At 41.9% G+C, this 144179-nt stretch overlaps 1 protein-coding gene across 3 annotated transcripts; it reads right to left on the bottom strand.

Moving 5' to 3' along the window:
• Positions 1 to 24251: 24251 nt before the first annotated feature.
• On the bottom strand, positions 24252 to 132736 carry LOC126237243 (uncharacterized). 3 transcript variants are annotated; one of them, XM_049947148.1, is made up of 7 exons: positions 132540 to 132736; positions 122456 to 122708; positions 114277 to 114449; positions 75243 to 75370; positions 62484 to 62659; positions 54989 to 55197; positions 24252 to 27693 (listed from the first exon to the last, which is right to left on the bottom strand). In XM_049947148.1, the coding sequence occupies exons 1-7, from the start codon at positions 132712 to 132714 to the stop codon at positions 26195 to 26197; spliced, it is 2613 nt and encodes an 870-aa protein (XP_049803105.1). In that variant the 5' UTR covers positions 132715 to 132736; the 3' UTR covers positions 24252 to 26194. The 3 variants fall into 3 exon arrangements, with proteins under 3 accessions (XP_049803105.1, XP_049803106.1, XP_049803108.1); XM_049947149.1 differs by having other exon boundaries at positions 122456 to 122705; XM_049947151.1 differs by lacking the exon at positions 122456 to 122708 and having other exon boundaries at positions 132540 to 132690.
• Between the last annotated feature and the right edge of the window lie 11443 nt (positions 132737 to 144179).

Here is a 144179-nt window from a genome sequence, read left to right as displayed (position 1 = left end):
ACTACGAGAGATGTGAAATATTGTTTCTTCACAAGTAGCTTACTTGAAATGCCGTGAGGTAAAGCTTTGTGTTGGACAGGAATTAGAACCCATAACCTAATCGGATTGATATCGAAGCACAATCAACTGTGACAGATCGGATTTCCTCGGCAGTAGCAACATGTTTTCACTGAAATGACGAGACGAAACATAAATTTTTTCCTTCCCAGGACTCCAACCCGGCACCTATCGCTTTTATATTCTAGAGAAAACGAACGTTAAATATGGGTTTGTTGCACCAGCAGCGCCATGTGCGCATGTTTGAACTACAAATAGTATGACGAAGAGTTCAATGCTGACTGGTAATCGAACACCACACATATCGTTGTTGACTACACGCAAACAGACGTCAGCTACCGAATCTTTCTCCACCAGCAGCTTGGAATAACATCCTTGAACTTACAGTGAACTAGCAATTAGTTCCGTGTCTTACTGGGAGTGAAAAACGTCAGATATCGTTTGTGTCGAAAACGAATGAAAATACATTAAAAATCAAAATTATTATCCACCAGCACATAGGTGTTCTCATGCTAGAGCTTGATAACACATAATAAAACTTAAGTGCCGGGCCAGAATTCGAACCCATTCACGTGCAATATGTGGAGATGTTGAGGAATCTGCAGTTTTGAACAAACAACAAATTATAGTCCAGCTGTATTGTCACGAAGGGATCAAGTTCCGCGTTAAGGGTGGTCTGAGTTGCATTTCCAGTTCAGAACCAATTTTATCGACATACAGAAGCTCAAATAAAAGATGGAATAAGTGTCCTGTGACCCTACATAGCGTTTGTTTCGTCACTAGAAATAAATAACTAGTATAAGAAGGGTTACTGGTGATGGAGTTTCTACATGTCGCCACTCCCGACTTTAATGTGGTTCAATCTAATGTATACATGGTAGAGAATGAATGTCATGTTTAATGTGAATTTCAGACCACAATGCCATTATACCTTCTTCACCTGGCGTAGCCAGTAGAGAATAGTCTGTTTCTCTCTATCAAAAGTCATTAGCAGGAGTTGGAATCGAACCCAGACCACGTGTGTATGAATCTATCAGAAATCCAACAGACCACCAAATCCTCTTCTCTGTGGCACAGTTTTCTATTGTAACGGCATTGCGCCACACTGGATAATAATTCTGACACACAGGCTCCTTGTAGTGGTTTGCAGCTTGTTCAGTACATTCATTTACTTGGTTGACCAAATCACCATGAACTACCTGCCTCGGCTACCCAGGGCATACATTCGACTCTATTCTGTAATCACTGAAATAACATCACGTAACTGCCACCTACACAGAACTGCCAACAGTTTAGGATGCAGAAATTTAAATAGGCTGTGTTCCTTTCCACTTGAGATACTCTATTGCGCAATCTGTTTGTTGAAAACGTCGTGCATTGCAAAAGAAAAGCTGTAACTGTCCGTCTCTCAGAGGTCTACATCCAGCCTTATGCATTATCTCACAACACTGTGGAATGCGGAAGTTCTGGAGGGATTGTGTTCAACTTCTGGAGATGCTGTAGTTACGGTTCAGCTAGTAGTGTAACGATAAATGCAGTGCACCGTAGACAAAACGTCGCGAGTTCAAATACAGTCAGTGCCACATTTTTTAAAACGCAATTCTGCTGCCTGCTGAAGTTATCAATCTAGTGGAACTTTGAACATAATTCCCTTCACTTCGCAACCCAGAATTGTCGCATGTGGAAAAAGGGCCAACTATTGCGACATTTTGTTCTTTTCAGGTTTAATAGAAGGCCAGACAGCAGATGTATCTCGAAACATTTGTATTATGTATGGGGAGAGCGCATCGTGCCAAAATACGCCAGGAAAGTATTTTCTACATTTGCTGTCGTGTGGTAGTGGCATTTTATTCTTTTTCAAACTCAGAACAAGTTTTCTACATGCATGTAATCAATAAACTGCATGTGCATTGTCAGACTGTTACAGATAACATCAGAGATTCGCAATTATCGTTGATGATTAATTTCTCTCTCATGTTTACTACTGTTTAAACAACACTAAAGGAAACCCCACGAAAATTGTGCACTGTATTATAAGAAATGAAATAAAACTACCCAACGATAACCTGACGACGAAAGTTGGTTTTAATACAGCTGAGTATCTGCACACATGCGTGTCTCTATGGAACAGAATTAGTACAATACTAATCACTTAGATTTCGATTTTTAATTGGTATGGTATGTTATACTCACGAGGTATGCAATTGTAGCAATTCATACATAAAATTATGTATTCCTAAAAACCCAAAATTTGCTTGTCAGCAACGGAAAGGGGCGTTACCTGTTGCGCAGCATTGTAATCTTTTCACCATTGCACTATGAGCCGAAAGTATTTCCTTGCGTTTTCCTTATTGATGTTTGATCTGACTGCTTGTAGGTCTTTCACAGAAGGGATAAAAACGTCACGTTCAAGGAGACTGGAACCGCGAACCCCAACACTTTTTTTTTTTACATGTCCACATGTTACTACAGAGCTAGCGAAGTGGTATGTTCCAGGAATTCCTTTTACTGGGCTAATAGTGGCTAGAACTCGAAAATCGCTATTTAAAGGACAAGATTGTTAGAGATTTCCACGTGCAACGACTTTCCTTGGCTGAAAACCGTAAATTCACAATCTTTTGTTACACCTCAAGCGATAACTCATATTATTCAATGGAAATCACAGCAAAAATCAAGTGAACTTAGAGGCTTAATTCCGTGCATACCAGGAAGTAAATCGTCGATCACAGAGTTGCCAAACATACCTTGCCTTGCTGCCAAATCTCAGTTACAGTACCAGCAGGAAGAAGACGACCCGATGTGTTCCTTCAGTGCGTTGGGAAGTGATCATAGCTGGCATCTCAAAGACTCGGCTGGCACGGCGTGGAATACGTAATGCGTCTGATTCGCATTTCTGTAACCAGGTTTAGGGACTGGAGCGTAGTTACTAATAATATTCAGAACTGAGTGTAAACTAAGCATCATAAGTCAGTAACTTTCATAGTTGTTTTATATTTCTTTCGTAAGTGTACTCAAAACTAAGAAACTCATTCATGGACGTTTTCGTGCCTGGCCGATAGTCGAGCACAACAAAGAAATAAAAGTGAAAAACAATGTTTGTGTGTGTGTGTGTGTGTGTGTGTGTGTGTGTGTGTGTGTGTGTGTGTGTGTGTGTGTGTGTGTGTGTGTGTGTGTGTGTGAGGGGAGAGAGAGGGAGAGAGAAGAGAGAGACAGAGATAGAGATAAATATAAAAAAGAATGAGAGAGTAAATAATTGTTGTAAAGAAATTGCATCATGGTATGTAAAGAAATATTTCATTAAAATGACATGTTCCACACCATTACGAAATGTCGTATTCATGATCTATGGAACAAATATTTATCTAATATAATCTAATCATATTGCTGACTTGCCATTAAGAGTCATGAATTAGCGAAATTTTCGCCAATATCAGTAACCAAATCTAAACATGACAATAAAAGATCACAGTTTTTGTAATAAACCAGGACTCCTATCAAGATCCTTTCGTCCCTGTTAACTAACCACGAAAGATGTCTGATATACCTCCATTCAGAAGGAACGAAGTGTTCATGCATTTAAAGATGAAGCGCATGGTGCGAAGTTCTGTGATGGAGATACGAACCCAACAATTAATTGGATATTTAACTAAATAAAATCAAAAGTTATGTATCGGTTTTTCTTACCAGCTGCTAGGTGTTTGAATCTAAAATAAGGATACAGATTTTTGTGCCTGAGCGACAATCGAACGGCACACCTACCGTCCTTCTTTATCATCCACGAATATAGCTTAAGTACCAATTGGTTACTCACCAACAGTCAGATGTGTGTGTGTTTGACCAGAAATAACTACACCTATTGGGAATGTTGGCAACACATGAACAGACATTAAAAATGCATGTTAATTTTCACTAGCAGGCCGGTGTGCACGTGATAGGGCTTGAAATGAAATTATGAATATTTTTGCACTGGATCAGTATTCGGACCCACAGACTTAAGTTTGGAGGAGACCTAGGGAAGATTGCAGTCCTGGGAAAAGAAACGAAATGATGAACTATATTGTTCCGAGAGACTCAGATCCTCGAGAGAGGAGATACGAATTCTAATCACAGTCCTGCACCACATTTTTCAACATCTGAAGTTCAATCAACTGCAAGTAAAGTAAGAGCCCTGTTCCTTGAAATGGCTATCGGTTCATCAAGTAAAACAAAATTTTCTAATGTAAGAAAACTTATTGGCGACAGTATTTCTGTTTACCATGTCTTCCGCCTGTGTCACTTCCCAACGTAAACCGGCTCTGCCCAGTTGGTAATGAAGGAACGTGAAGTTTAATGCGGATTCTGAAATATAACGTCTTTCTCTTGAGGTAACCAGAGGTAAAGTAAATGTTTGTGCCACTTAAAAGTAAATGCCTGAACCCATGCATTTCACCTGTGATAGTTCGTTCCACCAGGCCATTGTGGCCACATTTTCCAGCCCAAACAATGTGGTGTAATGGATCATATGATTACCTTACAAAACTAGCCACTATGGAAAAAATGCGGGTCCATTAAATGGTTAAGTAGAAGCAAGCTTCTGACACGGAGATTCTGCTATTCTCATGTCAGCAGGATGTAAAGACTCTTCTAGGCATCATATCCTCGATGTGAGCCATTTTGTAATTTTCACTAATTCAGCAAATTTCTTAGTTCGAGAAAATCCACTGTGAAGTGTGAAGTTACCGCATAATTCGATTATTACCTGCATTATTACGATCATTTTCTGCATAGCGCTGCTGAAACACATGTGCTTGAAGATAATTTAATGCCTTTCGGTCGTTATAGAAGTATTTGCCCAAGAACAGGTTCTTTCCCTGTCTACGGAATTCTTTTCATGTTAATATCAAACATCAACAATTATCCATAGATTACATTAAAACGGAAGTAATTGATGAATATGTCACTTTATAACAAAAACCGCGCTGTCTTTCTTATTTTACTTGTGCATAGAAATGGCTGCCGAATAGTGCCAAACCAAAAGCCAAGGTATCTTACTGCCTTCTGATATACGTCGCTGTCAGTTCTTCCATATGATTTGGTCGACGTAACCTGTTTCAAGTTGTGTGTAACAGAGAATGTTTTAGAAAATCAATTGTTTTCCTTTGCAATAAACAGAAAGATGTTCATTGTAAGCTATTCAAGTTAAAAATTTTCGCAATACTAGTTCAAATTTAATATTCGTTTCTGTAATGTGGGAAAGTATTTCACAGTTGCAAAACCCAGATTGACCCATTGACCTTACACTTAGTCGCTGACCGTAAATTCTAGCTCAGAGTGACACCAGTTTAAGTAACCTAATGTAGTGAAGTATTTCTCACCGGGATATACGCATTTAACCCATTGGGGTCAATAAGTACACTGTAACAGTAATTTCTGTGTGCATGCAATGCATATGGATTGTAGAATTTATTGGTTCTCTCTCTTCCACTTCTGTATACAATATGCCTGATTTAAACCGGTCCTTTATCATTACAGGCCCTGGGCAGTGCAACATCAGACTGACAACAGTAATGTGTTTTTACTGACAACCTCATTGTACGTTTTACTTGGTTTAGTAATCATTTAAATAATACAACATGACCTTCCAGTGGGAGACTTTTCGTCCCCCTTTTCCTTCTGTGAAATTTGTAAGTAAGCTTTTTGCCTTCCAACCAGCGAAATTATACACAAACCACGATTTAATGCCGTTAAGTCGATTTCTTTAAACATTGTCGTAGCTAAAGGAATTTAGTTTCTTCTTAATTCGTCCTATGCAGCAACGTTCATAGATATCTCAGATAGGAAAAGCTCTTTCTCCAGGTACGATAGTTGTAAAAGAAACTTCCCACAGTTTATGTCAGATTGATTTTTTCGTCTGATAGCACTGCGTAAGTACTTTGTCTAAGAGGTATCACAAGTAGTGTTCCTGTAGCAGTGGGAATCATTGGTTGAAAACGAGTTTAACACCAATGGGTATGGCACTGCTAAGTCAAAATGATTATCAATCTAAGACTGAGTTCATTCATAAACTGAGGCGTGTTCATAATATTGAAGCTACACTGTATATCCTTTTCTTCCTTGAGTGGGCACTGGAAGGCGTTTACACACATTTATACAAAAATATGAAAACTTCAAACGCTATAGTTAACGTTGCTCTCATAAACTAATTTTTTTTTTAATTCTTCTGGGTATCAGAGTGCAATATGTGTTCTAGATACAGTCTTAGACAAAAAAATTGACCGTCGAGTCGTTCAAGTAGGGTGGAAAATACAGTCGTGCCCCCCACAGAATTGTATGTTCAGCAATATGCTCGATCTGTCAACATTGTAGGCTACGTCACTTCCTGGAGGAAGTTTTGACTGCTTTCTGAGTACATCAGTCTTGACTTCGACCATAGTCTTGAGGTAAAACACGATACTAGCTAATACGACATCTGTCAACAGAAAGCACATGTTGACAAAACTTTTATCGTCCCTTTCCTCTCGGTGCTGAAACTATGAGTGTAATTCAAGCGAATCTACAATATATTTCGCTTTCTGTCACATTGGTAATAACAATTTGGCTCAACACTATTTTAGCGAGAGATTTCTTGGCCGGCCATCTACCTGTGAACACTGCATGCGTCTGAGTTCTCTGGGACCCGTTTGATGCCTACCGGCGGAGGCTGAAGCACTGCGCTGCCTCGCCTTCTGCCGACAATGTCTGCTCCACTCCTCACTCTCGATGGTGGAACATGCTTTAATGTTGATGTGTTGCGACCCATAAAATTTGTCTGCAATTCGTGTTTCACACTCGATAGCAACGGAGGCACAAAACCGTTTTTATTTGATGAGTATTTTATTACACTAGTATGCAATACATCAGTGTGGCACATAAATAATTTCATTGTTCCTGATCAAGTGTGTTGTAATTAAAGCATCACATCCTGTTCTTTTTCCTTTCATATGACATTCTTCAAATAATTCATTTTTGTCATGGATTCATATGTGTTAGTCAAGGCACAGAGAGTAAATGCAAAGTAATGTGTTTGGTTTCTTTCTTTTATTCCCTATGGTAAATGGATGTGAAACACTGTGTCAATATCTTTCAGAACCCGCTCTATAGCTACTCAGGCAAATTGCTGGTTTTGAGGTCCATACATTAATTAATTGAGAAGTGAACGCTGTTCAAAAGTAATATTTAAAATATTGAATTGGATTTAAGGCGACAAAATTGCCCATATTTGAAGTTACCCAGAGAAAAAGTAAGTTGCTAGAGCCGCCGTTAGCAAATGTCTGCAGAGAACTCCTAATTGCTACTGTGGAAATGTAGTATACAGGCCCTGTAGTAATCAAGAAGTTCATTTCCTTCATACTTATCACCCTGGCATGTGAGTCTTAAGTGAAGAAAAATATTGAAATTCGTATCATTGACGGTCGATTCGAATTTCTTCAGAGACGCTTGTATTGCGAAGCAGCTTGGCAGTGAGAAGGCCGAGATCTATGACCATTAACACAACTTGCTGTGTCGAGCTACCAAGAGGACTCGATGTGTAAAGGTTTTCTTCCGATTTCATAACAGAATTTTTACTGGAAATTTGCAGCTCCATAAAATAAATCAGGAAAAAATGTCGCACATACTGATCCCTGCCACAGTTAGAACTGACGACTCATTGAGCCGGTGTGACACGAGATACAGGTGGGGCACGGGGCTACGAACACACTGCTGCCAGCACTCCACTCTCATAATGGTATTGGTCACTCAGCCTCATAACACATCGTGAAAGATAATAAAACCTGTCACTTATGTGAAGAATAGCATTTCTTTAGCCAAAAATTTTAATTTTCAGTCTCAGTGTCTAAGTATACATGAGGATTATATACCTCGAGTCATTCAAATGGAAAGGGAATATCAAGTGAATTTAGTGAGTCAGTTCAGTACCATACTTGGAAGTGATTGCACTGTCACAGTATTGCCAAATTTTTGTGACTATGTTGCCAATTCTCAGTTGTGCTAGGAACAGCTCTGTAGAAGTATGCCAGGAGAATCCTGTGCTCATGTCATAGGACGATACGGAGAAGAGGCGCAGGGTTTGGTTAATATGCAGCGTTTACCCCTACCAGTCGCGTCAAACATTCAGATGTATAAACTTGCATCACGATTACAGTTTCCCACAAAAAATATACGAATAAATCACTTACCCTGTTACTTTGTGACAGAAGATTATTTCACTACAATAAAAAGTCTTTGGAAATCAACTTTGTCCAACTGTCACGTAAAGTAAGACAACAAACACTTTGCACCTCGAAATCGATGGCATCTATGTGCAGTCTTGTGATCATACAAGTAGAATTTCATGAATTGCACGAGAATGCAGAAAAACGTTGGTTGGAATGGGAGCTATGAGAAACACAGTTAACTAATTATACTGTGCCACGTAATAATCAATACATTTGAAAATTCAGAAGAGAAGAAACTAAAAATTAAGCCCATTAAGACAGAAACTAAAGTGCAGATGCGGGGATTGTGCTGATCTGCGCTTTTTCATCTTCAGATCTATACAAATAATGCATACTAACCAGCGTATTCATTGCTTTCGTACTGTTTCCCTCTTGTTTAGTCTTCTGATAATGAACTGGATCCACACCCATGAGTCTGGCTGTTTATTTGTATCCTTCCATCTACCATCTTTGTGTGTTATTGTTCGGTGTTCAAAAAGCAAAATGTAATGCCTTCTCCCACGAGGTATTAGAACGAGGTCGCATGAAAGCTAACGAAGTATAATCAAAATACATTGAGACGCTAGTTTGTCCGTCGTCGTGGTATTAAGTTGACAGACACAGGCGGGTATTATTGCCTGCATCACCGGCATTCCATTGTGGTCTTCTCGTACTGAGATTTTCATATTACCCTGAACACAAGACGCCGAGATAAATGTGTTTATTCTCCGTGAGGAAACATCCCACAATCCATTAATCCTGATCCATTCGTTACGTGCATCGGCAGCAATCAGTGATAGTAAAGTTGTTGTGAGATGACGAATAACAATAACGAAGGTAGTAGTAACAAATCAGTAATCAAGGATATTTACCGCATTACAGACAATTGTTAACGATTAACAAAATAACCAAGAAAGGCTGAGTGTTCAATTGGCGCACTGCATAGGTGTTCTTACCACTTTGTTACTGAATTCTGTTCTGGTTGTTTGCAGAGGGGAAAGAGAGAGAACCCTGTAGCCATACATATCGGTAGTACAACGAGATATTACCTCTCAACTATCCTTGCTTTACATCATGAGACGAACATGGCGTCACTGAGCTGATATCTGAAATACATTTCTGTTTTCTCTCTGTGTCTCTCTTTTTCTTTTAATTTTATGAGGAAAGCACCAAGAAGCGCGAGTAATAGGCAAGTAGGCATATAATCTATTTACTGTTATTTTCATCGGGTTATATAATGGAAAAATACATATTTTAAGTGTATTATTGTGTAATTCCAATTATTGATAGTATATTCGTGAGCTTGCGCGCATTCAGTGGGGTGAAGCCTATCACAGAAGCAAGCAAAACACAAATATTTCTTGCACCATGCGCCACAAACAAACGAAATCTCGCTGCACTGACGTATTGTCAGATATATTGCTCGGAAAAAATATCTGTTTCATGTTGCTAAATACAGCTCTATCAGATATCTATGTTGATGCGTACCAAGTGTATAAAAGTATATCTTGAAACACACAGAAAGGCACAAAGGGGTATTCTACTGATACATAGCCATGAACGAGATTTTAACTGGGGTCTGTGGGGCGGCTGGTTGGAAAATATGTTGCTGTTATATAAATATGTTTGAATGTTGTAGAAACACTACATTTCCCGGCCGATTAACCATATGTGCGGTGGCGGGTGAAATTATTGTTGTTAAAAATGTATTATTTAGAATGGTATTTATGCTGTCTTACGCCGTTCTCAACACTGGCTCTCTAACTACAATATTGGCAACCAGAAAGCGATTAGCAAAACGTGAAGCCTGTAATTAGAATTCCTAGTGCCCACTTCATCTGAGAAACACACTTATAGCTGCAGCTTATAGCTCTGAGGAATTAGGAGATTGTCTGGGATTCATAATCAAAAACGATTTTCTAAAATAGTTGAGTATATTCTGAAAGTCACAGATGAAAAAAAAAGAAAAAGAATCCACACAATCTAACTAACAGAGCAGTTTAGAGTCTAATGCGCTGATGCCACTATAACTGTCCAAATTAAATATTTAAATGAATGCTCGCCATAATTTGATGATAAGGTTCATCAAACGCCACTCTAAATAATGGTAGAATGTTTGTCCCGCAGTGGCACGTGAAAATACGACAATACGCAAACTGAAGATCGATAATTAAAGTCATCCCAGATCTAACACTTCTCTCGAAAATGATTTCATGGTTACGCGTATTCCGAGTAACTTGATACGGTATCCGAGGCTGTTTGTAGCAATTATACCAACGCAACGCGACTCCCGACACAGATGGCGTGCTATTCAGCGTCTGGAGAGAACTAGGGCCTTGCTTCCTCGCGCAGCGTTCTTATATATAAAGCCGCGGTGCGGACGGCTAAAGGAACGCCTGATCAAATCGGCTCTCCCGACTAGCCGCTGGACTAGTAATGCACCACATTACATTACCGAATAAATCATAGCTTCTTTTGATGATGGCCGATGAAGCTCTTAATTTAAATGTGCATTCAGCACGCAGGTAAGTAATCATAATAAAAGTTTGACGTGGCTAAGTTAAATATTTTGGGCGAGAGATTAAATTTAATTACACTGCACGCAGTAGACGAGCTCTGAACTGGCCCTTTGGAGATACGCTATCGCTATAGTTTTATAGTTATTCAAATGAAACTTCTCACATCTTTATGGTTACAGCGTATCTCCATTCTACTTAAATATAAACATCATAGCCTTATTTATTAGCCTACTTAATCTATCTTGCTTCCTTAAGTTTAAAGAAAAAAACCAGAAAATCCTGAATTTCAACTAAAATCTTAATTTGTGAGATCCAGAAGACTGTTTCTATTAAATATTTATGAAAAACGAATCTAATTATAAAATTTTAAGTCTCTAGCTCTTTTCTGTTGCGCCAATGATTTTTACAGAAAAACGTCCAAATTTCGAAAATGGCTAAAGTTATCGAACTAATATTCAACACATATTAATTTAGTATTACTCCTGACATGCTAGAACCGTTTCAGGTTATTCACTTGATTTTTAAAGTATTGCACAACATTTATGACGTCAGAGCTAGTTACAGCGGACTGGCTGGCACACAATGGAAAGACTGATGTGAATTTATTATGGCGTGAGTAGGCTGCTTCCCTACAGGTCGACAGCATCGTCGTCTACCACCTTGACAACTAGAACGGTGACAGTGCACGACCGGTTACTTACGTTTACTGGTATCAAAGTTGTAGCATGAAAACACAAAAATGTTAGTAACCTGAAGATCATTAACTTTGGAACCCATAGTACAGTAAATCAGTCATCAGTTAGAAGATGGGCTTGAACACTAGAGTGCTTTAATAGGCACAGTCCTCTTGGAAGTGGTATGCTGTTGCTTTCCCCCGACCTTTCAGTTGACTTGCCTAGACAGTTAATAGGGGAACCTACAGTTTAACGTGGCTTTCGGACCACAGTGCAACTCGGCATTTTTCACGTCAACAAACAATGCCCGAGGGGAAATAAGTGTAAAATGGTAGATAAAAATCGTGGGACTGCCCAGGTATCGAACCCGAGACATTCGTACACGTACACTAACTATTTATCACTTTGCCGCCATGTAGCTACCACTGTTGCTTCCGCTTGGCGTTAAAATTAAGGATCTCTTGTTTGTTCCTGCATTCTCAATTGCGCGTCCCTGCACCAAAGTAAAGAGAACCGAATTGAATGTAGTGCATTCCAGTTGGCGTGAACAGAAAAGGAGAAAAATTAAACAACATAATTGGTCTCTCTTTGATGCCTCAGTCTTCATTGTATTACGCGTCTTACGAGAAAAAAACGTACACTGGAAGGTCACGTTGTTTTATTTAAATGATTACAAAATCAGGTAAAACGAACAGTGGGATTGCCGGTAAGAACACATTACTGTTGTCAGTATGATGTTGCACTGCACAGGGCCTGTAATGATAAAGGGCCCGTTTAGATCAGGCATGTTGTATACAGAAGTGGAAGAGAGAGCACCACTAAATTCTACAATCCATATGCACGGCATACACACGGAAATTTCTGTAACAGTATACTGATGGAGCCCAATAGGTTAGTTGCGTATTTTCCGGTGAGAAAGAGCACTGGCAAACAGTCTTCACTACATTAGGTTCCTTAAACTGGTATCACTCTGAGCTAGAATTTATGGTCAGCGACTAAGTGTAAGGTCAATGGGTCGGATCTGGGTTTTGCAACTGTGAAACACTTTCCCACGTTACAGGAGCGAATATTAAATTTGAACTAGTATTGCGAAAATTTTTAACTTGGATAGCTTACAATGAACATCTTTCTGTTTATTGCAAAGTAAAACAATTGATTTTCTAAAACATTCTCTGTCACACACAACTTGAAACAGGTCACGTCGACCAAATCATATGGAGAACTGACAGCGACGTATATCAGAAGGCAGTAAGATACCTTGGCTTTTGGTTTGGCACTATTCGGCAGCCATTTCTACGCACAAGTAAACTAAGAAAGACAGCGCGTGTTTGTTATAAAGTGACATATTCATCAATTACTTCCGTTTTAATGTAATCTATGGATAATTGTTGATGTTTGATATTAAAATGGAAAGAATTCCGTAGACAGGGAAAGAACCTGTTCTTGGGCAAATACTTCTATAACGACCGAAAGGCATTAAATTATCTTCAAGCACATATGTTCCAGCAGCTTCACACAGTGGATTTTCTCGAACTAAGAAATTTGCTGAATTAGTGAAAATTACAAAATGGCTCACATCGAGGATATGATGCCTAGAAGAGTCTTTACATCCTGCTGACATGAGAATAGCATAATCTCCTTATCAGAAGCTTGCTTCTACTTAACCATTTAATAGACTCGCATTTTTTTCATAGTGGCTAGTGTTTGTAAGGTAATCATATGATCCATTACAGGACCCTCCTTGGGCTGGAAAATGTGGCCACAATGGCCTAGCGGAACGAACTATCACAGGTGAATTGCATGGGTTCAGGCATTTAATTTTAAGTGGCACAAACAGATTTACTTTACCTCTAGTGACCTCAAGAGAAAGACGTTATATTTCAGAATCCGCATTAAACATCACGTTCCTTCATTACCAACTGGGCAGAGCCGGTTTACGTTGGGAAGTGACAAAGGCGGAAGTCGTGGGAAACAGAAATACTGTCGTCATTAAACTTACTTACATTAGAAAATTTTATTTTACTTGATGAACCGATAGCCATTTCAAGGACCAGGGCTCTTACTTTACTTGCACTTGATTGAACTAAAGATGTAGAAAAATGTGGTGCTGGACTGTGATTAGAATTCGTATCTCCTCTCTCGAGGATCTAAGTCTCTCGAAACAATATAGTTCAATCATTTCGTTCCTTTTCCCAAGACTGCAATCTTCTCTAGGTCTCCTCCAAACTTAAGTCTGTGGGTCCGAATACTGATCCAGTGCAAAAATATTCATAATTTCATTTCAAGCCCTATCACGTGCACACCGGCCTGCTAGTGAAAATTAACATGCATTTTTAATGTCTGTTCATGTGTTGCCAACATTCCCAATAGGTGTAGTTATTTCTGGTCAAACACACACACATCTGACTGTTGGTGAGTAACCAATTGGTACTTAAGCCATATTCGTGGATGATAAAGAAGGACGGTAGGTGTGCCGTTCGATTGTCGCTCAGGCACAAAAATTTGTATCCTTATTTTAGATTCAAACACCTAGCAGCTGGTAAGAAAAACCGATACATAACATTTGATTTTATTTAGTTAAATATCCGATTAAGTGTTGGGTTCGTACCTCCATCACAGAATTTCACATCATGCGCTTCATCTTTAAATGCATGCACACTTTGTTCCTTCTGAATGGAAGTATATCAGACATCTTTCGTGATTAGTTAACAGGGACGAAAGGATCTTGATAGGAGTCCTGGTTTATTACAAAAACTGTGATCTTTTATTGTCATGTTTAGATTTGGTTACTGATATTGGCGAAAATTTCGCTAATTCATGACTCTTAATGGCAAGTCAGCAATATGATTAGATTATATTAGATAAATATTTGTTCCATAGATCATGAATACGACATTTCGTAATGGCGTGGACATTGTCATTTTAATGAAATATTTCTTTACATACCATGATGCAATTTCTTTACAACAATTATTTACTCTCTCATTCTTTTTTATATTTATCTCTATCTCTGTCTCTCTCTTCTCTCTCCCTCTCTCTCTTTCTCTCTCTCCCCTCCCACACACACAAACATTGTTTTTTATTTTTATTTCTTTGTTGTGCTCGACTATCGGCCAGGCACGAAAACGTCCATGAATGAGTTTCTTAGTTTTGAGTACACTTACGAAAGAAATATAAAACAACTATGGAAGTTACTGACTTCTGATGCTTAGTTTACAGTCAGTTCTGAATATTATTAGTAACTACGCTCCAGTCCCTAAACCTAGTTACAGAAATGCGAATCAGACGCATTACGTATTCCAGGCCGTAGCAGCCGCGTCTTTGAGGCACCAGCTATGGCCACTTCCCAGCCCGCTGTAGGATCATATCGGTTCGTCTTCTTCCTGCTGGTACTGTAACTGAGATTTGGCAGCAAGGCAAGGTATGTTTGGCAACTCTGTGCTCGACGATTTACTTCCTGATATGCACGGAATTAAGCCTCAAAGTTCACTTGATTTTTCCTGTCATTTCCATTGAATAATCTGAGTTATTATCGTTTGAGGTGTAACAAAAGATTGTGAATTTACGGTTTTCAGCCAAGGAAAGTCGTTGACGTGGAAATCGCAAATAATCTAGTCCTTTAAACAGCGATTTTCGTCTGTTGTGGTTCGCGGTTCCAGTCCCCCTGACTGTGACGTTTTTATCCCTTCTGTGAAAGAGCTACAAGCAGTCAGATCAAACATAGATAAGGAAAACGCAAGGGAATACTTACGGCTCATAGTGCAATGGTGAAAAGATTACAATGCTGCACAATCGGTAATGCCTCTTTCCGTTGCTGACAAGCAACTTTTGGGTTTTTAGGAACACATAAAATGCAGACTGGCAATGGCCAGGAAAGCGTTTCTGAAGAAGAAAAATTTGTTAACATCGAGTATAGATTTAAATGTCAGGAAGTCGTTTCTTAAAGTATTTGTTTGGAGTGTAACCATGTATGGAAGTGAAACATGGACAATAGTTTGGAGAAGAAAAGAATAGAACCCTTTGAAATGTGGTGCTACAGAAGAATGCTGAAGATTAAATGGGTAGATCACGTAACCAATGAGGAAATATTGAACAGGATTGGGGAGAAGAGGAGTTTGTGGCACTACTTGACAAGAAGAAGGGATCGGTTGGTAGGACATGTTGTGAAACATCAAGGGATCACCAATTTAGTGTTGGAAGGCAGCGTGGAGGGTAAAAATCATAGAGGGAGACCAAGAGATGAATACAGTAAACAGATTCAGAAGGATGTAGGTTGCAGTAGGTACTGGGAGATGAAGAAGCTTGCACAGGATAGAGTAGCATGGAGAGCTGCATCAAACCAGTCTCAGGACTGAAGACCACAACAACAACAACTTTATGTATGAAATGCTACATTTGCATACTTCTTGAGTATGACCGACCATACCAATTAAAAATCGAAATCTAAGTGAGTAGTATTTTACTAATTCGGTTCGATAGAGGCACGCATGTATACAGATACTCAGCTGTATTAAAACCGACTTTTGTCGTCAGGCTATCGTGGGTAGTTTTATTTCATTTCTTATAATACAGTGCACAATTTTCGTAGGGTTTCTTTTAGTGTTGTTTAAACAATAGTAAACATGAGAGAGAAATTAATCATCAACGATAATTGCGAATTCTCTGATGTTATTTTTAACAGTCTGACAATGCACATTCAACTTATTGATTACATGCATGTAGAAAACTTGTTCTGTGTTAAAGCTGTCAAACAACGTTTGAAAAAGAATAAAATGCCACTACCACACGACAGCAAATGTAGAAAATACTTTCCTGGCGTATTTTGGCACGATGCGCTGTCCCCATACATAACACAAATGTTTCGAGATGCATCTGCTGCCTGGCGTTCTATTAAACCTGAAAAGAACAAAATGTCACAATAGTTGGCCCTTTTTCCACATGCGACTATTCTGGGTTGCGAAGTGAAGGGAATTATGTTCAAAGTTCCACTAGATTGATAACTTCAGCAGGCAGCAGAATTGCGTTTTAAAAAATGTGGCACTGACTGTATTTGAACTCGCGACGTTTTGTCTACGGTGCACTGCATTTATCGTTACACTACTAGCTGAACCGTAACTACAGCATCTCCAGAAGTTGAACACAATCCCTCCACAACTTCCGCATTGCACAGTGTTGTGAGATAATGCATAAGGCTGGATGTAGACCTCTGAGAGACGGACAGTTACAGCTTTTCTTTTGCAATGCACGACGTTTTCAACAAACAGATTGCGCAATAGAGTATCTCAAGTGGAAAGGAACACAGCCTATTTAAATTTCTGCATCCTAAACTGTTGGTAGTTCTGTGTAGGTGGCAGTTACGTGATGTTATTTCAGTGATTACAGAATAGAGTCGAATGTATGCCCTGGGTAGCCGAGGCAGGTAGTTCATGGTGATTTGGTCAACCAAGTAAATGAATGTACTGAACAAGCTGCAAACCACTACAAGGAGCCTGTGTGTCAGAATTATTATCCAGTGTGGCGCAATGCCGTTACAATAGAAAACTGTGCCACAGAGAAGAGGATTTGGTGGTCTGTTGGATTGCTGATAGATTCATACACACGTGGTCTGGGTTCGATTCCAACTCCTGCTGATGATTTTTGATAGAGAGAAACAGACTATTCTCTACTGGCTACGCCAGGTGAAGAAGGTATAATGGCATTGTGGTCTGAAATTCACATTAAACATGACATTCATTCTCTACCAAGTATACATTAGATTGAACCACATTAAAGTCGGGAGTGGCGACATGTAGAAACTCCATCACCAGTAACCCTTCTTATACTAGTTATTTATTTCTAGTGACGAAACAAACGCTATGTAGGGTCACAGGACACTTATTCCATCTTTTATTTGAGCTTCTGTATGTCGATAAAATTGGTTCTGAACTGGAAATGCAACTCAGACCACCCTTAACGCGGAACTTGATCCCTTCGTGACAATACAGCTGGACTATAATTTGTTGTTTGTTCAAAATTGCAGATTCCTCAACATCTCCACATATTGCACGTGAATGGGTTCGAATTCTGGCCCGGCACTTAAGTTTTATTATGTGTTATCAAGCTCTAGCATGAGAACACCTATGTGCTGGTGGATAATAATTTTGATTTTTAATGTATTTTCATTCGTTGTCAACACAAACGATATCTGACGTTTTTCACTCCCAGTGAGACACGGAAATATTTGCGAGATCACTGTAAGTTCAAGGATGTTATTGCGAGTTGTTGTTGGAGAAAAATTCGGTAGCCTACGTCTGTTTGCGTGCAGTCAACAACGATATGTATGGGGTTCGATTACCAGTCAGCACTGAACTCTTCGTCATATTATTTGTAGTTCAAACATGCGCACATGTCGCTGCTTGTGTAACAAACCCATATTTAACGTTCGTTTTCTCTAGAATATAACAGCGATAGGTGCCGGGTTGGAGTCCTGGGAAGGAAAAAATTTATGTTTCGTCTCGTCATTTCAGTGAAAACATGTTGCTACTGCCGAGGAAATCCGATCTGTCACAGTTGATTGTGCTTCGATATCAATCCGATTAGGTTATGGGTTCTAATCCCTGTCCAACACAAAGCTTTACCTCACGGCATTTCAAGTAAGCTACTTGTGAAGAAACAATATTTCACATCTCTCGTAGTTTTTTAACAGGGACAATAGATGCTGGGTAGGAATTCGCGTCCGTTAAAAATGTTTACGTTATGTAATTTAAAGTTATTTCCTAACTGATACTGTCTAAAATCGAGGTATATCACTCTCTGTGTGCCTTGTCAGGAATGGCTGTTAGTTTCCGTCCGTCACGAAATCATTTCTTAGTCTGCAAGACCTGGGTTTGAATCCATATGCAGAACGAGACGGTTCGTCCTGTCATTTGAAATTCATACATATACTCAACTAGAAGCTCGTGAATAACTTAAATTTTTAATGTCATTTTGTGTTAAATAATAAGTACGGTATGTTACTTTGAAGAGGAAATCATGAATACGACGAACATTCTACGTGCATTACTTATGTGACGGAATAATGAGAGTGGTAACATTTCAGGTATGTCATTTACTGTAATAAATGTGAGCTTAAGGACAGTCTTATCTGTGATAAGGTGTTTCCTGCTATTTGTAGTCTCGTGGTATTACTCTTCATCTTGAGTTATTGCGATACAGGGCAGTGTTTTCTAGTGGTGATTTGTTGGAACCATTTTCAATAGTAAAACGACTGTACCAAGGATCGATTAGAGGATCTGCTAGACAGCTGCGTTATGAGGGTTGTATCGGAATCAGGCGAAATGAAATTCTGGTCGTTCGGACACTTTTGAGCACGACTAAATAACGGTAAACACATAAGTGAATCCGCGTTTGGAAGAAGGTAGAAAAAAACTATGATATGTAAGCAGGGTTAACAATAGTGTACAATAAGGCACAAAAACGCGACGAAAACTAACGTAGTCAACAAAACTACTCGAACGACACAGCTGACCTAAGACCATCTAGTGGTAGGTAGGGTACTGTGAGTAAGACATCGTAATACCCTGCCAACACAATTTGATGGAGCCCTAATGCAGCGACTGTGCTAATATCCGCAACCTAGCGTAGTGCAGCCGTTACTATAAACATGACAGCTAGCTCTAAATGTAGAAACATATAAGTTAGAACAAATGAGTCACAAATTGAGTTGCCGTGTGGGATTAGCCGAGCGGTCTCAGGCGCTGCAGTCATGGACTGTGAGGCTGGTCCCGGCGGAGGTTCGAGTCCTCCAACGAGCATGGGTGTTCAAAAAATGGTTCAAATGGTTCTGAGCACTATGGGACTCAACTGCTGAGGTCATAAGTCCACTAGAACTTAGAACTACTTAAACCTAACTAACCTAAGGACAACACAAACATCCATGCCCGAGGCAGGATTCGAACCTGCGACCGTAGCGGTCGCGCGGTTCCGGATTGTAGCGCCAGAACCGCTCGGCCACCAGCGGCCGGCTGAGCATGGGTGTGTGTGCGTATTTGTCCTTAGGATGATTTAGCTTAAGTTGTGTGTAAGCTTATGGACTGATGACCTTAGCAGTTAAGACCCATAAGATTTCACACACAAAAACAGGAGTAAACAAGCAATGCATCAAACCAATCAAAACAACACAAGTACGGCTTTGTTCATAAGCCTCTGAACAGTAACAGAAACAATCGTCTAGTGATTCCACACACAACAAGACAAAATAATCACACACGAGTTGCAACGTAAGCGATACACGGAAAAACTAATGTCAGTGGTACAAACTAAAAGAACCTAGTGTGTCAGCTATGATCCACGCGTTTGCAGGCGCGGGTCGCCAGTAGACGGTGGGCCAGAAACCGTGACATGTACGCGCTTCCTGTAGATGGCATTTAGTGGCAGGCCCACTCTGATATGGTTGGCGTTTGATTTAAGTACACACTCGCGGCGATACTACAGTCGGCACTCTCACTCTCAAACGCAATAGTAGTCGTGTACAGCACATCTCTCCCCTGTGTGAAGAATGCGCCCATGGACAGAGGAGACACCACTGATCTGGTGAGGGGGACATCCATCTGATCCAGAGCTGTGGCAACTGGTGCCACTGCCAGAGGAGGAAAACTATGCTGGGCGGCCACCAGAGCATACGGCCAGAACATGCAGAGACGCAGGCATGCACAAGGACCTGCAATGCACATGGCAGCTTCGATGACGAGGATGCCATCGTCATCTCTCTGTCGTCATCAGCAGGCAGGTCCCAGTGGAGAAGACGAGCTGAACCAATCAGCATTGATGACGAAGGCCAGGGGAGGTGGCCCAACCAGAGCAGCATGCCCAAGCAATGGACACAAGGCTAGAGACAGACTGGAGCCCAGTGGCGGGAAGGTGGAGCTGCAGGATGCTACATGTGAAGGAGGCCGCCAGTGGGACAGGGGCGCTTCCACAGCAGGCGACAACGGGCTCGAAGCGGATGGCAGCATGGTGGGCTGCAGCATTTGGGGCCACATAGACAAACTGGTAACTTCTGGTGGCGAGTGGCGGCTTCATTGATCAAAGTGGCGCGCCAACATCTAGTTGGCCATACGCATGTCACAAGACAGCGTACCTGGTGTTGGACATCAGTGGCCAATATCCACTTGTGCCAGTGGCCAAATCCTTGCTCACACTCTGGCGAGCCACACACAAAGCTGCTGGACAAACATGGATGGGGTGCAGGCTGCAGAAAGTAGGATGTGTGGCCACTGGCCGTGAAGCAACTCAACTGGTCTCCGCTCCCCCACAGGCGTGAAGTGATACGTGCTCAAAAAACGGAGAAGGGTGACGTCCAACGAAGAATCAACAACAAACTTTTCCATTTGGGACTTGAACATACCACTAGTCGATCTGCCTCTTCATTTGATTAAGGGTGGAATGGCAGACCATAATATGACGAATGCCATGACGTGAACAAAACAATTTAAAGGTGTGAGAAACGATCTGGGGACCATTATCAGAAACTAAGGTGCAAAGAAACCCCTTCGTAGAAAAAACTCTGAAAGTTATATGAATTGTGACCCCAGCTTTTGTCACGATGTTTGCAAAATGCATCTATAACCAAGAGCCAATAGGAATTCAAGAAGGTACCCATAAAGTCTTCAAAATGATTCCCCATGGCTCGTGTGGAGCAGGCCAGGGATACAGAGATGGCCTGGGAGATGCCTGTTGTCAGGCATATTCGTCACAAGCCACGACAAAACGGACAATTTCGCCGTCAGTACTTGGCCAAATAACATATATCCTAACTAACAGTCTAGTGTACGAAACTCACGAAAGGCCCTGGTGGAAAGGGCGTAGAACCTCATACTGTAACATGGCGAAATGGCTACTCGGGGAGACAGGTCTTCTGTAGGCAACAGAAAAACACCATCAGAGGAAAAATAATTGCACAGGCTGTCTGGAGCCCGACCCAGTGGTTTATCTGGCCAGTACTGTTGAACAAACCAAACCACCAGGCGGAGAACCGGAATGGTGGCAGCGCAACCTGCGTTTCCACATCAAAATGGAAGCAAATCAATTGTTCACAATCGAAGTCTGAATCAGGACCCACACGAAGGTGGAACAAGACGTCTGCATTGGCATGTTTAGATGTCAGTCGAAAATGGATTTCGTAATTGTAGCAAGACAACAATAGCGCCCAGCGTTGTAGGTCGTGTGCTGCCTTTCCAGATAAGGAAATGCGAGGGTTAAACAAGGAAGCCAGGGGCTTACGGTCAGTAATAAGGTGAATCTTGGAACCAATAAAAAATAACATCAAATTTCTGGGGAGTATTTTCTATGGCAAGAGCCTCCTTTTCTACCTGAGAGTGACGCTACTGTACCGGAGTGAGAGATTTAGTGGCGAAAGGAATAGATTATTCAGAGCCGTCGGCATATCGTTGCACTAGAGCTGCGTCAAGGCAATATTGTGAGATGTCAACCGCCAAACGTATTATGTGCTGATCTGGACAGAGCGTAGCTTAACAAGGGACCGAGAGTAGTTTGGATTTCAACATTTGAAACGCACATTCGCAATCCAGTCCTCAGCAAAAAGGTACATTCTTGCTTTACAAGGCATGTAATGCGTGGGTCAATGTGGCTGCCGCCGGCGGGAATTTATGATAGTAGACTATCTTTCCTAGGAAGGCCTGAAGATAAGGCTTTGGGGTGAGGCAAGGATGTATCAGTGGAGATGTGGTCTGTTAGAGGACGGAACACACACACACACACACACACACACACAGTGGTCTACTACGGAAGTATACTATCTGATCAAATAATTTCACCTGTGAGAGTGTTTCTAAAATAATTTGTTCATTAAATACGAGAGGGAAGTCTTTAATATGTATTATGGTTCAAAATGTCAATGCTCGCTATTGCCGCGTCCGGCACAAGCCCTGTCCACCGATGTAATGTTGGTATGGCCCCTGTGGCAAAAGTAAGGACGTTGACAACATTTGGAGGTCGTGGTGCTGTTCTAACTTACCTTTTCAGGGGAGATGAGACGAAGAAGAACTTCCTTTGTTGCTTAGAATACCCGAGAACAGTGATTGAGTTCTGCAGGAAAATTTCACCGAAAAATCTAGGTCTTATTCTTCTTTTAATTAGATCCATTCAAATCTGAACACATTTAAATACGAAGTCATTTGACTAGTTACCCCTTGATAAACGCATAAAGAGGTGTAAATTCTTACGGATTGTCAGCACTTCTTCTAAGAGTACTTCTCTTAATACATGAAGTCCATAACTTTTATCAGTGGCAAGTGCGTTTGCTATCGCTTCTTCTACTAACTACTGGCAGAGCGTAGCTTAACAAGGGACCGAGAGTAGTTTGGATTTCAACATTTGAAACGCATGTTCGCAATCCAGTCCTCAGCAAAAAGGTACATTCTTGCTTTACAAGGCATGTAATGTGTGGGTCAATGTGGCTGCCCCCGGCAGGAATTTATGATCGATCACTGGGCCCTTTGTCTAAATATTCGATCACTGGTCCTTGATCTAAGTCACTAATGGTCATTGTGTCCTTAACAGACATTGAGCTTACAGGGGCCAAGCAGTAATCAGTGTCTTGTTCCTACTATTAACTGTCAAATCCTGGTAGTCTCCGTTCAGCGATATTTCAATGAAAACAAAAACATAAAGTGCTACTTATCTAACAGTTGTCTCTGTGTCCACCAGAACATTACCGTCATCTCGTAGCTGAAGGTTCTACTGCGGCATCAGTAGCTACTGCTAGGCGTCACTGCACAATGGCGTGTCGCTGGATGCTCGTTGACTACTGCGTGAGTACTAATTCGATACTGACATTCTACCGCGTGTGGCTTCCCTTTCGTACACCATTCAAAGGACGTTCCTATGTAATTACAGCTTTCCCTAGCCTACTTGTCGGTGTTTTAGGAATATTCCGTCGCTACAGAACCACATTGACTTACTTCTGTCCGCCAGAGATACTGCTCGGAATCTTTCTACTTGTACATAATGGTCCGGGACTTTTACCTTCGGTGGCCCACAGTGTATACCTCTGGAGACCTCGCCTCCCCACGTTTCCTGACCGTCTAGTTCCACGTTGCTAACTGGAGCATGAGGCTCAAGCTACTCACGAGTACCTACTGAATCTTTACAACATTTGATATTGTCTCTCGTGTTAGTTGTGATTTGCAATTAAAATAGTCGTGGGTCACGACGCTGCACTCTGGGTGCACACATTGTAACAAATCATTTCTGCCCACCAATGTGGACTGAATTTATCAATTTTGTAGTCACCGCAGCCAGTTTCCTGCAGCAGGCGGTAGTTATTCTTTTCTCATCCTCCTTATTTTGCACTTATTTTACATGTATAGCAGTCTAGAAAACTCATGCGAGCGTGCCAGTAAACGTTTCCACCTAAATCCTCAAGGCAGTTCGTCACATGACCTGCTTAGCATTCCGCACATCACCTACAGTGTTTTGGAGTCTGGCGGCGGCCCCGAATGTGACAGCGTGACGCTGCAGAAGCTCCAAAGAACGGACAGAAGGAACGGTTCAGCGAGTGTCAGTGTCGTTCAGCTCTGTTGTCATAAGATCCACCTGACACCTACCTTGTGACGTAAGAAGATGGCGAATGACGTTATGATCTGCGGTTTCACTGCGTCCAATATGGCAACTCCTCCGTATCGAAACTTGCTATTAAGATTATGAGTGGTCGGTAAATCAGATATATGTACTACTGTTTATGGCAAGGTATTTATTTGGGATGGATAATAAATGCTCATTGACACAAGTTTCATTTTCATAACTCTCTCACTCAGTTTTTATTTGGACAAATGTGAGATATTTTATTGATAACATGTCACACTTCACTGGGGTGACAAAGTCATGGGCTAGCAGTATCGCACTTGCCCAGATGACGGTAGCAGCGCGTACGCAAGGTAAAAAAAAGGGCAGTGCATTGGCACTACTTAGGTGATTCATGTGTAAACGTTTCCGACGTGATTGTAGCAGCACGACTGGGATTAAAAGACGTTGAAAGCGGAATGGTAATTAGAGCTAGAGGCATGGGACATTCTGTTTCGGAGATCGTTTGGGAATTCAACAATTCCAAGATTCGCAGTGTCGATAGTGTACCGAGAGTAGCAAATTTCAGGCATTGCCTCTCACCATAGACAAGGCTATGGCCAGCGACCTTCACTTAAGGACCGAGAGCAGCGACGTTTGCATAGGGGTTCGTTGGGTTGTTTGGGGGAAGAGACCAAACTGCGAGGTCATCGGTCTCATTGGATTAGGGAAGGACGGGGAAGGAAGTCGGCTGTGCCCTTTCAAAGGAACTATCCCGGCATTTGCCTGAAACGATTTAGAGAAATCACGGAAAACCTAAATCAGGATGGCGGGATTGAACCGTCATCCTCCCGAATGCGAGTCCAGTGTGCTAACCACTGCTCTACCTCGCACGGTTTTGTGTAGAGTTACAGTGCTAAAAGACAAGCGAAAGGGCTTGAACAAATCGCAGAAATGAATATAGAACGGATGATAAACATATGCGTTAGGACAGTGCAGCGATTGACTTTAGTAATAGAACGACATCGTCTGTACAGCCTCTCTTGGGTTCGTAACCATTTGGGTTGGATTGTAGACGACTGCCATACCGTGCCCTGATCAGATGAGTCGCGATTTCAGTTCGTAAGAGCTGATGGTAGGGTTCGAGGATGCGCAAACCCCACGATGCCATGGTCGCAAGTTGTCAACAAGGCACGGTGAATACTGTATGTGTCTTCATAATGGTATGGGCTGTGTGTACATGGGACATGGTTATGTTCGACTATATGGAGACCATCTACAGCCATTCGTGGACTTCATGTTCGCAAACAACGATGCAATTTACATGGATGACAGTGCGCCACGTCACCGGGTCACAATTGTTGACGACTGGTTTAAGGATAGTTCTGGACATTTCTAGCGAATGATTTAGCCACCCACATCGCCCGACGTGAATCCCATTGAACATGTTTGGGACATCATGGTGAGGTCAGTTTGTGCACAAAATCCTGCACTGTCAACACTTCTGCAGTTATGGACGGCTATAGACGCAATATTACTCATCATTTCTGCAGTGCACTTCCGAAGACTTGTTGAGTTCATGCCACGCAAGTTGCTGCATTATGCCGGATAAAAGGAGGTACGGCACGATATTGTAAAGCATCCCATGACTTCTCTCACCTCGGTGTAAGCTGTACATAATACTCCATTATAGTTTAACTTCTGGATGAACATAAGCCCTTATAGTTCAAATTCCGGCACAAGTCCTTCCTATCAGTATACTGTTTGTATAAATGCCTTTTTACATTATGTACTTCCCTGTTTAAGACTAGCATACAGATTACACATTAATTTTTAACGTACGATGTATCTCTCACTCATCAAGTCAACATCCCGACTCATAGACGCCATTACTCTAGTCTCGTGTAACATCGTCCTTTAACACTTTGCATTCACTTCGGGTTATATTTTACGCAACTAATTAATTACTAGAGTCCTTTACTATACACAAACATATGCTACCATGTTCAAATAATCACATGATTTTATATAAAGGGTAAATTAGAAAACCGAGTCACTTGTTATTTGTTAGCGGACGCTGTTAATTTTGTCACTTCAGACAGATTCTATATTTATAGCTAATCACAGGCCTTAGCATGGTCTACAATGAAGAGATGAATACTCATGGAGACTACAACGTGGATCTCGCAGCCAGAGAATGTTCATTTCTCCTCCTTTCCAGATTTCTCTCAGCTGCCGAACACAGCTCATGCTCTGGAATGGTGATGTTTGGGTTCAGCCACGCTAGTACCCTGTTCTTGAGTACAGGTAGCGTTGTACCGTTGCAAATGAAAAATACGAACAGGAGTGGTCCCTGCATCATCGTAGTTATGTGTACATAGTACACAAACTGTGCTACTCCTTGTGCCTGATGAAATCCTATCCTAATAAGCACACCTATCCCGCTCAAGAACACACTCTTAACTAACATAAAAACGATATCTTTTTTTGAGCCATATTTTTTGTTACTGTAGATTCTGAGTTGAGTCATGGATTTCTTATTACGTAAGTAAATGTATCCCACAAGTCCAATAAAAACCAAATTCAAAGCTACTGAGAGTGAAATCCCTACGAGGAATATTATCCGACTGTGGATCAGATAATATTTGTTAGCCTTTTCCAAAGCAGAAGTTGCTGCACATGCTAAACTCCATGGTATTAGTGCACACAGCACCAGAAGACGGAATACCTTCGTTACTTCGGAAGGCAGTAGGTCGTTAGGAAGCTTAAGGTGACGAACACAAGCATACATTTGGTAGCAGAATGAGTTTAGCCAGATACAGCTGAGAAGTGTGAGGGCGCTATCGATCAGCACTGCTGTAGATAAGTCAGGGAAACCAACCATACGATACACGACCTCAGAACACAGAATCTGGATTATACCGGTTATCTGAAACGCCAAAAATATCTTTCCTGGCAAATTACGTAAGTTGGGAAGGTACAAATATACTGCGGCAGTCAAAAAGCGGAAAATTATATTTACCGATATAAATGAGATTTCTAAAGGCTTTAAGCGGTCAATTTTGAAATCCTTGTATTTCAAGGTGGCGCTGATTAAACTGTGTTTGTAGTTCAGAGCTATTTCTGTTGCCTTTTGATGTTCTTCGCGGCCAAAAAGGTTTGCTATATTAAACGTCGCTGAGTACGATCCGTCTAGGTAAAGTCTGACGCCACACTTCATTGGAGGCTTAAACGAGGAAAAATCACGACACTTCAGCAACAGAATAGCTCTGGAAACAGAGCAGATGGCATCAGTAGCGTTAGATTCCAGACACGATTGGTCGTCAGGACAATCGAAATAGCAGCGAGCATCGTGCACGGATTGTATCATACTAAATGGAATGTCCTGACAAATGCTGAATGAACTGACTGCCATCCAGGCCAGCAGACAGAGGTTGACGTTTGCCCTTTGGGTGTAGGCAAGGTAGCTGGTCACAGGTATGTGGGGCGACCTCTGCACCATGTCGTCCCACAGCTGCATACGGCACTGCTCGTATTGCTTAACGGCTTCCAATGGCAGGTCTTCCAGCGTACACGTGGGGTGGTCCAGGGCGTTCGCCAACAGGTACATGCAGTTAGTATCCACCGAGAGCGTAATGTTGCTTCTGTCCTCCAGCTGCCACTCCTCATCTGCAAAAAAAATTACAGTAAGTAGGTCATGCTTATACACTAAACGTAGCTGAACTTAAAGTGGCCACTGGATGATATGATTAGGCGTTGTTTACCTAAATCATCGAGGATCAGTGATTATAAATGGTCACAACCAACAAATATCCAGTGGTCACTATCCGGAATTACGTAAGGAGGCATGCCAACTCAAATTAAGAGTACTGAGAGAGACAGATATCATAGTTTTATTGAGTGAATAATATACAAGTCTATTTCATCTGCGGGGTTTCCAAGTAGTCCCTGTATCGCTCTTGACTTAGAACATTTGAGGAAATAAATAGGTTTTATTGATACCCATGCATATCAGTATTGTATTATTTTGTTTCAGTTCTGTACTCTTTGAGTTGTGAATCCATTGTCAAACGGTTACATTTTAAAGCAGGGATTAGTGTAGTGTGTGTGGGTGAATGAACATCCACAATAGGAAAAACTATGAGAGAGAGGACGATATCATTTGCCTCCGTCCACCTCGTACAGCAGCCCTGCCTGATTGAGAGAAATGTGTCAATTTCTTTTTTCAGGCGGTCTCAAAGACTGGCCACGTATTGAAAGCAGAAAACGTGAGAGGAAACGTGTGCCACCGTCTCTTAATCAACTGAACAGTCTCCAATGAAATCCATTTCCTAAAGTGCAGTGGGACTTCAAGCCTGGCGGTAAACAACGCACGACCACACGAAAGGATTTAGGCTGAAGTTTGTTACTGAGTTATGTGGCAAAAATATGGAGCAACAAGTTTTAACCTGCCGTACATCATTGTGACAAATTCTGCCACGCCTCGCATAAGAGCGTTGTTTTCTAATAATCGTGTGATTTTTCGCAGTGTGCACAAGTAAAGCATTGTTTTATGGTCTACGGAAAATCCTCATTATCTGCAAGAGTAGGAAATGAACCAATCTCATGTTATGTGGGCCAGCGTGTACTCGGGATAAGTGGTTGGAACACTTCTTTTTTGAAGCGTACATGAACGGGACTTTTGACTGTCCAACAGACTTCTTAAGTAATAGAACCCAGTACGTTGTCCTCGATGGTCAGAGTTCTTCGGAGGTGAGGGTATCATCTGGAGCGCCCCAGGGAAGTGTGGTAGGTCCGCTGTTGTTTTCTATCTACATGAATGATCTTTTGGATAGGGTGGATAGCAATGTGCGACTGTTTACTGATGATGCTGTGGTGTACGGGAAGGTGTCGTCGTTGGGTGACTGTAGGAGGATACAAGATGATTTGGACAGGATTTGTGATTGGTGTTCAGAATGGCAGCTAACTCTAAATATGTAAATTAACGGAGGTGAATAGGAAAAAGAATCCCGTAATGTTTGAATACTCCATTAGTAGTGTAGCGCTTGACACAGTCAGATCGATAATTTTTTTGGGCGTAACATTGCAGAGCGATATGAAGTGGGACAAACATGTAATGGCAGATGTGGGGAAGACGAATAGTCGTCTTCGGTTCATTGGTAGAATTTTGGGAAGATGTGGTTCATATCTAAAGACGATCGCTTATAAAACACTAATACGACCTATTCTTGAGTACTGCTCGAGCGTTTGGGATCCCTATCAGGCCGGATTGAGGGAGGACATAGAAGCAATTCAGAGGCGGGCTGGTAGATTTGTTACTGGTAGGTTTGATCATCACGCGAGTGTTACGGAAATGCTTCAGGAACTCGGGTGGGAGTCTCTAGAGGAAAGGAGGCGTTCTTTTCGTGAATCGCTACTGAGGAAATGTAGAGAACCAGCATTTGAGGCTGACTGCAGTACAATTTTACTGCCGCCAACTTACATTTCGCGGAAAGACCACAAAGATAAGATAAGAGAGATTAGGGCTAGTACAGAGGGATATAGGCAGTCATTTTCCCCTCGTTCTGTTTGGGAGTGGAACAGGGAGAGAAGATGCTAGTTGTGGTACGAGGTACCCTCCGCCATGCACCGTATGGTGGATTGCGGAGTATGTATGTAGATGTAGATGTTGATGTTGAAGTGTTCAGTACCTCAGTTCGATGACAAGGCAGTCACGGATCGTGTGTGGTTACAGCAACACGAACCTTGAGTACATTTTGCTACTCAGGTGCGTGAGTTACTTAGCGAACAATATGGCCTCAGGTCAGGTGAGGTTCTGCGACATTTCAAGCCACATTAAAATGGTGACCACAAATTCTCATGCCAACAAGCCTTGGAAATGGTCATGACAAATTTCGGACCTTACCACACCAGCATCTCAATATGATGAATGATTAAATCCCACGTGGCTCAACGTTACATGATTAATAGAAAATTGAACGTAAGTTTTGAGGAAGCCTTTCGAATCCGCTACCTATCAAGGAAGACATGCAGACACATAGCCTCTTTGTAAGGCGTGATCGTCCCTATACTGATCCGCTGGGTACGTATTTTTTATGTCTAAGCACTTCTGTACAGAACCTGTGCGGCTGGTCCCGGCGGAGGTTCGAGTCCTCCGTCGGGCATAGCTGTGTGTGTGTGTGTGTGTGTGTGTGTGTGTGTGTGTGTCTGTGTGTCCTTAGGATAATTTAGGTTAAGTAGTGTGTAAGTTTAGGGACTGATGACCTTAGCAGTTACGTCCCGTACGATTTCACACACATTTGAACATTTTTTCAATACAGAACACACTGTTTTGACCTAAGCACTCTGGGACTTCCGGTCGTGTTGTGCAAAGAAAGAGGATGTAGGCTGAATTCTCGTCTTTGTGATGTTTCAGTTTTTTCCCTCAACCCAGTGACCTCATCACACAAAGAGAAGTGATGGAGCAGATGCGTCACCAGTTTGTTTCGTCTGCGCGAGATTGTCGAGGAAAAGCGTAACAAACTCCAGTAGCTGACGACTCAGGAAAATTTCTTTTACCACAATTAATGGTGTACTTTTAATATTCTGCTAGCATAAATTAAAAAAAAAGAAAACAAGCACAGAAATGGAAAAGTATTACTTTATCTCTCATACTCCTTGTGTAATGAGAATAAGGCAACAATAATTATTGCAATTGGGACATATCTGGCTCTGATTCTGAGTGGCTGAAGGTGGGATTATGATTCCAGAGATCTGTGATTCGGGGATTCCTCCTGAGATTTCTTCTGTTACTTATCACTTCTCCCACCTGCGACACTGATTCATCGAAGTCGAAAATGTCGGAACTGCAGCATGGTTCGGAGACGCAATAATTGACTGAGTCTCACAACAATTAACTGGGTCGGCCACTTCAAATGTAGAAGATGGCAGTGACCACTACCAGCAGTAGCACCATGGCTGGCGAAGCACTGCAGTGACCAAACCAGAATTCAGCTTGAGATCTTCGTTACCTGCTACACTCTGAGAAGTCCTCGTCGTTTTTCTCGAGCACCATTCACGTTCAGAATGCCACTCAAAGAAAAATGATACTGATACACCATACACCATCTACTATACATAGTTCACTGGCACGTTGAGCGCAAGCGTAGACCCAGTAGGATGAACAGTTTCCAAAAGATACTTATACACAGGTAGATTCTGTGAAAGGCCGAAAACACGACTTTGACGTTGACACTTCATTTTCTTTGTTATTCATTTCACTCCCACCACACGATGGGGTGCTGGTCAAGCTGCAAATATGTTGTTTCTCTTCAGACTATTGACGTTCAAAATACCTGTATATTTTTAATAGACAGAACGAATAAAATGAAAGCTTTCAAATAAATTTAAAAAACATACAGACGTGGATGTTGATGATGGTGCTATGGTGAAGATAAAGCTAGTGCTTCTGGCAAATCATTGGGAGGCCGGTCCCAATAACTACTATGAGGGTAACTTAGTATCAGGGAGGTGTGGGCTAGGAAGGGTGTGTGAATTACATGATGTGGGAGTCGACTGGGAAATACAACTCACAAGCTGTGTGTAAAAGGGAAGTGTGAAGGAGGGATTATAGTGGTCAGGAAACTGGAACTGGGAGCCTTCATCTAGGGAGAACGTATAGAAGCTAGGATTATAGCTGGCTGCAAGTGTGAGTGTTAGGGTGTTGCTATGATATTGGCAGAATCAGTCAGCTAACTTTTCATTGAACAGGATATGGAAAGGGGCTGGTTGGAGGAAGGTGTAACATGCTGGTATAGGCGCAGAAGAAGCCCAGGTATGCAGACGACTGAGGAGAAAAATATGGTTTTGAACCAGACGTGTATGGAATGTACAGAGTTTGTGAGAAAGTTTGAGGAACTTCAGAAGAGAGGGCAATCTAATTAGCTAGTAAGTGTTGCGTTTGAGAGGGGGAAGATGATACAGAGTGCATGGAGTCCTAGATCTGTAAGGTCAATTTTTGGGACTGCAGATATCCAAGCTATGTTGGTGGAAGTAAGGCTGGGACAGTTAAAGGTTTTGGAAAAACGAAGGAAGAAACGAGATTAGGGGCTAACGTCCTGTTGATGACAGAGCATCAGCCGAAATTGGGAGGAGCGGGGAAGTAGGTCCTTGTGTCCCTCCAAAGGAACCGTTGTATCATTAACATTAAGCTGTTTAGGGACAAACAGGGAAATTAATTTTGATGTAAAAATGGTTTTTAAGCCACCGTCGTACAACAGCATCGCCTCGTTCAGTGGGTGTTCCTATGTATAAAGGATGGTTGAATTATGGGATTTCCACATATGGCCAATTTGCGGTTGTCTTAATTCGAGTCTGTTATAGACTGGGGGTGTTTGATTAGTCCAAGATATGAGGAAGAGCGTGAGAATCGTCTGTCCATGCTGGCTGGGAGAAGTGGAGGGCAGGTCTGCCGCCCAACTAAAAACGCTTATATTCCTCCTCGTACATTGGGCACTAACCTTGTATTGTGCGAGAATTGTGACTATAACGTATCTGTTGAATGTCGGTGGCTGTAATGGATGCGTTAACAGCTTAACGTCCGCAATTGAGAGACATGTTTTTGCGTCCTACGTTTACAAGTAAATAAATGAAACAGTCAATGAGCAGAACGCCTTACTGATTCAAAAGCGATATACTGGGTTTTAGCTCCTCGCTGATGTGGCTTTGGGGGCACGTGTCGTATTAATTGAGATTCATTTGCACATGAGTGGCTGAAAACACTGAGCAGCATTACAGTATGAGTCTGCAGCTAATGAACACTGAACGTTTACTGCAGCCGTGACGAGTACGTGACTGTTGGTGGTCCTCGACATTTCTGTACCTGCATGCCGGGACTAGGTTTGACTGAGCAATGTTACGATGACACTGCCCTCTGAAGGCAGAAGTGGAACTTCGTCGCTTATCTGCACTCGTGATGGAACTCCCATACACTCGTAGATAGAACAGTATTCAGAGTGGACTCCGACAGATCTCTTACCAGACACCGGCAGAGCAGGAAACGCTCGTCCCGCATGGTGACTCGTAGCTATGGGAGGAGTGCCTTACTGCTTCTTTATCATTGGCGACTGGCGATGCCACTTAGAAATACAGCATGTCTGCGGAGGCTGATTAAGGATTTGCCGCAGGCATGACACCACACATGTCACCTTCAACAGCGTTACAGGCCCACATGGCATAAGACACTGAGGAGATATAATTTAATCTAGGACACTGACGGAAGAGGTGGTGATGGGAAACTTAGTACTTCCAGCCCCATCGCTTTACTGGGGAAATACTAGCGTTGGAAATATCTTTCACCACCTGGATTTGAACCAGCTTACCTTCGAATCGAATGCCACCAGGGAGGCATCTTTGTGTGTGGCACGGTGGGAGACAGGGTGAGAGAAATGACTGGCAGTATTTACCACCAAAACTGACTGTGTTTCTAACGTAAATGATTTTGATGCAGCGGAGGCTACACCAAGAGGTGAAGTTCCGGAGAGAACTAAGGAAACTTGGAAGTCTGGTTTGGGGTAAGGAAGACGATGTTGTCGGCATCATGGAGCTGACAGAGCAGCTGGCTGGTGTATTTCAGCTTTGAAGAGGAGACAGAGAACGTACAGATTTGATTCTTGACGCATTCCTGTAGACAGATCAAGATATGCTGTTGGGTAAAATTTACAGTGACAAAAGATGGGTGATGTGTCAGACAAGGAGCTATGCGGCAGAGATAATTGATCGGGACAATATCGATTTGGAGTCTAAATATGGGACTTCCTTGCCATATTTCATCAAAAGTTTTTCGTTTTCTGGTGAATGAAAAATAAGCACAACCGCTTTTGCTCCTTATAGGAAAAGCAGATACTTGTGAACGTAACCATACTGGATGTTGTGAGGGCTTCTCTCGGTCGAGAATGCACTCTTTGCTAGTGCGACTCTGCTTTTTATGACCTTCATCTCAGTGTAGTAGTTGCAACCTACATCCCCATTTACTTGCTGTATGTATTCCAACGTCTGTCTTCCTCTATAGTTTTTTCCCTTTGCAGTACCCTGTACGCTACGGATCGGAGCGTGGAATGTCAGATCCCTTAATCGGGCAGGTAGGTTAGAAAATTGAAAAAGGGAAATGGATAGGTTAAAGTTAGATATAGTGGGAATTAGTGAAGTTCGGTGGCAGGAGGAACAAGACTTTTGGTCAGGTGATTACAGGGTTATAAATACAAAATCAAATAGGGGTAATGCAGGAGTAGGTTTAATAATGAATAAAAAAATAGGAGTGCGGGTTAGCTACTACAAACAGCATAGTGAACGCATTATTGTTGCCAAGATAGACACAAAGCCCATGCCTACTACAGTAGTACAAGTTTATATGCCAACTAGCTCTGCAGATGATGAAGAAATTGATGAAATGTATGACGAGATAAAAGAAATTATTCAGGTAGTGAAGGGAGACGAAAATTTAATAGTCATGGGTGACTGGAATTCGTCAGTAGGAAAAGGGAGAGAAGGAAACATAGTAGGTGAATATGGATTGGGGGGAAGAAATGAAAGAGGAAGCCGCCTTGTAGAATTTTGCACAGAGCATAACTTAATCATAGCTAACACTTGGTTCAAGAATCATTAAAGAAGGTTGTATACCTGGAAGAATCCTGGAGATACTAATAGGTATCAGATAGATTATATAATGGTAAGACAGAGATTTAGGAACCAGGTTTTAAATTGTAAGACATTTCCAGGGGCAGATGTGGATTCTGACCACAATCTATTGGTTATGAACTGCAGATTGAAACTGAAGAAACTGCAAAAAGGTGGGAATTTAAGGAGATGGGACCTGGATAAACTGAAAGAACCAGAGGTTGTAGAGAGTTTCAGGGAGAGCATAAGGGAACAATTTACAGGAATGGGGGAAAGAAATACAGTAGAAGAAGAATGGGTAGCTCTGAGGGATGAAGTAGTGAAGGCAGCAGAGGATCAAGTAGGTAAAAAGACGAGGGCTAGTAGAAATCCTTGGGTAACGGAAGAAATATTGAATTTAATTGATGAAAGGAGAAAATATAAAAATGCAGTAAATGAAGCAGGCAAAAGGGAATACAAACGTCTCAAAAATGAGATCGACAGAAAGTGCAAAATGGCTAAGCAGGGATGGCTAGAGGACAAATGTAAGGATGTAGAGGCTTGTCTCACTAGGGGTAAGATAGATACTGCCTACAGGAAAATTAAAGAGACCTTTGGAGAGAAGAGAACCACTTGTATGAATATCAAGAGCTCAGATGGCAACCCAGTTCTAAGCAAAGAAGGGAAGGCAGAAAGGTGGAAGGAGTATATAGAGGGTTTATACAAGAGCGATGTACTTGAGGACAATATTATGGAAATGGAAGAGGATGTAGATGAAGATGAAATGGGAGATAAGATACTGCGTGAAGAGTTTGACAGAGCACTGAAAGACCTGAGTCGAAACAAGGCCCCGGGAGTAGACAACATTCCATTAGAACTACTGATGGCCTTGGGAGAGCCAGTCATGACAAAACTCTACCATCTGGTGAGCAAGATGTATGAGACAGGCGAAATACCCACAGACTTCAAGAAGAATATAATAATTCCAATCCCAAAGAAAGCAGGTGTTGACAGATGTGAAAATTACCGAACTATCAGTTTAATAAGTCACAGCTGCAAAATACTAACGCGAATTCTTTACAGACGAATGGAAAAACTGGTAGAAGCGGACCTCGGGGAAGATCAGTTTGGATTCCGTAGAAATGTTGGAACACGTGAGGCAATACTAACCTTACGACTTATCTTAGAAGAAAGATTAAGAAAAGGCAAACCTACGTTTCTAGCATTTGTAGACTTAGAGAAAGCTTTTGACAACGTTAAGTGGAATACTCTCTTTCAAATTCTGAAGGTGGCAGGGGTAAAATACAGGGAGCGAAAGGCTATTTACAATTTGTACAGAAACCAGATGGCAGTTATAAGAGTCGAGGGGCATGAAAGGGAAGCAGTGGTTGGGAAAGGAGTGAGACAGGGTTGTAGCCTCTCCCCGATGTTATTCAATCTGTTTATTGAGCAAGCAGTAAAGGAAACAAAGGAAAAATTCGGAGTAGGTATTAAAATTCATGGAGAAGAAGTAAAAACTTTGAGGTTCGCCGATGACATTGTAATTCTGTCAGAGACAGCAAAGGACTTGGAAGAGCAGTTGAACGGAATGGAGAGCCGGCCGAAGTGGCCGTGCGGTTAAAGGCGCTGCAGTCTGGAACCGCAAGACCGCTACGGTCGCAGGTTCGAATCCTGCCTCGGGCATGGATGTTTGTGATGTCCTTAGGTTAGTTAGGTTTAACTAGTTCTAAGTTCTAGGGGACTAATGACCTCAGCAGTTGAGTCCATTAGTGCTCAGAGCCATTTGAACCATTTTTGAACGGAATGGACAGTGTCTTGAAAGGAGGATATAAGATGAACATCAACAAAAGCAAAACGAGGATAATGGAATGTAGTCAAATTAAATCGGGTGATGCTGAGGGGATTAGATTAGAAAATGAGACACTTAAAGTAGTAAAGGAGTTTTGCTATTTAGGGAGTAAAATAACTGATGACGGTCGAAGTAGAGAGGATATAAAATGTAGACTGGCAATGGCAAGGAAATCGTTTCTGAAGAAGAGAAATTTGTTAACATCGAGTATAGATTTAAGTGTCAGGAAGTCGTTTCTGAAAGTATTTGTATGGAGTGTAGCCATGTATGGAAGTGAAACATGGACGATAACCAGTTTGGACAAGAAGAGAATAGAAGCTTTCGAAATGTGGTGCTACAGAAGAATGCTGAAGATAAGGTGGGTAGATCACGTAACTAATGAGGAGGTATTGAATAGGATTGGGGAGAAGAGAAGTTTGTGGCACAACTTGACTAGAAGAAGGGATCGGTTGGTAGGACATGTTTTGAGGCATCAAGGAATCACAAATTTAGCATTGGAGGGCAGCGTGGAGGGTAAAAATCGTAGAGGGAGACCAAGAGATCAATACACTAAGCAGATTCAGAAGGATGTAGGTTGCAGTAGGTACTGGGAGATGAAGAAGCTTGCACAGGATAGAGTAGCATGGAGAGCTGCATCAAACCAGTCTCAGGACTGAAGACCACAACAACAACAACAACAGTGTCTATCTTACCCCTGGTGATATATGCCTCTACATCCTTACATTTGTCCCGTAGTCATCACTGCTTAGCAATTTTCCACTTCTGTAGATCTCAGTTTTCAGACATTTGTATTCTTTTTTGCCTGCTTCATTTACTGCGTTTTTATATTTCCTCCTTTTACCAATTAAATTCAATATCTCTTCTGTTACCCGAAGATTTTCACTAGTCCTCGTATTTTTATCTACGTGATCCATTTCTGCCTTCGCTATTACATCTCTCAAACCTACGTTTTTTTTTTTTTTTTTTTTTTTTTTTTTTTTTTTTTTTTTTTACTACTGTACTTCTTTCCCCTCTTCTTGTCAATCGTTCCCTAATGCTCTCTCTGAACCTCTCTACAACCTCTGGTTCTTTCAGTTTTTCCAGATCCCATCTCCTTAAATTACCACGTTTTTGCAGTTTCTTCAATTTTAATCTACAGTTCATAACCATCATATTGTGTTCAGAGTCCACATCTAACCCTGGAAATGTCTTTCAATTTAAAAACTGGTTGCTAAATCTTTGCCATCCGCTGTGGCCGAGCGGTTCTAGGCGCTTCAGTCCGGAACCGTGCTGCTGCTACGGTCGTAGGTTCGAATCCTACCTCAGGCATGGCTGTGTGTGATGTCCTTAGGTTAGTTAGGTTTAAGTAGTTTCTAAGTCTAGGGGACTGATGACCTCAGATGTTAAGTCCATAGTGCGTGGTGCCATTTGAACCATTTTGAACCTAAATCTCTGTCTTACTATTATATACTCTATCTTAAACCGTGCAGTGTCTCCAGACCTCTTCCACGTATACAACCTTCTTTAATGATTCTTAAACCAAGCGTTAGCTATGATTAAGTCATGGTCTGTGGGAAATTCTACCAGGCGGCTTCCTCTTTCATTACTTATCCCCATTCCATATTCACCTACTGCTTTTCCTTCTGTTCCTTTTCCTACTATCGAATTCCAGTCCTCCGTGACCATTAAATTTTCGTCACCATTCACTACCAGAATAATTCCTTTTATCTCATCGCAGATATTGAAAGGTGGCTATACTGAGTCACAGCGCCAGAGATTGCGTCAAAGAGTATTATTCCGCCGCCTCCACTGGCAGTGCTTATTGAGAAGTAGCAGTGGGCGGTGCTTATTGAGAAGTAGCAGTGGTGAGTGCTTGTTGAGATGTTGCAGTAGCGAGTCGTAGTCGAGAAGTCGTCGTGGAGAGTGCATATTGAGAAGTGGGCAGTACGAGTTCCGATGTAGCCGTGACTAGTTGTGAGCATGTTGTATGCAGTTGTTCTGAGGGCTAGACAGCCGATGCTGTTCGATTTCGGATGTTGTAATGATCAGAGTGTATGTTTCGTCAATATATATGAAGGTAATTGGGGAGAGGGATGATGAACTCTCCAATCAGAAAGCAAGGAACTGGTGGTAAGTTTGTCACTGATAAAATTTCGGCTCCCAGAACAGTTAATGTAGCATAAAATCCACGGAAGTGCCCCAATTTATAGTTGATCCGGCCAACATCGGCAGATGGAATCAGAATGGCCAGTCGAAGACACTTAAATAAGCGGGCTATAAGAGAATGAGTTGCACGAGTAGATTTTAAAACGATACGCTGTATAAACAGTACTGAAGCCAACCCTCCAACGGGACGGGGCCTTGCAACCACTTGATAACAAAGTAAAAAAATATGACATTTCCAAAGGAAACGACTGACAGCAGCATCAATTTGCGCGCCATCATCGCGGGGAGAGGGAATATCTGTGCAACATGGTACACTTTGCCCAAAATGCAGCAATCTATGATCCCGTGGAATGTGTGGAATGATAGCGTGTTGAAAACCCTGCAATGGTAATACGATATACTTCCGTTCATTTTTGCGGAACCCAGAGAAAACACTATGAATCTAATATGTCCGTGAGCAATGACATATTATCGACATGACGTAGCATTACCATATCATCCACGTCCTCTCATACCGAGAAGGTTTCTCCTAATACCTTCCAGCTACTTAATTAATCAGCGACACAACACGGTGAAGCAGACGTTTTAAGGACAAGAATAACGCGACATGGAGATGGGGCTCCCCTGCGGTAAGCCCCGCCGCATGGTGATCTGGGCTAGTAAGTTGTCCACTCACTACGACAGATTCGTGAATATCAGTAAAAAGATTGGATAATACCTGACACGCATTAGGATTGAGGCCGGTCGCCTTGAGCACCTGCATCAAGAAACCGCGACTGACCCTGTCGAATGCCTTACTAAAATCAACAAAATGCAAGGCTCCAGAGACAACAGTCGTTGCAGTCACCGAGACAACGTCGCGGCATTCGACTGCAGAAATGAGATTCCTGCACCCAGGCACACATCTTTACTGGACAGCAAGAATTCTCTCTAGCAGTCTCAACGTACGGCCAATAAACACCCGGGTGACAGTTTTATAATGAAAATTAAAAAGTGCGATCGCGCGGAAATTATCAATGTATGGACTCTTGTTTTCTTCGGAATTAGAACGATTTTACCAAACCTGGAGGGGTCCGAAATCAAACCCCCCTGGATCACCTCATTTACCAGTGACGTAATGGTATCACCTATAAGAGGCCAAAAATGTACAAAAAGTGCCGGCGATTTTTCCGTTGGTGTATCAACAACAAGGCAATACACAGGGTGATTATAATTAAAGTTAAACTTTCAAAAAGCTGTAGAAATAACACCACTGGACAGAATGTCGTCAAATTGTAACGGAATATTATCGGAGAAGGGGAAAACGTATGGCAGAAGAAAAAAATAGTGTGAAAATTGATCAGTAGATGGCGTTCGATGTGTCAGGATGCGTAAATGAAAACACCTGTCATGCGCATGACCCATTTCGAGTTACTATAAACAAGCCGGGTACACGGCTTAACCTTCTTTCGCGTCTGCGACGTTTGCCATGACTGTCCCAATGCAGGATCGCGCTCTGCTTGTAAAGCTGTATTACAAGAATGATGACTGTGCACACGGTGCTCTGCAAAAGCTCCGAACTCTGAAGGGTTTGAAAAAAGGCGTTGGTCCGGTGACTGCTGTGGGGTCTGGAGGAAATGATTCGGAAATTCGAAAAGACGGGTTCTTTTGGTGTGAACCTGGTAGAGGGAGGAAACGAAAGATTCGTCGTCAGTGGAAGCAGTAGTCACAGCAGTGCAGGAGGAAAAGAGTGGTGGTGTGCATACATGAAATGCAAGGAGAATTGCTCTAACATTGGACATACCCGTGAGCACAGTGAGTAAAATCCCACGAAACATCCTTCTTTGCTATCTGTTCGAAATTACTCATGCATACTGAACATGTTTAGCTTCAGTCGCACGGAAATTAATAATCTGGTGCCATATGACCTTGCCGTGGTGGTGGACTTAACGTAACTAACAGCATCACACCTGTACACCCATACACACTAAGCAGTGCAGTTTGCTTAACGTCGAACGTACACCTTAGGCATTGTTGTATTGATTTATTTCTCATTTGTAGTCTACCACTATTAAATTATGATGCTTACAGCGTCATCTATTGCTGCATTTTGTAACTATTTAGTTTTCTTCTGCCATACGTTTCCCGCCTTCTCCGATAATATTCCGTTGACATTCGACGTCATTCTGACGAGTGGTCTTATTTCTACAGCAGTTTGAAACTTTAACTTTTATTATAATAACCCTGTATATTATGGCAACTGAAGTTAGTTAGAAAGTAATCATTTAATGCCGGAGTAACCACGCAATCGAGGAGATGTGTAAACCTATCAGGGACAATTGTATCAGTATCACGCTCATCGTAAAGGTGAGTAAAGTAACTATAGATCGCAGTGGAGATGTCATGTTGCGATGTCAGTATGTGACCATAGGTGTGAGTAAGGGACGTGATACATTCTCGTCTGCGACGCGTCCGCAACCGGATAATGTGATACAACTTGGGAACTGTAGGAATGAGCGGACTTTTGTTCCCACCCAGAGACCCTCCAGTTGACGCCTGTTTAACTGAAGAAGTTTCGCCTTAACATGGCGGACATCACTAATCCGTAAGGGAGCTAGTCTTGCACAGTCAAGAAGTTGAACGAAGACGGAATAATAAAATTCCTGGGTCCGACCGAGATCCCTCGTCCTTTCAGCGCCGTACCACATTAACGCTTTCCAGAGCAAATATCTGGCGTGCCCTGATCACCATTCCAGGAGAGAAGGATAGCGGTCCAGCGAACACAAGCTACGGGCCTAACCTCTCGAACGATAATCTCGAGGGAAGGATCCTTTAAGAGGGAAGAGTTCAACATCCAAGGGAGGCGACACGATCCGTGGAACGACCAGATCGTGGAGGGGCTTGTAGAAGAATCAAAGTAAGGTCACAAAAAGTGCAGCCTAGTCCTCGGACGTTATCAAGGAAGTCGAAATCAGTCAGCGGTATTCCCTTTCTGTAAAACAACAAAGTACCAGTAGATAGTTCAAGAGTCACATTAAAGAACGTAGAAAACTCCGGAATAGACAGAATTTCAAGTAACACTAGTTGCAAAAAATATCATATCAGCATCCGAATCGTAAATAAATTGTCGCAGCGTCGCAAGTCTAAGTTCGGAACCAATTCTGTTAAAATTCAAGGTAAGACAGGTATAGGCTTGCATCCATCGATTACCAAAAATATTCAGTTGGTTACTTGCAAATGCCCGTTAACAATCCATGGCAGAGACAAGGGATGAATCTGAACGTAAAGAAGTGGATCTCTGTATACTCGTCTCTTTCTGTTTTCTTTTTTCTTTTCTTTTTTTTTTTTTTGCTATGCCGCGCGCTCAGGTTAAAACGTTCTTTGTCGCGGCTGTGCGGAAAGGCCACTGCCGCATGGGAGAACGGTGCTAAAGGGTGGGGCGGGGGGCGGTTGTTTTGCGGAAATTCCGTTATCAGGTACGGGGTGGGCGGTACGGGTCCTGTGATTCAACGGAATCGGGAATTGACGGTACGTCTTTTACCATCACCACATGTGCCGCTGGCACACTTGCGCCGATCGGGGTTCTACCAGCAGCGGCTTGTGGTAAGCATTCTTCATCCGGGGACGCAGAAGAAGGATGGGAATACGCTACTGATTCAGGGATGTCTGGTAAGTCCGTAATTATTGTACGGAGCTCCGGAAACGGTCTAACCTCATGTGATTACGGAGAGGTGGTCTGGGACTCGGGAGTCAAGTCGCAAGTCGCAGACATCACGGTGCAAGACAAAGGGGCGTCAAAATGGAATCACAAACGTGAGACGCCAAGAGACAAACAACAATGTGACACTTACAACGACTCACACGACACTGATGACAAATAACGAATCTCTCGCAGCGCAACGATAGAGGCGGGAACAGGTGGAACCTTCACGCCAGGCGTGAGAAGTGGGAATCGATCATGGATGAACCCAGTGATAGAAACTCGTATATAGTATGCCGTCATACAACGTAAGTGACTTAATCTGAAAGTAATGGAGTCACGAGCGGATTATGAACTGCATTTTCTTGAATATGACGTTTTACAGTCTTCCGTTGTAAATGGTTTGTTGAATTCGTTTTGTAGAGTTATCGACAGGTATTGTAAACTGTGAGCAAGAGATGCGGTGGTCGCATTTATGCGCCATTGTATTTACCGAATTTTCAAGCAGTCACTAGGTACAGTGAGAACAGCTTTAGGATATGAGACACTGAGTTTACCTTGATGAGGTTGTTTGGGAATCTGTGATATAAACGAGAGGATAATGGGGACAAGTAATGCTTTTCAATACATTGTTGAGTTTAGGGGAAGTGTGGTGTAGGTATTGTTAAAGTACGTCAACAATCCCAGGATTTATTGGCCTGGAGAGGGATACAGATGTTTCGCTGGAGTTAGCAATGCTGGTCAAGACTATCTAGTCCTCTGACATCGCGAAAGAGTCGGTGGAGCGGACGGGGTTCTTGTAAGAGGACTGTAGTATTTGAGGGGAGTGTGGGAAGTGTGGACCGAGACAATTATCCTGAAGGGTGGATGTGGTGAGACACGGCGCTAGGTAGTAGGGGGCTTTCAAAGTGGGCATGCGTGGAGTCCCAGTAAGCGATGCAATTGATGTGTAAAATGTGTTACAAGAATTTTAGGAGTGTTTGGATGGGTTTGAGTCTGTTGGGTTTTATGCAGAGGATTGCTGGGAGGGGATGATCACTTCCAGTTGGTTTGAAGGTAGGTGCAGTGATGCACCCAAGGAAGTTGGGTTAGGCAAGTACAGTATGGAGGATGGTGCAACTTTCAGGTTCGGTGTGTTGACATAATGTCACTTAGAAGTTTTTTCAGGCTGTTAACAAATTGACATGACCACACAAGTTTGGCAGAGCAGCAGCTATGGACATTAAGGTGTGTGGTAGTACTATTGGTAAAGATGATGTGGCGAATGTGGGTGAGGATGTCGTAGGGTCAGCTATGGGTAGTTTCACAGATTGACATTGGATTCTTTAAGTAAATGGTTAGGCCGAGGTGCTGGAATCAGGTTATCTCACATACAAGCAATGTCAACCTTACCTAATGGTATGTTGTAGGAATTATGTGTGCTTTGTAGAGTCTAGGGAGACAATGGTATTGTGTAGTGTCACTGTACCAACTTTTATTAAGATGTGGATGTAGAACTGAGATAACATGTGGGTGACGAAGGTCTGTTGTAGCTGAGAGAACAGACAAATGGATAGCATGTTATGATGCTGGTATGTCTTGATGTATTATGTGATGAAATAGGGTTGGGTAAGGCATTTAAGCTAATGTTTTGGCCTTACTGAAGACAAAGAATAATTGGTTTTAGGAGAAGGTGACTTAGATGTTAACATGGAAGGTGAATGGGTCTGTTATGGTTATGTATTGGACAATACGTGGACGTTCAAAGAGACTGGATGTCGTGGAGGACAGTGGTTTTAAACTGGATGTATTTGATGGTGTGGATGCAACACAAGTTCGGCTGGATGGTGCTGAAAACTGTGGTTCTGAACTCTACATCTTTGTTGATGGGGATGCAATGCGTGGAGTTGTCAAGGTAAGGATGGTAAGATCAATGTATTGAATGTTGCCTTTACTTTGCATTTATTGGAACATATGAATTGGGGCTGTGTAGGTGACGCTTTTCTGCAAGGACTGTACATTTGTGCACAGTTTACATGGGTGACTTTTTTTGGACGTGGGACAGGCCAGATGGTTTTTACCATTCTGGGTCAGATAATCGACACACTGGAAACATTTTGACTTCGGTATGCTTTTGGTTGCGATTTAGATGATTCAACACAGTTGCAGCGATAGCAGATCAAGGCTCTGTCATTGATGTGATGGTCTATTGTGGATGAGGATTCAGTAAACACATAAGGATTATTTTGGATAAGAAAGGTTTTGTGTAACTGGATGATCGGCGGGGAACTTAATTCCAGCTTAACGTGCTCCACTGTACGTCACATTCACCCACCTGCTTGACATCGGTGAAAATGAGTGGAGTCAATGAGATTGAGGTTGAGTGAGATTGAGGGGGATTGAGAGAGGTTTCGAGCAGAAATGGGTGTGGAACGTATTACTAGATATATTTTGCTTTTTTGTGGGTTGGGAGGTTTATGATGGCTGAGGCTTTTGTTAGATTTTGTGGCCAGGTTGTGGCGTGAGGTAGTTCGTGGGACAATTGGAGTGAGAGAGTGACAAACTTTTGTGTTGCCAGAAGTGAGCATTTCTGTCAGTAGCCAACACGAACAGAATATACTCTCCTCATTATTCCACAATAATCAAATAAATCTTTCTTTCTGTGCATAAACTAAACTAAAACTTACTAAACTAAAAATAATGTGTGATGGTACTTAACATACTTCTATTTTCACAAATGTTGGACCAGTCAACTATCGTAATCGATATTGTATGCCTACAGACTTACCACCTCATAATACATTTCATGGATTTTAATAAAGTAATTTTGGGTGTACGCCATGACACTAAAAAACACTATCCAACTATACCGTCAATGTCTGGACAGTGGTAATCTAGCTATTAGGTGCTAGGGTCTGAGGGTAGTCTTCCGTGTACTTCCTGTTATGGCGGTTGTCAGGTTATTAACGACTTCACATTTTCAGGGACGTCAACGAGCAGTTCGAAATGTAGATTTCTATGAGAGGGTGGGCGTACTCTAGCAGGTGATTTGGTACGCAAGAGTGATTCATCAGCTTATATAGCTGGGCATAGTATTTTCCTGCAGCCAGACGTTGATGCTGAAGGACAGTTGTTTTGCGGTCGTTTATTTACACAGTTTCAAAACGTTTGAGCTTGTATGCTCCGCGCGGAGTGGCCGCGCGGTTTGTGGCGTCGTGTCACAAACTGCACCGTCATTCCCGGCGGGGTTCGAGTCCTCCCTCGGGCATGGGTGTGTGTGTTGTTATTAGCATAAGTTGTCCGCCCCCGGTAGCTGAATGGTCAGCGTGACGGATTATCAATCCTCTGGGCCCCGGTCCGATTCCCGGCTGGGTCGGGGAATTTTCTCCGCCCAGGGACTGGGTGTTGTGCTGTCCTCACCATCACCCTATCATTCTCGTCACCTGTAGGTCGCCGAAGTGGCGTCAAATTGAAAGACCGGCACCCGGCGAACAGCCTGCCCTAGCCATACGATTAAGTAAATAAAAGCATAAGCTAGTTTAAGTAATGTGTAATTCTAGGGACCGATGACCTAAACAGTTTGGTCCCTTAGGAATTCACACATATATGAAAATTTTTGAACCCTTATGTTCTGGGCCTGCCAGTCCGCAAATATACGCGGCACGTCATGTTGAGACTTCTGGTAGCCAAGCCGTTCGGAAACTTGTAGCCATCCCTTCTGTTCATGCTATAGGTTTCCTTAGTTGTGTTCTCTCTCACAGAAAAATCAGTGAGAGCCTCTTCCCGGCAGGACCGTTGTAGCAGCCTCCTGGAGGTTTTAAGCCATCTTCAACATCGGCTCGTGCTAAGATGAGATTCGCAACCACTCCCCCTTCCGTCTTCGTTTGTTGTCTCGACCGAACTGCCACCAGTTACATCACGATAGCCTACCCCTAACGATATCTTCAATGTTGAGCTGAACCCCTTACCGCATAATGTGCCAGATATGGCACATACCACTTTTCTCTTTGTCAATCTCATATCTGAGAATATATTTTCAAACTGCATGTTGGGACAGATATGGCACACAGTCAAGAGCAGCTGTGCAAGTAGTGTATGCCATCTGTTGGGAGAGTAAGGAATGACGTGTTATGAATCTTTGCTTTGTGTTTCTAGCTGTTTACATCCAAGTTTGGTCACACAAACAGTTGCAATCAGGTACAGTAAACGATTGATTTCAGTGTTTATATTATTTGCAGAGGAAAAACGACATATGTGGACAGTTATAAAGAGGTGCGTTTATATATTTGTTCATTAGAATACATATAATACTGAAAAATAGGTCTGTGACGGATATGGCACAACATGCAGTCCGGTCCAATCGAGTACGTGGTTGCATTTTACCTAAGGAGGCAGCAATGAAGATGAATGGTCGAGGCAGCATGAAGGGAAGGATAGCAACAGTAGACGGTGTGCAACTGTCAGTAGTCTCCTGGTTTGATAATAAGTAGTCAACACTTTGTCAACTTACGTTGGATACAAACCAGAAGGCGAGATCAAGAAGCTTTTCAGGGAGGAAAAAGAATATAAAATGGTACCTTGTCCACACTCTGTGATGATCTACAATGACTACATGGGGAGTGTCGATCTATTAGATTCTATGCTAGGATATTATAGAATTCAAATCAGATCAAAGAAATTGTACTTGAAGATATTCTTTCATCTAGTTGGCTTGTGTGAACATCTGGCTGTTATGGAGAAGAAGAAATACGGACTACATGCCCCTTGTTGATTTCAAGGTCGCAGTTGCAGAGGCCCTCTGTAAAATTGGGAAATCCTTATCCAAGAAACGTGGTAGGCCAAGCAATGAAATACAAAAACAGCTTGACTGCAAGAAGAAGAGAGGCCCTACAGCAGATCTTCCACAGCGTCAGGTGCGACTGGATAGGATACATCACATGCCTATCTGGCTGGAAAACCGTGGTCGTTGCAAGTATCCAGAATGCAAGGGAAAATCCTATATAGCGTGTATGAAGTGCAGTACAACATTGTGCTTGAATAAGGAGAGAAATTGCTTCATCAAGTTTCATAATGAATAGAGAAAAATGGAAACAGAATGTGTGTTATTTTCTCAAAATGTGTGTATTTTAATGAATAGAAAGTGTAATTGTTTTACATAAATACAGTTCTGCTAGTTCATGTACGTATCTTACTGTGTATTTTCCACATTGTACATCATCAATCCCAAAACTGGTATCACATGGTATTAGTCGTTACTGCATGCTGTCCCATATATGGCACAAACCCTTAATTCTAAAATAACCGCCCCTACATAAGATTTAGAATTTTTTAAGCATTTTTTATGAAATCAGAACATCGAACATAACATGTAACATATTTTTCAGAAAAATAAAAAAAAATCATGCAGTAAGGGGTTAAATGTTAGCTTCCAGATAAACGGCACGTTGTTCATAACTCTGTAACCTATTGTCGCTACTCGCTAGTACTGTAAAAGGAGATGTAGGGCAAAATTATTAAAAAAATTAGATTTTTTTGTTACGTAATTTATTGGATTGATGATTTAAGAATAACAACATCGCGAAGTTTTCTAACCGAATTCTAGCTAGAAATATGTTTCAAAAAAGCTTGCTTGGGTGCCTGCGCCTGCCACGCCCCCTCTTTCTATGCTGTGATCCACACCTTCTCTACAATAGCAATTTTTTGTGCGTTAATTATTCATTAACACAATCGCAATGAACCACAAATGAATCTAGAAGGGTGTGAGAAACATTATCTTTGCTTGTTACTCTATTTGCAACATGTTTTTTTAATGGTACTTGCTACAAATTTATTTCAGTTTTTAGTTTTCCACATATTAACCTGTTTTGTTCGAAATGAGTCGTAATAGTGGACACCTATTTTCGACGAAGTCACTGAGTTCATCGTAGAAGAAAATTAGTGAAGAAATTGGTGATGCTATATACAGTGCCAAAGACGAGTATTCCTGTGGATTTAGGTTAACCGAGTTAGAATTGCTTGCCATTATGATTAATGTTTCATGTGCACGTGGTAACTGTGGGTCAAAGGGCCTCAGATTAATGATGGCAGTGACAGAATAGGCACTGTAATTAAGTAATATACATATTCTGTGTAAAGTTTGTAAATATGATGTTCAGTTCAAGACTTCTGCTCTCCATGGCAAGATGTGTGAGGCAAATACAAGACTGTGTTACGCCATGAGATGCTTAGGTGTAGGCAGAGAAGGCACAAATTTGTTTTGTGACTTGATAAACGTGCCTACACCAGTGGTTACAAGAAAGCACTCCTCAGTGTGCTTGTTAAGTTGTTTGCAAGATGGACATGAAAGCAGCACTTGAGGAAGCTGTAGGTATTAACATTGTAGGGGAAGAAGGACACTAAGTAGTGAAGACGGATCTGTGTGCCTCTTGAAACATAACTTTGATGAATAGGGGCCATACATCACTTCATGGTGTACAATATGTCTTTAGTGTGTAAACAGGGAAAATCTTAGACTTACAAGTAATGAGCAAATATTTATCTCAATGTGACAAAGAAAGAACAATGATGGCAGTGAAGAAGAAAGGTGACAGCAGGAACACAAGAAACTGTGTAGCAAGAATTACCAGGAGTCAAGTAGTGGGATGGAAGCAGCTGGGATGAAACTAATATTCCAAAAGTCAGTTGAACAATATTAGGTATTTGAAGTATCTTGGTGATGGAGATTCCAGTGTTTTTAAGACTGTTTTAGAGAGCACTCCTTATGGCTCATAAGCTAAAACTGAAAACTGGAATGTGTGGGGCATGATAAAATGCGAATGGGAGGCAGACTTCTCAGACTGAAGAAAAAATGAAGGGCAAAAATTAGGAGATGGATAGCCACTAGGAGGTGTTAACAACTGACTGACAGGGAAATTCACACTTTACAACTATATTATGGAAAAGCTATCAGGGACTACTACATAATGCGAAAACAATGCAGCAAGCTGTGTGGGCAATATTCTTTCACAAACTTCCCACCGACGATGATCCTCAATATTCCCTTTGTGACATATATCTTCAGGCAGAAGCCAGTGGAAAGCCATACACCCACAAACATCGTTTGCCACTTGCTGTTTTAGATGTTATAAAACAACTTTCAGGTGCCTAGCCATTCATTAACTACTGAAAAAGTGTGTACACAGGTAAACACAGAATACAAATGAGAGCTATAATCACCTTATATGGATGTGTTGTCCAAAAACCGTATTTGTGTCCTCATTTGTTCTGAAGACAGCTGGTTGTGATGCCTGTCTAGTGTTCAAGAGTGGAAATGTATTTAGGATAAAGTGCTTGCAGGGACTAGGCTTCCATCCAGATACATTCACACTGAAAATACTCAGAAGCTTCGATGAAGTGCGACTGTACAAGTCTCAGGCAGTAGAAGAAAAAAATGCAACTAAGCAAAGGAGGCAGGGGAAGAGTTTACTTCAGGAAGACGAGAAAGAGATAAATTTTATGAATATGGGCAGCATTAGTCACTAGAGGGATGGAAATATTGTCAAAATTTGAAATAAAAACTTTGAATGAGAACTGCCGCAATCTGAATTGTTTGAGATATAACGTACCTTTTCTCAGGGACTATAAAGCCCAACATCGTGAAATTCGGTATAGTTCTTAAGAATTACTTACTGAATGAATCTTTGCAGCATTTTTCCTTTATCTTTACTCTGAAGAAAGTTTTCCTTTTAAATTTGAGAAAAGTAGAGAAGTCCTGGGTAACACAAAAGTGAAAAATTAATTTCAGAGCAATCATATGCTCGATTAATTTACGAAAAAAGGTACATTATAGAAACAATGGTAATTAAATATTTAAATCCTTATAAAACGTACGTCGATGCGCATTTTCAAACAAAAATTGCACAGGATATGTTGCAAAAAATAGTGTCTAGTTTTAATATTTTACCTGTAATATTTTTGAAGAGATATATGTTTAAGTTCAAGAATGCGTCTTGCCGTACGTCTGGCCTCAAGGAATTCAACACAGTAACTTAAGTTCACACATTTATTCACCGCAGCCACTACAGTTTCAGTCACAATTACACTCACGCGCTGCATAGAGCAACTCAGTCTAGCATTTCCCAAAAAGTCTGCTTGTTTTCCTTTTTTCTTTACTTTTGTAAAGACTGTTCTTTGCACGGGTGGGGTTCCTGGTGATAGTATATGCATATTCGAATGATAACTTATCTTTTTTCTGTTGTAAACCTGTCGATCTTCCCAGTTTCTTAATTAATCAGTTTACAACCCATTGAAACCCAGCAAGTAGGAACGAAATCGATTGCCCGAAGCGGTCAAGATTGAGACCATAATTAATTTTCCCGCCGACAGAGCCCAAGTTGGATGCCCTCTCTTCCTCTCGTTTAAATTGAATCACGCTCTACCAAGCACGAAGCTATCAAACAGTAACACAGAGAGAAATGTAACATTAGAACCTCTATCAAATCTGGTGCACGATAAGCAGATGGAGTGATCGAGTAAAGAATGACGACCTGCAACGGGAATAAAATAATAAATATAAAAAAGGTACGTAGTGATCCGACCAGATAGAACTGTGAAGCACATATGGCGACCGGTGCCGCTGCTGAAAATAATACTTAAAGTAGGGATGGAAAGAATAAATCTCGGGAGCAGATCCGTTCAGAAAATTTGTGACGTTGTCCGGAGATAGTTCTTGAGTATTTTGGTGGAACTGACCCGGTCTCCTGCGGATTCTGTTGCTCAGTAATCGTTTCAGTGAAATAGAAGGTGGCCTAGAAATGCATACATGCTTTGTCTCAGCAAAACATACATAGATTCCAGCTTTTGAGTTTCGTAGATGTTATAGATTTTCTCATTCCGTAAGACAGAACATTAGGGAAAAGCAGTGGAAGAGAACATGAGTGGATAGGTAACACAGTGCACCACAACATGCTCCTTGTGAAGTTGTAGAAGGAACACTGCAAAGAAATAAAGGGAGAGGAAGACATGAAAGGGAATGACAATTAGAAAACATTGTGCAGGTAGTAGCAACTACATCATTAATGGAGAGTGACAGCAATTACTATTCGTTCGTTAATTGCTTCAGGGGAAGGGACCAAACATGAGGTCATCGGTCCCATCGCATTAGGGAAGAATGCGGAAGGTAGTAGATCGTGCACTTTCAAAGGAACCTTCCCATAATTTGCGTGAAGTGATTTAGGGAAATCACGGAAACCTAAATCAGGATGACCGGACGTGGACTTAAACCGTCGTCCACCCTTATGCGAATCCAGTATGCTAACCAGCAATTGCTGTTAACATCGAAACAGCGATGTAGCGAAAACCTGTTTGGGAACTTTTTAACTTTTACTTATGCATCATGACCTTAAACAAGATCATGGTGCATATTTTTCTAGCACCTCTTAACACGCAATTCATTGAACAGGAGAGTAATTACCTGGTGTAATTGGTTAGCCACTGCACTCTCAGAGAAGAACGTCGCATTGATGAAGTCAGCGCAGTCAGATGCGTGAGCCTGTGCGAATCTCTGTCAATTCACACCCACGCCTCCGCGAAGCGTATAGCCCGGTGTCTCGCGCCTGACACCTCATGCACTGGTACACTAACGTGTAGGGCCCCCGTGGGCAAGCAAAAGTGCCACAACACGACGTGGCACGGACTCGACTAACGTCTGAAGTAGTACTATGCATTGTACTGGGCTGTACATCAATCCGTAAGAGTACGAGGAATTGGAGATCTCATCTGAACAGTACGTTGCAAGGCATTCCAAATATTCTGAATAATGTTCATGTCTGGGGAGTTTGATGGTCTGAGGGAGTGTTTAAACTCGGAAGCGTGTTCCTGGAGCCACTTTGTAGCAATTCTGGACGTGTGGGGTGTCGCTTTGTCCAGCTAGAATTGCCCAGGTCCTTCGGAATGCAGACTGGACATAAATGGATACAGGTGATCAGACAGGATGCTAACGTGTCACCTGTCAGAGTCTTATCTAGACGTATCAGAGGTCCCATATCACTCTAACTCCACAAGCCATTTTAGTGCCTTCACCAGCTTTAACAGTCCCCTTGAAACACGTATGTATTCAATGTATTCATTAACAGCGATGGCGAGGCATGACAGAATCTCTCACCAGAGAGTTATTTATCGTTGCTAATCTGCGCTTGACCGCGCGAGAGTTCTGTTGCGTGTAGCGAGTCGGCAGGAACAGTAGTTGTGTGTGTGGAGTCGGCAGAGCGAGTTGTCAGTTGCGAGTTGCACTCTGTCTGCAGTAGTAGTCGGCAGTACTAGTAGCGAGTGGACGGTTGTACTGAGCGGGCGTCGACATGGGTCGGCGGCGTGCTCTCCTTACATCTCTGGTTACGGTTCTGGACGAGGTATATTGTTATCGAAGGTAATGAAGCAGCATTGCGCTCAGCTAATGACATATGTTAATTGTAATTAATTTGTTCAAGAAATGCCCCAATAATAATTTTCTTATAAAGTAACTGTTTTTACACAAAAAGATTCATTTCAAGTCAAGTAATACTTCCTATGCATTCCCTCCAAGAATTAAAATTAAACATGGGCCAGCATTGCACGGAGCTGTGCCATAAAATAAGAGCAGATATTGATGCAGTTTTACTGAGGTAAGAATTTTGGTTTCTCTATTCAGGTTTAATTATTTCACAGGGCCGAAGGTCAGCGCCGCTGCCCTTATAAAATTTATCAGGTTCATCTTAACGTTAATTTAGAGGGGACTTAACATTTTTGCACAATTTTATTATCATTGAGTTTTATTACTGTGGGAAGCTAACATATGGCTCTATTTGCATTTTTATTCAATTCTTTTCATTTAAAATTTTCACGGGGAGGTTACACCCTGCAGACATGCAGGGTCCATGGATTCAAGACGTAGTCTCCATATCCGTACAAAAATGGTTCAAATGGGTCTGAGCACTATGGGACTCAACTTCTGAGGTCATCAGTCCCCTAGAATTTAGAACAGGATTCGAACCTGCGACCGTAGCGGTCTCGCGGTTCCAGACTGTAGAGCCTAGAACCGCACGGCTACTCCGGCCGGCATGCCCGTGCAAGTCCATCCGCTTGATACAACTTGAAACGAGGCTCAACCGACCAGGCGACATGTTTCCATTTATTAACAGTCCAATGTCGGTGTCGACGGGCCCAGGCGAGGTATAAAGCTTTGTGTCGTGCAGTCATCAAGGGTACACGATTGGGCCTTCGGCTCCGAAAACTCATGTCAATGATATTTCCTTGAATGATTCGCACTCGGTTACTTGTTGATGGTCCAGCATTGAAATCTGCAGCGATTTGCGTAAGGGTTACACTTCTGTCACGTTGAACGATTCTCTTCAGTTGTCGTTGGTCCCCTTCTAGCAGGATCTTTCTCCGGCCGCAGCGATGTCGGAAATTTGATGTTTTACCATATTCCTGATATTCACGATGGACCCGTGAAATGGTCGTACGGGAAAATCCCCACTTCATCACTACCTCGGAGGTGCAGAGTCCCATCGCCTGCACGCCGACTATAACACCATGTTGAAACTCACTTAAATCTTGATAACCTGTCATAGCAGCAGCAGATAGTTGTAGTCTTATACAGGAGTTGCCGACCGAGGTGCCGTCTTCTGCCTGTCTGCATAGCTTTGTATTTGAATACGCATGCCTATAGCAGTTTCTTTGCCACTCCAGTGTAGTATTAACATTTGTAAGAATAATATTACCAGCTTATCTTGTGCAATATATCTATTTAGTTACAAATATAAATAATATTCGTCAAAGAAGACTAGTAAATACAAACAATATCATACCAGAATCATATATGAGAAATTTAGAACTTCGTACCAATTACAGTACTGATAAAAAATCAGTTCGTCTGCAGCTGTTATGTTACTGAAGTCCATCGTCGTTTCTAAAACAAGCCTTATACTGAGAATAAAAAGGCTACCGAATTGTAGAGTGTTTAGAGAAAATAGAAAGAAACACTTCTTTACGTGACACAAATTTCACAGGTGTAGGATGGTCTTACCGCTGCTGATGTTCAGAGATGGAGTTCAAACTTCTGTGTGATGAATATCGTTACAGAGACGTTGCTGGAAGGGAGATGAGGTGTTCAGTGTACAAGGCAACGGTAGACACTACAGTTGGCTAGTAGCCAGTTAAGCTGAGGCGGCAGCCATTATTTGTGAAACACCAACTTGTTTCGAGTGTGGAGTACAATCATTAGTACCGAGCTGCCACCTGAATAATGACTCTAATACGTCATCCATCACACTTCAGTTTTTCCACATTCTCAGAACATCACTAACGTTGAAACATTCATGCACCACTAGGAGGTAGAGGATACACCTGTGGCATTAGTAACATATAAAAGAGTATTCCTTTCTATCTTCTCTAAGCACTCCAAAATTTTGTACACTGTCTTTTTTACTCCCAGTATAGTGATGGAGTCGGTAACACATCAAAAAGAAGAAGTTAGCTTGTAATATATCCAATCAGTCAAGAAACTGACTTCGGAAAGTGCACCAGCGATTATCTTGCGTGACGTACAAAATGACGTAAGCACTAAAACTGGACATACAGAACTCTATTTGAACCTCATGCCTAGAATAAGTGGACACTCGTCAGTGCGTAACAATGAAGTGGATGAGCCCCATTATCAAACTTACCCACAGGTTCGGTGTAATGCGCGTGGCGTTGATTGAAGAACCATGCTGTATTATACCAGTAGCTATGAGAGAAGGCGTACAGCGCATCGGCGAGACCAAACATTTTCGATGCCTCTGGCTGTCTCTCTTGGCATAGCACACTTATGTCATCGTAAAAGGAAAGGTATGACGGCTGATAGTTCAGTAGGCCATCATTCAACAGCGGTCGCCTGTAACACAAAAGCTGCGAGGTTACACCACTTCCAGTGTATGTAAGAATGTAAAAGTATACAGAGTGGATTTCTATTCAGCAGTGGATTACAAACTTCCTGGAAAATTAAAACTGCGTGTTAGACAGTGCAGGAACATAACAAAAAAAAATGGTTCAAATGCCTCTAAGAACTATGGGACTTAACATCTGAGGTCATCATTCCCCTAGACTTAGAACTACTTAAACCTAACTAACCTAAGGACATCACACACATCCATGCACGAGGGATGACTCGAACCTGCGACCGTAGCAGCCGCGTGGTTCCGGACTGAAGCACCTACAACCGCTCTACCACAGCGGCCGGCAGGAACATAACAAACAATAGCAATCCCATTGGTTTCTTTAGTATTCTGGTATATGAAGATTTCATATTCAAATAGCCATCTTCAGAGCATTTGAGTGAGATACTGATCTTAACTATTCTTGCAAAATATTCATTCTGTTTTGTGCTGCTGTATGATTTGAATCGGTTTTAGACGTAAATTGGAGAAATTAAACAGCAGGACTGCAACGCTTGCAAAAAGGATATACTTTGTCTTTAAATAAGAATTTCACATGCATTGCAAGAAAGTGAACATGTGATATTCATGTTAAGCATGTGAATGACTTGTTCGAAGTTGTTATTGATGAAGGTAAGTGTACCGTGCGTCGAAAGAGATCGGCAGGGAAAGCAATGGTTGGAAGTCTGTGTGGCCGTCACTAAACTGTCACTGCGTCCAGTTTGCATTGACACACGAGTACTGAATAATTGAACGTTGAGCTGAGTAACTTTATAACGGAATACCTGCATATCTGTGTTCTGTGGTTGTTCGTGTTACAAAACTGCAGTTGAGTTTGCTCTTGTAGGGCGGTATTATTTCCAGTAGTTCGTGAATGGTCATTTGTTTGTTCATGTTACAAAGTGGGAGGCCATTATTTGTACCCTTGTGCCGGACTAGTCGTAAATGATTTATGTTTCAGGTCTTATCACGCAATTTTATGATGCGTTTAATGTACCGCCAGGAAGTGCACGCAAGACTGACGTGTGAGATAAAATAAGATTACGTCTCTACAGACCCACTGAGGTAGCAGCGGAAATAGATTTGTTCTTGAGTTAAATAGTTGCCTTTTGTAATTTGTTCGGTACTCCTGTACTGTAATCGAGTAAATTTTGATTTGTAGTACGCGAAACTGGTGTGTACAAAACTTGTAATTTGTTGCGTATTTCACGTGAGTTTCTTAAATTGGATTTATTTGAATACTTTCTTAGGTTTGAATTTCTGTCAGTTTGTTATTATAAATGTGTTAAAGATTACCCCATGCATTCTGTAATAGCCTCAGGCATTTTAAACGTTTCATCACATATAGTTATCGATCTTGAGTCGAAACCTTTAGGTCCAAAGACAATGTTTTCTAATAATTTTTGGGTAAGAATTGGTGTTAATAACTTTGTTTTGGAGGCTTCCGAATTCATGTTAGTCCGGCACCTTACCACACCTTAATAGCTTCTACCATAACAGTAAGTTGTCCATATTTGCATTGACTGAACTGTATACATAATAAAATTAAGAAGTGAAATACAATACACACTGATTAACTTCTCATGGTTTGGGTTCACAATCATGTACAATTTCTGAAAGGATCATTTCACGACGTACAGAGCTTCGCACTTGTTTGATGTTACTGTGTATCTACAGTGGAAACGCTTATTTTAGACGATGAAATGTACACATCTTGGAGGATTTTAAAGTCTGACATGATTTGAAAGAAAATCTTCTACAGCACCCCTTGAAAATGGCCGAAAGGCCCAAACTGCAATTGTAAAATAAATAATTTCTGCAGTCGACGGGGAATATGATGTCCTTAAGAAAACACACATTGAGCTAGCCAGGCACGAATCAAGACCTGCCGTCACAGATTTACTTTTGACAGTACCTCTTCTTCTGCCTTCCAGCCATCACAGAAGCACTCCTGCATACCTTTCAGGACCAGCAGTGACCAATGACATCGAGAATTGATTCATGAATGAATTACCACTCTGTAGTGGAAGATGCACTCTTTTGAAACGTCGGGGATCGACTCCTTACCCGGTACACAGTTCTAATCTGCCAGGGAGTTTCGTATCTGGATTAACTGATGTGACAGTTGAGTAATTCTGCCTGTCAAGAGAGGTACGTCAGCTGAAACCAGAAAACTCACAGAAAGATGAGTTCCACTTTACCAGTCCCTTGCAGCTAATCCAGTGGTCGAGGCCATCGTAATATGGTGACTTAAGGTACTTCAAATTCATCTTTGCATCCACTATAAACGTGTTTTTCTTTCACAATACGTGTTTTGTTTTACTCATTTATACCATTATCAGTGATTGAATTTTCATAACATTTTTCCTTATATCCGGAAGTGCGTATTCCAGCGTTTCACACCGGTTTGTTTGACCTATTTGCAGCTTGATGTGCAGCAGTACATGTTTACTGAAGTAAAACACGACGAAATAACGCAGCACTGTTGCACACAAATGTTTGTTTGCCTGGTTCTAAACCATTCGCTGGGGATCCCGCTTTGGGAGTGGTTGGTATGGATCTCTCGTTTGACAAAGCAAGTTCTCATAGGACAATTTTTGGCCGTAAGATGTTATCCAAAGATCAGCGTTCTGTACGTCGATTCGATGCATATGTTTCTGATACGTCTCATGATAAGAATGGAAACCTCAAAATTGATTTTAGTACATTAAAATGAAGAGCATTCAATTGCGGAGTAAGATTTATTTTCCTAATTAATCTAAGACTGCGTTCCCTATAGCCCTATCAACGACGGAAAGTTTACTTACTGTCACATATGATGCAGAACAACCCGTACTCCTTGTAGCATGGTCCTTGGTTATCACTGTTACTAGAGAGCGACATTGCCAATTAATGGATGAGGCTGTAAGCTGCATGATAACAAATTCCGATTGATTTCTGGGTCCTCAGTTTTACCGGGAAGCAGTCCTTCCCAAGCCATGTGATTTCTTGGTGCCAAGGCTCGCAAATCATGTCCGTGTAACACATCCCAACAGACTGTTCTGCCTGAATGTACAGTACCATACCTACTATATTAACAAGGTGGGACTCAGAATACGTGCCGTGATCATATTCATCATTTGTATGCCACAGATGGAGAAAGTAGCTGTATACTGACAATGGTCTGAATAATCATCATACAGAGATTTGGTTGGGGACGAATTTTAGAAAAGAGATTCTTTCAATGTAATGGAACAAGTTCGCTCACTAAATCAACCCAAGAACGGTTTTAAGTGCAGGGTGGGGGTGAATACATAACATTCAGTAAAAGTGTAAAGAAAACCTCGAAACTTCTGGACAATTTGCCGCTAATGTACTACACATCAGTAATGATACACTATTGGCTGCGATATTTAGTTTAGAAACTCAGAAAGTGGCAAATCAACCAAAGACGCGATAAACACTCGCCACAGGGAATTGGAGTGTCCAGAGGCTCTGTACAAATGCGTGGCAGGCTACTAACATAACAATCGTCGTCAATTTGCCTACAAAGGCTGTCTCCAGGCGTCAGTGTGCGATCCATGGTTTTGGCCTGTAGTGCGGAGTCATTACTCAAGATATTATGCCAATCCAGTAATTAACTGGACTGGTGGAATCTAGAGATGACCCATTGTACGTGGTGATACGTGAGCTATAGAAGACATACGAAATGATGCATTTCCTGAACTTGAAGGACGGTACCAAAGCTCCACCATTGTCGTTGGAGATCTGTACCCCCCCATGCATCTCCTGTTTTCGACTTTGTACTGTCGTCGAACCGCGACGACACATTGAGCCGTATGAATGAACAAGAGAACGTTCACTGGGGAAGATTTTCAGAGCAAAATAACGTTCTCTGAGAGATCTCGTATGAATAAAAAATCTGAAGCATATTCTCTGAGGAGGGAGTTCCTTCTCACTGCCTCTCCTCATTATGGAGAAGGCTCTCAGTCTGTGTCGTCTGTCGTGTCCGGCAGAGAAAGCATGCATAATGTTACATTTCATTCAACTCACTCAAACAGGCAAGCTAGTCAGCGTACAAACATGTAACTGACATCAGTCTGTTCTAGAAGAATTGCACTGCATTTCAATTTTTACATTTATGTGATGCAGCAAATTATTAAGACGATTACGGACAAGCCGGCCGTTGTGGCCGAGCGGTTATAGGCGCTTCAGTCTGGAACCGTGCGCCTGCTACAGTCGCAAGGTTCGAATCCTGCCTCGGCATGGATGTGTGTGATGTCCTTAGGTTAGTTAGGTTTAAGTAGTTCTAAGTTCTAGGGGACTGATGACCTCAGTCCCATAGTGCTCAGAGCCATTTGAACCATTTGATTACGGGCAGTTTACTAACGTGCATTATATTGGAATGTTACCAAATTTTCAACATACGGGAAACTTTGTTGTTAATGAAATTAGGTGAACACATTACGCGAACGAAATCTTGAAATAACCTGACTTTTAATCTACTTTTAACCGGAACTCTGTCAGAGTTTTCTAACACCACATCATTTGGCTTAAATACGACGTACAATGGTCTGCTCCCTGTCAAGTGCGTAAATGGTCGCCCGTGCGGTTCGTTACGTGAAATAGATCGCTAGGTTAGTAATAAACCAGTTACTAATATTTTCTGATCCGCCGAATGATTTCTAACATAACAAAATGCAATACTTATGCTGTGGGAAGACATGATGATGAACATCTGAAGAAGTCAGTGGCGCATTTGTTTGGTGTAGGCACATACCTTAGCGTTCTCTTACATCAGTCTGAAAACTTGGGTCTTCTAAATAGCATCAAAAATGTTTTAATTTTCACTTCGTTTTAAACGTTGTCCCGTTTCTTTCCCGATTTTCCGAAAAGAAGTTTGCCAGGCAAGGCAAATAATGTTTTTATTGCTAAACCCATATAAACATTTAGAGTTTCTCTCTTAAGCATTTAGTTTGTCTACGCATATCTTTTTCTGTCTTCCTACCAACATGTATTCCGCCGTTACGCCAAAACGTCGGTAAAACTGAAGCTCAACAGAACTTACTCAGCTCGAAGTATGATTTAAAGTTCACTTCAAAAAACGGAGAATGTTCTCCGCTTCTGAGAGGCTCCTCTAGTTTTATTCATCCTAAATCGGAGAACGTTCTTTGTTCTGAGCTACTACCCGAACCATTTTAGTGACGCTGAGAACATACTCGGGTGAAATATATTTTTCGATTCGATTATTCATGCGAACGTGAGCACGTTGTCCGAAATTTCATGTGTAAAGTATGTTCTCCATTTTCTTCATACGACCCTCTATTTTACGCCACCACCTCAGCTCTCTCACCTGCACTCTTGTACTTTTTCTTCGCCCATAATCTCCCACCCTTTGTCGTCTTATTCATTGTTGTAGCACTCACAACGAGCTGTAATTTTGCAGGTTCTTCACCGTTGCCACCGTCAAATGCTCCAAAAGCATAACTGTCATTTACACCATCGTCGACTCTGCCGCTAGCAGCGCTGCTATCTCAACACCAACACCATCACCAGCCCCAGTACCACGTCGCGCCACATCGCCCGCACAGTTGCCGGTGCCAGGAGTTCCAACCACATCCACCACCATTGTACTGTCATCACCTTCGCCGTAAACATACGTTAATGTCCTTTTACAAAGACCAAGAAAACGAAATAGAGCAGATAAATCCTCGCCATTCCAAATAAAACCAAACCACAAAAGATTTTACTAAATTCTTAGACGTGAAATCAATAATTCCTCTCCATTATTGTCTTCCAGTCTACCCATCTCCACTTCTCAGTTAACCTCCCTAAGCACTCATACCTTCATGCCCATTGCCCAACAGAATATTCATACTTTTGTCCCATCACCCTGTCAGCATGTCTCACTGTAACTTGCCGTGAACCAATAACCCACACCCTTTATCCATGGCAGGTGTGGAGTACTGAACCGAGACTCCCCACACAATAACCAGACATGGAGCAGCAGTAGGGCTCCTCGAAAACATCTACAAATCATGTTCAAACATCGTATAGAACATTTTATCCTGAGCATGTATTTTACCACCCTAACAGTCACCTGTGCTACTGCCTGTAACTGTCTGAATCATCCTATACCATATAATTTCCTTGCTCGCATCGATCAGTACCTCTCCACACCTGTATATTGCCATCAGTTCCTATGATGAACTTACCTGTGGGTGTCAAATCTTCATCTTCCCTTCAGAAGGCCTAGTCCACTTCCTAGACACACCTATCCCTAAAATATCTCCCCGCCAGCCTTTTCAGATATAGCTACAGAAGTTTTTCATCCAACTGGAAGCAATCACGATTCAGTTTAATTTTCCATCCTAAGCCATATTTTCCCCTCCATAGCTATCCCACAATAACCCACCTAAAATAACCCAAGAACTATGCCACAAGAGCTGACATGTCTATTGGAGCTCACCCATTCCCACATAGGAAACCAGCTTTTCACCGTCCATAGTAACAATATATCTCGTACACTAGTCCCTTCGATAGCCCCATACGTCTACCACTCGAGAGACAGCTGTTTCCCTTTCGCTCGCAACTTCCATCAAACACGCGCTATGTTACGGGCTTATTTAAATACATCGATCATAGCACGAAATATAAGAACCATGGCAATTTGCTTCCTCCATTCTGTTGACATCTTCCGCTTTTTTGTTTAATCCTCATCAATGCTTAGACTTTTCCTTCGTCTGTTGAGTTTAATATGAACTGTGGCCTCTTTTTCTCGCCGAATTGGTACCGGTATTTGGGATAGAGGTGCTACTACACGATATTAGCATAATTTCTCCTAGAGATGACTCGTTTTTGTCCCTCATAATGTGAAGACATACTCAGTTCTCGTGCCAGGTGCCAGAGATTTTGCCACATCATTGTTGCCACAAATTATGTAAACTTTCTCTAGTCGAAGCAGTAACACCATTCATTATGATGGTTGGCTCCGCTTGTCTGCTGCATAATATGTGGCCCACTTTAAGACAAAAGACGAACCACAAAATCAAAGTTTAAACGGAATCAGAAAACTTTGTAAATTACTAGTCTTTGTAATCACCTCCTTCACTTTTTTCTATCAGTCCTAGTTGTTTACTCCACACTGTATTAAATCATCACAGTAGTTTATAGAACATTTATGAATATTTCAGTGGAAAAAAGTGAAATAAACATTAATAAAACATAGTGAGTTCGAAAAAAGATTTGAATGTATACTGGTTTATACCTGAATATAAAGTACCCAGGCCTCTCCTTATCTTCTTCTGTCTCGTAGTACGCTGTCTGTCTGCTGACGGATTGCATGTCGTGTACCCATCCGCTTAATTTCGTGTGTAGCATGTCTTTCACACGTTCCGCATGCTTAATCCAGCCGTGGAGTTTCTGCTCACTCATGTGGTTACCCTGAGACACACAAGAAATAGTTCATGTTACTTGCATAATATTCACAAGCATCAGCCAGTCTTAATTTACAGTTACAAGTACCACATCATATAACACTGAAATTACTGCCGGAGCATGAGTGTAGTCATTGAGTTCTGTGCAGGCATTAAGACATTAATGCAGAGTAGGTGCCTAGCGGTGTCATGTTAAATACATACAATTCTCACACTACGCCATCAGATAAGAGAGCTGCAGATATTTCTGAGTAGTTAACAATACAAACGTATGAATGCATGAATGCGTACTCTCGTGGCAATATGTGTGACCGAAATGCTCTGGGGCTGGCAGCTGCGTCAAGCTCGTCCACGTAGAGCCACTTGGAGGAACTGGGACTCTCGGGAGATTCTGTTAAAACTTTTGAACGATTTTCGAAAAGAAAATCATCAGCTCCTGAGGAATCTGAATACATGTTGCTATTGTTTACAAACGTAACGGTAGACACCAACCGCTCCACATCAGAAAAATTATCTTAATTAAATGTGCACAGATGAAATGTCAGTTTGAATCATAATTTGGCTGTTTCGCGACTGCTCGATTTTGTCTAAAATTTCCGTTTGTTCCTCGTCATCTAACATTAGGGTCGTCTATATCTGAACATGTCTCGAATGTTGCAGATTGGAAGGAATGCAGCACAGTTTATTGACCTAATGAGTTTCATATGGGGAAAAATGTGCCTGTCCCACTTGTTCTAGCTGATGTTAACAGAGAAACCAAATCAGAGAAGATATCTCGAAATATCTCCGTTGGATGTAAAGAGAAAACCGTGGAATGATTAGGGTTTCAAGCCTCAGTCTGTAAACATGGAACCCTTACAGGATCACTTTCTTGTCCGTCTGTCTGTCCGACTGTTAAGAATCTTTTTTGCTAGAAACGGGTGGACGCATCAAGTTGAAATTCATGTCGCATATTAATGTCCATGGTGTCTATGATATTTCAAAACGTTAAGCTTCTAAGTCACTCCAATCAAAAGATACAGCCATTTGTATCACATGTTTTGATACTCAAACATAACTCATCAAGACCGGAAGGGTGCTTCCCGTTGATCTAGAACCATGACATATGGTAAGAAGCAATTTTTCGCAATAAGTTTAAAGGTAAAATATCCGAAAATTGTTCATCTGTAATTATATAACATGAAAACGTGAAAAATTACATATCTGTCATTTTTTATCAGTCTGTCTATTTGTCTGTCCGTTTGTTAGCACCCTTTTTCTATAACAGCTTTATGTCTATGTACTTTTGGCGACGTAAAAATTGTAAGCTTGTAAGGCAGAGCAGTCGAAAGATACGGTAATTTATGTCAAATATTTTGAAACTCGAAAACTCGCTAATCAGAATCCTTAGTATGCTCCCCGTTGGCCTAGAATCATGCAACTTGGCAAGAAGGAAGTAGTCCAGTACAAGTAAAGGAAAAACCTATTTTAATTATATCAAATAAAAGGTATCTTTAACCATTTGGACATACGGTGCATTCATCATCTGTAAAAAGTATATCACATAAACATTACTGCATGCAAGCCAAAAATATAGGTTGCCGTAATGTTTTAGTACGTACATCCAAATGTATTATTAAATCTACTCTCTGTACGTAGATAAACTGAAGTCCCCTGCTCGCTTGTTTTTGTATGTTCGGGCTAGGCTGAGGAACCACTTTAGAAATTCTGACATGGTATTGGTATTCCCAGGACCGATATCTTGCCAGTATCGATACCGACGACAGGCAACAATCGTTCGGATTCTCAGTTCCCGGGATGGATAAATTGTACGTATACACAATTAAGTCTGTACAAAACCCTTGGTCTGTGAGTCCCTCTCACAGCTGCCCAATTTTTTTATTTACACTAAGAAATGGCTCTGGTTCAAATGGCTCTGAGCACTATCGGACTCAACATCTTAGGTCATAAGTCCCCTAGAACTTAGAACTACTTAAACCTAACTAACCTAAGGACATCACACACACCCATGCCCGAGGCAGGATTCGAACCTGCGACCGTAGCAGTTACACTAAGAACGCCCAGTATGTTGTGCTGTAAGGTGAGTGTTTATCAGACACTAGGGTGTCGTCAGGAGCGTCCGAGGGAAGTGTGACAGAACTGCTCTTGCTCTGTATATGGGGTGTCCCAAATCTTCTGTGTCATTTTGAAACAGTGATAATGGTTCCAAAACTGATTGATATTGAGACAGAGAACCAAAGGTCGAAAATGCATAATTGTTGTGCTACAGTGTTGCTGATAGTAATTTTACTAAGCAACTACCTGCAGTCTCCATGCATGTATTACAATAATGCCTGCAGCTGGCATATTCTGGCAGAGACCCCATGTTGTGTCTGTTGAGCACTGGAACATGTAGCAGTTGATGAACAGTTTACGTCCCTCACCACTAAACAGACTTATTGTGCACAACGTGGCTTATAGCACGTGTGTCATGTGACCAAGGAATGCATCACACCGACCCATTAACCTCTGCCGCAAGCACACAACTATTCCTGATGTCAGTTGTCCACTGCATCAGGCAGCTTGTGATGTGCCCACGGTGAGGGGTGTTACTGTGTACAGGGCATGACATGTGGTCCGAGAGGGAATATTATTTGTCACAAGACTCAGCAGACATGCATTTAATGCATAGTGTAGCAAGATTTATTGCCTGTAAAGCAACAAGAATGAACTGAGAGCTCTTTCTCAACAGGTATCATCCTAACTGGCAGATGTTTACTTCTGTAGAAACTAGCTTATGAGAGATGGGCTCATTCACGCCGCAAAGAGCTAGCCAACGTTCCTACCAAAAATATATCTTAGCACCAGACTTTGAAGAGATGGTGTTGGATCGTGTGGCCGACCACCCAACAATCAGCACCCGTCAATTTACCCATGAAATGTACACTTCGACGGATAGAGTGTAGAGTACTGGTGGAAGAGATATTACATCTCTATCATAAAGAAAGTATGCAAGCAATGGGACAAACTGCTTTTGAACCCCACGTCCACTTCTGTCAATGGATTTACTGTGCTCTAGGGCCAAACTTTGTACAGATAATACTGTTCGTGGATGAGGCCCCTTTCACCCGTGATGATGTTTTCAACCACACTCATTGTTGGATTGCAATGGGGAGCTTCTATTTCATGGCCAGAGCGATCGCTGGATCTCACAACCCTGGATGTCTTTCTCTGGGGTTACATCAAGATGTTGGCGTATGAAACACCTGTGGATGTCGCTGAAGACCTGCTTGCCAGGGTCGAAGCTGCCTGTATCCTCGTACCACATTGTTGCTCATGCACCAGACTACCACGGCGAGTGTGGCCGCCTCACGTTTAAATATGTAGCTTTTGTCATATACACAGACTCAGATTGAGTTTTAACAAGTTTCTGCACAGTTGTTTCCTTGCCCCAGCTGTTCAGAGCAATGAAATGAGACAAGACTCTAAAGACAATAGCGTGGTTGACTCCATTCCATCATGGTAAAAGCTGGGACGATACAGGAATAACTGTTGAGGATATGCTGACATCACTCCGAAACTTTGATCGCAGAGACAGCATTGTACACATCAAAGATCACGAAAAGGTAGTCTGAATGCAGCCATCTGGAATTTGGAGTTGTTCAACTGTCCTTTAATCATACATCTCAAGCAAGCCTCTTGTGGCGGAGAGGAAACCGGGTTTACATTGACTCCAGATGTGTACAGATACTATTACAATAGTTGACCAATAGATAAATGTTTTGTAATAAAATTTTTGTACTTATTTACATATTTCCGACAAATTTTTTTACGGTTCTTTTGTTATGTACAGTTATTTAACAAGTGACATCTACCTTTTTGGATAATTGGAGAGATGATTTTCGAAGTCTGCAATACATCGCTCAAAACGTACCCGATCAGCAGTTGCCTGCAGCCAGCAGATTCCAATTCGTGCTTATCTATACACAGCATAATCTCACTCATTTAATACTTGAATTTTTTCTTCTTTCGAGAAATAAACCCAGTTTTGCTGCTTTGGCTCCATGCTTGGTACGTAATGACAGTAGTACCAAATGAGAGAAGCAGGTTCAGACATGTACCAACACGCTGAAAACCTTTCGTAACACGCTATTTGAAAGCAAAGTTATTGGTGGGAGAAGAAACATAATGAGCTGGTATTTGAATTCCTTTGATGTGTATGCTGCGTGGCTGAAGGGGCTTATAAATAGCCCCGCGGAGGGGACCCAAGTCTTATTCTCTCTCCGATTGCTAGCCAGCACTGAAGTCGAAATTAAACGCTCGTGTGATAACGGTGACGATGATGGTGAGTTTAGTAAGCGTCCATACACATTGGATAACAATTATGACACCACACTGTTGTCACTCTTTACCGACAATGGTGTGATGTCATTCATCATGAGCAACTTGGCAGAGGATGAAAGTAAATATAACTATTTAAACAATGAACCACTGTTTGTGCTTTTGTTTGTAAGTTATTCTTGTGGTCTTTACTTCTTCCTTTCTAGATGCGATCAGCCTTGACTCGTTGTGGGATCTGAACCCAGTGGTTAGCGATGATGGTAAACCCTGAGGAATGGCTTCGATTGTTCAGGAGCAGATATGTGACTACTATTATTTTCATTATTCTGCAATATTAATTTTTCGTTGTTACCGTTGAGATGTTCTTGATTGTAGATGCATCCACTCACAATATCGGTTTTCTGACAGAACCACCAGCTACTGGTGGTAGCACACACAGTCACATACATAAACACATACACACACATAAAACTATATATATATATATATATATATATATATATATATATATATATATATATTATAATGATGATGAAAAATTCTAAAATCTACTCTCTTTCTCTTTTTCACACACACACACACACACACACACACACACACACCTCTCTGAGAGATTCAAAACAACTGCCAGTGACATCTTCAACTGTTCGACTGTCCGCCATCTTGTTTTCACACCTTCAACTGTTCCACTGTCCGCCATCTTGTTTTCACACCTTCAACTGTTCCACTGTCCGCCATTTTGTTTTAACAGCTGGTAAACAGTGACAGTGACAACTCAATATACAGAACTAGATAGTGAAGAAGATGACAAAAAGAGAAAACATAAGTGAAACATAATGTTAATAGACACACACACAAAATTATTAACTTCAGGCATGGCCATAAAAGTTTAGAGATCGTAATTTTTGCGTAAATATTTTGCCTACATTAAGTTGTACACGGTTGCAGATGACAAACTACAAAGAGAAACAGACTCTGTAAAAACATAATACAGCAGGAAAACCACACCATGTGGTAAGAAGGTCTGAATACATAATTTTATGTGCTCTTCAGAAATCTGTATTTACTATTTAGAAACTAATATTTACATGTATTTAAACAATAAAGAACATTCCTTATGTCTAACAGCCATAAAATAAAAAAGCCACTGATAATGCTGCAACTGCAGTGATAGATGTCTGGGTCAAAAAACAAAATTGGGTTTGGCTAAAGATGGACACCAGCCAAAAACATATGTTGTTCTTAAAGCAAACACAGACCATGGAGCTTCACCTCAAGGTGATTACCTACTGGTGCATTTACATCTGTGTTGTCTTCTGGGTTTGTCCATATTCTCTCAGACACATCTCCCCTCCCACCCCCTACGAGTGAGGTGGCACAGTGGTTAGCACACTGGACTCTTGTTCGGGAGGATGACAGTTTGATCCCATGTCTGGCCATCCTGATTTAGGTTTTCCGTGATGTCCCTAAATTGCTCCAGGCAAATGCCATGACGGTTCCTTTCCGGCTGACTTCCTTCCATGTCGTTCCATAATCTGATGAGATCGATTACCTTTCTGGTTCGTCTCCTCCCCCATAAAACCCAACTCCACATTCCCCTACCGACGCCACATGCCTCCACCAATACTAATGCTGGATACGCTCTTACTGACCAACATGCCTGTTGATGATCTGTTGCTGGAAGCGTATCCATCAATGAACACAACAATAACTTTTTGTGTAAGTATCCAGAATTTATTAGTATTATTAATGAGCAGATACGATTTTTATATTCCTAAATCACTAGATACTTATCAACTGTCTTTTTATCTTCTTCTTCTGTGCAGGTTTATTGGGAGGTGGTCTTACGCCACAACCCAAACTTCTCGCTGGCTGCCATCATCGCTGCAGCTGAGGCCTTCAAACTGACAGGCAGATTCTCTCTCCCAGAAACTGGCCCTTTAATTACCTCTGCCCTATGCTTTCACTATAGCACTACACCCTCCCCAGCAAGGTTCTCCCAACAGGTGCACGCCACAACTGCATGTGGTTGTAGCAATGCTGTATGTGCATGGCCCGTCTCCAATGGTCTGGGCCACGATCTCCATGCCCATACTGTTATGGATCACCTAGTAAGTCCTGAAGCTCCTTTAGACTACTTAATTATTGATGGCGCTTTAAATGATCGATGGCACTTTTGCAGACAGGATCTCACTTGTCTGAAACGATATTTTGAACGCTAGTAACCGAGATCCTGCCACTTTTCTTAATGCTTGTCTGATAGTTCTTTAAGGGGAGCTCCCTGGATAGGTCTGCAATACACAGTATCGCACCTTAAGTTCAAAGCAGTTCTCTGCTGTGAAGTTATACATCCCCGAAAGAGAACGTGGTGTTGAGGAGTAGAGCATTGTCCAAGTCTGGGGAGAAGTGAGGTGACATTATGGAATGAGTCGATCCCAGAGTGGTTCAGAAATTTTACCAAGAGAATCAAACTGGGTAATTTTTCTGAGATTCAGTAAAGCGGTTCTGGTAAGACGCTCAGCTATATTCTCTACTTACACTTGTATTCATACGTTTTTGCTCCACTTATTGCGGCATCCATTTACATCTCTCTTCCAAAGGATATATTTTTAAAAATAAGCATGCATTAATGTCCAAAATCTTGATGAGAGCGATTTAAATTCAACTGCATGGTCGGTTGTTGCTGGTTATAGGAATTGCGTTATACATGCAGGGCATACAGATATGTACTAAACATCAGATGTCCACTTGCATTATAATTTCCAGTCTACTCAGTCCCCCATAGAACTCCACTTTCTTCGAAAGATAGGTAGAACCACAAGTATTTGATTTACGTATACGGACTGGACGTCAGTAAGCCAGAAGAAGAAGACGAACATGAGCACACTGTATGGAACAACAACAATGAAGTCGAGCTTAAAGTAGCTGGAGCAGACTTCTTTTGCGAATTATTCAATACGTCCCAGACATATAGATCTGCTGCCAATCTCTGAAACTGGTAAGAAACAATACATTTGGATCAAATGCATGTCACATCTACTTTTCTCCCAAATGAAAACAAAAATGGTCCAAGACATTTTTGCTGTAGGTATCTCAAGTCGTTTACCAGGAATGGGTATACTGATAGACACTTCATTGATTGATGGAGCTGGGAATGTGTGCAATTGATTATCAAGGATAAATATTTACTGACGTTTAAGAATGACTCTCACTAAGAGCTATTTTTCATCTTCGTTTACGTCGATTTAAAGCTGAAATAAAGATTGTTCTATCACGACGACAAACGGTTAATCTGTTTAGATGGGTTTGGGACGCTCCTGTATGCAGACTATTTGCTGGAGTAAATGAGTGTGTTTATTTATTTGTAAAAAGTTGGTGCATGCAACTGGGTCTGTGTGGAATAATTTGATGAACCATTAGTCATATCAGTATATATTTTGTGTGTAACATGTGCACTATATATATATATATATATATATATATATATATATATATATATATATATATATATTACAGAAAGGTACTATTTTCTATATTTGTGTGTGTGTGTGTGTGTGTGTGTGTGTGTGTGTGTGTGTGTGTGTGTGCACATGCGAGTGCATGTGTATTTTTTGTGCTGCCATTGCTGTTGTAAGAATGTATACACTGATTTTTTCTCTCTCTCACAATTAGTAACAAGCGTTTTGTACATATTGTAAATTAAAAGAAATTACCTTATTCATAAAAAACGTGTTTATTGTAATAGATATATATCAACTATGAAATTTAAAAAAAATGTTGGGTATATCACAATTATGAGAAGAATGGAAAGTAAAATAATGTGAGTTGCTTTCAGAAGACAGCTTTCCTTCTCTTCATTTTTTAATGAAGTACTTCATCTAAGAATGTCAGTTATATATTGATGACAGGTGTCAGAGGAAAAAGAAATCATTCTTGAACATAATATTTTTTAATTTACATGTATACATGCATATTAATGCGCACTATTGCCCAAACATTTGATACTGATATACCCTGAGTTCGGATTGCGTTGTATTTACTCTTATCAGGCAAATACGCATTGGTATCCCATCAGTTCGTTCAGGTTCCATGAGTTTGCACTTACAGGTTCAACTTGTATAGATAGCGGTATATGTGAAGTATGTGTACTTATTCACTAATCTAGCTCATCCAGCTTCACTTTGTTAGTGCACAAACAGCTAATAAAGTCACGGAATGCTGCTCCATAATATTGTCATCAGCAACAGAATTTGTCTGAGATGTTCATTTATGCAGAATATGTGTCTCGTAAATTAAATACACTTGACTGTTTGTTGTATATGGCTACTCTGTGATTTCTTGAGACGAGCATTGCCTTTCCATATACGTCCACTATTGCTGAAACACACTTTAACATTCCAACATTAATTGATGTAAGCAATGGACTATACTCATCAGTCAATTTTCGTCCGATGCATCCGATCATACCACACAAGTAGTCTGATTCTACCCACATACAGTGCACTTTAGTAACAATTCACAGCACATTCTCTAAATCGGATAGCTTAGCAGTCTTTGTCTGTCGCCAGTGCTACATTCACATGCTTTCAACTACTTGCTGTTAAATTGTACTCATTAGCAAACAGAAACAGCAGCAGCATTCTGCTGGTAGTAGTACCAGCAGTAGGATTAGTGCTGTGACTGTAATACCACACACACACACACACACACACACACACACATATATATATATATATATATATATATATATATATATATATATATCGAGAGAGAGAGAGAGAGAGAGAGAGAGGGTGGCCCATCTGAAGTTTGGGATGAGATTATCTCGAAAACTATACATCGCGAAAAAATAGTGGGTAAGACAAGTTCGTAAGCTCAAAGGGGGACATCATATGATACTACACGTGACCTCCAGATCCCGCCCCCTTGGGTGGGGCAGCGGTCAACTTTTAAATCTGAAATGGAAACACCCATTTTATTGCAGATTCAGATTCTCCATAAAAAAAGTAATCAAGTTTTGTCTCAAACCTTTTTAAACCATTGACAGATGACGCTGAAATCGAGAAAAAAGTAAAATTGGGGGGGAGCTCTGATTTATTTAGAATTATCCGAGAAAGACGCATCAAATCGATAAAAAATGTGCACCAATTCTTTCGTTACGCCTAATTAAACTATTTTTGTACAAAGTGTTCTGCATCCTACTTTAAGCGTCACAACGACATGGACGTAGTAGAATGATGTTCCCATAGGGTGCTTCATTAGTGTGAGTCCCCTTGCCTCTCACATGTTGGGGTGTTTCATTAAGGTGAGTCATCTTGCCTCTCAATGTTGGGGTGCTTCATTAGTGTAAAGTCCTTGCCTCTCACAATTTGGGTTGCTTAATTAATGAAATTAGTCACGAAGAAATTGTTCAAAATTATCCCTATTTGCTTCAATGCATTAAGTCAATCGTGTGCAAAAGTTGTCCACAGTTTTGAGCAGCACATCCATGGTATGGCTGCACACGCTCTGCGAATGCGTTGCTCCACATCGTTTCGTGTTGTGGGCTGTCTTTCATAAACAATATTTTTTAAATAACGCCACAAGAAGATATCAGGAGATGTTAGATCTGGTGAACGTGGAGGCTACTGACTTGGTCCAGAGCGTCCTATCCACCGACCAGAGTACCATAAATTTAAAATGGTTTGCACATTTTCAGCATAATGGTGAGCTGCTCCATCCTGTTGGAACCACATTCATTGTCTAGTTTCTAAATCAACATCTTCCATTAGCTCCAACAAATCATCACGGAGAAATTGTAAATAAGGTTCCTGAGTGATATTTCGGTCAAACAACTACCGTCCTATCAAGCAAAAGTTTAAAATTTCACACCAGACCATTAACGAACGTTTGTGTTGATTGTCAACGGGTCGGTGCCAGTGTGGATTGACAGGGAACCAATAGTGACAATCATGACGATTTATTTCGCCATTGTTTATGAATCTGGCTTCATCGCTGAACATAACGTATCTAAAAAAAGTCATTTTCACCTCTTATCATTTCCAGGGCCCATTGGCAGAAATGCACGCGTATTGGCATATCATTCGGCGTTAATACCTGTGTCAGTGTGATATGATACGCATGTTATTTATGTGCCTTCAAAATCCTCAAAACAGTTGGTTTCGGTATTCCAGTTTGTCTCTGAATCACACGACTACGAATTTCGGGATCCAGTAGAACAAAGGCGAGAACGGTAAGGATACGAGCGTAATTTTCGTCGTATTCGCGATGACGAGGTGGTCGGTGTATGTATCCATTTCGAGCTCGCTGAGTGCAATTTCGAATAATGTTCTCGCTTGGATGTCGCCTGTTTGGGAAACGATCCGCATACAATTGCGCAGCTGCAGCGTAATTGTTACGGCTTTCACCAAAAATTAACATCATATCAACAGTCTCTGTAGGAGGATAGTGAGTCATGTTTCGCTAAAGAATAATTTAATTTCATCAGTTGATGTTTACGGTTCACAGTCTGAAAGTGAAGTGACGTCTGATCGCATTGCACCGACCTTTATACTGGGCCGTAGTTCGCAGTTGGGCCACGATAGCGGCACAGTCAGGTGATTAATGCAATTGTGAAGGGTTCCCTAACGAGATTTTAATACCATTTCGCCTCCCTCCATCAAAAACTGTGGCGCGTAGGATACATTTTGTAAGAAAAGTAGCTCAATTTGGCCTCATGAAAGAATTGGTGCACGTTTTGTACCGATTTGATGCGTCCTTCTCGGATCATTCTAAATAAATCGGAGTTCTTCCTCAGTTTTATTGTTTCTCAATTTCAGCGCCATCTATCAACGGTTTATACAAATGTTTCAGACAAAACTCGATTACTTTCTTATGGATAATCCGAATCTGCTATAAGAAATGTGGGTTTCCATTTGAAATTTAAAAGGGAGATGGGGGTCACGTGTAGTATCATTTGATGTCACCCTTTGAGCTTACGAACTTGTCTCACCCACTATTTTTACCCAACGTATAGTTTTGGAGATGATCTCATCCTAAACTTCAGATGTACCACTCTGTATATATACCTTCGTATAAATGCCAGTTATTACTCTGGATACCGGCAGGTGACATAAAATTATGGCTGACCCAGCGGTAATTAGAGATTGATACTAAAAATATAAATGTCGTGTGACTAGGGCCTCCCATCGGGTAGACAGTTCGCCGGGTGCAAGTCTTTCGAGTTGACGCCACTTCGGCGACTTGGGCTTCGATGGGGATGAAATGATGATGATTAGGACAACACAACACCCAGTGCCTGAGCGGAGAAAATCCCCACCCAGCCGGGAATCGAACCCGGGCCCTTAGGATTGACATTCTGTGGCGCTGACCACTCAGCTACCTTTTTTTTTTTTGTTTTTGGAATAAATGGACTTTGTACCACTCTGTATATATACCTTCGTATAAATGCCAGTTATTACTCTGGATACCGGCAGGTGACATAAAATTATGGCTGACCCAGCGGTAATTAGAGATTGATACTAAAAATATAAATGTCTAAAAATATAAATGTCTATCAGTGTGAATGAGAAACATAACATATAGTTATGTTATAGCCATTGTAGATTAATAAGCTATTGTCCTTTCATTTTCCGCTCATGGTCTTCCCATATCATCACCTCGTCTGCATGTTACGATTTTCATGTCACCTGATGTTGAACCTTGGCGATTTTTCCTTATGATATTGTCCATGACAGCATTCATGTCAGTGCGTAAAACTATTTATGTGCTACCTTATTAAATATTGCAGTTTGCTGGCTATGTAATCTCAGACCCCCCTCCTTTCCTCCTTCTGAGTACACATCCCGAATAAGGAAAGATGCAGATGGTGACATAAAATGTCAGACATAGAATGTAGGTCAGTCTCCACTAAGGATATAACTAACAGGTTTAGACTTATAAAGTAGAATCTGACGCAAATTTTACGAAATCTGTTAAGGAAGTTGAGAGAAAACAGGAAAAAATAAAGACAGGTACGATTTTCTTCCCTATACTTAATCATTCCGAGCTTAGGTTCTCTGTGTCATAACCCCACAAGGCTCACCGAAGTAGAGGTGGGTTCAGAGCTCTTGCAGAGGGTTGACATCAGAGCTGGAGAAACAAAGAGAGCTACAGTGTGAACCAGATAAACTAGGAAACAGACTCCGAGAACTGACCAGGCGGAGTGTGTCATTTTCTCACTCCTGGTGCATATAACGTATCTTATAAGAGTAGGAAACAACATTACTTACCACATGTTCGAATGCGAGGGGAACCAATAGCTGTGAGACGTGCGCCACACCAAATGAAACCAGCTGCGCGAAGTCTCGCCAGTAGTTGGAGAGGCGTTCTCGGTAAACCGCCTCCAGGGCTCGTAATTCTGGACAAGAGTGGAGACGACACAATAGTGAACAGTCCAGTAGGTCAGATTTCTGTAGGGAGCACATCTTTCACTTTCCGCCTTCACCAGCTCACAGAGCTTATGTAAGTAGATTTTACTTTTTGAGACTAGATCAATATACACGGTCAGTATTCGTAGGAGTTACCGCATGGATAGGTTGACCAGACGTTGGAAAGGTCGTACTCCAGTGACACATTCAAAGAGAACATCACACAGAGTGAGAGGAGTACCGTAACCTAACGTAGATTCAGCATCGTACGTCCTTTTTACACGGCCTAAGAGGAGAAGTATCACCCTATTTGAAGAAATGAAAATATACAACTGTTTCAAAAATCACCCACACGACTTGCTCAACAATCAGGCAGATTTAACAAATAAGAGATTTTTAGATAATCTGCAGTGAGTTTTATGATAGAATGTAACATACATGAGGACACGTAGTTTGCCTATTTTAGTTTGACTTAATGACAAGCATAGGATGAAAATATTCGTACAGAATCGTGAGTATGCTGGTTTTATAACATGGGTAGTCCTTATGGCGTTTCCAATAAGTTGTATTGTTTGATATGAAAACGAGGAACAATCATGAGCACTCCCACACACCTTTATATTTAGGATGCTGTTATTTTAACATAAGCAATTCAAGAAAAAATTGTAGCACATGTTTTACTTCTGTACCTGACATAGCCCTTTTCCAGCTAAACATTATAAGGAGCATGGGAATGTGTGACTACAGATGTACATGCACATTACCTTACATATTAGTAGTACATGTTACAATTAGATGATAGTACACATAATGTTGTGTAATTTGTGGGAAGTATGCCATCACATATCTTTATCTCAATTTACTATAATTAGTTTATTTTAATTTTTTGTTATTTGTTCTTTTGGATGAGTTCATGTGCGATGGATGTTGTGAATGCGATTTATGCCTTTGTGATGTTAATATGCTACCATCTATACACATGTAAAATGATATTTGATATTATTACTGCCATGTTTTTATGAGCATCCAGGCTATTGTAAGTGTTTGAGGACAGGTATGATATGTAATACTACGCCACATCATAAGAAATAAATTACTTATTTATGAACTTATATCATATGACTATGTCATAAAACAGAATGCCAAATTCTGATAACGAATGTAAACACGATATTAAGATACTTGCGCAAAAACTTCTACTGTGGGACGTACAATTGTTGACGAGAGCGAAGAAAAACGACTTGTGAATATGTTCCCCACCGACTGCCTCAGTTGTCACGCAAACAGTGTACATGAAAAGTGATTTAATGAGATTCACGTTAATAATGTTAACATCAGTAACAGTAAATGTACTTTATGCCATTTTTACGATCCTCACGTCGTTTAATGCTGATGTAATCTCAACGTTAGAAAACTCACCGTACATATACGACAATGAGATGTATACAAAAATGGTTCAAATGGCTCTGAGCACTATGGGACTCAACTGCTGAGGTCAAAAGTCCCCTAGAACTTAGAACTAGTTAAACCTAACTAACCTAAGGACATCAAACACATCCATGCCTGAGGCAGGATTCTAACCTGCGACCGTAGCGGTCGCGCGGTTCCAGACTCTAGCGCCTAGAACCGCTTGGCCACTCCGGCCGGCAGATGTATACATATCAGACGATTCGTAAATTTTGATGTCTACTGAGGCACAATGTAGGTGATATGCTATTTTTAGCGTCTTTATAGTACAGTATAACTACAATATGGATGGCATGATAGTGTCATTTTATAAATTCCCTCTGTCCTTTATTTTCCAGTTTTTGCAGTATGCCACTTGATATTGGGCAGAAGATCGAAACTAATTTTAACAGTCAATTGCAACTGTGATGTCTATTAAAAAATTTGTCTCCTCGTTCTTGACGTCTGTGCAATATTTTTCGAGTTTCACCCTTACGCAAGCTTATTTTAGTACAGAAAAGATGTTGTGAGCTCGTGGTGGCTATTGTGTGTTTCGAACGGCACTGGAATTATTTAAGGGCAGATCACAAAAGAAAATGTCCAAAGGATGTGCACGTGCAGTTTATGGGCATCCTTCTGACTTTGTAAGAGGTCGAATTTTTGGCATAAGGGAGATGAGAGCATCATACTGACGTATTACTCAGACATTCAGCTGCCAGGAAATGGTTGCAGAACGTGTAGTGACGAGTTGGGGTCAAGACAATAGAGTGGTGAGAAGTTCACTAACCATACAGATTGACCGAATCTGGGTTGACATATGTAGGTGCCATGTACCATTTACCATTGACACATTACCACAGGCAGCACAATGTACAGTTAGAGTCAGCTGGGACACTGAGTGACATTCTGTGGTATTCAGTGCTGGGTGTCACTTTTGTCTGTGGCAGTCAGGTCGAAAATGTTTTGTTCTCAGATGAAGTGGTGAGAGGTCATGGGAAGCAGCGATCCTTGATGCATGCCTCTCCAGATCATGGAGTCAAACAGAGGTTAGGAAGACTTGGGATCAAATCATGTGGAAGGCATATGGAACAATCTTTCGAAATTCCGAAAATTGTGCAGAGATACGGAAACCAAACTTTTATTCCAGATGGTTTGTAAAGTCTATGGTCCTCGAGATATACAATCAGAATCTCGGCAAAATATCATCCACGCATTTCTAATGGTTGTAATGGTAGTAAGGCGAGAACATTCGCACAGTTAGATTAAGGATTCTCACATTCAAGTTGGTGACATGTATATGTGAGAACTCAAGCTAAGAGATAAAGAAGATTGGGCAATGCTATATGAAGATTAAATGAAGGTCAGATTTTCACCTTACATGAGAGCCTTATACATCACAACGAGAGGTGAATATGACACCTAATGTAATTCGGCGGTTATCAGCAAATTTGCCTACCAGTATGTAATGCAAAAAGGGATGACAGTCAATCGATGCTAATTAACACACTGTTCATATATAATGCATGTCTTTGATCGGAAGGTGGAACAAACAGCACGAGTCGTTTGAGTTTGAAAGCCAGAGGGACAAGGGCAGAAGCGAAGGCGTGCCACAGGTGTTACCACACAAACCACTTAAAGGGGTGGCAGGCAGAAAGTCAACGACCTGACCAGGTGACTCAGGTGAGAGAGACGGATGCAGCGGCACATCTGCAGAGGGACAGAGAAAAAGCTTTAGAAGGCTGCATTTCGGAATTCCAAAGGGATACGAACAAAAACTAGTGACGTATTTCGATCACGTGTCCAGCGAGTGCGACACGTGTGAAGGTCAATGTACACTCTTTGACATAAAACTTGACCGGCGGCCGGCCGCTTCAGAGGCTAAGTCCGCGCCGATCGCGACATGGGACAAAAAAACTGGCCAACTCGCTAATTCTCTAAGTCCGGTTATCTGCACAATCTGGCAACACTGTAGACTGCGGCACTTCCTGGAGGAAAACTTGTCGCATGATAGAGAAACTCTAGGCTGATTACGCCTGTGGTCTAGCGGTAGCGTGCGTTGTTTCTGTTCATAATGTCAGTGGATCGAGAGCAGCTGGCATAAAAAATTTTTATAGCCTCTTCTGTCTGAATGCTGAAGACGTGAATGTAATGGTAGCGCAGATTCAATCTATTTCGCTTTGTGACACACCGATATCAAAATTTTATCCAGTAACGATTTTGCGGCAGATTTCCTGCAGACTGTCCTCCTCTGGACGCCGTATGCGGCAAAGCTCCGGGATCCATTTGCTGGCTACTGGCAGCGGCCGTGGCGACAGCAGCGGCGCTGCACTCCCCCGTTCTTTATCGAAAGCGCCTGCTACCGCTCATCGCTTTTGATGATTTCAAACGCTTTATTATTAAATGTTGCTCCACAGAAAATTTCTACAATTTCCATTCACGCTCAAAAGCAACGGAGACAGACGCCCTGATTAGTAGGCGGGTATTATATTACATTAATTGGCAAGAGCTGAGTATGGCCCGAAATTAATTTTATAGACTGGGACGAAATTAAACCACCTCACTACATTCGATGAATTTATAAATGCTTCATACCTCGTTTCTTTTCCTTTCAAACTCAATTATTTGTGCAACTTTTGGTCAATGTTTGGATGTTTTCGTCAAGCCAGAGTGAGCGTCTGTGGTGCAAAGTGTATTACAGTTCTTGTTTCATTCCTTATGGTAAGTCTATGCGATAAACTGTGTGAATACCTTGCAATGCATGCTCTGTAGCAGTGCAGGAACACTGCACATTTGGAGTTCCATGTACGGGTTCATGAAGTATTTATTGTTGATCGGAAGTGATAGTTAAGGTCATCAGATTTAAACCAGAAAAATTTGTCGTTTTGAAGGTTTCAGAGAACGGAAAGAAATTGCTAACGCCGGTGTTAGAAAACGTCTACAGTTAAATGCTATTGCAAAAATTTAGAAGAAGGGAACTATATTAATGAACATGTGCACTTCATAAACAACCTTCTGACATGTTAGACCTATATGACGAACAAAGCTCAAATTAATATCGTTGACAGTCGGTTTGAATCTATTCAGGGTCTATTTTACAGTGAAGCACCTTGGAATTTGCAAAGCAGAAATCCATGATACTAACTTAATTTACTAAGTCGAAATCGGACGAAGATTGATGTTTAAAGGCATTACGCATAAGAAATTTTTACTAGCAGTTTGCAACTCCATTAATTAAAATGGAAAATAAAAGGTTGTAGTTTGCGGCTTCTACCGTGATTCGAACTGCTATGTCTTATATTACAAGCACTGCAACGCACAAGCGAACCTCTGAGCTAACGACACACTGGCTTCCAGAGGCGGATGTTGCCTGAGCCTCAAAACGCAACCTTAAACACACGAACAGAGGAGGTGGAGATTACTGTTTTAACGTCCCGTCGACAACGATGTCATTAGAGACGGAGCACAAGCTCGGATTAGGGAAGGATGGGGAAGGAAATCGGCCGTGCCCTTCCTAAGGAACCATCCCGGCATTTGCCTGAAGCGATTTAGGGAAATCATTGAAAACCTAAATCAGGATGGCCGGGCGCGGGATTGCACCGTCGTCCTCCCGAATGCACACACAAACAGGTGTTACTTATGTGAAGAACGCCGTTCTTGGAGTCCAGAAATTAAATATACTTTATAATTGTGTCATCTTGCAGTGGATTATATCGTACGAGTCTTCGATGTGGAAAACGAATGTCAAGTGAATTTAGCGAGGTAACGCCGACCTACACCCGGAAGTAAATGCACTATCAGAGTGTTGACAAATAGTTGCTACGACGCTGCCATTTCTAGGCTCTCTGACGAGGCAGCTCTTCAGCGAAATGCTTGCCGTGATTCTCCGATACGGTTCTTCAGAGTGGAGACGCGCACGCACGTTTGGTTTTTATGCGGCGTTCTCCCCTGATGGTTTCTGACGTCGCCTTGTGGGCTATGTATACATATGAGACATTCAATTATCATTAATCCAGAATCATACAAGTTTCAGCTTCCGGCGTGGAAGAAGGCTGTTGACGCCGACATTATATCATTTCAACGTAGGGAAAGCAAAACGGATCATTCAATGTTTCTCATTCAACATAAAGCATGTGAGATAATTTTCCGTAACGTTCATAATCATCTAAAAATACAAACGAAGTAAAAATACACCGGAAGCTTATTCGAATTGAATATAACGCTTTGCACCTCGATGTCGAATTTGTCCACTTGCAATCTTTTGCAGCATACACATAGAATGTCATGATTACCACGAGAATGAAGAAATATGTTGGTAAGGATGGAAGCAAGAAGAGACGCAGTCAACAAATATTCTATTCCTCATGGCATTCATTTCATTTGACACGTAAGAAGAGGTAAAGCGGGAATTTACTTTCGTTAACACGAAAGATATGCCGCACATATTGATAACGAGGAAGTCTGCGTCTTCATACGTTTCCTCCTTGAAATCTGTATGCTCTATTATATACTAAGTAGCCCGATCATTGTTTCAGTAATGTTACCCTCTTGTTTGACCCCGTAACGATGAACAGATTCCAAATGCATGTCTCCCTTCCTGGGTTGTTTTTTGTGTTTTATTGCTTGGAATTCCTGAAGCAGACCACTGTGCCTTCCCCCCTCGTGGGTTAGGTCTCAAAACTAAACCGCTTTGTATCCAATGGCATAATTTATTCAGACAGCATCAGCATAAGACTATCAAACAAAGCCTTCCATTCACAGTTGCAGCACTCCAACCAGCACTGACCAAAGTGTAATCCACGGTCATGGCCCTAAATTACCAGCTGTCTGCTACTGTGGCAAAGTCCTTTCTACACTTTCGATTCCGCAGCACCATTTTATCTGGTAACACTGTGTAGTTGCACAGTTGTGCTACCAGGTCTGTCCTCACACTGTCAACTTTATGTATCTCACTTCTCCTGTAGCGTAGATCACGAGGAGCCGAAGTAAATGAGTGTATTCTGCATGACGTAACATTCAGTATTCCCTTCTTTCATAGCCACTCTTCATGTGCATCGATACCAAATAGGAATGCGAAAACTCTTGCGAGTGAGAGAATGACAATAAAAATCGTAACAAGAACAAGCAGATAATGAATGATGTTTATTCCAACGCAGAACGAGAATGGCTTTAAATATAAAAATCTGTATATATATCTATATCCACATCTATTGATCTTTGAGTTGGCACAATGCAAATATATTCTTAGCATTTAGTTACTGAATTTAGTTCTGGATGTTTGCAGAGAAAAGGAAAAGTCGGTACTTCTCGCTAGTGTAATATAATGTGAACCAGCAACTACCCTCTCCTTAGAACACGACTCAAGCAGATCCTTAAGTAGGTAGCAAGGCACTGCTGCATTCTGTTCCCTGACATTGCTCTGATGACGGTTAATGCAGATAGTTCCGATTATGAAATACAAAACGTGTTGCAGGTTAGTTCCTAGGATAGTAACATTAAATTTGCGTTGTAGACGGCACATGAACGTGACGACTATCCATATTACTCATCAATATAAAAAGACAATATTTTGGGAATTTAGCAGGATTACTCAAAATGAATTCTGAAATTGGGTGACTAACTGCACAGGTGCTAAACGTCGTCAAGAGTATACGATGTCCTAATCGCATTAGGAATATGAAGATCGTCTTCGACAGCTCGCAACTTTCACATTGCTATCTCCACCCTACTCCAGACAGCCCTCGGTGGAGTTGCACTACGTTGCCGATGTTATGGAAGGCCTTCAAACCGACAACAGACCACATATTGAAAAATACAAGCGAATTCTCTTGCAGCGTAAGCTTATTGTAACTAATCTAAAAATTATTGGAGAGGAACATTGTCCTATTCAAAAAAAGTAAAATGTTACACACTGTTGACGTCAAACGGACATTATCTATGTCCTGTCTTGTGTCCTACTCATCTATAATATCAAGTGTACTATGAAAATGATTATATATAATGGATGATAGGGTAATGCATTGATACCAGATGGTGGGGGCCGGCCGGTGTGGCCGTGCGGTTCTAGGCGCTTCAGTTTGGAACCGCGTGACCGCTACGGTCGCAGGTTCGAATCCTGCCTCGGGCATGGATGTGAGTGATGTCCTTAGGTTAGTTAGGTTTAAGTAGTTCTAAGTTCTAGGGGACTGATGACCTTAGAAGTTAAGTCCCATAGTGCTCAGAGCCATTTGAACCATTTGAACTATTTAACACAAAATGACATTAAAAATTAAAGTTATTCACGAGCAGCTAGTTGAGAATATGTATGAACATTAAATGATACGACGAACTGAAATAATATGACGAAGAGTTCAGCGCTCACTGGGAATAGAGCCCCACACATATTGTTGTTGACTACACACAAAGAGACGTCAGCTACCGAATTTTTATCCACCAGCTGCTCAGAATAGCATCTTGAACTTACAGTCATCTCGCAAATAGTTCTGTGTCTCACTGGGAGTTAAAAACGTCAGATATCGTTAGTGTTGACAACGAATGAAAATACATTAAAAATCAAAATTATTATCCACCAGCAGATAGGTGTTCTCATGATAGAGCTTGATAATACATAATTAAATCTTTAGTGCCGGGCCAGGATTCGATCCCATTCACGCGTAATATGTGAAGGTGTTGAGGAATCTGCAGTTTTGAACAAACAACAAATTGTAGCCGAGCTGTATTGCCACGAGGGGATCAAATTCCGCGTTAAGGGCGATCTGAGTTGCATTCCCAGTTTAGAACCAATTTTATCGACATACAGAAGCTCAAATAAAAGATGGAATAAGTGTCCTGTGACCATACATAGCGTTTGTGTCGTCACTTGAAATAAATAACTAGTATAAGAAAGGTTACTGGTGATAGAGTTTCTACATGTCGCCACTCCAGACTTTATTGTGGTTCAACCTACCGTCTACTTGGTAAAGAAGGAATATCATCTTTAATGCGAATTTTCAGACCACGCAGCCATTATATCTCCTTCACTTGGTGTAGCCAGGAGAGAATGGAATCTGTCTCTCCCTATCTAAAATCATTGACAGAAGTGGGAATCGAACCCAGACCATAGGTATAACAACCTACCATCCGTCCAACAGACCACGAAATCCTCTTCTCTGCGAGTCATTTTTCTATCGTAACGCAGTTGCGCCACACTGGATGAGAATTCTGACACACAGGCTCCCTGTAGTAATTTGCAGCATGTTCAGTAAATTCATTTACTTGGTTGACCGAATCACCATGAACTAGCTGCCTCGGCTACCCAGTGCATACATTCGACTATTTTGTAATCACAGAAATAAAATCACGTAACTGCCACCTACACACAACTGCCAACAGTGTAGGATGCAGAAGTTTAAATAGGAAGTGTTCCTTTCCACTTGAGCTATTCTATTGCGCTATCTGTTACTAGAAAACGTCGTTCAGTCCAAAAGAAAAGCTGTAACTGTTTGTCTCTCAGAAGTCAAGACCTGGACATATGCATAATCTCACAGTGCTGTGGAATCCAAAAGTTCTGGAGGAATAGTTGCCGAGCTCTGGAGCTGCTGTAGCTACGTGTCAGCTTGTAGCATAGATAAGATGTCGCGAGTTCGAATACATTCAGTGCTACATTTTTTAAAACGCAATTCTGCTCTCTGCTGAAGGTATCAATCTAATGGAACTTTGAACATAATTCCCTTCACTTCTCAACCCAAAGTAGTCGCATGTGGAAAAAGGGCTAACTACTGTGACATTTTGTTCTATTCAGGTTTAATAGACAGCAGGCAGCAGATGCATCTCGAAGATGTGCAGGGAGAGCGCATCGTGCCATAATATGTCAGAAAAGTATTTTCTACATTAGCAGTCGTGTGGTAGTGATATTTTATTCTTCTTCAAACATTGTTTGACTGCTGTAACTCAGAACAAGTTTTCTATATGCATGTAATCAATAAACTGCATGTGCATTGTCAGACTGTCATAGGTAACATCAGAGAATTCGCATATATCGTTGATGTTTAATTTCTCTCTCATGTTTACTATTGTTTTAACAACACTAAAGGAAACCTTACGAAAATTGTGCACTGTATTATAAGAAATGAAATAAAACTAACCATGATAACCTTACGACGAAAGTATCTGTACACAAGCATGCCTCTATCGACACGAATTAGTAAAATACTACTCACTTAGATTTTGATTGGGTCTGTGTTTAATTGGTATGCTGTGTCATACTCAAGAGGTATGCAAATGTGGCATTTCATAAATATAGTTACGTATTCCTAGAAACCCAAAATTCGCTTGGCAGCAGCGGAAAGAGGCCTTACCTGTTGTGCAGCATTGTAAGTTTTTCAACATTGCACTATGAGCTGAAAGCATTTTCTTGCGATTTCCTTATTGATGTTTGATCTGACTGCTTGTAGCTCTTTCACAGAAGGGATAAAAACGTTACAGTCAGTGAGACTGGAACTGCGAACCGTAACAGACGCTTTTTCAGAGGTCAGCACGTTACCACAGAGCTGGCGAGGAGGTATGGGTCTTAGCTTCCTATTACGAGGGCAATACTAACTAGAACTCGTAAACCGCTATTTGAAGGTCGAGATTAGTTGCGGTTTCCACCTGCAACGACTTTCCTGGGCTGAAAACTGTAAATTTTCAATCTTTTGTTACCCTTCAAGCGATAATAACTCAGATTATTCAATGGAAATGACAGGTAAAATCAAGTGAACTTTGAGGCTTAATTCCGTGCACACCAGGAAGTAACTCGTCGATCACAGAGTTGCCAAACATACGTTGCCTTGTTGCCAAATCTCAGTTACAGTACCAGCAGGAAGAAGACGAACCGATGTGATCCTACAGCGGTCTGGGAAGTGACCATAGCTGGTGTCTCCAAGTCGCGGCTGCTACGGCCTGGAGTACGTAATGCGTCTGATTCGCTTTCTGTAACTAGGTTTAGGGACTGGAGCGTAGTTACTAATAATACTCAGAACTGACTGCAAACTGAGCATCATAAATCAGTAACTCTCATTGTTGTTTTTATATTTCTTTCGTAAGTGTACTCAAAACTAAGAAAGTCATTCACAGGCGTTTTCGTGCCTCGCCGATAGTCGAGCACAACATACAAATAAAAATAAAAAAGAATGTGTGTGTGTGTGTGTGTGTGTGAGAGAGAGAGAGAGAGAGATAAATAAAAAGCAATGAGAGAGAGTGTAAAAAATTGTTGTAAAGAAATTGAATCATGGTATTTAAAGAAATCTTTCATTAAAATGACACGTTCCACATCATTACGAAATGTCGTATTCATGATCTATGGAACAAGAGTTAATCTAATGTAATCTAATCTAATCTAATCACATCATATTGATGATTAGCCATGAAGAGTCATGAATTACCGAAATTTTGGCCAATACCAGTAACCAAATCTAAACTTGAAAATAAAAGACGACAATTTTTGTAATAAACCGTGACTCCTATCAAGACCCTTTCGTCCCTGTTATCTAACCACGAAAGATGTCTGATATACCTCCATTCTGAAGTAACAAAGTGTGCATGCATTTAAAGATGAAGTGCATGATGTGAAGTTCTGTGACAGAGATACGAACCCAACACGTAATCCGATTGTTAACTAAGAAAAATCAAATGTTACGTATCGGTTTTTCTTACGAGCCGCTAGGTGTCTGAATCTAAAATAAGGATACAAACTTTTGTGCCTAAGCGACAATCGAACTGCACACCTACCGTGCATCCACGAATATAGCTTAAGTATCAGTTGCTTACTCATGAACAGTAAGATGTGTGCGTGTTTGACCAGAAATAACGACACCTGTTGCGATTGTTGGAAACACATGAACAGACATTGAAATTGCGCGTTAATTTTCACTAGCAGGTGGGTGTGCACTTGATAAAGCTAGAAATGAAATTATGAATATTTTTGTACTGGATCAGGTTTCAGACCCACATACTTAACTTTGGAGGAGACCTAGAGAAGATTGCAGTCTTGGGAAAAGGAACGAAATGACTGAACTATACTGTTCCGAGAGATTCAGATCCTCGAAAGAGGAGATACGAATTCGAATCACAGTCCAGCACCAAATTTTTAAACGTCTCTAGTTCAATCAAGTACAAGTAAAATAAGAGCCCTGTCCCTTTAAATGGCTATCGGTTCATCAAATAAAATAAAATTTCCTAATTAAAGTAAGCTTACTGGCGACTGTATTTATGTTTAGCATGACTTCCGCTGTGTCATTTTCCAACGTAAACCGGCTCTGCCCAGTTGGTAATGAAGGAACGTGATGTTTAATGCGGATTCTGGATTATAACGTCTTTCTCTTGAGGTTACCAGAGGTAAAATAAATCTGTTTGTGCCTCTTAAAAGTAAATGCCTGAACCCACGCATTGCACCTGTGATAGCTCGTTCCACCATACCATTGTGGCCACATTACCCAGCCCCAAGAGTGTGCTGTAACGGATGATGTGCTTAGCTTACAAAATTAGTCACGGTGGAAAAAATGCGAGTCTATTAAATGGTCAAGTAGAAGCAAGCTTCTGACGCAGAGATTATGCTATTCTCATGTCAGCAGGATGTAAAGAATCTTCTAGGCATCATAGGCTGGATGTGAAGCCATTTTGATTTTTCACAAATTCAGCAAATTTCTTAGTTCGAGAAAATCCACTGTGAAGTGTGAAGTTGCCGGATAATTCGATTATTACTATTATTATTATCTAAAACATTGTCTGTCATACACAACTTGAAACAGGTCATTTCGACCAAATCATGTGGAAGAACTGACAGCGACGTATATCGGAAGGCTGTAAGATCTCTTGCCTTTTGGTTTGTCAGTACTCGATAGCCATTTCTAGGCGAAAGTAAATAAAGAAAGGCAGTGCGTTTTTGTTACCAAGTAACGTCTTCGTCAATTACTTTAGTTTTAAAGTAATCTACGAGTAATTGCTGGTGTTTGATATTAACACGAAAAGGATTCCGTAGACAGGGAAAGAACCTGTTCTTGGGAAACTACATCCATAGTGACCAAAAGGCATTAAATGATGTTCAAGCACTTGTGTTACAGCAGCGGTATGAATAGAATGATAAAAATAATAACAGTAATAATCGAATTATCCGGCAACTTTACACTTCACAGTGGATTTTCTCGAACTAAGAAATTTGCTGAATTTGTGAAAAATCAAAATGGCTTCACATCCAGCCTATGATGCCTAGAAGATTCTTTACATCCTGCTGACATGAGAATAGCATAATCTCTGCGTCAGAAGCTTGCTTCTACTTAACCATCTAATAGACTCGCATTTTTTCCACCGTGACTAATTTTGTAAGCTAAGCACATCATCCGTTACAGCACACTCTTGGGGCTGGGTAATGTGGCCACAATGGTATGGTGGAACGAGCTATCACAGGTGCAATGCGTGGGTTCAGGCATTTACTTTTAAGAGGCACAAACAGATTTATTTTACCTCTGGTAACCTCAAGAGAAAGACGTTATAATCCAGAATCCGCATTAAACATCACGTTCCTTCATTACCAACTGGGCAGAGCCGGTTTACGTTGGAAAATGACACAGCGGAAGTCATGCTAAACATAAATACAGTCGCCAGTAAGCTTACTTTAATTAGGAAATTTTATTTTATTTGATGAACCGATAGCCATTTAAAGGGACAGGGCTCTTATTTTACTTGTACTTGATTGAACTAGAGACGTTTAAAAATTTGGTGCTGGACTGTGATTCGAATTCGTATCTCCTCTTTCGAGGATCTGAATCTCTCGGAACAGTATAGTTCAGTCATTTCGTTCCTTTTCCCAAGACTGCAATCTTCTCTAGGTCTCCTCCAAAGTTAAGTATGTGGGTCTGAAACCTGATCCAGTACAAAAATATTCATAATTTCATTTCTAGCTTTATCAAGTGCACACCCACCTGCTAGTGAAAATTAACGCGCAATTTCAATGTCTGTTCATGTGTTTCCAACAATCGCAACAGGTGTCGTTATTTCTGGTCAAACACGCACACATCTTACTGTTCATGAGTAAGCAACTGATACTTAAGCTATATTCGTGGATGCACGGTAGGTGTGCAGTTCGATTGTCGCTTAGGCACAAAAGTTTGTATCCTTATTTTAGATTCAGACACCTAGCGGCTCGTAAGAAAAACCGATACGTAACATTTGATTTTTCTTAGTTAACAATCGGATTACGTGTTGGGTTCGTATCTCTGTCACAGAACTTCACATCATGCACTTCATCTTTAAATGCATGCACACTTTGTTACTTCAGAATGGAGGTATATCAGACATCTTTCGTGGTTAGATAACAGGGACGAAAGGGTCTTGATAGGAGTCACGGTTTATTACAAAAATTGTCGTCTTTTATTTTCAAGTTTAGATTTGGTTACTGGTATTGGCCAAAATTTCGGTAATTCATGACTCTTCATGGCTAATCATCAATATGATGTGATTAGATTAGATTAGATTACATTAGATTAACTCTTGTTCCATAGATCATGAATACGACATTTCGTAATGATGTGGAACGTGTCATTTTAATGAAAGATTTCTTTAAATACCATGATTCAATTTCTTTACAACAATTTTTTACACTCTCTCTCATTGCTTTTTATTTATCTCTCTCTCTCTCTCTCTCTCTCACACACACACACACACATTCTTTTTTATTTTTATTTGTATGTTGTGCTCGACTATCGGCGAGGCACGAAAACGCCTGTGAATGACTTTCTTAGTTTTGAGTACACTTACGAAAGAAATATAAAAACAACAATGAGAGTTACTGATTTATGATGCTCAGTTTGCAGTCAGTTCTGAGTATTATTAGTAACTACGCTCCAGTCCCTAAACCTAGTTACAGAAAGCGAATCAGACGCATTACGTACTCCAGGCCGTAGCAGCCGCGACTTGGAGACACCAGCTATGGTCACTTCCCAGACCGCTGTAGGATCACATCGGTTCGTCTTCTTCCTGCTGGTACTGTAACTGAGATTTGGCAACAAGGCAACGTATGTTTGGCAACTCTGTGATCGACGAGTTACTTCCTGGTGTGCACGGAATTAAGCCTCAAAGTTCACTTGATTTTACCTGTCATTTCCATTGAATAATCTGAGTTATTATCGCTTGAAGGGTAACAAAAGATTGAAAATTTACAGTTTTCAGCCCAGGAAAGTCGTTGCAGGTGGAAACCGCAACTAATCTCGACCTTCAAATAGCGGTTTACGAGTTCTAGTTAGTATTGCCCTCGTAATAGGAAGCTAAGACCCATACCTCCTCGCCAGCTCTGTGGTAACGTGCTGACCTCTGAAAAAGCGTCTGTTACGGTTCGCAGTTCCAGTCTCACTGACTGTAACGTTTTTATCCCTTCTGTGAAAGAGCTACAAGCAGTCAGATCAAACATCAATAAGGAAATCGCAAGAAAATGCTTTCAGCTCATAGTGCAATGTTGAAAAACTTACAATGCTGCACAACAGGTAAGGCCTCTTTCCGCTGCTGCCAAGCGAATTTTGGGTTTCTAGGAATACGTAACTATATTTATGAAATGCCACATTTGCATACCTCTTGAGTATGACACAGCATACCAATTAAACACAGACCCAATCAAAATCTAAGTGAGTAGTATTTTACTAATTCGTGTCGATAGAGGCATGCTTGTGTACAGATACTTTCGTCGTAAGGTTATCATGGTTAGTTTTATTTCATTTCTTATAATACAGTGCACAATTTTCGTAAGGTTTCCTTTAGTGTTGTTAAAACAATAGTAAACATGAGAGAGAAATTAAACATCAACGATATATGCGAATTCTCTGATGTTACCTATGACAGTCTGACAATGCACATGCAGTTTATTGATTACATGCATATAGAAAACTTGTTCTGAGTTACAGCAGTCAAACAATGTTTGAAGAAGAATAAAATATCACTACCACACGACTGCTAATGTAGAAAATACTTTTCTGACATATTATGGCACGATGCGCTCTCCCTGCACATCTTCGAGATGCATCTGCTGCCTGCTGTCTATTAAACCTGAATAGAACAAAATGTCACAGTAGTTAGCCCTTTTTCCACATGCGACTACTTTGGGTTGAGAAGTGAAGGGAATTATGTTCAAAGTTCCATTAGATTGATACCTTCAGCAGAGAGCAGAATTGCGTTTTAAAAAATGTAGCACTGAATGTATTCGAACTCGCGACATCTTATCTATGCTACAAGCTGACACGTAGCTACAGCAGCTCCAGAGCTCGGCAACTATTCCTCCAGAACTTTTGGATTCCACAGCACTGTGAGATTATGCATATGTCCAGGTCTTGACTTCTGAGAGACAAACAGTTACAGCTTTTCTTTTGGACTGAACGACGTTTTCTAGTAACAGATAGCGCAATAGAATAGCTCAAGTGGAAAGGAACACTTCCTATTTAAACTTCTGCATCCTACACTGTTGGCAGTTGTGTGTAGGTGGCAGTTACGTGATTTTATTTCTGTGATTACAAAATAGTCGAATGTATGCACTGGGTAGCCGAGGCAGCTAGTTCATGGTGATTCGGTCAACCAAGTAAATGAATTTACTGAACATGCTGCAAATTACTACAGGGAGCCTGTGTGTCAGAATTCTCATCCAGTGTGGCGCAACTGCGTTACGATAGAAAAATGACTCGCAGAGAAGAGGATTTCGTGGTCTGTTGGACGGATGGTAGGTTGTTATACCTATGGTCTGGGTTCGATTCCCACTTCTGTCAATGATTTTAGATAGGGAGAGACAGATTCCATTCTCTCCTGGCTACACCAAGTGAAGGAGATATAATGGCTGCGTGGTCTGAAAATTCGCATTAAAGATGATATTCCTTCTTTACCAAGTAGACGGTAGGTTGAACCACAATAAAGTCTGGAGTGGCGACATGTAGAAACTCTATCAACAGTAACCTTTCTTATACTAGTTATTTATTTCAAGTGACGACACAAACGCTATGTATGGTCACAGGACACTTATTCCATCTTTTATTTGAGCTTCTGTATGTCGATAAAATTGGTTCTAAACTGGGAATGCAACTCAGATCGCCCTTAACGCGGAATTTGATCCCCTCGTGGCAATACAGCTCGGCTACAATTTGTTGTTTGTTCAAAACTGCAGATTCCTCAACACCTTCACATATTACGCGTGAATGGGATCGAATCCTGGCCCGGCACTAAAGATTTAATTATGTATTATCAAGCTCTATCATGAGAACACCTATCTGCTGGTGGATAATAATTTTGATTTTTAATGTATTTTCATTCGTTGTCAACACTAACGATATCTGACGTTTTTAACTCCCAGTGAGACACAGAACTATTTGCGAGATGACTGTAAGTTCAAGATGCTATTCTGAGCAGCTGGTGGATAAAAATTCGGTAGCTGACGTCTCTTTGTGTGTAGTCAACAACGATATGTGTGGGGCTCTATTCCCAGTGAGCGCTGAACTCTTCGTCATATTATTTCAGTTCGTCGTATCATTTAATGTTCATACATATTCTCAACTAGCTGCTCGTGAATAACTTTAATTTTTAATGTCATTTTGTGTTAAATAGTTCAAATGGTTCAAATGGCTCTGAGCACTATGGGACTTAACTTCTAAGGTCATCAGTCCCCTAGAACTTAGAACTACTTAAACCTAACTAACCTAAGGACATCACTCACATCCATGCCCGAGGCAGGATTCGAACCTGCGACCGTAGCGGTCACGCGGTTCCAAACTGAAGCGCCTAGAACCGCACGGCCACACCGGCCGGCCCCCACCATCTGGTATCAATGCATTACCCTATCATCCCCCCCCCCCCCCGTGAACCATGGACCTTGCCGTTGGTGGGGAGGCTTGCGTGCCTCATCGATACAGATAGCCGTACCGTAGGTACAACCACAACGGAGGGGTATCTGTTGAGAGGCCAGACAAACGTGTGGTTCCTGAAGAGGGGCAGCAGCCTTTTCAGTAGCTGCAAGGGCAACAGTCTGGATGATTGACTGATCTGGCCTTGTAACAATAACCAAAACGGCCTTGCTGTGCTGGTACTGCGAACGGCTGAAAGCAAGGGGAAACTACGGCCGTAATTTTTCCCGAGGGCATGCAGCTTTACTGTATGATTAAATGATGATGGCGTCCTCTTGGGTAAAATATTCCGGAGGTAAAATAGTTCCCCATTCGGATCTCCGGGCGGGGACTACTCAAGAGGATGTCGTTATCAGGAGAAAGAAAACTGGCGTTCTACGGATCGGAGCGTGGAATGTCAGGTCCCTTAATCGGGCAGGTAGGTTAGAAAATTTGAAAAGGGAAATGGATAGGTTAAAGTTAGATATAGTGGGAATTAGTGAAGTTCGGTGGCAGGAGGAACAAGACTTCTGGTCAGGTGACTACAGGGTTATAAACACAAAGTCAAATAGGGGTAATGCAGGAGTAGGTTTAATAATGAATAGGAAAATAGGAACGCGGGTAAGCTACTACAAACAGCTTAGTGAACGCATTATTGTGGCCAAGATAGATACGAAGCCCACACCTACTACAGTAGTGCAAGTTTATATGCCAACTAGCTCTGCAGATGACGAAGAAATTGAAGAAATGTATGATGAAATAAAAGAAATTATTCAGATTGTGAAGGGAGACGAAAATTTAATAGTTATGGGTGACTGGAATTCCAGTGTAGGAAAAGGGAGAGAAGGAAACGTAGTAGGTGAATATGGATTGGGGCTAAGAAATGAAAGAGGAAGCCGCCTGGTAGAATTTTGCACAGAGCACAATTTAATCATAGCTAACACTTGGTTTAAGAATCATGATAGAAGGTTGTATACATGGAAGAACCCTGGAGATACTAAAAGGTATCAGATAGATTATATAATGGTAAGACAGAGATTTAGGAACCAGGTTTTAAATTGTAAGACATTTCCAGGGGCAGATGTGGACTCTGACCACAATCTATTGGTTATGACCTGTAGATTAAAACTGAAGAAACTGCAAAAAGGTGGGAATTTAAGGAGATGGGACCTGGATAAACTGAAAGAACCAGAGGTTGTAGAGAGTTTCAGGGAGAGCATAAGGGAACAATTGACAGGAATGGGGGAAAGAAATACAGTAGAAGAAGAATGGGTAGCTTTGAGGGATGAAGTAGTGAAGGCAGCAGAGGATCAAGTAGGTAAAAAGACGAGGGCTAGTAGAAATCCTTGGGTAACAGAAGAAATATTGAATTTAATTGATGAAAGGAGAAAATATAAAAATGCAGTAAATGAAGCAGGCAAAAAGGAATACAAACGTCTCAAAAATGAGATCGACAGGAAGTGCAAAATGGCTAAGCAGGGATGGCTAGAGGACAAATGTAAGGATGTAGAGGCTTATCTTACTAGGGGTAAGATAGATACTGCCTACAGGAAAATTAAAGAGACCTTTGGAGATAAGAGAACCACTTGTATGAACATCAAGAGCTCAGATGGAAACCCAGTTCTAAGCAAAGAAGGGAAAGCAGAAAGGTGGAAGGAGTATATAGAGGGTCTATACAAGGGCGATGTACTTGAGGACAATATTATGGAAATGGAAGAGGATGTAGATGAAGATGAAATGGGAGATACGATACTGCGTGAAGAGTTTGACAGAGCACTGAAAGACCTGAGTCGAAACAAGGCCCCCGGAGTAGACAACATTCCATTGGAACTACTGACGGCCTTGGGAGAGCCAGTCCTCACAAAACTCTACCATCTGGTGAGCAAGATGTATGAAACAGGCGAAATACCCTCAGACTTCAAGAAGAATATAATAATTCCAATCCCAAAGAAAGCAGGTGTTGACAGATGTGAGAATTACCGAACTATCAGTTTAATAAGCCACAGCTGCAAAATACTAACACGAATTCTTTACAGACGAATGGAAAAACTAATAGAAGCCGACCTCGGGGAAGATCAGTTTGGATTCCGTAGAAATACTGGGACACGTGAGGCAATACTGACCTTACGACTTATCTTAGAAGAAAGATTAAGGAAAGGCAAACCTACGTTTCTAGCATTTGTAGACTTAGAGAAAGCTTTTGACAATGTTGACTGGAATACTCTCTTTCAAATTCTAAAGGTGGCAGGGGTAAAATACAGGGAGCGAAAGGCTATTTACAATTTGTACAGAAACCAGATGGCAGTTATAAGAGTCGAGGGACATGAAAGGGAAGCAGTGGTTGGGAAGGGAGTAAGACAGGGTTGTAGCCTCTCCCCGATGTTATTCAATCTGTATATTGAGCAAGCAGTAAAGGAAACAAAAGAAAAATTCGGAGTAGGTATTAAAATCCATGGAGAAGAAATAAAAACTTTGAGGTTCGCCGATGACATTGTAATTCTGTCAGAGACAGCAAAGGACTTGGAAGAGCAGTTGAATGGAATGGATGGTGTCTTGAAGGGAGGATATAAGATGAACATCAACAAAAGCAAAACGAGGATAATGGAATGTAGTCGAATTAAGTCGGGTGATGTTGAGGGTATTAGATTAGGAAATGAGACACTTAAAGTAGTAAAGGAGTTTTGCTATTTGGGGAGCAAAATAACTGATGATGGTCGAAGTAGAGAGGATATAAAATGTAGACTGGCAATGGCAAGGAAAGCGTTTCTGAAGAAGAGAAATTTGTTAACATCGAGTATAGATTTAAGTGTCAGGAAGTCGTTTCTGAAAGTATTTGTATGGAGTGTAGCCATGTATGGAAGTGAAACATGGACGATAAATAGTTTGGACAAGAAGAGAATAGAAGCTTTCGAAATGTGGTGCTACAGAAGAATGCTGAAGATTAGATGGGTAGATCACATAACTAATGAGGAGGTACTGAACAGGATTGGGGAGAAGAGGAGTTTGTGGCACAACTTGACCAGAAGAAGGGATCGGTTGGTAGGACATGTTCTGAGGCATCAAGGGATCACCAATTTAGTATTGGAGGGCAGCGTGGAGGGTAAAAATCGTAGGGGGAGACCAAGAGATGCATACACTAAGCAGATTCAGAAGGATGTAGGTTGCAGTAGGTACTGGGAGATGAAGAAGCTTGCACAGGATAGAGTAGCATGGAGAGCTGCATCAAACCAGTCTCAGGACTGAAGACCACAACAACAACAACAACCCTATCATCCATTATATATAATCATTTTCATAGTACACTTGATATTATAGATGAGTAGGACACAAGACAGGACATAGATAATGTCCGTTTGACGTCAACAGTGTGTAACATTTTACTTTTTTTGAATAGGACAATGTTCCTCTCCAATAATTTTTAGATTAGTTACAATAAGCTTACGCTGCAAGAGAATTCGCTTGTATTTTTCAATATGTGGTCTGTTGTCGGTTTGAAGGCCTTCCATAACATCGGCAACGTAGTGCAACTCCACCGAGGGCTGTCTGGAGTAGGGTGGAGATAGCAATGTGAAAGTTGCGAGCTGTCGAAGACGATCTTCATATTCCTAATGCGATTAGGACATCGTATACTCTTGACGACGTTTAGCACCTGTGCAGTTAGTCACCCAATTTCAGAATTCATTTTGAGTAATCCTGCTAAATTCCCAAAATATTGTCTTTTTATATTGATGAGTAATATGGATAGTCGTCACGTTCATGTGCCGTCTACAACGCAAATTTAATGTTACTATCCTAGGAACTAACCTGCAACACGTTTTGTATTTCATAATCGGAACTATCTGCATTAACCGTCATCAGAGCAATGTCAGGGAACAGAATGCAGCAGTGCCTTGCTACCTACTTGAGGATCTGCTTGAGTCGTGTTCTAAGGAGAGGGTAGTTGCTGGTTCACATTATATTACACTAGCGAGAGGTACCGACTTTTCCTTTTCTCTGCAAACATCCAGAACTAAATTCAGTAACTAAATGCTAAGAATATATTTGCATTGTGCCAACTCAAAGATCAATAGATGTGGATATAGATATATATACAGATTTTTATATTTAAAGCCATTCTCGTTCTGCGTTGGAATAAACATCATTCATTATTTGCTTGTTCTTGTTACGATTTTTATTGTCATTCTCTCACTCGCAAGAGTTTTCGCATTCCTATTTGGTATCGATGCACATGAAGAGTGGCTATGAAAGAAGGGAATACTGAATGTTACGTCATGCAGAATACACTCATTTACTTCGGCTCCTCGTGATCTACGCTACAGGAGAAGTGAGATACATAAAGTTGACAGTGTGAGGACAGACCTGGTAGCACAACTGTGCAACTACACAGTGTTACCAGATAAAATGGTGCTGCGGAATCGAAAGTGTAGAAAGGACTTTGCCACAGTAGCAGACAGCTGGTAATTTAGGGCCATGACCGTGGATTACACTTTGGTCAGTGCTGGTTGGAGTGCTGCAACTGTGAATGGAAGGCTTTGTTTGATAGTCTTATGCTGATGCTGTCTGAATAAATTATGCCATTGGATACAAAGCGGTTTAGTTTTGAGACCTAACCCACGAGGGGGGAAGGCACAGTGGTCTGCTTCAGGAATTCCAAGCAATAAAACACAAAAAACAACCCAGGAAGGGAGACATGCATTTGGAATCTGTTCATCGTTACGGGGTCAAACAAGAGGGTAACATTACTGAAACAATGATCGGGCTACTTAGTATATAATAGAGCATACAGATTTCAAGGAGGAAACGTATGAAGACGCAGACTTCCTCGTTATCAATATGTGCGGCATATCTTTCGTGTTAACGAAAGTAAATTCCCGCTTTACCTCTTCTTACGTGTCAAATGAAATGAATGCCATGAGGAATAGAATATTTGTTGACTGCGTCTCTTCTTGCTTCCATCCTTACCAACATATTTCTTCATTCTCGTGGTAATCATGACATTCTATGTGTATGCTGCAAAAGATTGCAAGTGGACAAATTCGACATCGAGGTGCAAAGCGTTATATTCAATTCGAATAAGCTTCCGGTGTATTTTTACTTCGTTTGTATTTTTAGATGATTATGAACGTTACGGAAAATTATCTCACATGCTTTATGTTGAATGAGAAACATTGAATGATCCGTTTTGCTTTCCCTACGTTGAAATGATATAATGTCGGCGTCAACAGCCTTCTTCCACGCCGGAAGCTGAAACTTGTATGATTCTGGATTAATGATAATTGAATGTCTCATATGTATACATAGCCCACAAGGCGACGTCAGAAACCATCAGGGGAGAACGCCGCATAAAAACCAAACGTGCGCGCGCGTCTCCACTCTGAAGAACCGTATCGGAGAATCACGGCAAGCATTTCGCTGAAGAGCTGCCTCGTCAGAGAGCCTAGAAATGGCAGCGTCGTAGCAACTATTTGTCAACACTCTGATAGTGCATTTACTTCCGGGTGTAGGTCGGCGTTACCTCGCTAAATTCACTTGACATTCGTTTTCCACATCGAAGACTCGTACGATATAATCCACTGCAAGATGACACAATTATAAAGTATATTTAATTTCTGGACTCCAAGAACGGCGTTCTTCACATAAGTAACACCTGTTTGTGTGTGCATTCGGGAGGACGACGGTGCAATCCCGCGCCCGGCCATCCTGATTTAGGTTTTCAATGATTTCCCTAAATCGCTTCAGGCAAATGCCGGGATGGTTCCTTAGGAAGGGCACGGCCGATTTCCTTCCCCATCCTTCCCTAATCCGAGCTTGTGCTCCGTCTCTAATGACATCGTTGTCGACGGGACGTTAAAACAGTAATCTCCACCTCCTCTGTTCGTGTGTTTAAGGTTGCGTTTTGAGGCTCAGGCAACATCCGCCTCTGGAAGCCAGTATGTCGTTAGCTCAGAGGTTCGCTTGTGCGTTGCAGTGCTTGTACTATAAGACATAGCAGTTCGAATCACGGTAGAAGCCGCAAACTACAACCTTTTATTTTCCATTTTAATTAATGGAGTTGCAAACTGCTAGTAAAAATTTCTTATGCGTAATGCCTTTAAACATCAATCTTCGTCCGATTTCGACTTAGTAAATTAAGTTAGTATCATGGATTTCTGCTTTGCAAATTCCAAGGTGCTTCACTGTAAAATAGACCCTGAATAGATTCAAACCGACTGTCAACGATATTAATTTGAGCTTTGTTCGTCATATAGGTCTAACATGTCAGAAGGTTGTTTATGAAGTGCACATGTTCATTAATATAGTTCCCTTCTTCTAAATTTTTGCAATAGCATTTAACTGTAGACGTTTTCTAACACCGGCGTTAGCAATTTCTTTCCGTTCTCTGAAACCTTCAAAACGACAAATTTTTTTGGTTTAAATCTGATGACCTTAACTATCACTTCCGATCAACAATAAATACTTCATGAACCCATACATGGAACTCCAAATGTGCAGTGTTCCTGCACTGCTACAGAGCATGCATTGCAAGGTATTCACACAGTTTATCGCATAGACTTACCATAAGGAATGAAACAAGAACTGTAATACACTTTACACCACAGACGCTCACTCTGGCTTGACGAAAACATCCAAACATTGACCAAAAGTTGCACAAATAATTGAGTTTGAAAGGAAAAGAAACGAGGTATGAAGCATTTATAAATTCATCGAATGTAGTGAGGTGGTTTAATTTCGTCCCAGTCTATAAAATTAATTTCGGGCCATACTCAGCTCTTGCCGATTAATGTAATGTAATACCCGCCTACTAATCAGGGCGTCTGTCTCCGTTGCTTTTGAGCGTGAATGGAAATTGTAGAAATTTTCTGTGGAGCAACATTTAATAATAAAGCGTTTGAAATCATCAAAAGCGATGAGCGGTAGCAGGCGCTTTCGATAAAGAACGGGGGAGTGCAGCGCCGCTGCTGTCGCCACGGCCGCTGCCAGTAGCCAGCAAATGGATCCCGGAGCTTTGCCGCATACGGCGTCCAGAGGAGGACAGTCTGCAGGAAATCTGCCGCAAAATCGTTACTGGATAAAATTTTGATATCGGTGTGTCACAAAGCGAAATAGATTGAATCTGCGCTACCATTACATTCACGTCTTCAGCATTCAGACAGAAGAGGCTATAAAAATTTTTTATGCCAGCTGCTCTCGATCCACTGACATTATGAACAGAAATAACGCACGCTACCGCTAGACCACAGGCGTAATCAGCCTAGAGTTTCTCTATCATGCGACAAGTTTTCCTCCAGGAAGTGCCGCAGTCTACAGTGTTGCCAGATTGTGCAGATAACCGGACTTAGAGAATTAGCGAGTTGGCCAGTTTTTTTGTCCCATGTCGCGATCGGCGCGGACTTAGCCTCTGAAGCGGCCGGCCGCCGGTCAAGTTTTATGTCAAAGAGTGTACTTTAGACGTCTATAATGGCCACACAACGTCCGATTGGCGGACACGCACTAGAAAGGAGAAAAATACTGAAGTTTCGACGCAGTTTAGTAGAAGGGACTTTGCAATTGGTAGAGAGCGTTTCCACAAAATAAGAGGAACGCTCCTGTTGGTCGAAAACGGCCGTGACGTGAAGAACGAATGAACCCAGGTGGGGGAGGCAGTTCGGCCATGAGTAAGACAAGATAGAAATTATTGTGAACTCTTCTCTGAACTGGCGTAAAGTGCAGAACAGAGCACTTAACGCTCTGTATTACGCAGAGAAGAGATTTGTGTGAACACTGTGTTCACAGCGGCTGAAATCCGGCTAGAAATACTAGTGTAGCAACGTTAGGCTCCAATTGTGAAGAAACAAACTAACCAGTTAGTTAACAGTTCTTGCGAAAACTGAGAGGGCACTATTATATGCACACTGCTCCAACCATGCGCGTGTATGGTTCAAATGGCTCTGAGCACTATGGGACTCAACTGCTGTGGTCATCAGTCCCCTAGAACTTAGAACTAATTAAACCTAACTAACCTAAAGACATCACACACAGCCATGCCTGAGGCAGGATTCGAACCTGCGACCGTAGCAGCAGCGCGGCTCCGCACTGGAGCGCCTAGAACCGCACGACCACCGCGGCCGGCCCATGCGCGTGTATATCGCCACCTACAAAGACTAGGGCTAAGTACATGTTTTCTAGCATAACGAGAAATATAGGCAAAGTTTCTGCTGGAAAGTTCAGCAAAGGTTTGATTAGTTTTACAGGAATTTCAGCGGAAGAGGGCGGCCTAGCAGACGGCAGCTCGTCGCAGCTTAAGGTAAACACCGCGTGCAGAGGCGAAAACTTTGTTGGTTCACCAGCTTGCGTCCACTGTAAACTCGAGCGTCCTTGGGTAATCTTTCGCTAAATTTGTAACATAACTAACTATCCACCGTACACTTGATTTTCATCCTAAATAGTACCGAAATTTGAACTGGAATCTCAAGATTTTGTAGTACTGACCAACATCATAACCTATGTGTAGGAACAATTTTGTAAGGAAACTTCTAATTAAACTTTAATATTGTTGTGTGCAGGATTGATATTCTTTCTGAGAGTTAATATTTAATATTGTTGTGTTCAGGATTATTTCACTTTTTGATGTTGGGAGATGGGTTATCCTCACAACTGTTTTTATGTTGTCAAGTTGAGAACTGTGTGAAAGCGTGTATTTTTGTGCTAAAAGTGCGACATTATACATGTCATTTTTACTTACACAGTTTTTCTCAATCGTAGAATAAGTGGCCACGTTACAAAAGTAAAGCCACCAGAGAGGGACTCGTGAGACTGCGATTGATAGTTAAAGCGAGACTTAAGGAAAATCAAGACACGTTTGTAGGATTTGTAGGTATATAAAAATCGTACGAAAATATAAAATGGTGCAAGAGGTTCGAAAATAGGTGAAACCTCTATCGAAATAAAGGTAATATGCTGTATGTACATCACCCAAGAGGATAAAAGAAGAAAACCAAGAACAAGGGGCTCAGATTACAAAAGGTGTAACACATGCATGTAATCATCCCTACCATTCAATCTATACATCGAATAAGCGATGACGGAATCAAAGGAGGGATTCAGAAGGGAATTAAAATTCATGTTTATACGCTATAAATGGTAAGAATATCTCATCCATCGCTGTTATCAGTGAAAGTGAGAAATAACTATAGAATCTGTTGAATAGAATAAACGATTTAATGAGCATGTTGTGTGAAGTGAATCTCAACCAAAGAAAGATGAAATTAATGATACGTTGCAAAAATGAGATATATATTTAACGTGATGTTTGCAGACGAGGGTCTAGACGAACTGAAGGAATTCTGTTTTCTGGAGCAAAATAAATCATAATGGACGAATTGAAAGAGACATAAAAAGTAGACTAGAACTTTCAAAGAAGGCATTTCTGGCGAAAAGAAGTCAGTTAGTATCAAAAGTCTGTCTTAAGTTGAGGACGAATAACTGAGAATATAAGTTTTGAGCACAGGATTGTATGAAAGTGAATCATGGACAGAGGGAAAATCAAAACAGAAGAGAATCGAAGCGTTTGAGATGTGGTGCTACACAAGAATGTTGAAAATTAGATGGACCTCTAAGACAAGAAATGAGGAGGTTCTCAGCAAAATCGGTGATGAATGGAACATACTTAACACATTGGCAGATAATGGGACAGTAGTTTCTTTTTTGCCGTGCATTCTTATTGTTCCCTCTTGGTTTTTGTACGTATTGTACATTACCCGTCTCTGCTGCATATGTCGGCAGGTGTGGTCGAGCGGTTCTAGGCACTTCAGTCTGGAACCGCGCGACCGCTACGGTCGCAGGTTCGAATCTTGCCTCGGGCATGGCTTTCTGTGACGTCCTTAGGTTAGTTAGGTTTAAGTAGTTCTGTGTTCTAGGGGACTAATGACAGATGTAAAGTCCTATAGTTCTCAGAGACTTTTGAACCATTATTTTTTTTTTTTTGCTGCATCTTACACGTACCTTTCTCCCTATTTCGAACATCTTGCATAATTTTTCATTTTCTGGTGCTCATCCTAGGTCGACAAGTCCTATAAATGTGCCCTTTTTTTTCAAGTATTGCTTCCATTATCAATCGCAACGTCACAAGTCCATCTCTCTTGTGTCATTGTCCTTCTGACAGATATTTATCATATCCTCTGTTTCCTTTTCCATTCCTCTGTACGTATTGTTCTTGCAGACAAACTCTATACATGAGCTGTTATACTGATCGTGCGATAGATCGCGTATGTATCTGCTCTTGCTGTCTTCAGGATTGTGCCTGATGGTATATCACCATTCTCGTATATTCTACACGCCAACTTGAGCAGTTCCCCCAGTGAAATTTCGGGGTATATTATCTGTCCCTCTGCCTTCTAATATGGGAGCTCCTGTGTCTTCCATTCATTCCCATTCCCGTTTCTTCTTCTGTCAACTCTTCAGACGAGTCCTACCCCTAGTAGATGGCTTCAGTTTACTCTTTCCATCTATCCGAACTCTCCTCTACATTTAACATAGGAATTCCCATTGCACACTTAATGTTGACGCCCTCACTATTCATTCCACCAAATGATCTTTTGAGTGTTCTGTACGTTGAACCAGTCCTTCGTACGACTATTTCTTAATCTTTCCCTTCAGATTTTTCCTGCAACCATTTAGCTTTTGTTTCCCATCTCCTCCTAGTTACTTTCTTCTTCAGTTACTTATATTGCTGTATTCCTAACTTTCCCTGAGCATTTTTGTATCTTCCACTTTTGTCGATCAACCCAAGTGCTTTTTCTGTTTCTTTGCCGTTACCTCCTTCTATCTGTTTTTGTTTGTCCAACGTCTGTGATGACCTTTCCACAGATGACCATTCCTGTTCAACTGAACTGCCTACTGTGTTATTCATTAAGGTATTACATACAGCCTAAGGGAAATTCAGATGCACTTCATGACTGCTCTGCAATCCAGGGTCCCACTTCTGTCTGCATTTATTCTTCCCGACCATTCTCTTAAATTTCAGCCAACCTTCATTGCTACTGAATTGACATCTGAGTTTCTATCTGATCCTGGGTATGCCTTACAGTCTAGTATCTGACTTTGAGATCTCTGACAGACCATGATACAACCTATCTGGAATTTTCCTGTGCCTCGATCTTTTTCGGAGCATACTTCCCGTGGGAAGTAAGCGCTTTCGATAGCTAGCGACAGTTACGAGTTAAAGAGCGACAGAGAGAAAAAAGACTTTCTCAACCTTCCACTTTGCTCCAAGGCCAAATCTGGTGTGCCGCCGTAGTTGTTTGTGTGGCAGCCAGAATGTTATGCAACATTTTAATAGTTATGTAACTTGTTAACAGAAAGGCGAAGAAGCATGTAACAGTAATGGATCCACAGTTTTAGCAGCACCAGGTAAACACCTGCTCCAAAAATCGATGTTTCATGGTTTTTATGTCTCCGTGAATTTAAAGATTCAGAGCTACAATTTTTGTAGTATGTTTATTCTGATATAAAGCGTAACATTTAGAATTCATTAAACTTCATAGATTTATTTCTGTCATAAACGACAAAACCTACTACAATTTTAAAATTTTACATCTGTAGTTGATTTTATCATTGATGATGAATACAATAATTGTGCATGTCCTGTCAAGAGAAACAAGTTTTGACTTCTAAATCCACAGTTATTGTTGTAATTAATAGTAGTTGTATGATAATTATCACTACAAGCTGCTCGTTCAATATCCACGCTGTAATGTTGACTCACTAAGAATGTCAGGTTGTATGTAAGAGAGTGCGTGAATGCCCTCATTTCAACAGGTGAAATAAATGCATAAAGAAGTAAATAAATGAATAAAATATGCCAAAATCCGCTATTGTTTGTAATCCGCTTTAAACTCTTTCTGACGACACAGGGTCTACTAATTCTTTCGACTCATAGTGTCTGTTCCGATGGCGTCGGCATTGTGTAATGGATCCCCGTACCCTCTGTAGCGTATAAGTGTCAGCGAGCCACCCGCAGCACTAGAGGGCCTCTAAGTTCTAGAAATTTCGGAAGACAATGACTGCAGCTTGCTGCATTTTCGCTGTTATCGGAACGAGAGTGGACGGGAGACTTAAAAGATCACGTGTCAGAGATTTACGTTGAAGCTATGTGTATGTGCAGTCTACATCGCATCCCAACACATAGTGATATTTAATGCCGTATTTGTTCCCTATTTTCATGCTGAGCTGACACTACCTCCTACCAAGACAACAGCCGTGTTCATAGGGCCGTGTGAACACGTTCCTGGCTTGACGACCACTCAAGCGGTCTTTCGCATCTCAGTGTCACAGAAAATTTGTGGAAAGTTGCAGTCACACGTCCCTGTGATCTAGGGGCCCTACGGCATTTGGTAAGTGACGTCATCTGTAGGTGACATACCTGCGGAGACTTGTGGACTCTCTTCGTCGATGAACTCAGAGCCTGAGCAAGGCTGGACACTGTGCGCTGTACTGCTGTGTCAATATGATCTCTCCTTATCTGGTTTCAAGTGAAAGCAGTCCTCAACATTCGTGTTTATTACTTGTAAGAGATACCTTCCAACAACTTGACCTCGTGTTTTAATGAGAAAAAGGTACACTAGTAATATCTCAAACCTAGTAATTGAACCCCTAACCCCCCTCCAACCCGTACCCCAAAAAAGAAATCTGGGCACAATTCTGACAGTATGCAGATGGTTCAAATGGCTCTGAGCACTATGCGACTTAACTTTTGAGGTCATCAGTCGCCTAGAACTTAGAACTAATTAAACCTAACTAACCTAAGGACATCACACACTACCATGCCCGAGGCAGGATTCGAACCTGCGACCGTAGCGGTCGCTCGGTTCCAGACTGTAGCGCCTAGAACCGCACGGCCACTCCGGCCGGCTGATAGTATGCAGTTACGACCAGTATCTCAACTACCACACTGCTGGGGCGGGGGGCGGGGGAGGGGGAGGGGGTTGGGGGCAGTGTGCCGGGGGCCCCAAGCTCAAAAACGACTTTCGAAAAAGTTATATAATATTAGCTGAAATAAGAATTTTCGACTTCTAAATTTTTGGTCCTTGACCAATTAACCTCGAACGGCTCGAAGTCAAACCACGAAAAATTCTTTCAGCTCCGGAACATTGCTTATCCATTAAGCCGTGGACCCTCCTGCCTTTCGAGCGTTGTCGGGTGAAATCGGAGTTGCCATGGATAGCAATATGGCTGCAAATCTTCTGTAACTAACCTTGAGTAGCACAAAATTACTAGCAGTGTGCTTGATAATAAAGTGTGCAACCAGATTTTTCATATGAACTCTGTATAATATATTATTACTGAACATTATTTCTGCCACACGTCGTTTCTAATGACGAACATGGTAGGCACTGCGCGTGATACTGCAGGTGCTCCAAAGCACGGACCTTTCCTCCTCGCCTCTGTCAAGGCCTTGTCCCACACGGTCCCAGAATCATCCGCGTCAGTGAGGGTCCACGTCGAAGCGAAAAAGCAGTTATATGACACTGAGCATAGTAGCTCAAGTTTTTGTGTATGGAATTCCCACAAGCGAATGATCCTTATTCACAGATCCCGATAAAGTGTTGCAACCATCTGCACTCTAAATTTCGTAAGAGAAGAAGACAAGATGTAGATCTTCGTCTTGGAAGGTTTTGTGGATTGTGCTACAGATCGGCTCGTCATCATTGCAGTAAATAACTGTTCCATTGGTGTCCTGTATGGCTGTATCTATCGGATTCAGATAGGGAGGTAGTTTAAAGGTTACCGGATGAATTCATGTCGATAAGTACTTCCTTCAGCGGCTTCACTTTCTTTACCCGCTCTTTTTCCGAAGTAGTGTATGCTTTCCACCTGGATGCTAAACTGCATACTTCCAAAGTTTTACCGTATTTTAATTCCTTGTTTTAAAATCAATCATTTGCTATTTTGTTGTTTCTCTGTCAGTCATCGTTTCTAAAAATTATCTTCAAGTGTTCACATAATTATGAGTTAGTTGGCACAACTGACCAGCCAACGCAAATGTGCCAATAATATCTGTGCGGTTGCGAGATTTTTCACTCTTATCGGCGACACTACACCGCATCATATCTTATTATCATTTTCTTGACTGAATTTGAGAGGGCGCCTTTAACCTTCATGTAAACAACAGGCAAATGAGGTAACAGCAAACGCGAAAGTAATATTTCCATCAGGTTTATTTTTAACAACGTATAAAGTCAGTGCTGTGCAGTGAGTATTCAACTCGAGCACATGCGGGTAACCAAGCATTAGGACTGTTTTTTTGCTAACTTTTTGTTGAAGTGAGTTAAAATCGTGGATTATATAAAAAAAAGAAACTCGGTTGTGCGTTTATGCGAAAACAACACCAGGAAAAAAAGAAATTAAACAAAAATTGACGAATATTTTACTCAGTCTTCTAGAAGCCCTTCCGTCCAAAACATTTTTGTTGATTCAGATAGTGTGGTATCTGATGGGAAGCCTATTGAAGACGATCCTAGAATAACTGCAGCTAAAAATACCGCTGGCTAGGCGACACCATCGATCATGACGACGACATCTGCATGGCATACGAAACAAGGAAAGAATCGCCGACCGATACACTCTTCGAAAAGGTAAGTATAACTTCCTACGACATTGAATGATAAACAAAAATGTCTAATTATTGATATGCGACCGTTACAGCCTTGAGAGCATTTCCTAAAGATCCCCACCAGAACGACAGGTAATTTTCAACATCGTATGATGTTTAATTTTCTAAGTATAAACCATTTAATCGTTTTTGACTGTGTTATTCCAAAATTCTGGATGCTGTCTGTTGTCAACCTTGTTGTTGTTTGCCTCGCAAAAGAATGATGTATGGTGTATGGGCAACTGGAACTGGAAGCACTCATCAGAAAGAATTAAGGATAATTTCTCGGGTGTCCATACGGAAGCATGTGCTGTGTATAAAGGATGGAGAAAGAATGATACTATTGACAAGGGAGTAGAAAATGGAATTCGTAAAGACGCATCATTTTGAAAAATGGTTCTTACAAGCTTATTCGATATCATACTAACTCTATCAAAACGTTCATTGGCTTTCAGAGGACATCGAGAGAGGTCAGGAGGAAGGATACCACAGCAGTTTTCTGTGCGTTGTAGAGCTTGTCGCCCGGTAATAACACATCTTCAAAAATGTTCAAGTGTGTGTGAATTCCTAACGGACCAAACTGCTGAGGCCATCGTTCCCTAGACTTACACACCAGTTAAGCTATCTTAAACTAATTTACACTAAGAACAACACACACTCCCATGCCCGAGGGAGGGCTAGAACCTCCAGCGGGATGGGTCGCGCAGTCCGTCATATGGCGCCTCGAACCACGTGGCCACTCGACGCGGCTATCACATCTTGCGGCAAGTTTAGGGTAGGCCCAAAGTTAATCGTTTTCACTTCTAAGAATTTTTTTAGCATTTTATGCTTTGTTTATTTTTTCAATTAATTAAAGTTGATAACATTTTTAAAATCACAGCTTCTTCTTATAATCTACAAGGTATATGGGACCAACAGCTCAAAATGAAATGATTGGATGTTTAAGGAACAAACTTGAAAATAAGCTGCTAGAAAAAATTAGAGCATTACCGTTTTTCGCCATCGTAATGGGCACTACACAGGATACGTCGAAGGTAGATCAGCTAAACATTGTTCAGAGATACGCAGTAATAATAAGATAGGAAAATGGACAGCCAATCGATAGGAAAGTAAAAGATTAATATCTAGGCTTTTATGCTGTCATCAAAAATGGCGCAACAGATTTAGTCAGGCAGGTGATTAAGTTATTTTTAATTGACAAAAATGTTAATTAAAAGAAGTGTGTGGGTCACTATTATGATGGGTCCAATGTCAAGACTGGTGTTTATAACGGTGTACAAAAACAGACTGAGAATATTCAGCCAAATGAGGAGTATCTACATTGCGCCAGTCATAACTTGAATTTAGTCGTAAATGATGCCGTTAGCAGTTCTGAGGAAGGAGAGACTTTTTCGTAACAGTTCAAGACTTACATAATTTTTTCGGGAACAGCATTAAGCACTTGGAGCTACTGTCGAAATGCACTGTGGAATTAGAAGCCACTCTAAAATATTAAATCTGTTTAGATGGTCTAGAAGAGTTAAAACGACATCTGCACTAAAACTTAAGTTTTCTTATATACATAAGCAAGTCATTATCAGTAATAGTACTGAAGAGTTCCAGTAAAGATAAGCGTAGCGCAGCAAAAAGTATTAAAACAGAAATACTAAATTTCGAGTTCGCACTCCTTTGTGAATTCATGCAGCAAATATTAAATGACATCAGTTACGCATTCAAAATTTTACAAAAACGCGAAATCGATTTAGACGAGGAACGTACAATTTTAGCAGATGTTAAAACAAAATTGATATTTTATACAAATGGCTTCGAATCATTTGAGTGCGAAGTCAGTGAAAGTGCAAAAAAGTATGACGTAGATCCCAATTTTCACTAAAAACGGCAAAAAAAGTTAAAATATATTTTTATGAATTAGGTTCAGACCACCCGTTTCGAAACAGTGAGGAAGTATTTAAAGATACTATTTTCAAAAATCTTCTAGACACAATAACAGCTCAGTTAAATATACGTTTTACCCTCATGAGTGCAGTCTATCAAATATTTAATTTTTTAACACCATCATTTTTGCTCAGTATTGGCGAAGTAACTTTATTACCACACAGTGATCAATTCCAAAGGACATATGCTGATATAACAGCCGTCATTTTTCACTTAAATTTATTGATACTTGTTACCTTGTTCTACCTAAACTGACTCCGACATCGACCGTTCACTAATTACGTAAGGAAATTAACTAAATACGCTATACTAGAATGCGACATTACGGAAGAATTTACAGCAATTTTATACAACACTTGTCCCTTCTGCAACAGCCAGAGGATCATTCAGAAAACTAAAAACAGTGTGGGTCAACCTCAGCTCCGACATTTGGCACTCGACAATCAAAAACAAGGCCTCGTCAGGTCTAGATTTAACGGTACTTATTGATTATTTTGCAAAACCTAAAAGCAGAAATGATTTTAGAATATCCGACCTCGGTGGGCGTGTGGTTCTAGGCGCTTCAGTCCGGAACCACGTGACTGCTACGGTCTCAGGTTCGAATCCTGCATGGATGTGTGTCATGTGCTTAGGTTAGTTAGATTTAAGTAGTGCTAAGTTCTAGGTAACTGATGAACTCAGATGTTAAGTCCCATAGTGCTCAGAGCCATTATTATTGGAGTAAGTTGTTAAAATCAAATTGTCTACTTCGTTGTATTGTCTAACTATATTATTAACTACAGCCATGAAAACATGAGCCCTGCCTCCGACGCTTACCGACAAGTGCCAATCGGAAATCGTAGCTCTAAACGAAATCGGGCTGATGGGTACGGGTCTTGAGCTCACAGCGCATTAGTTTAGCGAGACAGAGTTGCCGGCATTGACAACAGCCCGCCTTTCCGCACCTCCTTGCCACAACGGACGTGCAAGTCTTAATTCGACTGTTCCCATCGTGCTTCGTGCAAAGGGTGCATGTTTCCATGGCCGAGAAATATTTCTTCGTTATTTATATTTTACTAGCTTCTGCCAGCGACTTCATAGTCCTAGTGTGGACCAACACTGAACATTATCCCACTGAATCCTTTTATCGGTACAAAAATATCCTATATCATACCCAGGCCGAACTCTATGTGTAGATAAAATTTCATCCAAATCCATCCAGTAGATTCTGCGTGAAAGCGTAACAAACAAAAATTCACATTTATAATATTATTAGGAAGTACGATTACTTATTCTATGCAGCGTTACACATAATAATTTACTTAGTAGTACGCAGCTTTGCCTTATTATGTCATACAGTGGGCATCAAGGAGCTTCGTAACGCCCGAGCGCGCAGTACTGTACAGCCGAGTGACAACCAGAACCCTCATACGCACAGGATGTTGAAAGCGAGGAAGGAGGTGGGTGGAATCGGTCCTGTCTGCCTCATACTCCAGTACTGACATGACTATATATACTGAAGCTCCAAAGAAATTTGTATAAGCAAACACATTTAAATACAGAGACATGTGAACAGACAGAACACGGCGCTGCGGTCGGCAACGCCTATGTAACAATTTCATGAGTCTACTGTGAATACCACGAATCCGGTAAAACATCAAACCTCCAACATCGCTGAGACCGGAAAAGGGTGCTGCAAGAACGGGACGAACGAAGACTTAAGAGAATCATTCAACGTCACAGAAGTACAACCCTTCCGCAAATACACTACTGGCCATTAAAATTGCTATCCAACGAAGATTACGTGCTACAGACACGAAATTTAACCGTGAGGATCAAGATGCTGTGATATGCAAATCATTAGCTTTTCAGATCATTCACACAAGGTTGCCGCCGGTGGCGACACTTTCAAAGTGCTGACATGAGGAAAGTTTCCAACCGATTTCTCATACACAAACAGCAGTTGACCGGCGTTGCCTGGTGAAACGTTGTTGTGATGCCTCGTGTAAGGAGGAGAAATGTGTACCGTCACGTTTCCTACTTTGGTAAAAAACGGATTGTAGCCTATCGCGACTGCGGTTTATCGTATCTCGACATTGCAGCTCGCGTTGGTCGAGATTCAATGACTTTTAGCAGAATATGGAATTGGTGGGTTCAGGAGGGTAATATGGAACGCCGTGCTGGATCCCAACGACCTCGTATCACTAGCGGTCTAGAGACTATCAGCTCGGAGACCATGGCTGCAGTTACCCCTTACGCTTCATCACAGACAGGAGCGCCCTCGATGGTGTACTCAACGACGAACCTTCGTGCACGAATGGCAAAACGTCATTTTTTTCGTATGAATCCAGGTTCTGTTTACAGCATCATGATGGTCGCATCTGTGTTTGGCGACATCGCGGTGAATGCACATTGGAAGCGTGTATTCGTCATCGCCATACTGGCGTATCACCCGGCGTGATGGTATGGGGTGCCATTGGTTACACGTCTCGGTCACCTCTTGTTCGCACTTACGGCACTTTGAACAGTGGATCTTACATTTCAGATGTGTTACGACCCGTGGCTCTACCCTTTATGCGATCCCTGCGAAACCCTACATTTCAGCAGGACAATGCACGACTGCATGTTGCAGGTCCTGTCCGGGCCTTTCTGGATACAGAAAAAGTTCGACTGCTGCCTTGGCCAACACATTCTCTAGATCTCTCACTAACTGAAAAGCCGGCCGCGGTGGTCTAGCGGTTCTGGCGCTGCAGTCCGGAACCGCGGGACTGCTACGGTCGCAGGTTCGAATCCTGCCTCGGGCATGGGTGTGTGTGATGTCCTTAGGTTAGTTAGGTTTAAGTAGTTCTAAGTTCTAGGGGACTTATGACCTAAGATGTTGAGTCCCATAGTGCTCAGAGCCATTTGAACCATTTGAACCAACTGAAAACGTCTGGTGAATGGTGGCCGAGCAACTGGCTCGCCACCATACGCCAGTCACTACTCTTGATGAACTGTGGTATCGTGTTGAACCTGCATGGGCAGCTGTACCTGTAGACGCCATCCAAGCTCTGTTTGACTCAATGCCCAGGCGTATCAAGGCCGTTATTATGGCCAGAGGTGGTTGTTCTGGGTTCTGATTTCTCAGGATTTATCCACCCAAATTGCGTGAAAATGTAATTACATGTCATTTCTAGTATTATATATTTGTCCAATGAATGCCCGTTTATCATCTGCATTTCTTCTTGGTGTAGCAATTTTAATGGCCAGTAGTGTAGCTGCAGATTTCAATACTGGGCCATCAGTAGGTGACAATGTGCGAATCATTCAACGGAACATCATCGATATGGGTTTTCGGAGCCGAAGGCCCACTCGTGTACCCTTGATGAGGCACTACACCAACCTTTACACCTCGCCTGGGCCCATTCAGCACCGACACTGGACTGTTGATGATTGGAAAATTGTTGCATCGTCGGACGAGTCTCATTTCAAATTGTACCGAGCAGATGAATGTGTACGGGTATGCAGACGACCTCATAAATCCAGGGACCCTGCATGTCAAAAGAGGACTGTTCAAGCTGGTGGAGGCTCTGTCATGATGTGGGGTGTGTGCAGTAGGAGTGATTTGGTCCCCTGATACGTCTAGATACGACTCTGACATGTGACATGTACTTAAGCATTCTGTCTGATAACCTGCATCCATTAATATCCATTGTGGATTCCGACGGACTAGGGCAATTGCAGCAGGAAAATGCGACACCCCACACATTCATAATTGCTATAGAGTGGTTCCAGGAATACTCTTGTGAGTTTAAACACTTCCGCTGACCAACAAACACGCCAGACGTGAACATTATTAGGCATATCTGGGATGCCTTGCAACTTGCAGTTCAGAAGGGGTCTCCACCTTCTCGTACTCTTATGGATTTATGGACAGCCCTGCAGGATTCATGATGTCGGTTCCCTCCAGCACTATTTCAGACATTTGTCGAGTCAATGCCATGCCGTGTTGCGGCACTTCCGCGTGCTCTTAGGGGTCCTACACGTTGTTAGGCAGGTGTACCAGTTTCTTTAGCTGGCTCTGAGCACTATGCGATTTAACTTCTGAGGTCATCAGTCGCCTAGAACTTAGAACTAATTAAACCTAACTAACCTAAGGGCATCACACACATCCATGCCCTAGGCAAGATTCGAACCTGCGACCGGAGCGGTCGCCCGGCTCCAGACTGTAGTGCCTAGAACCGCACGGCCACTAAGGCCGGCGCTTTCTTTAGCTCTTCAGTGTGTAACAGACAGGAGCAAAGTGGTATCTGACAATACACACCTTCAAAGCAAGCTTCTTAATAAGTGACTTACTGATTTTACACCTCTTTCCCATTGTACCAATGAAGTTGTTTGGTGAATGTGTTTGTTGTCAAAAGAGTAACATCATCATCGTCATCGTCATCCACTCTTAAAGAAGAATTCAACGTCACTCAACTATTCTTCTCTACATTTACCAGGCCTTCTCTATGATTTCCCCAACTAAATCGGATTGTACAAGTAATAGCACAAAGAAACACTTGTCGAATAGCCACACGTAACGATGCTTACCAGTCACAACTTTAACGAGCTTTGGCTTTTAAACGTTGCAATTGGATCGTCATAGTTTACTACTCCTGGTGGTGTCAGGCAGGAGCTACTGAGAAACAACCGGTACACGAGCGTTGAACAGCTGTGTGACTGCGCTTGTCAGAATTCTGGCGCAAATCTCCGCGCAGGATCGATAGCTTTGGCTCATATTTTGCATGTGTGCCTTTCCTTTCCTTAAATATGAGAACGAGTTGTTGATATTCCCTCTTTAGATGCAATTGTTTGTCAGTAGATACTGTTTCTTTTCCACAACGTGGTTATTATTTAGTTCTAATGCTTTTATTTGTATGCACTTTAATTAGGACACAGTTTTCAGCCCTCTCACAACCCCATTAGCATGTATTCATTAACTTAGACGAGATTTTCTTTATAATATAACTTAATGAGCACATTACACTTTATTTAATAATATCATACTTCCAAATAAGATACTCACCAGTTTTGTTCAAGTCCCACCGCAAAAAATCAGGTCGGTGATATTGCTCACATTGTCCCCTGGCGAGAATGGCTCTTGTGATGCGGCGAACAGCGTACAGTGACTGGGACAGGATAGGGCGCCTCAGATGATCAGTTTGCAGCGTTGTCACGTTCCATTCCATGTCGTGAAACCTAGCAAAATAAAATGGAGTCAGCTGATGTAACAAACGATATACTGAGACTTGACTGCATTTTGTAGAGTAGAAAAGTGAAAACTAAACTCAGCTTGCCCCTTCTCCAGCTTATACGTTTCCCATTGATAGAGATCACCAGCTCATTAGTGATGAGTCAAGGCGTCAGACAGTTATTCTGGCATAAATTATGACTGGTGTGTGAGTCTGCTGACATATTCTGATGAACTGTTGAAATACAAGAACTCCAATACAAATATTCAGCCAGAACTCTGAAAAGACAAGCACGCCAGACCAGCTTTAAAAACATAGAGTGGACAGTTCTCCACAACATGGCTCACGATCTGTTCCGTGACACCACAGCCACAGGTAGCACTTTCTCTACTACCTACTTCTTCAAGATGTGGCGATGTCACCCTTGTGCCAGTTGGATGAGATTTGAGCTTGAGATTTTGCGAAGACAACGAAACTTTGTCTCGAAACCTGGCAGAAAATCCAAAGAGATTCTGGTCGTATGTCAAGTATGTTAGCGGCAAAAAACAATCAATGCCTTCTCTGCACGATAGCAATGGAGATACTATCGACAACAATGCTACCAAAGCAGAATTATTAAACACAGCCTTCCGAAATGCCTTCTTAAAAGAAGACGAAGTAAATATTCCAGAATTTGAATCACGAACAGCTGCTAACATGAGTAACGTAGAAGAAAATATCACCGGAGTAGTGAAGAAACTTAAATCACTTAATAAGAGCAAGTCTTCTCGTCCAGATTGTACACCAATTAGGTTCCTTTCAGAGTATGCTGTTGCATTGGCTCCATATTTAACAATCATATACAACCGTTCGATCGACAAAAGATCCGTACCAAAAGACTGGAAAGTTGCACAGTTCACGCCAATATTCAAGAAAGGCGGTAGGAGTAATCCACTAAACTAAAGGCCCGTATCATTAACGTCCCTATGCAGCAGGATTTTGGAACATATATTGTGTTCGAACATTGTGAATTACCTCAAACAAAACTGTCTATTAACACACAGTCAACATGGATTTAGAAAACATCATTCTCGTGAAACACAACAAACTCTATTCACATGAAGTGCTATTGACAAGGGATTTCAGATCGATTCCTCGTTTCTGGATTTGCGGAGGGCTCTTGACACGGTACCACACAAGCGGCTTGTAGTGAAATTGCGTGCTTGTGGAATAGCATCTCAGTTATGTGACTAGATTTGTGATTTCCTGTCACAGAGGTCACAGTTCGTAGTAACTGACGGAAAGTCATCGAGTAAAACAGAAGTGATTTCTGGCGTTTCCCAAGTTAGTGTTATAAGCTCTTTGCTGTTCCTTATCTATATAAACGATTTTGGAGACAATCTGAGCAGCCGTCTTAGTTTTTTTGCAGATGACGCTGTCGTTGATCAACTAATAAAGTCATCAGATCAAAACAAACTGCAAAACGATTTAGAAAAGATATCTGAATGGTGCGGAAATTGGCAGTTGACTTTAAATAATGAGAAGTGTGAGATCGTCCACATAAGTGTTAAAAGGAATCGGTTAAACTTCAGTTATACGATAAATCAGTCAAATCTAAAGGCCGTAACTTCAACTAAATACCTAGGAATTTCAATTACGAACAACTTAAATTGATAGGAACACATAGAAAATGTTGTGGGGAAGGCTAACCAAAGAGTTCGTTTTACTGACAGGACACTTAGAAAATGTAACATATCTACTAAGGAGACTGCCTACACTAAGCTTGCCCGTCCTCTTTTAGAAAACAGCTGCGCGGTGTGGGATCCTTATCGGATAGGATTGACGGAGTAAATCGAAAAAGTTCAAATAAATCAGCACGTTTTTCACTATCGCGAAATATGGGAGTGAGTGTCACTGAAATGATACAGGAGCCGGCCGTGGTGGCCGTGCGGTTCTAGGCGCTGCAGTCCGGAACCGCGGGAGTGCTACGGTCGCAGGTTCGAATCCTGCCTCGGGCATGGATGTGTGTGATGTCCTTAGGTTAGTTAGGTTTAATTAGTTCTAAGTTCTAGGGGACTGATGACCTAAGATGTTAAGTCCCATAGTGCTCAGAGCCATTTGAACCATTGGAAATCAGACAGGATTTCGGCTGTGCATGACTAAAAGAAAGGCGTTTTTCGTTGCGACGGAATCCTCTCACGAAATTCCAATCACCAACTTTCTCCTCCGAATTCGAAAATATTTTATTTACACCAACGTACATAGGGAGAAACGATCACCACCATAAATTAAGGGAAATCAGAGTTCGTACGGAAAGATTTAAGTGTTAGTTCTTTCCGCGCGCTATATGAGATTCGAATAATAGAGAATTGTGAAGGTGGTTCGATGAACTCTCTGCCAGGCCTTAAACGTGAATTGCAGAGTATCCATGTAGACGTAGATGTAGAGGATGATCGAACTGTGAAACCTTCCTCAAATGGTGGATTGTGCAATTCTCTGGAGTCTGTCTTAAGAATTAGCACCCTGGCGTCTTTGATTGTGAGATTATTTGGGACAAAACTGGATAGAACAGGCAACCACTATGTGGAAGCTGTTGTGGTAATGCCATTAATAGTCAACATGCCCCTTCTGTCTTATTTGTATGTGCGCTGTTCTCCATTGCTTTAGCATAATATTCAGCAGTTGACTGTGGCCAGCCAGTTTATGAACTCTGTACTTTCGCCGAAAAGAAATTCAGAAACCTCTGCACCACCAGAAGCAGATACGAATTTTCTTCCGTCGAGAGTAAGTCCGGATGATCTCTGAACAGTAGTAGCTTTTGAGGTGGCAGTATCTATAGGAGTTAACGATATTCTTACGACCGCCGCTGAAGAGATGTAGCTTTCTATGCGTAGCCAATATGAGGCTCAAAAGACCTGTTCCCAAAAACCATCAAACTCCTTTCTCTCCATGTTCCTTTATTTTCCAGTGTACTGGCTACTACTTCCTTCCTGCAAGACGATCGAATTATGGGTTGGAATACGTCTCTCAAATGCAGATTTCTCAATATATTTAGAACAGCAAAATACTTGAACATTATGGATCTAAATCAAAGATTTTTCTTATTTTTTAGTCATGGCCTTCCGTTTGAAGCAGGGAACACATGGGGAGAGATCTGGCGATATTTTGTTCAAGGTATGGTTTGTCGAGCATGAAGAGAAAATCTCGCCGGGTGCGGGCGGACATTACCTTGCTGAAACGTAAGCCCTCTGTGGCTTGCCATGGAGGGCAACAAGACTGGGCATAGAATATCGTCGACGTATCGTTCTGCTGTGTGGGTACCACTGATGCCTGCTAAAGGGGTCCTACTATGAAAATGAATGGCACCCAATACCATCCTTTCTGGTTGTTGAGCCTTATAGAGGGCGACAGCCAGGTTGGTAATCACCACTCTTTAGGGCATCCCCAGATTCGCCTTAGCCGGTCATTGGGGCTCTGTTAGAAGTGGGATTCATCTCAGAAGACAGTTCTACTCCAGGCAATGAGATGCCTGGACGAAATCGTGTTTGGAGATGTCCCGGACGCCGATAGAATACAACCTGAATGTCGCCCGCCATATGGCCTGACGACCTGGAGTGATGATCAGGGGTGTCATTTGTTTTCATGGCAGGACTTCTTCGCCTGTCTTTCTTGGCGTCCTTACTGCACAGCGGTTCGTCGGCGGTGTTCTACGTCCAGTTATGTTGCCCTTCATGGTAACCATTCTTGGCTAACATTTTTTCAGGATAACGCCCACCCACAAACAACTTTCTACTATTTGTATTTGGGCTTTCCGAACTCTATCTTGGACAGCAAGGTCGCCGGACCTCTTCGCAATTGAGAATGATGGGAGCAATATGCCGTTTGTGGTGTAATTCACTTGCACCATGCAAACTTCCATTTAATGAGCGTGACATTCTCGCACTGACATCACAGTACATTTAATTTCTTATAAGATTTTCGGATGTCAACGTGCACTAGTTTGAAAGGATTAATAGCAGACATTCAGAGGACGCAAGACAATAGAAGGAACTGAGGCCTGGTAGTGTCAAACCTAAATTCTCCAAACTCAACCTAAAAGATTTCTGCTGGCAATATCTTATTTCTTGCAGAAGTACTTCAGCTCCACTTGCATTCTACGACTATAATTAACTTGAATGAATGGAATAGTCGACAATGCATTTGATATCTCGGAGCTTCATGGCTACCTCAAGAAGCACAAGACATTACAATGCATTGAAAAGCTCGTAAACTGTTCATCAAACAAGGATACCCGATCCCACTATCGTGACGTGGGTTTTCTCTATGTAGCCAAGGAGATACCGAAAACATGCATACCAAAACACCATGGCTGACATCTTCCTATTCCGAGAATGAGATACCGGAGAAAAGGTAAGTTCAGAATTCCCGCCGTGAGAATAAGTCCCAAGTCTCGTCTCGATATTTCAGTTGATGTGAGCTACGTCTTCAAAACGAAGAGGACTGTGTCTCAGTCCCAGCCTGACACGCAGTTTCCATCTGATAGTTAGATGCAGATTTCCGTTTGTCCCATTACTGATAAATTTAATTTGAAATAAATTTATTGCCATTGTCATTACTACATTCGCTGCTATTAGTTGCTGTCGTCTTTGGCTCGAAGACTGGTTTGATGCATCTCTCCATGTTACTCTATCCTGTGCAAGTCCTTTAATCTCCAATTAACTATTGTAAACAGCTTTCCCTTGAACCTGTTTACTGTACACGTCACTTGGCGTTCCTCTACAATTTTTACTCCCTCACACTTATTCTCCTTTACCACATGAACGATTCCCTGGCGCCTCCAGAAAAAAATGGCTCTGAGCACTATGGGACTTAACATCTGTAGTCATCAGTCCCCTAGAACTTAGAAATACTTAAACCTAACTAACCTAAGGACATCGCACACATCCATGCCCGAGGCAGGATTCGAACCTGCGACCGTAGCAGTCGCGCAGTTCCGGACTGAGCGCCTTAACCGCGAGACCACCGCGGCCGGCGGCGCCTCCAGAGGGGCCCTGTCAACTGATCCCTTCTTTTAGTCAAGTTGTGCGTTATTGTTTTAGTTTCTAATTCGAATCAGTACTTACTCATTAATTAAACCATCTACCCACCTGTTCGTCAGTAGTTTGTTCTAGTACAACATCTTCTATTCTCTTCTAGTGTCAGCTGCTTATTGTCCATATTTCACTTTCGTACAAGGCTACACCCCAGACAAATACCTTCATAAATAAGTTCCTAACAGTTAAATTTGTATTAGAAGTTAAAAAAATCCTCTTCTCTATATATGTTTTTCGAACTATAGCTGATCTGCATTTTATATGCCGCTCACTTCGGCTATCGACTGTTATATTGCTGCCCGAATGGGACAACTCATCTGCTGCTTTAGTGTATTATTTCCTAATCTAATTATATTTTTGAATATCGCAGGTCAACCTTTCAGGAATCTTATTAGCTTGCTTGATAACGCTATACCTGTATTTCACTACATAATGTGACGGAGACATAACCCATTTGACAGATAATGAAATTAAATAAACGAATTATTCTTCGATGCTTTACGGAACATGACAATAACATCATGAAAGAAACATTTTTCAGATGTTGTGCAGCCGTCACTAGTTTAATCACAATCCATCATGTTGTCACTTGATGATAGCATAAGAAGCTGAATCCCAATTTGTGAGTAAATAAATAATAGTTGCAGAAAATCAGGAAGGTTTTCCTTTGTGATATCGAAAAGAAGCATTCTGTACAATTGAAAAACTAAGACCTGAAATTTGTAAATATTCAGTGAACTGTACATGTATGCCTCTAACAGTAACAACAACAAGGAACTACTGCCTTTCGACATGTCTATGATCAGACCAAGAGTAAAGTTACACGATTTGTTTTCGTATCAATGGGTACGGACCAAGTATCTACAAGGAATAATGTACTACTCGTAGTGATGTAAGGCAGCGTAAGAACAGTCACGTAAATGGATCCTAGCTGACGGGATCTGGAGACCCGTGTCACTCAAAGTCAGTGACGATCGCTTTCAAACCAGGCACGAGTTGCCACTGCCAATGAATGCATGTCCATCTGAACCAGCTGCCGAGCAGTCATCACGAAGGCAGCTGCACAGGCTCGAAATTTCGAGTAGGAGACAGGAGACACACTTAGCTGCACGTCTTGAGTGGGCCAGACAGTACAGAGACGGCCTGTAGATGGGTGGAGGTGTGTAACGTTGTCAGGCAAGTAATTGCGTCTCTTCTGAAATTATCAACGTGTCGACTGGACTAACGGCTCAATGAGGCGTATAAGCTTCAGTGTGTAGAGCATGTAGTTCAGGCCAGTGGTGGTTCTCTGCTGTTTTGGGAGTGTTTCTGTTACCATGACTTTGATTCACTCAATAAGGTTAATATGAATCGGAGCCACAAGGATTATTTCAACATTGTCGGTGACGAAGTGTTTCCCTGTCTTCTATATCTTCCTGGTGAATATGCTGTGGATACTCGCACTGTAGAAGATGACTACAGTCGTTTTCTCAGGGCTGCATGAATACATTACTGGTTTCACGAACACCCAAGCATCATACCGCAGGAGATGGCCATTGGATAACCCAATCCTTGTGCCGCGTACAGTGTCTGGAACTATTTGCAACAGCAGCTGAGACACGGCAGCTGACATACCCATCAGATTGGTAGCCCTGCGGCATCTCATCGTGAGTGGGAGGCTTCAGATGGATACTGTGTATCTGAAGAAACTTTTGGTACTCTCTTCCTCGCCGAACTGACGGAATTTTCGATGCTAGAGACGGTAATATCGTGATGCCATTGCGTGATCCTTCAAGCAGATCCTTGAAGCTGACTGTCTTACTGTAACTTATTGATGTAAGGAAACAGTGGGAATCGTACAGCTAACTGGTAATATGTCAAAATTTTATTCAAAGCTTTATTCAAAGCTTTATCTATGTTTCAGCAGATATAAACCTTTGTTCCCCTGAAGGAATAGTAACGCGTCTTACATAATGTACGAAAAGATAAACCAAGTCATAAGGTTCAGTCAACAGTGCAATTATCCTTATAAATGCTAAGGTATAGCCACAAGATTTATCAACAGTAAATCTAGGTAAAAGTTTGAATAAGCTTTTGACGTGCCACTGGTCGGTGGTATGATTCCTATAGTTTCCATAATTTTGCTGTTGCTGACTGCTGCAGTGTTCAAGATTTTAATGACGTTTGTATAGCAGAAGATGTGGAGCATTAGTACTATCTTATGGTGCAGAGTGTTGACTCTACGCCGGCTGCGGCGATTTTAGGCGCTTCAGTCCGGAACCGCTCTGCTGCTACGGTCGCAGTTTCGAGTCCTGTCTCGGGCATGGATGTGTGTGATATCCTTAGGTTGGTTACGTTTAAGTAGTTCTAAGTTCTAGGGGACTGATGACCTCAGATGTTAAGTCCCATAGTGCAGAGAGCCATTTGAACCATTTTTTTTTGGTTGATTCTACAGTTACTTGTTTCGCATAATAATTAATGTAGCCATGGATGGTGTTTCTTCACTTTTAAAGTTATCTCCAAATAACGTCGACATCAAGCTACAGTGATTCTTTTATCATCGCGAATGACATTGTACTTTTATTGATTTTTGATAATATTGTTAGGGACAGCGATATAAATACAGTTTTACTCGTAGTAAGGCAATCAGTCGCAAAATGTGTTATTGATGGTTGCTGGTTTCAGTCTTTGACTATCACCAACGTACCGTTGACTATCTACTGTAGCGATATGTGGAGACAGCAAGCGCAGTAAGACGTATGGCACAAGGCACATCGGTCAACTGCTCGGTGCCCTCTGTGAACGGAAGAGGAGGCGTCACAAGCAACTAGCATGAAGTCTCCTTAGTTCTGACCTATGTGTGCTTACTGAGAGATGGTTAATTTCAGTAAATAGGAGAAGTGGGGGATAGCATACAGAACAAATATAAGGATAGGAGAAGAGGACTGAGTGTCGTACGTACCCCTGTACGAGGCAGGAGTCGATACAGTCAGCAGCGATCCGGCAGCCGAGTTCCTCTTTGAGTTCCCTGGACTGGCTCCACGTGAGGTGTCGGAGCTCCGCCATGGCTCCGGCGCACTCGTCCCACTCCCCCGGCCCTGCAGGCGGCGGTGGCGGTCTGTAGCTCGAGATGCTGGCTGTCAGGTGGGCCACGGTTGGCACAATGGCGGACGGCGACTCCAGGGTTTCGCAAGTTCCGGTCAGCATGTGGACTGCTGCAAAACGATGTTCGGTCATCTCGGACTCTGCGCTCTGACGACTCACAAAAGCTTTCGTTGACTACTTCTGTCTATAACTATACTAAAGTGCGCGCAATTTATGATGGCGGCCGAGTTTAGGTTCGTTCTGCGCATCTGACGTCACAAAACACAGTCAGCCAATGAACAGAGAACGACGTTGCCAGATCTCGATTGCAGTGCAGAGCACGGACGAGTGTCTTCAGTTTTAGAAACGTTCAGTCATAAATAAAGTAATTGAACAAAAGCAATGTCTTGATAGCAGACTTTCTTTTACAGAAAGTTTGGAAAAAGCATTCTTTATACCAATTGTTTCATATTCTATTAATTAATTAAACCAAACCAGCAATAAGCCTCCTAATTCAGGCGATAGCAAGGAAAGGTGTTTGTATCATTCTCACTAACCGCTTTTTCGTAATAAAGAACAGCGGTAATTGTTCATTTCCTATTGTACTTCGACGAAACGTGAGTAATTCATAATCATACCAACAGTGTTTGTCGGTATCTTGCGTGAAATTTTAAAGTCCTGCAGGAGATTTATTGAATGACGAGCTGCGTTAGTGTAATGTTTAAAGTGTATGGCTGTTAAGCAAAAGGTTCTGAGTTCAAACCTTGATCTGAGCTTAATATTTTCTTTATTTTAAAAACAATATCGAAGTGTCTTACTTCATGAATTTTATTCGTTTGAGTGTAATTTTTTGAAATTTCTAGTGGCAACTAAAATCGACCCTACGGAAAGTATACGCTATGGACTTTTACCTCTGCAAACTCTTTAAAATTTCGTGCAATGGTTTACTACATCTAATCCTGCACAATAACTGCATTGAACATCGAAACAAAATTAAGTCATTTATGGGGGGAAGGTATCAGTCAAGAAGATGTGTAAAAATAAAATTTTTGGGCCAGATAGTTTTTGTGAAATCGAATGATAAAGTGTGTCAAAGCAGTCGAAACACCATGTGTCTGCACAGGCGAGCAGTGCAATGATGACAAAATCGCGCACATCGCGGAATGCGGGGAGCACGTCTCTGTAGCAGCGAAAGGGTTAATGCGGCCGTGGTGGCTTTACTTCATAAACTGCGCGCTCCCCCCTAAAGTTCGCGAAATATACTATGGCGCTGCTTCCCTTGGCGCGTACAACTGGCAACGCAGCAATCTCCCGCGTCTGGCGGGGGGGGGGGGGGGGGCATGCACGAACCGCCATGATAAAAGAATTGAACTATAGCAGCCACTGAAAGTGAAACACTAAGTCAGCAGCAATCAACGCAAGTGAACACGGCAGCAGGTGCACTACACTCTTTCACAAGCAAACGACTAGCATTTCGAAATTAGAATTATATATTAATACCTTCAGGTGCTGACGGGCTTTGACATATATCAACGAGGACAGGTGATAATATGTGCCCCGACCGGGACTCGAACCTGGGATCTCCTGCTTACATGGCAAACGCTCTATCCATCGGAGACACCGAGGGCACAGAGGATAGTACGACTGCAGGGACAATCTCACTCACGCCTCCTGCGAGACCCACATTCTCACCTTGCATATCCACACACTACAGTCGTAGTGTCCCACTCCAACACACTCATTACTCGTGGAAGACATTCTTACCAAGTCCCGTAAGAGTTCGGCGAATATGTGTGCATCCGCACAGAAGAAGCAAGCCATGGCGGGTATTGCCAGAACTATATATTCATGTAAGTATATGATTAGCATTTCAGCTGATTGTCAGCTCGGTCGCCACTGCTGTGGGTCAATTTGATGTATAAGTGGAGAGAGCTGCGCCGTCAGTGTTCTGCACAATGACAACATTTTACACTAGGTTGTCCTTTTAGACGAGCGCTCATTCCGATTACATCTCAACGGATGCATCCGTGAGTCGAGGCTCCAAGCAAAGTGAGCGGTGCCAGGTTGCATTCGTCATTTTAGAACTTGCCCATCACCTGGAGTCATTGTATCGGGACTCATTTGGTACAGCCGGACGTTGTGGCCGAGGGGTTCTAGGCGCTTCAGTCCGGAACCGCGCTGCTGCTACGGTCGCAGGTTCGAATCCTGCCTCGGTCACGGATGTGTGTGATGCTGTTTTGCCTGCCTCGACAGAGACTGTTCGACTGTTGCCCCGACTGGAAATTTCTCCCCATCGCTCGTCCTTTCTCAACATCTGGTCACTGGTTGTAGCGACACTGCCAAGGCACAACTACTATCTACTCACCTCGGTCACGGTATGATGTGACCGTGTGTTTCAAAATGGTTCAAATGGCTCTGAGCACTATGGGACAACATCTGAGGTCATCAGTCCCCTAGACTTAAAACTGCTTAAACCTAACTAACCTAAGGACATCACACACATCCATGCCCGAGGCAGTATTCGAACCTGCGACCGTAGCAGCAGCGCGGTTCCAGACTGTAACGCCTAGAACCGCTCGGCCACAGCGGCCGGCGACCGTCTGTGTAATTCGACCAAGATTCGACTCGATGCCTGACTGGATTAGAGTCATTGTTGATGGCTCTGGTGGTAGAAACGTGTACTTAATTCTATACCCTTTATACCCACCATCACCTACAAATATAATCATCTTTTCTGCCTGCTCCACTGTGTACGCGCAATAAGTGAAACTTCGTTACTTGCTGTCCTTTGTGGTGCTGCAAGTGTAATGTACGCCTGTAGTTCAGTCACCACTGTCCAATGCTTGGCAGAGGGATCTTTCCACTATACTTCGAACTAGTGATTTTTGGCCTTTTGCGTTTCCATTCTTATATTGTGCAGAAGAAGAATGACTTCTGAAATTACCCTGCGCTTGCTTTAATTACTATAATATTGTCATCATCGACGCTGAGGCAGCGATATATAGGACAGTATCTGACGGTTACTGCTGAGTGTAACCGCTCTCTAAACAGCAGTCCATATGAGAAAACCAGTTGCTTCTTTAAATGTGGTTATTCATTCTCTAGGTACTTCGGCTATGCATAGCTCCATTTAAAAATAATAGATCGATGTATTCATGGGGTCAAAGCGCATACACCTACTTTCATGCCCAGCAGTTAATTCACGGCAAATAATCATCTATAGATGTGATCCTGCAGTCAAATATAGTACGCATTGGCCACCGTTTCGACTGAGCGTGGTGGTGCAGTTGTTAGCACACTGGACTCGCATTCTGGAGGACGTCGGTTCAGTCCCGCGTCCGACCATCCCTATTTACGTTTTCGTCATTTCTCTTCATCACTTCAGGAAAATGCCGGGATGTTCCTTTGAAAGAGTACGGCCGATTTCCTTCCCTAATCCGAGCTTGTGCGTCGTATCTAATGACATCGTCGTCAACGGGGCGTTAAACACTAATCTCCTCCTTCTCTTCCTAGAATTTCGTGTTGATAAACTACACAGAAATGCAAAATAAAAGTTAAATAAATAATTTAAGATAAGAATTTTATTCTAACGTCTGTAACTGATGCGCCGGCCGTAGTTGGACGAGCGGTTCTAGACGCTACAAACTGGAACCGCGCTGCCGCTACGGTCAGGGGACTGATGACCTCAGCAGTTAAGTCCCATAATGCTCATAGGCATTTGAACCATTTTTGTAATTGATGCAGACGACAGAGAGCTATGTTGAATAATGTTTGGTCAAGTAAGGACATCTCAAGTAAACGGGAAATGGTCCTACGACATTTAGTTAAAACACATACCCTTACTAAATGCAGTACAGTTATGTTGAGAGTGTTACCTGAGTGGTAGCAAAATCCCCAAACTAAATAGTCATCAAAGATATGCCGCGACTAAGTCCAATTCGTAATCACAATACACAAAACATTCACCAGCTCAAACCGGTTAAGAGTTTAACAAGATGAATTACAAATTGTCGCATGCGATACCAAGAATTGTTACTCATATTCTGTCCATCCTCCGTTCTGTAACACAAGCAAAAATGTTGGAGTCCTACACAGAGCAATTTCAGACATCCCGAAGTGTAAATTCCCTTGAGAAGTTATAGTAGCAGCTGTTCACTGCCTAGAACCACTCACCTACATAATTGAATCATGCATGTAACCTCAGGGAGGTCTTCCTTCTTTAAGAAATCGACATGAAGTGCCCGGCATAGCTCACTTGAGCTCTTCATTCCTAAAGTTCCAGTCTCCATTTGACTTCCGTCGTGTTGCACTACTGTCTGCGTTTCCATGGGCTGAAGGCCATCCCCACCATCGTCTTAAGTTATAAAATCATTATTTGATTATAGATGACTTCTCTCCAGACTAATACATAAGAACAATATTTAAACAAAGAAATTTCATAAACATTCGGCTACACTCTGATGATTTACAATAAATATAAGTAATGGTTGAAATTAATAGATAAGCGAAGATTCTTGCACAAGTGTGCTCATGATAAATTCCAACAAACTGCCATTAAATATTGTTTGTGCAATTATTTATGCCTTCATGACACAAGTGCCTTTTGGTTATCTTTGCAATAACGTTGTCCACTAATGCATGTGATTGACCAATTTTAAATTAGCTGATTCTTAATAGCACTTACAATCAACGTTCACATAAATTTACTGCCAGAACAGTAAACTGTTCATTAAATAACAATGAGTGTAAGGCAACATGTGATGTATTCATGCTTCATCCATCAGCTGTGTAATTGTGGAGAACTTAATATTCTGATAAACATTTGTGCAGTATAAAGATATAAAAGCTGTCGTAAATCAACAAGTAAAATAAAGACAGACGAATGGCTTTCTGCGACTGTAGCTATCATGTAATTCTGTTACTTACGATATCGTTTGTTGGAATCATATGAAGCATTTAAAAGTTGACAATTCAGAGGTTCATTGTGAAAATTTTTATTAACTGTGATATATTAACTTCTGTAGCTTCAAAGATATTGAAAGTGTTGTTGTATCATTGGATGCACTTCATTTTTCTGAGATCGGATATGTACTCAGATTTGCTTTAATACCTTATTATACGTTCTCAAGAAGCTCTAAGGAGCCAACTTTCAGCTTCTCTAAGACTCTCCCATTCTTAGGGCATCTACTGCATCTAAATTCCGAGTTTCTAGATGTACCCAGTTTCAGTAACGCTGCTAGTTTCTGCACCTTGCTGGCCTGTGCCAGTTGCTGTGGGTTGCTCTGCTATGGTTCTTTCACTGAGGCAGCATTACCGCGCACTGAGTCCCAGGCCCCCACAAGCAAATTCACCTCGCCTCATAGCAGTTTCAGGCTACTTAGTTAACTCACTTACATACAGATAGCATTACAGTGATTCTAGTTTAATCCCAGACTCCTCGCCTAATATTGATTCTTGATACATTGTAGGCTCTCACAGGATAGCTGGCCTCTGTCTTCTACCAGTTTCGATCTTACAACTTTCTAGGCACGCGCTTCTGAAACTCAAACCACCCTGTGACCATCATTGTGGCCCCTTTGTAAACCTTCCATATCCCTCTTACTCCAATTTGGTACGCACCCCAAACATTTCAATAGTATTCCGGGAGGATTAAAGCTCCTATAATGAATGACTGCATTTTCGCAGCTTTCTACCAATGAAGCGTAGTCTATCAACTGCATCACCTATGACTGAGCCTATGTCATCGTACCAATTCGTATCTCCACAAATTGTTACACCCAGCCGGCCGCAGTGGCCGAGGGGTTCTAAGCGCTTTAGTCTGGAACTGCGCGGCCGCTACGGTCGGAGGTTCGAATCCAGCCTCGGGCATGGGCGTGTGTGATGTCCTTAGGTTAGTTAGGTTTAAGTAGTTCTAAGTTCTAGGGGACGGATGACCTCAGATGTTAAGCCCCACAGTGCTCAGAGATACTTGAACCATTTTTGTTACACCCAGGTACTTCAATGAGTATACTCTTTCCAGGTAGGAAGAGAATATATAGCGCTAGTTTTCAATGTTTGCACCACATTGAAATCATATCAATACCTGGCTGGATATTTAAGCAACTCTTTCAGACAGCACTTCGTTATAGATAACTGTGTATGTAAGATTACTTTTAATATTTTTCGCTGTCTAATTAGCGTATAACATGAACAGTAACGGTGACAACGGACCTCTCATGAGTCGCCATCCATGGTGCATCGTCCCTACAAAATTCCAGTCACAAATTTCGTTCGATATCACATATGTTCGGCACTTCACTGTTTTCTGGTTTTAATCGCTGGGAAGGGCCTCTGAGCTACATTTTTCCCGTGGTGAAATATTATTCGGAAGTTAATAAATATTGTACCAGATTGCCTAGAATCGTTGCTTGTCTTAAAAGCGCTATTTCGATTCCGCATGACCAGTGTCTTTCAGACTCAGCGTGGCACAGAGAGGCCATTTTGTTCGAGGTACTTGGATTTTTCAAGTAGGAGATATGAAAATTTTTCAGACAGAGAGTTCAAATACTCACAGCTGCCACTGAATAAGATCACACAGAAATGGGACACTTCTACAAGCTGCCCAAACACAAAAACGCAAAAATGCAAACAGCCGTAAGTCACCATCTGTCGGTTCTGAACTTCAGCACTGACCAAAACGAGAGCTACCAGAGGAACGTAGAATGTACTTGGCCACAGGCAGAGAGTTTTATTCAAGGCAAAAATAAATTTAATGTTAAAATTTGGAATTTGTGGTACGTTCTATGGGACCAAACTGCTGAGGTCATCTGTCCCTAGGCTTACACACTACTTAATCTAACTTAAAGTAAGTTACGATAAGGACAACACAGACACCAGTGCCCAAGGGAGGACTCGAACCTCTTACGAGGTGAGCCGCGCGAACCGTGGCAAGGCGCCACGGACCGCACGGCTACCCCGCGCGGCTCTTCATGTTAAATGTATTGATTGGCGAGATGGGTAATATGAGCTGACCAATAAAACATGTGAACACGGGCACATAAATCTTCGCAGAATACTAGGGGAGAGGCGTTAGAGTGGGAACTGTGAGTGCGAGGCTTCACGGGAGACTCCAGGTTGGTGGAGACGCAGCTAAACTGCAGGCGGCAGGGCGCTGCAGACCCCGGAAGTAGACAACATTCCATTAGAACTACTTTGAACTACTGAAAGCCCTGGGAGAGCCAGCCATCACAAAACTCTACCGTCTGGTGAGCAAGATGTATGAGACACGCGAAATACCCTTAGATTTCAACAAGAATATAATAACTTCAATCTCAAAGAAAGCAGATCTTGACAGGTGTGAAAATTACCGAACTATAGATTTAATAAGTCACGGCTGCAAAATACTAAAGCGAATGAAAAAACTGGTAGCAGTCGACGTCGGCGAAGATCAGTTTGGATTCCGTAGAAATGTTGGAACACGCGAGGCAATACTGACTCTATGACGTATCATAGAAGGCAGATTAAGGAAAGGCAAACATATGTTTCCAGCATTTGTAGACTTAGAGAGAAAGGCTTTAACAATGCTGACTGAAATACTCTCTTTCAAATTCTGAAGGTGGCAGAGGTGAAACACAGGGAGCGAAAAGCTATTTACAATTCGTCCCGAAATGGGGTGGCAGTTATAAGAGTCGAGGACATGAAATGGAAGCAGTGGTTGGGAAGGGAGTGCGACAGGGTTGTAGGCTATCCTCACTCTTATTCAATCTGAATATTGAGCAAGCAATAAAGGAAACATAAAAAAATTGGAGTAGCGATTAAAATCCATGGAGAACATATGGAAACTTCGAGGTGTGCCGATGACATTGGAATTCTGTCAGAGGCAGCAAAGGACGCGGAAGAGCAGATGAAGGGAATGGTCAGCGTCTTGAAAGGGGATATAAGATGAACATCAATAAAAGCAAAAGGAGGATAATGGGGTGTGGTCGAATTAAATCAGGCAACGCTGAGGGAATTAGTTTAGGAAACGCGACACTTAAAGTAGCAGATGAGTTTTGCTATTTAGGGAGCAAAATAACTGATGATGGTCGAAGTAGAGAGGATGTGAAATATAGACTGGCTATGGCAAGCAAAGCGTTTCTGAAGAAGAGATATTTGTTGAAGACGAGTATAGATTTAAGTGTCAGGAAGTTTTTTCTGAAAGTATTTGTGTGGGGTGTATCCATTTATAGAAGTGAAACATGGACGATAAATAGTTTAGATAAGCAGACAATAGAAGCTTTCGAAATGTGGTGCTACAGAAGAATGCTGAAGATTAGACGGATAGATCACATAAGTAATGAAGAGGTACTGAACAGAATAGGAGAGAAGGGGAATTGCTGGCACAACTTTATTAGAAGAAGGGATCGGTTGGTGGGACACGTTCTGAGGCAACAAGGATAACCATTTTGGTATTGGAGGAAAGCGTGGAGGGTAAAAATCGTACTGGGAGACCTACGGATGAATATACTAAGCAGATTCAGAAGGATGTAGGTTGCAGTAGTTACTCGGAGATAAAGAGACTGGCACAGGATAGAGTAGCGTGGAGAGCAGCATCAAACCAGTCTCTGGACTGAAGTCCAGAACAACAACAACAAGTTTTACAGTGAGTCTGAACTTGCGTTACGTCTACATAATGTAACAGTAGAATGTGACATAGCTAGAATACTCAGAGGGCTTGTAAATTTCACTTCAGCTTTAGATGCAGTTGTGAAAGAGCACATGAACGGTGCTGCTCTCTTTTAGGGTACATCCAAGGATATACAAAATAATAACTAGAGTGCAGGTTACATGTGTGTCATGAGGAAAGTAATTCATAAATAGCTAAGTCAGATTTTGTGTCTGTGATAGCAGATGAAACTTCTGATTTATCTTCTAAATTTCAGTTGGTTGTAGTATTTCGTTATCTGTTATCTACTGTAGAGCCTGTTGAAATAATTAATCAATGACGTAACGATGTTTCCTCCTAAGCTGCTTCAATTAAAAATGTACCCACCGATGTTGTCCAAGAACAGAAAGAACACATAAAATCGTAAAATTATGACACAGCCATGGATCCTTCACGAAAAAGGAAAGGAGGATGGATGGACTTTCTCTATTCGTCTATAGGCGTTTCAATCCCATGAACGTAGTAAAGCTCATTTTAATTTAATTTTAGAGCTACAAAAAACTTTAAATAATTTATGAAATTAAATTATTAGGAAAGGTAAATTGTATAATGCAGTAAAGGTAGTGAACCTCGTTCCAGTCACTTAGGCATCAGTCGCCGCTGCCTCTGCTGTATCTCTGACGATATGTTCTCTGTACGTTCTCTGGACCACGATGACAGGATGGCCGTTGTTAATAACTGACACGAAGAATGTCATCCGCTATTTTCTCTTATCACAGTGAAGTTTCCACTTTTCATTGTGCTTGCGCAACGATCTAAATTACTTTGTATTTCATTCTATTTCTTGTCGATGTGTTGCTGTACATTAGATAGTTAAGAGCCGCTTGGCGTCGCTATATTCATTTTGAATTGTTCTCTGTTGTAATATCAATCTGCATCATTATGTAGAAAATAAAGTTGAAGAAAATCCGTGAACGGCGCGATTATGACGAGGTACGTTAAAACCTCTGCACGAACGTCTTTTGGCAACACAGAACCTACTCATTACTTTTACTTCTGTCTGTTCCCATACATCTGTAAAACGTTTTGGGCTCAGTTAAGAGATGTAGATATTTAATTTACACCTTCTCACTCGCAAAAGGTTGATCAAAGTCCATTGACAGAAAAGGCTGAAAATGAAATACGGTTTGCCCCTAATAAACATGGTCCTTCGCTGTCAGGCTGAAAACGTTTGGTCTTCTTTGATAACAGCTTGCGCAAGCCAAGTCGCCTGTGAGTGGTTGAAAACTGCACTATGCATAGCGTTATGTAAATCCGCACCCAAACAAAAAGCACTTACCGAAATATTGACAGTACTCCAACCATATCTGATGTTCACTCTCACTGATTTCGCTTCTCCAGTGTCTGCCATGGTCAGTAAGGTTGATGAGGTGGTTGCAGACACAGTCCAGCACCGAGGTCCCATTTGCTACGAGCAGTGCCAGCACCGACGCAACTGCGCCCGCGGCATGCATTGTCTGTTGTTGATACTCGGGAACAAACAGAAGCAGTGTGCATAGCAGGGAGCGCAGGCTCGCTATAACGATAAGCGCAGCGGAAGTCTATTGCAGGATGACTAAACCGCAAGAACTGTGACGTATCTCGTCCGGATCGCAGCCATATTCCTGTTTGATGTGAGAGTGACCAGCTGCCAACACACAGTCTTCACACAAAAGTATTCGTTCGTTTTGTGTCACAGGCTTTTAGGGTGACAGCCAGTTCCGCCAACATGCTTGTATGGGAGAAGGCTGGACGTGCTGGTTCACCAACACATATTCGCCTGGCCTCTTTCTAGTACTGAATTGCGAACTGAGTGAGATTGTACGTAAGCGCTCTCATAGTAAAAATAAATTTGTTGTTCGCAATGACTGATGATTGACATACTATGTGGAAAATACACGGGTGAGGGAAAACGTCATGACCGCTGGCCACCGCGAAGTTGAATGCCATCACGTAGCGTTGTGAGCACATGACGCAGTAAGTCCACCGAGGCAGCGAGATGGTAACATACTGCAAGAAAACTGCAACCTCGAGCCGTTTGATGAGGGACAATACCAACATGTTACAGTGAAGGGGGGATGGGGTCAGGGGGTTCCTGTCGAGCCACAGAAAGATTCTCCCTTAATCTGGTGCATTCCAGCTACACTGAGGTTTTCTTTTTTTTCTCTCTCTCTCTCTCTCTCTCTCTCTAAGGAACTTACAGAATGTCCGTCACTCTTTCACGCGTCCACCACATCACGATCTTCGAGGGGAGGGAGATTCGGAAACAATAGAGCAACCGTGGGAACAGGCTATGGAGCAAAAAGAGTATTTTACTATAAGTGAATATTTTCCAGCTGCCTACCTGACTCGTGGAGGTGGGGGGTGGGGGGGCGGCACACCTCGCTGCTGGTTGGAGGAGGACGGGGTGTGAGGTGTGAGGGGGGGGGGGGGGAACAAGTGCCGTCTGTTCACTTGTTTCACGTATCTAACATGACTTTGTCAGTACGTGTAAGTGTAGGAAACTTTTCATTATACTTTTGTAGTATTGGAGAACAGTGTGTTCCAGCATGCTTAAGGTATTAAATTTCTTTCATTTGAACCTCAACGAATGTTAACTGTGCCTCATGGTATGAAAGTATCATCATAACTTCTCAGTAACCATCCCTGTCTTCCTCCAGACAGTAATATATGCTGTTAGCGAAGTTTGTACGTAGCGCTGACGTAGACATGACGAGCATGATAAGCTACTTACCTTTTTTCTACTTAGTAAAGACGAGGGGTGGACGACTTACACAATTATACTACATCATACAGGCAAGAAAAACTTCCGTTGCAAATGAATGATTGATCTGTGTAGCAAACATGTTTCGCCTATGCATGGCAGACATCGTCTGTGATGTATATTAGATAAGAAAGTTATTTAATTACTGTACTGATTCTTGGTGGTTGGTTTCTGTTATCTAGCTGTTTACAACTATATGGTTGTGTTTATTATACCTACATTCATTTTCTTGCACCTTTCAGGTATTCATGGGTCCTTCTGTGGGCGGGGGGAAGGAGGGGTGAGGGGGGGAATGGAGGGAGTGAGGGAGGGTTGGTAGTGCGGCATGGTGTGTGTGTGTGTGTGTGTGTGTGTGTGAATTTTTCTGTGGTAAAATGTCAGTTAGTTTGAATGTTGTTTTTCTTTATCCCTTTCATGCAGATATTGTTGGTACAGTCATCACGAGCTTTGTAATATAATATATACACTTGTGCAAAGAAGGACTTCTTGATTAGTAGCAATCCCTTGAGCTGCTTACAAGTAATATCTCAGTGCTACCCTAGAAACTTTCTAGTCGCCAACATCCGATACCTATTAATTGACCTTCACAGCTCCGGAAGTACCATACCACTTATCTGTACACTAAGCCATATGGGTATGAACTCGCTGCAAATTAGGTAAACACCAACGACAGGGAACGAATTTGAACCCGGAGCAACGGGCACAGCCCCGAGTCTTCAGCTGTGACATCATATATTAGAAACTTGGGATACGGAATGACGGACTGCAGCAACCCTCAACAGCTGAAAGGACCACCAAGGCAAGGCATACTTCTCTCAGAGCTTCTCAGAGAGACGCCGTCGTAGTGTGTCCACTACTTATTGGCCACACAAGACAAATCCCAATTGCAACAGCAAAGAAAGTGACACGTTTCGTGATAAGAGACTACCATAACAAAATACACTGAGGCGCCAAAGGAACTGGTAGAGGCAGGCACATTCAAATAACGAGAAATGTAAACAGTAGAACATGGCGCTGCTGTCGGGAACGCATATATAGGACAACAAGTGTCTGACGCAGTTGTTAGATCGGTTACTGCGGCTACAATAGGAGGTTACAAAAATTTAAGTGAGTTTCAACATGGTGTTTTAGTCGGCGCACGAGCGATGGGAAACAGCACTTCCGAGGTAGCGATGAACTGGGGATTGTCCCGTACAACCATTTCACGAAGCGTAACGCAAATATCAGGAATCAGGTAATACAACAAATTTGTTAAGGCTTTTATGGCCACTAGTTGACAAACTTCCTATTTGCTTCTGTCTCGGGTTCTTCGGCCGACGTTCGTCTGGTCGGCCGAAGAACCCGAGACAGAAGCAAATAGGAAGTTTGTCAAAGCATCAAATCACCGACATCGCTGCGGCCGGAAGAAGACCCCGTAAGGACGGGACCAACGATGACTGAAGAGAATCGTTCAGCGTGTCAGAAGCGCAACCCTTCAGCAAATTGCAATTGCTGCAGATTTCGATGCTGGGTCATCAACAACTTTCAGCGTCAGAACCATTCAACGAAACATCTTAGATATAATCTTTCGGAGCCGAAGGCCCACTCGTGTATCCTTGATGAGCGCACGACACAAAGCTCTATGCATCGCCTGGGCCCGTCAACACCGACATTGGAGATGTTGATGGCTGGAAACATGATCTGACAAGTCTCATTTCAAATTGTATCGAGCGCATGGAGAAAACCTCATGATTACATGGACTCTGCATGTCACCTGGCCACTATTCAAGCTGGTGGAAGCTCTTAATGGTGTGGGACGTGTGCAATTGGAGTGATATGGGACCTCTGATACGCGTCTGACTGATGACACGTACGTAAGCATCCTGTCTGGCCACCTGCATCCATTCATGTAGATTGTGCATTCCGATGGACTTGGGCATTTCCGGCAGGACAATGCGATATCCTACACGTCCATAATTTCTAAAGAGTGCCTCCAGGAACACTCTTGGGATTTTAAACACTTCCGATGGCCACCAAACTCCCCAAACACGAACACTAGTGAGCGTATCTGGGATGCCTCGCAACGCGCTGTTCAGAAGAGATCTCCACCCCCTGGTAGTCTTACGAATTTATGGACAGCCCTGCAGGATTCACGGTGTCAATTCTCTCCAACACTACTTCAAACATTATTCGAGTCCACGTCACGTCATGTTGCGGCACTTCTGCGTGATCGCGGGGGCCCTACACAATATTAGTCATGTGTACCAGTTTCTTTGGCTCTTCATTGTATAACGCACCTCAACCTTTTGTCTCAGTGGTGAACACAGGGCAGTGTTTCTCATTGGGATGTATGCCCCGAGTGGACTGAATTTTACAATTTTCTGTATGTATTTTATTTATCTCATTAAGCTAATTAAATCTGTAGTTTGTAAGGTCTTCATTTTATCAGTCCATTTTAGTCGCACTGACTATGGTGACTCATCTCAGAGTATCCTTCAGCGACGCTGATGTGTTGGAACTGGAGGCTCTGAGGCCACTTCTGCTTCCGCACCTCCACTCATCTCTAGCGACCGGACGCAGTTTCCAGCTGCCTGATTTTCATCTCACTTTTAAGCACCTGGCTTGAGCTACCGTCACGGGGATTTTCAATTACGACGACAAGGTTACAGACACTGGAGCTGAACATTCTCATTTTCTCGTTTCACGTCATTTTACCTAAATTTTCCGTGATAATCAAGCAAATGATAACTATCAACTATGTTTCGACCATCGAAAATCTAATAGTCATGGGCGACCGGAATGCAGTTGTAGGGGAAGAAGTAGAAGGTTACAGGAGAATATGGGTTTGGGACAAGGAATAAAAGAGGAGAAAGACTAATTGAGTTCTGTAACAAGTTTCAGCTAGTAATAGCGAATACCCTGTTCAAGAATCACAGGAGGAGGAGGTATACTTGGAAAAGGCCGGGAGATACGGGAAGATTTCAATTAGATTACACCATGGTCAGACTGAGATTCCGAAATCAGATACTGGATTGTAAGGCGTACCCAGGAGCAGATATAGACTCAGATCACAATATAGTAGTGATGAAGAGTAGGCTGAAGTTCAAGACATTAGTCAGGAAGAATCAATACGCAAAGAAGTGGGATACGGAAGTACTAATGAATGACGAGATACGTTTGAAGTTCTCTAACGCTATAGATACAGCAATAAGGAATAGCGCAGTAGGCAGTACAGTTGAAGAGGAATGGACATCTCTAAAAAGGCATCACAGAAGTTACGAAGGAAAACATAGGTACAAAGAAGGTAGCTGCGAAGAAACCATGGGTAACAGAAGAAATACTTCAGTTGATTGATGAAAGGAGGAAGTACAAACATGTTCCGGGAAAATCAGAAATACAGAAATACAAGTCGCTGAGGAATAAAATAAATAGGAAGTGCAGGGAAGCTAAGACGAAATGGCTGCAGGAAAAATGTGAAGACATCGAAAAAGATATGATATTCGGAAGGACAGACTCAGCATACAGGAAAGTCAAAACAACCTTTAGTGACATTAAAAGCAACGGTGGTAACATTAAGAGTGCAACGGGAATCCCACTGTTAAATGCAGAGGAGAGAGCAGATAGGTGGAAAGAATACATTGAAAGCCTCTATGAGGGTGAAGATTTGTCTGATGTGATAGAAGAAGAAACAGGAGTCGATTTAGAAGAGATAGGGGATCCAGTATTAGAATCGGAATTTAAAAGAGCTTTGGAGGACTTACGGCCAAATAAGGCAGAAGGGATAGATAACATTCCGTCAGAATTTCTAAAATCATTGGGGGAAGTGGCAACAAAACGTCTGTTCACGTTGGTGTGTAGAATATATGAGTCTGGCGATATACCATCTGACTTTCGGAAAAGCATCATCCACACAATTCCGAAGACGGCAAGAGCTGACAAGTGCGAGAATTATCGCACAATCAGCTAAACAGCTCATGCATCGAAGCTGCTTACAAGAATAATATACAGAAGACTGGAAGAGAAAATTGAGAATGCGCTAGGTGACGATCAGTTTGGCTTTAGGAAAAGTAAAGGGACGAGAGAGGCAATTCTGACGTTACGGCTAATAATGGAAGCAAGGCTAAAGAAAAATCAAGACACTTTCATAGGATTTGTCGACCTGGAAAAAGCGTTCGACAATATAAAGTGGTGGAAGCTGTTCGAGATTCTGAAAAAAGGTAGGGGTAAGCTATAGGGAGAGACGGGTCATATATAATATGTACAACAACCAAGAGGGAATAATAAGAGTGGACGATCAAGAACGAAGTGCTCGTATTAAGAAGGGTGTAAGACAAGGCTGTAGCCTTTCGCCCCTACTATTCAATCTGTACATCAAGGAAGCAAAGATGGAAATAAAAGGAAGGTTCAGGAATGGAATTAAAATACAAGGTGAAAGGATATCAATGATACGATTCGCTGATGACATTGCTATCCTGAGTGAAAGTGAAGATGAATTAAATGATCTGCTGAACGGAATGAACAGTCTAGTGAGTACACAGTATGGTTTGAGAGTAAATCGGAGAAAGACGAAGGTAATGCGAAGTAGTAGAAATGAGAACAGCGAGAAACTTAACATCAGGATTGATGGTCACGAAGTCAATGAAGTTAAAGAATTCTGCTACCTAGGCAGTAAAATAACCAACGACGGACGGAGCAAGGAGGACATTAAAAGCAGACTCGCTATGGCAAAAAAGGCATTTCTGGCCAAGAGAAGTCTACTAATATCAAATTCCGGCCTTAATTTGAGGAAGAAATTTCTGAGGATGTACGTCTGGAGTACAGCATTGGATGGTAGTGAAACATGGACTGTGGGAAAACCGGAACAGAAGAGAATCGAAGCATTTGAGATGTGGTGCTATAGACGAATGTTGAAAATTAGGTGGACTGATAAGGTAAGGAATGAGGAGGTTCTACGCAGAATCGGAGAGGAAAGGAATATGTGGAAAACACTGATAGGACATCTGCTAAGACATGAGGGAATGACTTCCATGGTACTAGATGGAGCTGTAGAGGGCAAAAACTGTAGAGGAAGACAGAGATTGGAATACGTCAAGCAAATAATTGAGGACGTAGGTTGCAAGTGCTACTCTGAGATGAAGAGGTTAGCACAGGAAAGGAATTCGTGGCGGGCCGCAGCAAATCAGTCAGTAGACTGATGACCAAAAAAAAACAGTTCTAGGGGACTGATGACCTCAGCAGTTAAGTCCCATAGTGCTCAGAGCAATTTCAACCATTTTTTGACCGGTGGCGTTGTGCGCTCGTGACGTGGTAGGGAAATTAGATAAACTGAGTGTGTGTGTGTGTGGTTTGAGGTTTTCGGGCGCTAAACAGCGTGGTCATCAGCGCCCAAACGCATAGAAACAGGAACACATGCGATGAAGGGACGAAGACGGACAGCGGACAAGGAGAATGGCTAAAAAACACAGGCCTGATGCAGTTCCAAATCCTCTTATGCAGAGGCAAAACAAGAGGAAAAGAAACGCACTAAAAAAGGAAAGGAAACACAAGGAAAAGAGAACAGAAATCGAAGTGAAACAAGTAGGTAATCGTGACTGGTTGACCTCTTACCTAAAACCAGTCACCCAGCAGCACATTAAAATCCTCTCCCTAAAATCCGAGGCAACAAATTGGACAGGACACGAAACCGTAAGACCTTAACCACAGTCGTTGCGTCGTCTTGCAAAATAGACGGCAAATCCGGTGGCAAGGAAACCACTGCCCTCTGATCAGAGAATAAAGGACAAAACTGAGATGAGATGGATGTGGAATCATTCTAGCGATGGGATGGGCAACATTTGGGGAAACCTTCTGACGTAAACGACTTTACCATTGGGCAGATTGTTGCGGCCCGGTGCCTGGGAACAGGCATCTCGGAAACGACGGAGCTTGATAAATTTGGTGTGATAATGCCACGAGCGTGTGCAGAATGTCGCTGAAGGATGAAAAAGCACGAGGAGGCGACGTTCACGCCTCGTCGCAGAGCGTCAGATCAGGATACGCAGCGGCCTCTGCCAGATCTGACGACAGACTACTGTACAGTGCCGGTAGAGGGGCAAGTGTTTCGGATTTGACTGTTCAGCATGCATTGTTGAACTTGGGGTTCTGGGCAGACGACCACTGCGAGTTCCCACGTTCCACCACCTGTATTGGGCATAGGAACATTGAGACTAGATCGCGGATCACAAAAAAACGTGTTCGCTGGTCGGATCAATTCCGGTTCTTGTTTCACCCTTTCAATATCCTCATACACTTTCTCTATCTGTTCATCTTCAGCTTGCGACGTTGGCATGTGTACCTGAACTGTCGTTGTCGGTGTTGGTCTGCTGTCGATTCTGATTAGAACAACCCGGTCACTGAACTGTTCACACTAACACACCCTCTGCCCTACCTTCCTATTCATAACGAATCCTACACCTGTTATACCATTTTCTGCTGCTGTTGATATTACCCGATACTCATCTGACCAGACATCCTTGTCTTCCTTCACTTCACTGACCCCTACTATATCTAGATTGAGCCTTTGCATTTCCCTTTTCAGATTTTCTAGTTTTCCTACCACGTTCAAACTTCTGACATTCCACGCCCCGACTCGTAGAACGTTATCCTTTCCCCTAGAACATAGAACTACTTAAACCTAACTAACCTAAGGACATCACTCACATCCATGCCCGAGGCAGGATTCGAACCTGCGACCGTAGCGGTCGCGCAGTTCCAGACTGTAGCACCTAGAACCGCTCGGCCACTCCAGCCGGCTACCATCAGTCAGCCACGGTATAGTGATAAGGTTTCGGGCCATCAGTGTAAGTATTTAAATTTTGGATTAGAGGTTATTCAAGCCGTTACCGTTATGAGCATCAATTGAAAATGCATTAAGTATGTTATGATTCCCTGCGTTTCCAAAGATAATACCGCCATAATTTATGTCAGCTGACAAGGGATGGATGTACCGTGTGTGTGAATTTTCCGGGAAATCTGTGGGGCAGTCTTTCAGTTGTCACAGGCTACTTTCGCGACTTCCAGGCACTCCACATAGACTTTAAGCATACAGTGTAAAACAACTGTATCATTGTTAAACTTGTGTAGGTACTGTTTGTGAATCACACAAACGTTTCGTTTCTTTATCGCTGAAACTAACCTAAAATACTCTATCGTCATTTTTAGGTGTAAATATCAGTATGATTGAAGGCTACATCATATCTGTTTTAAGGACTTTTTGATATTCCTTAACTATTGTCCAAACCTTCTGTCTTACTAGGCAGATACGCTGACAACGGCACCATCCGGACGCGGTGGTCATCGCAACTGCACGGACTTCCCTAGCACGCGTCCCGTTAGACTCAAATTCTCAACTTATCCAAACACAAACATTGTAGCGGCCTTTGTCCATTATCTGCATTACTCGCGGTATTTCGCAGTATCCCATAAGATTCGAGCCTGGTGCGCATCCGCACTGAAAAAAAAAAAAAATTGCCCGACATCAGTTTAATGCAACAGCCACGCTGAATTAAGACACAACGGAATTACAGATTTCTTCGTCCCTAATCTACTTTCACCTTGCACCTTCTTCCTTGTGACCATTACATCTGTAGTTGGAAATGAATCTGATGCTTCAGGTACGGTCAGGACAGCACGTGGGCAGGAAGCCCGAGCCATATAGCTAGGAACGCGATTCCATCTCTTCACAACCTGGGCTATACCGTGACACGACTTTGCAGCCATGTCGACACCTTAAGTCATTTTCTACAGCCTGGCAGGACGTAAATTTATGCGCTTCCTTGCCAAAGTGACGGCTTTGTTCACTGACCCTTCGCTCAGGTATCCGGGCCCGCCGTAGGAAAGAGTTAGTGTTTATTGTCCATTTCGTCAGTGAAGCGACCATTATTGTTCTGCTACATCAGCGAACTTCAAAAATCACAAGCAGGATTTCTGAAAATGTCAAGCCAAAGAAGTCTGTTATGAAGATGCTGTCAGCAGAACAGTAAGAGGCTGACCCCGAAGCTGCAGACCCATATTTTATTGTTAGTGGTCTCAGAGAGCAGGAACTCGTGTGTTGCCGAGACGACGGTCCGCCAATCGAGACCTGACAACGGCCGCTGAACCGACCCCGACCACAGAAACCGTCGAGTCTACAGCCTTAATGTCGATGTGGATGGGGCTGAACAATAAGTTGGACTAGAAGACCCTAAATCCCAAGAAACAGAACAAGGGTATCGGAGACGAAGCCGCTAAGACAGGCCGCACTGTTTGAGGCGCTATGTGCCGATTGCGCGGCCCCTCGCATAAGTTAGTTTAAGTTATTTTAAATAGTGTGTAAGTCTAGGGATCGATAACCTCAGCAGTTTGGTCCCTTAGGAATTCACACACATTTGAACATTTTTCGGTTACCACTTTACGGCCACAGCTGTGCTCGAGCTACCAGGAAGCGGCGAGTGGTGCAGACACGCGCCACCAACCGGCCGGAAGCCGCAGCGGAGAACTGACGCCAGCGTTTCCGCCGCTATCACGCGTAGCCTATTCTTGGCGCGATACCGCAAGAGTCCGGTTTTGCAGATACGACGAGGAGGCGGAAAACCGCGATTCAGCTACACTGGCTTCCCAATAAACGCTGAACGTGTCCTTAAATCGACAATGCATCATTACTGAATGGAGGCCTCTCTGTGGCGTACTAGTTTCGTGACGCTGCTGTCGCCTGCGTGATCTACGCAAACGGAACCCGTACCAAGTTCCGCCAAACGGTCAGGTGAATTCATTCAGTTCCATAACATGTTACGGATACTGATTTGTAGCATCAGAATCACAACATGTAAAGAATACTGTCCAATAACAAGTCCACCCACCAAAAACCATTGGTCATAAACTCTCAAAGCTACTTCGTCATTCACCACGATAGTACATTTTTCCACGCCCCCCCTCTCCCTCCTATTTCCACCCCCCCCCCCCCAGCCCTCCACGACTCAGATGACACAATTGGTAAATGGTTCACAAAACGTGAGTGTGATCTCAAACACATACCCACTTACACAGTCGTACTTGCTGGTGATTTCAAAGAATCTAACATAAGTCGCTGAGAATGCATGTTTAAAATCGATGATGGGAATAAAACAACATGCGAAATTTTAACAAATGTTTTCTCCGAAAATTATTTTGAACAGTAACTCCAGGAGTGTACTCCATGTCTTAGCAATAAATAATTCAGAGCAAATAGGGAGTATCATGACGGATAAATGCATTAGTGGTTCAAAAAATGTTCAAATGTGTGTGGAATCTTATGGGACTTAACTGCTAAGGTCATCAGTCCCTAAGCTTACACACTACTTAACCTAAATTATCCTAAGGACAAATACACACACCCATACCCGAGGAAGGAATCGAACCTCCGCCGGGACCAGCCGCAGGGATTAGTGGTCACAAGGTCGAAGTGAGACTGAATACTGTTAACATTCAAATCCACGAACAATAAACGCAAAATATAACTACGACTATATCAGAAAGCTGGTAAAAATTCGCATGATTCCTTTCTACAAGTAAGTTCTTCCGAAATAACTATGCAAGCATATGCCAGATGTGGCTTAAAATTTAATAAATAGTGCCGATGTCGGTTAAGAGATTTACGCTGAATCTACATAAATAAAAATCAATTGCCGCGTGTTTGAAAGATAGTCACTTGAGGACGGCTCGATCGATTTACAATTACCAGGACAAGGTGTGTGTGAAAGAGAAGTCGGAAATGATGCTACTTTTGTTCGAAAATTTCATTCAAAGAAATGTGACTGTCTGTTTGACAGTTCTGCTGTCACATGTTTTCATAACGAGAAAAAGTGGAGTTCCGTTTGACAGTTCTGCTGTCGCATGTTTTCATAGCAACAAAAAGTTTCACTTCAAATACTGGCGTTTTGCGAAAAGAATACACTTGACAGCGATATTTCAGTGCGTTATCGGTCGTGATCATACCTTTGGTGTGTTGCAAAGACTGAACTGATGTCAGTCCGTGGTAATCTGCTGTTTTGCATGCGTTCAACTTATTTCCTTTTATGGTTAATTTCTTTGAAGAAAAATGCCACGACTGAGTCGTTAAAATATCGGTCGGCATACACGCAACGCGGGCCATCTACATGATCGTCGAGTCAGTGAGACGAACGTAGAGCGTAGACAGTACTC

Source organism: Schistocerca nitens, chromosome 2 (assembly GCF_023898315.1).
Source record: "Schistocerca nitens isolate TAMUIC-IGC-003100 chromosome 2, iqSchNite1.1, whole genome shotgun sequence".
NCBI lineage: Eukaryota > Metazoa > Arthropoda > Insecta > Orthoptera > Acrididae > Schistocerca > Schistocerca nitens.
The sequence above is the reverse complement of the archived record's forward strand: the minus strand, read 5'-3'. Positions and strand labels throughout refer to the sequence as shown.

Excerpts from the sequence above, each read along its gene's own strand:
- LOC126237243 (XM_049947148.1), bottom strand. The coding sequence starts at position 132,714 with ATGCATGCCGCGGGCGCAGTTGCGTCGGTGCTGGCACTGCTCGTAGCA. Across the intron at positions 55,198-62,483 it reads CCTGGGTACTTTATATTCAG|GCGACCGCTGTTGAATGATG; the intron begins GTATAAACCAGT and ends TTTGTGTTACAG. Across the intron at positions 27,694-54,988 it reads GCATTACACCGAACCTGTGG|ATGAGGAGTGGCAGCTGGAG; the intron begins GTAAGTTTGATA and ends TTTTTTTTGCAG.